This window comes from Nycticebus coucang, chromosome 20 (genome assembly GCF_027406575.1).
Source record: "Nycticebus coucang isolate mNycCou1 chromosome 20, mNycCou1.pri, whole genome shotgun sequence".
Classification (NCBI taxonomy): domain Eukaryota; kingdom Metazoa; phylum Chordata; class Mammalia; order Primates; family Lorisidae; genus Nycticebus; species Nycticebus coucang.
In genome coordinates this window covers 43,372,250-43,479,149 of record NC_069799.1, presented here as the reverse complement: position 1 = coordinate 43,479,149, position 106,900 = coordinate 43,372,250, and the positions used below count along the sequence as shown (strand labels likewise).

The 106,900-nt window shown below is 36.9% G+C and overlaps 1 protein-coding gene across 1 annotated transcript; it reads left to right on the top strand.

The window, feature by feature from the left end:
• The first annotated feature begins 1,472 nt into the window (after positions 1–1,472).
• Positions 1,473–99,320, top strand: LOC128572786 (coiled-coil domain-containing protein 7-like). Its single transcript, XM_053572865.1, has 17 exons — positions 1,473–1,563; positions 5,246–5,575; positions 8,204–8,296; positions 16,661–16,744; positions 21,213–21,233; positions 22,390–22,422; positions 28,515–28,681; positions 36,110–36,183; positions 38,558–38,620; positions 53,018–53,093; positions 57,661–57,691; positions 58,879–58,968; positions 63,400–63,497; positions 64,374–64,425; positions 87,918–87,983; positions 96,827–96,861; positions 99,196–99,320. Exons 2-17 carry the CDS (start codon positions 5,297–5,299, stop codon positions 99,200–99,202), a joined length of 1,269 nt encoding a protein of 422 aa, XP_053428840.1. The 5' UTR covers positions 1,473–1,563; positions 5,246–5,296; the 3' UTR covers positions 99,203–99,320.
• The last annotated feature ends 7,580 nt before the right edge of the window (positions 99,321–106,900 follow it).

The window sequence follows — 106,900 nt, the reverse complement described above, 5'->3', positions numbered from 1 at the left end:
GACCATTAAGGCTACACTAGATATGAATGCTGGATTTTTCATTAGACTCATGATGAGTGGTTTCCTCATGTATGCTAACTTGACAACTTGACCGTTCAGATTTTACCAGCAAAATTAGAATTGACTAGATATAATCAATTTTCAGGATTCTGGAAAATACGGGAAATCTGTTATGTCAAATCTAGACAGTTCAACAGTCTCTGTCCTTTAAATTAAATCTGTTCCCTGATTTTTAATCTTTCCCACCCCTTTCATTTACAATGGTTTTTGGGAGATTTTGAATTTAGCAATTCAATTCTGCATAAACAACTTCCTTAGATTAAACTTATTGCCAGATGCCTTTTTTTATAATGTTGGTGGAATAGTTTGAACACTACATGTATATTTTATTATTGGCATAAAACATAAAGTGCACAAATGATAAGCCTTCATGAATTTTAGAGCACCATCCAGAAAGAGCAGAAAACAGCTCACTTGCAGCACTCTAGAATACCTCTTTTAAGTCCCTTTCCAGTCAACCCCAAAGGTAGCTACCAGTGGTGTGCTGGAGCTAGCTTGCACCAGCCCTTGAGAGCTGATGGTTAAATTTTCAGGAATCTGGTAAGGCAGGTGTTAAACACAAATATTATTAAACATTAAGTTATATCAATTTAACATTTTTTAATATTAAAACATTTTACTGTGACATAACTTTGTTTTGGAGAGTGTTTACACGAACAACCTTCAATTTTTTCTTAAAGACAAAATTTCTTGATTGAGTTACCAAAACCCCTCTCTAACTTGTAAAACTGGATATAAAAGCAGTGCGTGGGAAGCTGAAGGCAAGAGACTGATTATGTGACACAAATTTCCTTAGAGTCCATCTCTGGCCCATTTTATTTCAAAAACCAGGGACCTATCGTTCAATTCCGTGGGAGTGTAGAGTCTGGTTACCGACTTCACAAAATTGACCCTGAAAAGAGCTTGAGGCACCGGCTAAGAAGGGCTTGGGGCTCAGGTATCGCGAGTGATACAGCTCAGGTTCTCAAAAGCCCTACCAGGCCCGACTTTTATTTCTCCTTCTCCAGCCTCTAGGCCAAATGCCTCAACGAATCTGAGCCTGTGAGGCATCTTGGAATTATATAATACAAGGGAGAGAGTGAAAAAGGAAGATCGCGAGGTCGCCAGGGACATTACGTTCCCGCAGATCCCACAGCGGCCCACGTCGCTCCTCTGCTGTACAGTCTCGGAAACCAGCGTCCCGGCCTTCCCTCTACGCGGTGCGTTCGCCCGCAGCGTCGGCGTCGTCACGGCGTCGGTGACGTGTCGTGAACGGCCTTTTCCGGCGGCGGGCGCCCTGCGGTAGTTGCTGCCGCCGGGGGGCGCAAAGGCCGGGCCTCATTTTCAGCACAAATGTCAGTAACAAGGCGGGGCTGGCCTCTGTGGAGTTTGCAGGCTTTCCTCTCTAAGGAAGTCTGGCAGGCTCTGAATTTCCCACTTCCTCAGCAAAAAGTGTTCCACCTTAAAGCCAGCCTCGCCGAGGCAAAGTCCACCCAGTAACCGGCCTTCCAACAGTCTCAGCAGGTACACCAACGGAAGGGACCGTGGAGAAGTGCTTCCGCGGGAAAAAGTGAGGGTTTTCAGTGGAGTCTCTGACAAAAGCATCCTTGCTTTTCAATTAGTTTCCACCGGGGCAATTGTGCTACGTTTGGTGCAGAATCGAAGGCAAATCATCCTTTCCCAACACCCCACCCCTACTGCTGTCCCTAATTTTGTATACCGTGTGATTAAAGGGTTCGAAATGGCTATCAAGCCAATGCTTGAAGAATAAAACTACAAAACATATATCGTGGTGGTGGAAAGTGACGGATAAACTTGTGCAAATTAAGGGTGACAGAAGATGTACTTCCTAGGATTGCTAGGGAGATTAAATGAAGTATATATGCAAAATCTTTAAATATTTTCAATATAGGTATACATTGCATGTGTTATTTTGGTATTTATGTGAACATCATGGGAACATTTGTTAGATCATTTTTATTTTTAGCATCAAGGAAATATCCTTTTCTTAGTTTTTTTTTTTTATAAAGTAGACCACCTCTGCTTTCCTGCTCGTTAGCATAAACTTCCCATACTCATAGGAAGTGAGTTGCCTCATTTTTATTAAAACCCCTTTCTTGTTTTCTCAATGATATCCCAACAATTTTCTCTTTTTGCTTTTCAAATTGGATCATTTCCATAAGCTTGTATATGTTTCTTAGGGTTGTCTTCTGGCAGACATGATAGCTTAAAATAGAAATTTATTCTCTCATATTTCTGGAGGCTGGAAGTCCAAAATCTAGGTGTTGACAGGGTTGGTTCCTATTGGTGTCTTTTAGGGTGATGATGTTCCATGCTTCTCTCTCTGCTGCTAGCAATTCTTGGCATACTCAGTTTGTAGACTCATCATTCCAATCTCTGCTCTGTCTTCACATTATATTCTCTACTGTGTTTGCTGTCTGTATTTCTTTCCTTCCTCCCTCCCTTCTCTTTCTTTTTCTTTCTTTTCGACAGGATCTCACTCTGTTGCCCAGGCTGGAGGGCAGGAGTGTGATCGTAGCTAACTGCAGACTTGAACTGGGCTCAACTGGTCCTCCTGTGTCAGGCCCCTGAGTATCAGGGACTACAGGCACACACCACCAAACAAATTTTTTTTTTTTTTTTTTTTTTTTTAGAGACAGAGTTTCACCTTATGGCCCTCGGTAGAGTACCATGGCATCACATAGCTCACAGCAACCTCCAACTCCCAGGCTTAAGCGATTCTCTTGCCTCAGCCTCCCGAGTAGTGGGACTACAGGCACCTGCCACAATGCCTGGCTATTTTTTTGTTGCAGTTCGGCCGGGGGCCGGGTTTGAACACGCCACCCTGGATATATGGGGCTGGCACCCAGTGACTGAGCCACAGGTGCCGCCCTTTTAAAAGTGGTGGCGGGTTCAAACCCAGCCCCAGCCAAACTGCAACCAAAAAATAGCCGGGCGTTGTGGTGGGCGCCTGTAGTCCCAGCTGCTCAGGAGGCTGTGGCAGGAGAATCGCGGAAGCCCAAGAGCTGGAGGTTGCTGTGAGTCCTGTGACATCATGGCACTCTACTGAGGGCGGTAAAGTGACACTCTGTCTCTACGAAAAAAAAAAAAAAATTAAAAAAAAAATTTTTTTTTTTTGTAGAGAAGGTGGTCTTGCTATGTTGCTTAGGCTGGACTTAAATTCCTGTCCTCAGCTATCCTCCAGTCTCAGCTTTCCAAAGTGCTGGGTTTACAGGCATGAGCCATCCCACCTGGCATAGTTCTTCTTTATGGAAGGATGTAGTCATTGAATTAGAGCCCACTCTAGTACTTTAAAAAGCTTTCTTTATGTCTCTCCTCTCCCCTTCCCTCCCTCTAGTGCCCTCTGTTCTGTTTTACTTCCTTAAGATCAACTTTTTAAAAAGCTTTCATATATGGTTTTTAACTTTCTGTTACTGACTTATTTCATTTAACATAATGTTCTCCAGTTCCATCCATGTTGCTGCAAATGACAGGATTTCATTCTTTTTTTATGACTGAATAGTCTTCCATTCTCTCTGTGTGCCACATTTTCTTTATCCATTCATATGTTGTTGGGACACCTAATTTGAGTCCACATTTTTGGCTATTGCAAATAATGTCGCAGTAAATACAGGAGTACACATGTCTTTCTGATATACTGATGTTATTTCCTTTGGATGAATGCCCAGTAGCGGGATTATGGTGGCTCTAATTGTATCAATAGTTTTTTTGATGATTATGATGGTTCTAATTGTAGCAATAGTTTTTTTGATACTAGTACAGTGCGTGTACTAGTTAAGTTTCCCACCAACAGTGTAGAAGGGTTCCCTTTTCTCTGCATCCTTACCAGCATTTGTCATTTTTCGTCTTTTTCATAACAGCTGTCCTAACTGGGGGGAGATGATACCTTATTGTGGTTTTAATTTGCATTTACGTGATGATTAGTGATGTTGAAAACTTTTTCATCTACAGTATTTTTGATCATTTGTATGACTTCTTTTGAGAAATGTCTGTTCAGATCATTTAATCATTTTAAAAATCATATTTTTTTTTTTTGCTGTTGAAATGTTTGAGTTCCTGTATATTCTGGATATTAACTCTCTATCAGATGAATAGTTTGCAAATATTTTCTTCAGTCCTGTAGGTTAACTTTTTACTCTGTTGATTGTTCCATTGCTGTGCAGAAGCTTTTTAGGTTTGTGTGTATATGTATGCTTGTATGTTTATTTATTTATTTATTTATTTTTGTATGTTTATTTATTTATTTATAGGTTTATTTTTGCTTTTGGGGTTGTATCCATAAAATCTTTAGCCAGACTGATGTCCTGAAACATTTTTTTCTATATTTTCTTCTAATAGGTTTATGTTTTCAGGTCTTATATTTAGGTCTTTGATGCACTTTGAGTTGATTTTTTTTAATAGGATGAGAGGTAGGAATCTACTTTCATTCTTCATAAAGATACTGAGTTTTCCCACCTCCATTTATTGAAAAGCCTGTCCTTACCCCAGTGTATTTTCTTGGAGCCTTTGTTAAAAATCAGTTGGCCATAGATATGACACATGGATTAATTTCTGGATTATCTACTATATTCCATTGATGTGTGTTTCTGTTTTTATGTCAGTACCATGCTGTTTTGGTTACTACAGCTTTGTAGTATATATTGAAGTCTGGTCCTGTGAAACTTCTAGCTATGTTCTTTTTGCTCAGGATTGCTTTGGGTATTTGGAATCTTTTGTAGTTATATGCAAATTTTAGGATTTAATAAAAGCCAACATTTTCCCTATGGGGAGAAAGTGGTATTGAAAAGAAGCAATGTAAGTGACTCTTGGCTAGTCATTTCTTTGAACTCAATTTACTCACATTTATTCATTAAAATGAATAATTATTTATAGACAAGGCATGTATTAGCTTAAAAATGATGGGTGTTTTATTGTTCTTGTTAGGTTTAAAACTACTTGACATAAATTAGATAATGTGAGAACTGCATTCTATTTTTCTTTGTTTTGCTTAAGTTATTGTAACTCAAAGGAGCCTAAAATGTAATTGTAGCTTCCAGATGTTGCTTGATGTAGTCTGAGAAAATTGTTAAAGCATGAGAACAACAAAAACAGAAATATAGTATGTGAATTTAATTAGAATAAATAAATTTTTGTTGTTTAATTAGTGTGATATTTTCTCTGAATCTCTTTATGTTTTTATTCATAGGGAGGAATTAAAATTTTTCATCTATAATTTGGAAGCTAAGTTCATAACAAAATGAATTCAGCAAAGTATCTGTTGACTCCTAGTAAGAAATTGGAAAGTGTTCCAGAATTAAGTAGTAAAAATCTATTAGTTAAATTGCCTTCGCCACCTTATCCAAAGAGAAAAAACAGTGCAAAATTAGTACGTGAGAGAATTGAACCCATGGTTCTAAGATCCCCACCAACAGCAGGATCTGTTGTGCAGTACGCTTTGCCTATTCCATCAAGTAAGATAAAGGACATTTTAGCAGAAGATGAGATGCTTGTGAAAATTACCAGACATCTGAAGACGGTAAGACACCTGTTGGTCTTTGTGTTGGGAGATCCCTATGACTATCCCCAGGTTTGGTGGTTGTTTTTTTCTTCCTTTTATTAAGTCATATACACATAGATCATGAATACATTTGTGCATTTGTGTTGATTCAACAATGTGTTGATTTTTGTATATAATTTGGAGTGCTTACATTAAACTAATCAACATAGCTTTCACCTCATTTACTTAATTATTGTGTTAAGACATTTATGTTCTATTCTTGATAAATTTAACTTGTACCCTTGCAATATACTCCATAGATGTGGTCCCACTAGTTACCCTCCATCAAACCTCCGTTCCTCCCATTCCCCGCCACCTCTCTCCTTTATCCTGTGCTATAGTTGTGATCTATCTTTCTCAAGAAAGTGTGAGTAATTATAAATTGGTTTCATAAAAGTACTGAGATTGGATACTTTTTCTTCCATTCTTGAGATACTTTACTAAGAAGAATATGTTCCAGCTCCATCCATGTAAACATAAAAATGGTAAAGTCTCCATCTTTTTTAAGGCTGTATAGTATTCCATAGTATACATATACCACAATTTATTAATCCATTCATGGGTCGATGGGCACTTGGGCTTCTTCCATGACTTGGCAATTATGAATTGAGTTGTATTGGCAATTATGAATTGAGCTGCAATTAACAATCTGATGCAAATATCTTTGTTACAAAGTGATTTTTGATGTTTTGGATATACACTTAGTAGAGGAATTGCAGGATCAAACGGCAGGTCTACTTTTAGATATCTGAGTGTTCTCCAGACTTCTTTCCAAAAGGGACGTGTTAGTTTGCATTCCCACCAGCAGTGTAAAAGTATTCCCTTTTCTCCACATCTACGCCAATATCTGTAGTTTTGGGATTTTGTTATGTGGGCTACTCTTACTGGAGTTAGATGGTATCTCAAAGTGGTTTTGATTTGCATTTCTCTGATGATTAAGGATGATGAACATTTTTTCATGTGTCTGTAGACCATGTGCCTGTCTTCTTCAGAGAAGTTTCTGTTCAAGTCTCTTGCCCACAATGAAATGGGATCACTTGTTCTTTTCTTATTGATAAGCTGTGTTCTTTGTGGATTCTGGTTATCAGAACTGTGTCAGAAACATAACCTGCAAATATCCTCTTCCATTCTGAGGGCTGTCTACTTGCTTTACGTACTATGTTCTTGGCAGTGCAGAAATTTTTAGTTTCATCAGATCTCAGTAATGTATTTTCAGTGTTGCTTCAATTGCCTGGGGGGGGGGGGTCCTCCTCATAAAGTATTCTCCCAGGCTAATTTCTTCAAGAGTTTTCCCTGCACTCTCTCCAAGAATTTTTATAGTTTCATGTCTTAAGTTTAAGTCTTTTATCCAGTGAGAGTCAATTTTTGTTAGAGGCAAAAGGTGTGGTTCCAGTTTCAGTCTTCTATTAAGTCGGCAGCCAGTTCACCTAGCACCATTTGTTAAATAGGAAATCTTTCCCCCAATTTATATTTTTGATAGGCTTATCAAAAATCAGATGATGATAGTGACTGGGTTCAATTCTTGGTTCTCAATTCGGTTTGGTGGTTTGTTAGGAGAACTTGCAGGACTGAGCATATAGTCACACTTATGTGTAAGATGTATTATATTAGGCCCATGAAGTGGAATCTGGAGGAAATCACGTCTAAGCTTGTAAGAGTCTTCTCCCTTTAGGGTCACACAGAACATGTTTAATTCCTCTAGCAATGAATTGTGACAACACATGGAAAATGTCTGTCAAGGAAAATCACTCAGTGCTCAGGGCTTTATAGGGGGTTGGTCACCTAGGCACCTGCTACCTTGCCTGTTCCATAATACCCAACCCCCACAAGGAAAGCAGGTGTTCAGCATGAACCACATTGTTTATAGAAACAGTTTAGGGGCAATGAGCCACTCTTATTAGTGGGAACCCTCCTGAAATCCAAGTTCTCAGATGTGAAGTTAAGGCAAATCTTGCAAGCAGGCCTTTCTATGGATAGTCCTTTCTAAATCTTATGCCTGCTCTTCTGTGCATCAGAAACTTTAGCTCTGAGTGTGGGGAAAAAAAAATCCCTGTTTCTGTTTCTTTTCCCACAGTGATCCAGGATTTAATTGTGAATGTACCATATATCAAGTGAGAACAATGAGGAAGAATGCAAATAACAAAAGGAATATGTAGTTTTTCTAACTTCCAAAATACAATTTTGTTCAAAGTTAAAGGAGTTAGTGTTGAGAATGTCCTTTAAAAACTGATTGGTTTCTGCTCTCCATCTTTTTATTTTCCCTCCTCTCTTCAGAGGAAAAAGTCAAGGCAGTCAGACTTTGAAGAAAACTCTACTTAGTGCTTTAATCATTCCTGGACAGATCCTTTGTCTTTTAGATATTATCAACACAGAAATGATAAAGTCAGAGAGAGTCTCTCCATTGCTAAGGAGTAGGGTAAAGGACTATTTTTTTCCTCATAATGATATGAGATGAGATATGGGATGGAAAATTTAAGTTTGTGGCCCAGGCAGAAATACATCTTACTGCTAAAAAGCTTTTGGCATGATTGCTTAAATATATTTTACATTTCATAAAATTAATTTTAAACTACGGAAATATTTAATTTGCTTTGATCTTTTCAATAGATTGTTTCTACTTTGGAAGAGGCCTATGGAACTGACATTCAAAGCGTACCAAAAACATTTGTGAAGTCTGATCAGGAAGACTTGTGTTTATCTGTAAGTATAGGTAACCCGAAGGTAGATACATTAACACTGAAAAGAGCAAAATTTTCTTTTGGAATCTACGTATATTCTCAGAATCAATTTTTCCTTCATTAAAATGACCCTCTTGGAAAACTTAAAAGGACTGTACTGATTTTTCCATCTTCTGCTAATACTTCTCTTAAGTTTTAACGAAGGTATATTTGTACCTTGGGTCTGCTTTTAATAATAATGCTTCTTCTCCTGTTAATTTTATTTATTTATTTATTTATTTATTTTTTTGTGTGTGTGGTTTTTGGCCGGGGCTGGGTTTGAACCCGCCACCTCCAGCATATGGGACCGGTGCCCTTCCCCTTTGAGCCACAGGCGCCGCCCTTCTCCTGTTAATTTTTTAGCATAAGATTATCTGTTGGTTTGAGATTTATATGTATACATGTCATGAAAGAATTCTATTTCTAGCTTACTAAAAAAAAAAAAAAGAGGTTAAAAAATTTGTCTGTTCTGTATATTAAAGTAATGCCATTCTTAAAATACTTCCATTGTTCTTCTTCAATCTATTGATGAGTTATTTTTATGTATTAATATTCAATCATACTTTAAAGTACTTTATGCACAGATTATTATTATTTTTATTATATAATTAATTTTCTTAGTTAAGGATTGAGTTTAGCTCCATGTAATGAAACACCTATGTTAAGTCTTTCAATTAATGAACATGTCTCTCCATTTATTTAACTAGCATTTAAAATTTTTCATTATATAGATCTGATACATGATTTGTTAGATGTGTACGTTGATATTTCATGTTTTTGGAGTGATTGGAGTTTTGGAATTAATAGAATTATGCTTTAAATTTCAATTTCCACCTTTGTTACTAGTAGAGAAATATGATTTTTGTGTGTTGATCTTTTATGACCTTGTTCAATATTTTTTTTCATTTTAGGAGTTTTTCTGTAGATTCCTTGGGATTTTTAACATAGAAAATCATGTCATCTATAAATGGGGATAGTTTTATTTCTTCTTATCCAATCTGACTGCTTTTTATTTTCTTCTTTTGACTTATTGTGCTGCCAGTGGTTTTCACTATTATATTGAGCGAGAGTGGTGAGAACAGATACCCTTGCCTCATTCTGACGGCTACTTTTAGATAAGGGTACAAGTGCAGTTCTCTGCTTGGCACCACTAATATCCCCTTGGTGGGGGAATCAGAATGCTACTTAGTATGGCCAGGTAGGTGGTGGAAGTTTGCTCTTCATTGAGCTCTGCTGACACGTACCACTTGGTGAGAGAGGTGGAAGGGCAAATTTCACTGCCATGTTATTCTTTGGTCCTGCTGACATATATGAAGAGGTGGCAGAGAATTTTTCTTGTTCTTCTAAGTTTCTTGTTCATCACAAGAATGGAGAAACAAGCAAATTTACTCAATGCCAAATTGGACCTAAATGATCAACACTTAAGTGGACATAGGGAAGTAAATCTCAATGAAAATCAAGCTGGGGGGAGAAGGGAGGAAGGGATGGGTAAATTCACATGTTGGGTACAGTGTACACTGTTTGAATGAAAGGCACACTTACAACTTGGACTCAATCTTTACAAAAACAAAGTATGTAAACAAAACATACACTCCCCCTAAATGTTCTGAAATAAATAAAATGAAAAGAAATATTCAGAAAAAAATTTTTTTTGTCGGTATTTGGCTCAAGTAGGATAGGTATTGCCAAAAAGCTTATGTGCATGTTAGAGATACCTTTGCACAGTCCTTGGGCTGTTCTTTGGGCTTTTTAAATTTGTGCTTATTGGCAGTTTGAGGTTGCATACTTTTCCAGTGCCCTATCCAATATATGCTAGTAAAAAGAAAACCCAACTAACTCAGTGACATGTGTTCATCAGGTACTGAGATTCCTGCTGCCTTCTTTCTCTCTTGCAGAATTTTCCTGTGTTTGTTTGTGTATTTAGGGTATTTTAGTTGTAGGAGGGAGGATTGGAGGAACAGGGTCAGTTCATCATGGCCAGAACTGGAAGCCCCAAATTATCTGATGCAATTTTATGTTCTAAAGTATATTTTTCTGATATCATCTTTCTTTTGACTAATCATTGCATGTAATATCTTTCACAGTTGTAATTTCAAACTATAACTGTGTATTTATTGTGTATTTCTCTGAAACAATGTGCAGTTGAGTCTTTTTTTATCCAGCCTTGACAATCTCTGTCTTTCAATTGCTGTATTTAGCTCACTTACAATTCATTAATACAGTTAAAAGTCATGCCATATGATTATTGTAATAAAATGTTAATAAACTAATGTAAATTAAGTCTGCTCTCCATTTGCTCTTTTTGGTGCGATATAGTCTTTGTTCCTTTACTCTTTCCTTTATGTCTTATTTTGGGTTAATTGTGTGTCTTTTTTAGTATTTCATTTCTGTTTTGGTTTTGTAATGATGCTTTTTTTGTGCTTGTTCTGGGGATTCAATATGTAGGTGAAATTGTGCCCTGATCTTTAGCGTAAGACTCACTTCCTGCTTGGGAGACCCGGAGAATCATGAGAATGGCATATGAGTATGTGCATGCAGGAGATTAGAAAAGTGGCCTCCAAGAGAAAATGTATGTGTGAGGTGTGGCAATAATAATTATGGCAAAGATGCTCTAGATTCCAAAGATCTCCTGATGCTGGAGACAGAGGTTATGCTCAAGGTCTGCGGTTTTGCAAAACAAAGGCGGAGACATTCTATCTGACCTTCTCCATCTCCTCCCTAATCAGTGCTAATGTTGGACAAGCAGCTTTTGTCTACTTCTTCCTGTTTTATGATAATAAATTCAGCCTAGAGCTTTACTCGGGAGCACTCCTCCCAGAGTTCCTCAGTCCTCGGGCACAGAATTTGTGTCAAGCCTCTTCATTCCTCACCCCTCTTCTGGTGACCCCAAGCCCCTTCAAATATGTATCTTAAACTTGTCAATTTTTTTTGATAAGAACTTTATAGCAGTTTAGTTTTATTAACCCCTACTTATATTTGTATGCTATTGTTGTTACATCCTTGTTTTCCTTTTTTACTCTGGCTGCTTTTAAGATGTTCTCTTTCATTTTGAGCAGCTTGAGAAGACACCTGTAGATGAGGTTTTCTATGTATTTGTTCTGTTTGGAGTCCACCGAGCTGAGTCTAGAGTTGGATATTTTTCACCAAATTTGGAAAATTTATTATTTCTTTGGATATTTTACTGCTTCCCTTTTGCCATTTATGGGGCTCTATACACATACATTACACTGCTTGATACTATGCAAGATGTTATACTTGCTCTGTTCATTTATTTTGGTGTTTTCTCTTTCTGTGCTTCAATTTGGACAATATGTACCTTCATATTTTTATGTTCACTGACATATTCTGTAATGTCTTATATGCTGTTAAACTGTCTCTGAGGGCAGCGCCTGTAGCTCAGTGAGTAGGGTGCCGGCCCCATATACTGAGGGTGGCGGGTTCAAACCTGGCCCTGGCCAAACTGCAGCAAAAAAATAGCCGGGCGTTGTGGCAGGCGCCTGTAGTCCCAGCTTCTCAGGAGGCTGAGGCAAGAGAATTGACTAAGCCCAGGAGTTGGAGGTTGCTGTGAGCTGTGTGGCACTCTACTGAGGTCGATAAAGTGAGACTCTGTCTCTCCAAAAAAAAAAAAAGAAAGAAAAACTGTCTCTGATGAATTTTTTTATATCAAATATAATTTTTATATTTAGGATTATCTTTTTTTTTTGAGACAACGTCTCACTTTGTTGCCCCCGGGAGAGTGTTGTGACATCAGAGCTCATAGCAACCTCCAACTCTTGGGCTTAAGTGATCCCCTTGCCTCAGCCTGCCAAGTAGCTGGGACTACAGGCGCCCACCACAACGCCCGGCTATTTTATGGAGATGGGTGTCACACTCTTCCTCCGGCTGGTTTCCAACTTGTGAGCTCAAGCCATTTACCCTCCTCGGCCTCCCAGAGTGTTGGGATTACAGGCCTGAGCCACCTTGCCTGGCCCTAGGATCAACTTTTGGTTCCCTTTTTTTTTTTATATTACTCTTGCTGTTATCTATCTCTTCACCTATTCTCTTTTCCTGACATTTTTTCATCTTAATTATTGATTTAAAACAATTTCTTGTCTGCTCATTCCAATATCTGGGTCATCATTGTTTGCTTTACTGACTGTTTTTTCTTTTGACTGTGGATTATGTTTTCCTGGTTCTTTATATGTTTTGTAATTTTTCTTATTGGATTCCAAGTATTGTGTATAAAAGGACATTGGGCTCAATTGTGGAAATGACCAAGGTTAACTTTTAATTTGCTTGAGTTCTCATCTGATTTGTCTAATCCACAATCTCAATTATTGTTATTTTCCCCAAAGGGCTGATTTCTTTGAGCTTGTCAGTATTCGAGCTGGGAGGAGTTTGGACTTTAATTTTAAATAGTTTTGTCTCACATTTTGCTTCAATCCTGGTAGGGATTCAAAATACAGTCACCACAAGGACATACAGGGTAAGTTTTCTCTGCTGTCTAATCCCTTATTTTCTGTAGTTGCGTGATCACTATCACAATCAAAATACAAAACATTTCTATTATCCCCAAAAGCTCCACTATATTCCATTCCAGTCAGATTTCTCCTCCTACTTGGCTCTAGGCAGCTACTTGTCCTTTACTGTACTTTCCTCTCTTCTAGAATTTAGTATGAATTAAATCATGCAGTGACTAGCCTTATTTATTAAGCTCCCCTCTTATATTAGGTTATAAACCATAAAGTGTCTGTTTCCTTAAGTACTAAGTTGGACAATTGATATCTCTGACCTTTTCACTTTGACACGTCTTATTTTGTTTTTATTGTGAAGGTACATCCTTACTCTCAAACTCACAGTTTTGGATTGTGATTATCTTTCCAATTTTTTAAGAGAAATTTTGTGAAACCACGGATAAGTAAAAAATTCATGTTACTTTTGAATATGAGTTTCGTTGTGGAACCAACACAGTGCCAACAGCTTGAAATACTGACAAAGTGAGAAAGATGTAGCTAATGAATGCACAGTATGGTGATGGTGTGAGAGTTCCATTCCGGTAATTTTAATCTTGAAAATGAGCACGTGGGCAATCTGAGGCCAAGATGGATAATGATGAGCTAAAAGATGTAGTGGAAGTGAATCCATCTCAACCTATGCGTGAATTAGCAGCAAGGTTGGATGTTACCATTCCAACAATTTTGGACTATTTGAAACAAATTGGTGGGTAAGGAAGCTGGATAGATGGGTTCTGCATGAATTAAATGAGTGGCAGAAGAGAAATCGTCTCAAAGCTTGCCTTTCTTTTTGTTACATGTGATGAGAAATGGATTCTTTTGACAACCACATGTGCTCAGCACAATGGTTGGATAAAGATGAGGTGCCGAAACACAGTCCAAAACTTGACCTCCATCAAAAAAAGCTAGGCGTGTGTGTTGATGGTCCAGTGCTGGTATTACCCTCTACAGCTTCATGAAACCTGGTCATTCAGTTACAGTGGATGTTTATAGCAACCAATTGGATGACATGATAAGGATGCCTGTGATTAAGCTGCTGAGATTGGTCAAAAAAGACAGGCCAACCCTCTTGCAGTACAATACTTGATCTCATGTTGCACAAACAATGTTGCTCATATTACAGAAGCTGGATTGGGAAGCTCTTTCCTTCACTACATAACACCAGATCTTGCACCAACTGACTACTCCCTCTTCCAGTCATCGGACTACTTCTTGCAAGGAAAAATGTGCAATTCTCAACAAGCTGTGGAAAACATCTCTTGCAATTTATTGCCACTTGCTTTCCAGGCTTCCTCAGTGCTGGCACAGACAAACTCGGGTTCAGATGGCAAAACTGTGTTGATAGTTTAGGTACATACTTTGATTAATAGTACTGCTTCTTGTTTGAAATATAATAAACTAAACGTTTGATTCAAAACCACTGGGACTACAGGAGCCCACCCCTATGCTCAGCTAGTTTTTCTATTTTTAGTAGAGACGGGGTCTCATTCTTGTTCAGGCTGGTCTCAAACTCCTGAGCTCAAGCTGCCTCAAACTCTCAGAGTGCTAGGATTATAGGCGTGAGCCACTGTGCCTGGCCAACAGGTCTGCTTTTAGACTACACCAACTGGGCCAAGTACCCTCTGCCCTCCACCATGTCCCACTCTTGGTATGGATATGGCCTTAGTTCTTTGTTCATCCTTTAAAATGATTGTTCTTCCATGGAATCCAACTCCGGCAGTCTTCCTTGTGTCCTTTCCTTTTCAGTATCCTCATGGAAATTATGAACGTTATTTTATCTTGTGATGTAAACACTTGAGCGGAGGCCTCCCATGTCTTTTTGCATCCTAATCTTAAATGACATTTTTGTCCTTTTAAGGATTTTTTTTTTAAAAGCATTACCCAACCATTTCTTTTCGTCTCATTGGCCTGATTTGGGACACATGATTACTCTTATTGGTAAACAGGGCTGGGAAGTTTATTATTATTGTTGTTGTTAGCTGTGTATATTCCCATCCCTAACAAAGTTGAGGTCCTGTCAGTAAAGAAGAAAGGAAGACTCAATGTATGGAAGGCTAGTAGTCTGTATTATATTTCACTTACTTCACAGCACTACTGTTGTTGCAATCCTCGATACTTACAATATCTATGTAGAAGAGCTTTCCATATAATCTAGTATTTTAGTTCACTGACTTTTTTTCCCTCTCACAATTTTATTTTTGATTCTTCCTCAACCACTAATTGACAAGGTTAATATCCTCTAGTCCCTGTTATTACTGGTAGCTGTTTCATAATATGAATTTCAACAATTCTGTTCTCTGGGCACTACCTCTTATCTTTCCCACTCAGTCTGTCTCATATCCTTACTCCAAAAATTCTTTAGTTTCACTGGGACCTATAGTCTGTTGGTCCTACTGCCTTTTTAGTGTCCCAGATTCTCCTTGTGTGTGTACTCACCCAGCCTACACAGCATGGTTCCCTATTAATATCATTCCCTGGTACATGTACTTAACTCCCTTTAAACCCATTTACTGCTTTATTGCTCTTACTTGGTTAAGTTGCATACCTGGTCAAATTGATCTCTATTTTCTCTAATTTCTGACGTCTGAAGGTAGGAAGAAGAAAATCCCAGAGAATGCTAATGATCTCACTTTATATTTGTGATTAACAACCCTAGTCTATTCATTTCTCACTCTTGGACAATCATTTCAGTTTTTTCCCCCTCTTTTCCATATAATTATAGGTCTTTACCCTGACAAAGAGTATGTGAGCCAATGAATATGTTTAAAATTTAGCTTAAAGAACATACTCTTCATAGAGTACCATTCTATGAGAGTCATTAACTACATATAAACTATCTAATATTTATTTCTCATGGATCAATTCTCTGATTTACAAATAAGCGCTCTTCTAGAAGAGATTAAGTTATTGTGACATTGTAATCTGTAACTATCTATTTCTTCAAAGTTTTCTCTTGCCTGTTAGGTGAAAAGACAATAACTTTTGGCAAGTATAATCAGTAGTTGTAGTTAGGATGCTTTTTTTGTTTTTAAACATAAATATTTGTAGGGCATACACACAGTGTTACTTTTTTGGGGAGGGGACACTCAGAAATTTCAAGAGTGTAAGACTTGATTTTCTGGAACTATGTAGAGGACAACGGGAGGAGAGACACAGCTGGGTCTATATCATTAATGGACCACTCCTTGGAATGTGCTTTCTTCCATATTTTTCTCTGGGAGAATTTGTGTGGCATTTGAAGCATGGTGTCCATAGTCTGTTTTTTCATTGCTATAAACGAATACCCAAGACTGGGCCATTTATAAAGGAAAGAGGCTTTTTTGGCTCATAGCTATGCTGGTTTTATGAGAAGTCTGGCACCAGCATCTGCTTCTAGAGAGGACTTCAGAGAGCTTCCAATTAAGGTAGAAAGCAAAGGGGAAGCAGGTGTGTCACTTGGCGAGTGAGGAAGCAGAAGAGAGGGGAGGAGATACCAGTTTCTGTTTTACCATCAGATCTCACAGGAATGCATAGAGCTCATTACCTCAGGGGTAGCATCAGGCCATTTGCGAGGGATCCACCTCCAGGAGAAAACACCTCTCATTCAGCCCCGTCTTGAACTTTGGAGATGAAATTTCAACATGAGATTTGGAGGGACAAACCTCTGTATTACTTAGAATGTGCTTGCTTCTCTATTTTATCTTTGGGAGAATTTGTTAGTATAGCATTTAAAGCCTGGTTTATTGCCTTCTGTGTTTGAAGGGACATCAATTGTACAAAATTAAAATATTTAAGATTAAAGTAATTAAATGTACTAAAAATAGAAATGCATATGAGCACTAAAAAGTAACTTTTTGTTTTGTTATTTTTGAAAGGTTGGGGATGATTTGAGTTCGTTCTTGACGAGTTGTTCACAATATGCAGAGCAGCTTGAAGCAGCAGTTAAGGAAGAAGATACTGTAGGTATTCTATATAAATTGCCAAGTATAAAATATTAAAATTTGTATTGTTGAAACTTGAATGTGGTATCCAGTCAGCAATATTAGCCTAGGTTCAGTGCATGAATTTGGAAAGCATTATTTATTTTTCTTTATTCTGTTTTCATCAGCAAGGGTATTTATTATGCTCCAAATCATAGATTATGCCATTGACCCACTACTAGTAAGACACAAACTTTGAGTTGATTCTTCAGTAGTTGTATGGGTTTTAATGAGCTTGCGAAATTCTCTCATTCAGAGTAGGTAAATAGTTACAAGGTAGTTAATAAATATTGACCGGGAGGCAATGAGCAACAAAGGGAGAGAGATTGGCCATTAATATTAAGTGAATGATGATACAATTAGGTTTAGCATCATAGCCCTTACCAATTATCCATGAGTAAAAGATAAGAATATATAGAGTTGCCTGGGGGTGGTGACTCATGCCATACTCCTAGCACTTTGGGAGGCTGAGGCTGGTGGACTTCTGAGCCAAAGGATGGGAGACCAGCCTGAGCAAGAGCAAAACCCTGTCTCTAAAAACAGCTAGGGATTTTGGTGGGCCCCTTTAGTCCCAGCTACTTGGGAAGCTGAGACAAGAGGATTACTTGAGCCTAAGAGTTTGAGGTTGCTGTGGGCTATAAGCCATGACACTCTACTGAGGGCAACAAAGTGAGATTCTCTGTCTCAAAAAAAAAAAAAAATATATATATATATGTATATATGTGTATATATAGTTGTCTACATTGTCTGTTTCTTTCGTATAGTGAAATAAACTTACTTTCTTGTTTTTGGCAATTTTTTTTAAATTGACACATAATGTATTTATGGAGTACCTGATGATGTTTCGATACAGTGTGCAGTGGTCAAATCAAATCAGAGTAATTAGCATATCCATCATCCGAAACATGTATCATTTCTTTTTCTAAAATTATTTCTGAAAATGCTTTCATCTAGCTATTTAAAAATATGTAATCATTGTTAACTATAGCTATAGTCACCATACAGTGCTATAGAACACTATCGTTTATTCCTCTTGTCTAGTTGCAATTTTGTATTCTTTAAACAACTTCTTTCTATCCCCCCTTACCCCTACCCTTATTATTCTCTAACAATCGCTATTCCACTTTGTACTTCTATGAGATCAACTTTTCTTTAGCTCCCACATATGAGTGAGTGAGAACATGTAATATTTATCTTTGTCTTCCTGGCTTATTTTTCTCAATATTATATCCTCTGGGCCTGTCCGTGTTGCCACAAATGACACGATCTCACACCTTTTTGTGGCATTTTCTATATATGCCATCTTTATATATTCATCTTTTCTTTTTAAATTTATTTTTATTGTTTTAGAGACAGGGTCTTGTTCTGCCACCCAAGCTGTAGTACAGTGACACAGTTATAGCTCACACGTAATCTCAAATGCTTGAGTTGGAGTGATCCTTCCACCCAGCCTCCCGAGGAGCTTGGAGTACAGGTGTACACCACCATGGTTGGATAATTTTTGAAAATATTTTTTTTTTTTTTGTATAGAGACAAATAGAATCTGCTGTGTTGCCTGTTGCCTAGGCTGGTCTTAAACTCATGGCCTCAAGTGACTCTCCCACCTTGGCCTCCTAAAGTGCTGGGATCACAAGCATGAGCCAAAGTACCTTGCCTCATCCATCTGCTGATGGACACTTAGGTTGATTCCATATCTTGGCTGTTGTGAATAGTGTTGCAGTGAACATATGAGGGTGGATGAATCTTTTATACACTGATTTTATTTCCTTTGGATATATACATATACTCAGTATGGGATTGCTGGATTATATGGTAGTTCTGTTTGTAGTTTCTTGAGGAACCATACTGTTTTACATATTGGCTGTACTAGTTTTCATTCCCACCAACAATGTATGAGAGATCCCTTCTCCCTACTTCTTTGCTAGTATTTATTATTTTTTAAATCTTTTTGATAGTAGGCATTCTAACTGGGGCAAGATGATATCTCATGGTGGTTTTGATTTACATTTCCCTGATGGTGAGTGACATTGAGGATTTTTTCACCATTTTTATGTCTTTCTTTGGAGAAGTGCCTGTTTGCCCGTTTAAAAATCAATTATTTTTTTCTTTACTGCTGAGTTGTTTGAGTTCCTTGTGTTTTCCAGATATTAATCCCTTATCAGATCAGTTTCTTTTTGTAAATATTTTCCCCTATTCTGAAGGTTGTCTATTTACTCTGTTGGTTTCCTTTTCTGTACAGAAGCTTTTTAGTTTAATTAAGCCCCGTGTATTTATTTTTGGTTTTGTTGTATTTTCCTTTGGGGGTCTCAGTCATAAATTTGTTACCTAGACCAATGTCCAGGAGAGTTTTTCCTAAGTTTTCTTCTAGAATTTTTATGGTTTTTGGTCTTACATTTAAAAACGACTTTAGTTTACCTTGAATTAATTTTTGTGTGTAGTAAGAGATAGAGATTCACTTTAATTCTTCTGCATGTGGCTCTTCACTTTTTCTAGCATAATTTATTGAACAGACTATCCCTTCCCCAAGATTTTTTTTTGTCTGTTTTATTAAAGATCAGTTGTTATAGGTGTATGGTTTTATTTCTGGGTTCTCTTTTCTATTCTATTGGTCTATGTGTTTACTTTTCTACCAGTACCATGCTATTTGGTTATGATAACCTTTTAGTAAAATTTGAAGTCAGGTAATGTGATGCCTCCAGATTTGTCGTTTTGTTGAGGATTGCTTTGGCCATTGGGGCTCTTTTTAAAATTCTATATTAAATGTAGGATTTTTTTTCTAATTCTGTAAATAATGATAGGAATTGCATTGAATCTGTAAATGGTATGGACAGTTGAATACTATTGATTCTTCCGGTCCACGAACATGGGATATTTTCCCATTTGTATGTGTTAGGTAGGATTTCTTTCATTTATGTTTTGTAGTTTTCCTTGTAGAGATATTTTACCTTCTTGTTTAAGTGTATTCCTAAGTATTTTATTGTTTTAGCAGTTATTGTTAATGGGATTGAGTTCTTGCTTTGATTCTCAGCTTGGCTGTTATTAATGTATAGAAATGTTACTGATTTGTGTACACTAATATTGTAACCTGAGAATTTACTGAATTTGTTTGTTTATTGTAGAAGTCTTTTGGAGCAGTCTATAGGATTTTCTACATATAAGATCATAATCATTTGAACACCAGGATAGTTTGACATTCTTTTTCCTGAGTTGGAAAATGGATGTCATAGGACGTCCAGTACTATTTTGAATATAAGTGGTGATGGTGGGCATCCTTTTCTTGCTCCAGGTTTTAGAATGCTTTCAACTTTTTCCCATTTAATATGATGTTGGCTATAGATTTGTCACGTATGGCTCTTATTATTTTGAAATACGTTCCTTCTATGCTTAATTTGTTAAGGATTTTTATTCAGCAGTAGTGCTGAATTTTATTGAATGCTTTTCTGTATCTGTTGAGATGATCTATGATTTTTGTTTTTAATTCTGTTTATGTAGTGAATCACATCTATTGATTTGTGTATGTTGAACCATTCTTGCATCTGTGGGATGAAACCCATTGATCATGGTTAATTTTTTTGAATTTAAATTTTATCTATTTTTAAATTTATCTATTTTATTCATTTTTTTTTTTTTGAGACAGAATCTCATTTTTTTTTTTTTTTTTTGGTAGAGGCAGAGTCTCACTGTACCGCCCTCGGGTACAGTGCGGTGGCGTCACACTGCTCACAGCAACCTCTAACTCTTGGGCTTACGCAATTCTCTTGCCTCAGCCTCCAGAGCAGCTGGGACTACAGGCGCCTGCCACAACGCCCAGCTATATTTTATTCATTTTTAAATTTATCTATTTTGAGAAGATATTTGAAATGTTTTATGTGAATTACCTGGGCGTCTCTTAATATATTTAGATTTATAAAGGTAGAAAATTATTTTTACTTATTTATTTTTATCGAGACAGAGTCTCACTCTGTCATCCCAGGCTGGAGGGCTGTGGTGTCAGCCTAGCTCACAGCAACCTCAAACTCTTGGCTCAAGTGATCCTTTTGCCTCAGCTTCTCATGTAGCTGGGACTACAGGTGCCAGCCATGACACCTGGCTAATTTTTTCTATTTTTAGTGAAGATGAGGTCTCCGTCTTGCTCAGGCTGGTCTGAATCTCCTGAGGTCAAGTGATCCTCTCCCCTCAGCCTCTCAGAGGGCTAGGTTTATATGCGTGAGATAACATATCTGGCCCAGAAAACTATTTTTTATTCTAGAATTAAGTTGTCTATGCAAAATGACTAAAAACACTATCTCTAAATATAAAAGTATGAATGACTTTGGACTATAGATTTATAGTTATATTTTAATAATTAATACACTTTTTGATAGAAAATTACAAAAGAATTGATCTAAGTATTATATCATATACATTGTTGTATTTTAAATGTAGTAATTAAAACTTTATTTTTCAGATTTTGGAATCTCTTTTTAAGGTATGTTCAATATATTATAGCTTGAACATATTAAAACTTAATATAGGCCTTGCGATACCATCTAACTCCAGTAAGATTAGTCCATATCACAAAATCCCAAGACCAGAGATGTTGGCATGGATGTGGAGAAAAGGGAACACTTCTACACTACTGGTGGGAATGCAAATTAATACATTCCTTTCGGAAAGATGTTTGGAGAACACTTAGAGATCTAAAAATAGGTCTGCCATTCAATCCTATAATTCCTCTACTAGGTATATACGCAGAAGACCAAAAATCACATTATAACAAAGATGTTTGTACCAGAATGTTTATTGCAGCCCAATTCACAATTGCTAAGTCATGGAAAAAGCCCAGTGCCCATCGATCCATGAATGGATTAATAAACTGTGGTATATGTACACCATGGAATATTATGCAGCCTTAAAGAAAGATGGAGACTTTACCTCTTTCATGTTTACATGGATGGAGCTGGAACATGTTCTTCTTAGTAAAGTATGTCAAGAATGGAATAAAAAGTATCCAATGTACTCAGCTCTACTATGAAACTAATTTATGGCTTTCATATGAAAGCTATAACCCAGTTATAACCTGAGATTATGGGGAAGGGGGAGAGGGACGGGAGGGAAGGGGAGGGATGGGCAGAGGGAGGGTGATTGGTGGGATTACACCTGCGGTGCATCTTACAAGGATACATGTGAAACTTAGTAAATGTAGAATATAATTGTCTTAATATAATAACTAAGAAAATGCCAGGAAGGCTATGTTAACCAGTGTGATGAAAATGTGTCAAACTGTTTATAAAACCAGTGTATGGTGCCCCATGATTGCATTAATGTACACCGCTATGATTTAATATTAATTAAAAAAAAACTTAATATAGGAATACATGTAAATGAAGAAGAGGTTTCTAAGTTTTGAGGAGATAAAAGAACTTCCAAACTATTGCACCTATGTATATATTTAAAAAGTTTCTATTCAGTTATATGTTACCTTAGTCCCATTCTGAATCCTAAGTGATATTTTGGTCAAGAACTGATATCTAATAGATGAAGATTCACAGCCACAGATAGACATATATGTACACAGTTATTTCACTGCTGAAATTTAACTTGCCATTAACTATTTTTTGTTCCTTTTTTGTTTTTTTTTAAAGTGGTTTCAGTGGCAGGTCAATCAGATAGAGGAGGTAAGTATAACGTTTCTTAATTGTTAATATTTTAACTCATTTGAAAACCAATTTCAAGTATGTTAAGTTAAAATTTTTTGAATAACTGTTAGTTATAAGTAATCTTTTGATTTAGAGGAGGAATAAGTAGATTGAATAAAATGTTTTTCAGCAATTTACACACTATATGTATATTCTTGCATATACTTGTATCTGGTATACTTTAAGTTTGAATGACACATTCTTTCTCCTAAAATTCAATAATGGAAACCAATTTATTATTTTTCTTAATTTATATAAAAGCATAAATGACAAGAGTATTAATTAAAAAATTTAATATGTAAAATATATGTGCAGACATAAAATTATATATTGGTTTTCTCTAATATGTTCTATTAATGATTTCTTTTATACATTTTTTTTTAGGTACTTTACCACCAGTTTGAGAACGTCTGGTCTCTATCCTTATAGACTTTTTATTTTATTCTGGAAGAGACTTTATATGTGCTCTTAGTATAGCAGAATGATTTCCAGGGTAGCTTTATTGATATACAGAATTGTTTCAGTTCTCCCTTCGTCCTGCTCATGGTTCAGTCCAATCAAAAACTCTCAAAGTCAAGGAGTTTTCAAAGAAATGAAGCTGATTTATTTGAGATATAAAATTAAAGGTGGAAACCAAAGCTATATCCTAGCACTTCCTCATTATTTTACCTCTGGCTTTAGAATAGAAGACTTACATGGCAGATAACATTCTCTGCTTTAGGTCAGGCATGACTGACATTGGAAAAGTGTCAGTGGATCCTCTCCAGCAAGGGCATCATGGTCTTCATCTTTCCAGAGAAGTAGGATTAGGACAAATTCCACTATTCTTCTACCCTTTTGTAAACTGTGTATTTATTTGAAACTTGGGACATTCAACTTGTCTTCTGCCTTCTTACTTTAACCTGTCAATCTGCTTTTATTCTGTTTTATTCATGAATTGCCTTGCTGTCTTCTTTTTACACCCTGTCTTGTTGATGCACATGACCTATCCAAAATCCTGGCCTCTCAGTTCCTTGACATCCTCATTTCTATACGTCTAGTGTCCTTTTTTACTCTGGGGTCTTCACTTCCAGTCACACTCTGGACCTTCTCATTAGCCAAATTGCTTTATGTATTTTTTAAAAGAAATCCCCAATTCAGACCACTTATTCTTGAACTATAAATGCTATCTTTCCAATTATTACTTTAAACATCTCTCTTTGATATCAGCAAGACCTCCAGTCCAGTCATTCCCTCTACCTTCTTGCCGTCTTTTTGTTAATCCTTCTATTTAGCGTGGAGACTATGCACTTCACCGTGAATTTTCCAACTTCCTAATGTCCCTTATCCGTTTCTTTTTTCCTCACACCAGTCTTGTATATAAAATGTAACCTCAAATAAATACAATGATTTACCTTCTCTGGTTCTATGGCTTAGCTGTGAAACACCGCTGAAGAAAATAACACAATGGGTTAGATGCAATTAGTTCAAATACTGCCTGGCAATTCTGTTGTACTTCTGAAAGGAATTTCAATTTTTGCCAGCCACCATCTAAAATTTACTCCCTCTGTCCTATTGTTGTTTTCACTCTCAAGTAATCAGTTGGAATACTCCAAATATGAGTCATTGGTTGTGACTCCTTCAATTCCTGCTACCAAACAACATTTGTGTCTATACTCATTTGTTCTTCCTTTTCTCATATTAAAACAGAGATATTGTTCCTCCTCATAGAGAAGGCTAATTCCTTCATCTCTGTTTTGGATCCCATCTCAAGAACTTTGATTAGTTTTCTGTTTTGTAGATTCAATCTCTCTCATTCAGTTGTATCCTTTCTTTTAGTTTCTAAATGTGCTCATCCATCTCTCCTTTGATGCCATGTTCTCCTCCAGTTATAGGCCTATTTCTCTGCCCTTCATTAACCAGTTTTTAAAAATTCTTTTGGGCCTCAGCCTCCCAAATCCTAGCACTTTGGGAGGCCAAGGCAGGAGGGTCCCTTGAGCTCAGGAGTTTGAGACCAGCCTGAGCTAGAGCAAGATTCCCTCTCTATTAAAAATAGAAAAATTAGCTGAGTATTCTGGCAGATGCCTGTAAAGGATTACAGAGGCTGAGGTGGGAGGATTGCTTGAACCCAGGAGTTTGAGGTTATATGAGCTAGGCTCACAGGGCTCTCTAGCCTGGGGCAACAGACTGAGACTCTTGTCTCAAAAAAATTATTTTGTATGCAAATTCACTCATGGTAGGAAAATAGTCCCTAAATTATTATCAGAGAATATAGCCAAAAATATTTATCTGTGAGCGGAGAGAAAAATGCTGCAGATGATCTTGAACAACTAAACCAGTTTGCTTTTTTTTTTTTTTTTAAAAGTGTTATTCAATTGATAAATTTTGAAGTGGTTAAACCTAGTGAAGAGGTTAATCTAGGCATTCCTTCCTTTTAAGAGCCAACTAGGGGTATCAGGTAAACAATTTGAGTTGTTTATGGATTTTCCATAAAACATTAAGAACTTAGCTGTGGAGTATATGTTACAGGTTCAGAGCCAAGTTTATATTAATTTAGTATACATTATGTCTGTCTTCCCAAGCAGTTCTCAACCTACCCAGACTAAATTCTGTCTCCATAATGAAGAAAACATTCTTGATGCCCAATAATTTGTATGTAGTTAATTTAAACAGACATTTTCCTTTATCTCAGCCATAGTCAACATTATTGATCACTCCCTGGTTTTTGAAGGCAGTGACTATTTCTTTGGACTCTGTGAGTTTACACTGTCCTGGCTATACTGTTCCACCTCTTTGTCTCCTTTTCAGAGTTACCCTTTCACCCCACCAATAAATGTCAGAGTGCCTCAAGATTTTATCTTATACATTCCTTTTTTTCTATTTGTCAAATTGGGCGAATCAGAAATGTGGTATCAATCCTTGACAACTCACTTTGATCTAGTTCGAATACTTAATCCATTCTTTTGATTTTACCTCCGAAGAAGTTGTCACATGTGTCCACTTTTCACTTTATCTATTGTTTATACGTTTAGTGCTAGCTACCGTCATCTCTAATATATGCCTGAAAACCCAACTTATGCCTTCATAATCCACAGGATGAATCCTCACTACACAACTATATTTCTGATCTGAAATGACAAATTTTTCAGTGTTTAAATCCTTAATTGCTTCTTTTGAATAGTTTCTTAATTTGGTATAGCAGAGATATTGCCCAAGTGTTTGTAATTATTATCTTCTGCCTTTCAAAGAGTGTTTCTTAAAGTGTAGTTGTAGTTGTAGTTTACATGGATGGAGCTGGAACATATTCTTCTCAGTAAAGTGTCTCGAGAATGGAAGACAAAGTATTCAATGTACTCACCCCTACTATGAAACTAATTTAGGGCCTTCACATGAAAGCTATAACCCAGTTACAACCTAAGAATAGGGGGAAGGGGGAAAGGGAGGGGAGGGAGGGGGGAGGTGGGTAGAGGGAGGAGGCATTTCAAGGATCACACCTGTGGTGCATCTTACAAGGGTATATGTGAGGCTTGGTAAATGTGGAATGTAAATGTCTTAGCAAAGTAACTAAGAAAATGCCAGGAGGGCTATGTCAACTAATGTGATGAAAATGTGTCAAATGGTCTATGAACCAAGTGTATGGTGCCCCATAATCATATTGATATACACAGCTATGATTTAATAAAAAAAAAAAAGTGTAGTTGTAGTTGATGGAACATGTGCAGATTTCACCTAAGCTATGTGTTATACATGCACATTAGTGAATTAGAATTTTTTGGGGGTGTGTATGTGTGGGTTAGGAATCTACTGCTTTAATAGACTCCCTTGAGAGATCCTCACACCCACTAACATTTGAGAGTCTTGGAACAATGTTGTTGTTACTGCTGATAGATTTTACTGTTGGTACAAGCTGATGAAGTTAACGCTTGTGGTCATGTTGTAGTAACAGAGACACAAGTTGAAGCCATCAGAATGTAGGGTGAGCTGTACCAGAGAAATGTAGGATGAGTCTGTGACCTGTACTCTTCAGAGTAGTCCTTTTGGAATTTGTGCTCCTTAAGTCTCTTTGATGAAATCATTTACCTGATAATCGCACTGTCTATTCCATGCTGCTTTAGTTCTGTACCTTTATTTTTCTCCCAGAAAGTACTTCCATGCAAGTTTAATCCCTGTTGAGAAATAGAATGTATCAGCTAGAGTCTAATCAAAAGAAAAAAAACCACACAGCAATTTGACTAGGGAAATTTAATGTAAATAATTGTTATAACAGAGGACAGTATTTACCAAAGGGGTAATGGTAAGGGCAATTCTAAAGAATATAGGATTAGAAAACGTAGGGAACGGCCTCTACTTGTAGGATGGATGGAGGTGGCATGCTCAAGGAAGGAACAAATATAAATATGTTTAATCCTCCTTTCCCCCCAACCCAGTGCTAAGATCCAGACCTTTGGAAGATGGAGCAGCCTTCATCACTGGATGGCAAAGTTTGCTGGGGTGTCTTTCTGGGGGAACTTGAACTCATTAGGATGCTGCCCATGAGGGTGGTACACTAGGAGGCCACCTTTTACGGTGCTGGCAAAAAACCATCTTCCAGAGAGGTATTGTATTGCTTGCTGGAAAGCTGTCCTCAAGGGGGATATGCTGTAAAGCTTCCCAAAGGGAAGTTCTGCATTGGTGGATTTGGCTAAGTAGTTTTAGGGGAAGCTGTGTGTGGGAATGTTCTACGCCAGGGACCTCGCCATGAAGCTGTCCATAGCCGTGGTGCTGTTGAAACTTTCTGGGGGTGAGCACAGCTAGGTATAGTGTGCTCTGCCTTACTGGTAAACAGAGGGAGATGACGGAACTAGAGAGAAAAGCTGCTTTCTCCTCCAGCGCCTCTCTAGGATGCTCTACTGACAAAAGTTAACATCATGTCATTTGTCAAGGAAGAAATATTCCACTCTCATAAGCAAGAAGATGAAGAACAGATTTTTGAGATGAAAGGCAATAAATTGATAAATGCACCTGATTGGTACATCACCTTTTCAACTCAGTTTATGATTAGTGGGCTCTTCTCTGAGCTCTTTCCTTTGGCCCTGGTTTCCATAGGTCTCCTCTTCCCTTCCACCTGTTCTTCATCCCTTTCTGTGTTTTCCTTTTACCCAATCACAGACTTCTAGTTCATTTTCCCGCATTTACTTCTTGCTATTATATCCTAGCCCCATTCCAGATACTCATTACTGAGATGAAGTTGAAGTCTCTGTTCTCAGTCCTCATTGCTCAAATTTCTCTTTGCCAGGCCCTTGACTTCTTTTTTTCCCTGTGAGCTTTCCCTCCCTTCATAAGGATTAGCGGTGTCTATATTGAATATATGAACTTACAGGAAGCAACGATTTTGGAATTACTCTTGTAAATATTCTCTGCTATTTTCCTGTCAAAACTTTTTGACCCTAATTGCTAGTGTGCTTATTAATGTCCATACATATTTGCTATTTCTAGGTTTCATTCACTGTGTTTTTAGACACTCATTCTCATTGAACTTTCTTCAAGTTGACCTATTTACGTAGAATATTAGTTATGGTCATCATATCTTATGTCTTACTGATGCTTCCCATCACCTGTTACCTTGTAGCTTGGTCTATTCCAAAGGCCTTAAGCCACGCAAGTGAGTCTCTGTCTTTCTCATGCAGACAGAGGATGCATATACCTTTATATATTAACTTCTGGAAATTAGAGCAAATTACAGTATTTCCATAATTTGTCACATTAAAGGGTAGTTTTAGAATTTAGGTGAAGCAGTTGTTTTTGAATTGCTCTTATAAAAATTTTGGGTTGTGTTTATTAGACTTGTTTCCAATTCCTATTTATTAAAATAATAAAGAGAAGATTTCAGTTTGGACATACAAAAGTCATCACTGAGCCGTAAGTCTATTTATAGGTAATTCCTCAAGTATATTTGTAAATGTATTTTTCAATATATCATTATTTGACTATAACCATAGAAAGGGTAATGGTATAAAAATTACTTAGACTTGATAAGAAAATAATGAAATTTCTTTGAGGAATGGGAGCAAAACGGGTATTTCCTATCTAACTGGTTAATTTTATTATTTTAGATAAGTAAAGATAAAACTTTTTCAGAAGCAGAGTTTCAAGAGGCTGACAAAGATGTCACTTTAAGTATTGGACAAATAGTAGGACGTGTACAAAAACTTGAAGAACTGAGAATGCGTCTTAAAAAGAGGACTGCACAGGCCTTCAAAGCCATGTTGCCTAAACCCCCGTAAGTGAAATAAGAACTAATTGAATTAAGAACAATAAGAGGTGGTATATAGTTAGCACTGAATGTAAGATAATGAGTTGGATATCATGGCTATCCTCAGAGCTTCTAAATCGAATCAGGTCTAGTCAGCTTGTTTCTATTTGAGTTTTTAATAGTCTGAGATGGCACTGTCCAATACACTAGTCACTAGCTATATGTGGCTGTTAAAATTTAATTCAATTCAATTCATTAAAAAAAATCAGTTTCCTGGGTGGCGGCTGTGGCTCAAGGAGTAGGGCTCCAGCCCCATATATTGGAGGTAGTGGGTTCAAACCCGGTCTCGGGACTTGGGTGGAACAGAAACCAGCTGAAAACAAGGCAGAACCATTTAGCTCCACCACACCAGACAGGGCCCCAGTTTCTCAGGCCACAACACTGTACAGGCCCTCGACAAAGCCCCAGGGGAAAAAAATCAGAGGGAGTAAAACAACCATGGGGCAGAATCAGCGGAAAAACTCTGGTAACATGAATAACCAGAATAGATCAACCCCTCCAAGGAAAGATATGGCAGATGCAATCGAAGATCCCATTCATAAACAACTGGCTGAGATGTCAGAAATCGAATTCAGAATTTGGATTGTAGACAAGATTAACAAAGTGGAATTAGGAATTCGAGGAGAAATTCAAAAGTTGTCTCAAGAATTTAACGAATTTACGGGCAGTGCCTGTGGCTCAGCGGGTAGGGCGCCGGTCCCATATGCTGGAGGTGGCGGGTTCAAACCCAGCCCCGGCCAAAATTAAAAAAAAAAACAAAACAAAACAAAAAAGAATTTGACGAATTTAAAGACAAAACCACCAAAGACTTAGACACACTGAAGCAAGAATTTGCAGCCCTCAAAAATATGAAAAATACAGTAGAATCCCTCAGTAACAGAATGGAGCAAGCAGAAGAAAGGATTTCTGACATTGAAGATAAAGCCTTTGAACGCTCCCAAACTCTCAAAGAGGAAGAGAAATGGAGAGCAAAAATGGATCACTCTCTCAGAGAGCTCTGGGATAATATCCGAATCATAGGAGTTCCAGAAACAGATGAAGTGGCCTCGCTGGGCATAGAGGCCCTTCTGCGTGAAATTATGAAAGAGAATTTTCCAGACATGCCTAGAGATTCTGAAATTCAGATAGCAGACAGGTTCAGAACCCCAGCATGACTCAACCCCAATAAGACATCCCCAAGGCATATCATAATTAACTTCACTAAAGTTAATATGAAGGAGAAAATCCTCAAAGCTGCCAGGAGAAAGAAAACCATTACCTTCAAAGGCAAGAATATTAGAATGGCTGCAGATCTCTCTGCTGAAACTTTTCAAGCCAGAATTGGGTGGTCACCAACTTTTAATCTCCTAAAGCAAAATAACTTTCAACGCTGGATCTTGTATCCAGCTAAACTGAGTTTCATTTATGATGGAGAAATTAAATACTTTAATGACATTCATATGTTGAAGAAATTTGCCATAACCAAACCAGCTCTTCAGGATATTCTCAGACCTATCCTCCATAATGACCAACCCAATCCTATACCACAAAAGTAAACTCACTCAGAAACTTCGGATCAAACTCCAATTTCCACACTGGTGAAAGGATTAAAAATGGCCACTGGACTTTTGAAAAACTCGATACCCAAAACTTCACCAGACTTATCAACATTCTCCATTAATGTGAACGGCTTAAACTGTCCTCTAAAGAGGCATAGGTTAGCTGACTGGACACAAAAACTCAGGCCAGATATCTGTTGCATACAAGAGTCACATCTTAACCTAACAGACAAATACAGACTCAGGGTGAAAGGATGGTCGTCCATATTTCAGGCAAATGATAATCAGAAAAAAGCAGGTGTTGCAATTTTATTTGCAGATACAATAGGCTTTAAACCAACAAAAGTAAGGAAGGACAAGAATGGTCACTTCATATTTGTTAAGGGTAATACTCACTATGATGAGATCTCAATTATTAATATCTATGCACCCAACCAGAATGCACCTCAATTTATAAGAGAAACTCTAACAGACATGAGCAACTTGATTTCCTCCAGCTCCATTAATCGTCGGAGATTTCAACACTCCTTTGGCAGTGTTGGATCGATCCTCCAACAAGAAGCTGAGCAAAGAAATCTTAGATTTAAACCTAACATCCAACATTTGGATTTAGCAGACATCTACAGAACATTTCATCCCAACAAAACTGAATACACATACTTCTCATCAGCCCATGGAACTTACTCCAAAATTGATCACATCTTAGGTCACAAGTCTAACCTCAGTAAATTTAAAGGAATAGAAATTATTCCTTGCATCTTCTCGGACCACCATGGAATAAAACTTGAGCTGAGTAACAACAGGAATCTGCATACTCATACAAAAACATGGAAGTTAAATAACCATATGCTGAATGATAGCTGGGTCAGAGACGAGATTAAGAAAGAAATCGCCAATTTTTTGGAACAAAACAACAATGAAGACACGAACTATCAGAACCTCTGGGACACCGCAAAGGCAGTTCTAAGAGGGAAATTTATAGCACTGCAAGCCTTCCTCAAGAGAACGGAAAGAGAGGAAGTTAACAACTTAATGGGACATCTCAAGCAACTGGAAAAGGAAGAATATTCCAACCCCAAGCCCAGTAGAAGAAAAGAAATAACCAAAATTAGAGCAGAATTAAATGAAATTGAAAACAAAAGAATAATATAACAGATCAATAAATCAAAAAGCTGGTTTTTCTAAAAGGTCAATAAAATAGATAAACCTTTGGCCAACCTAATCAGGAAAAAAAGAGTAAAATCTCTAATCTCATCAATCAGAAAAACGAAGACGAAATAACAACAGACTCCTCAGAAATAAAAAAAATCCTTAATGAATATTACAAGAAACTTTATTCTCAGAAATATGAAAATCTGAAGGAAATTGACCAATACCTGGAAGCACGTCAACTTCCAAGACTTAGCCAGAATCAAGTGGAAATGTTGAACAGGCCCATATCAAGTTTGGAAATAGCATCAACCATACAAAACCTCCCTAAAAAGAAAAGCCCGGGACCGGATGGTTTCACGTCTGAATTCTACCAAACCTTTAAAGAGGAATTAGTACCTATATTACTCAACCTGTTCCAAAAGGTAGAAAAAGAAGGAAGACTACCCAACACGTTCTATGAAGCAAACATCACCCTGATCCCCAAACCAGGGAAAGACCCAACAAGAAAAGAAAATTATAGACCGGTATCACTAATGAATATAGATGCAAAAATATTCAACAAGATCCTAACAAACAGAATCCAGCAACACATCAAACAAATTATACATCATGACCAAGTCGATTTTATCCCAGGATCTCAAGGCTGGTTCAATATACGTAAATCTATAAATGTAATCCAGCACATAAACAAATTAAAAAACAAAGACCATATGATTCTCTCAATCAATGCAGAAAAAGCTTTTGATAATATCCAGCATCCCTTCATGATCAGAACACTTAAGAAAATCGGTATAGAAGGGACATTTCTTAAACTAATAGAGACCATCTACAGCAAACCCACAGCCAATATCATATTGAATGGAGTTAAACTGGAATCATTTCCACTAAGATCAGGAACCAGACAAGGCTGCCCATTGTCTCCATTGCTTTTTAACATTGTAATGGAAGTTTTAGCCACTGCAATTAGGGAAGAAAAGGCGATCAAGGGTATCCACATAGGGTCAGAAGAGATCAAACTTTCACTCTTCGCGGATGATATGATAGTATATCTGGAAAACACTAGGGACTCTACTACAAAACTCTTAGAAGTGATCAAGGAATATAGCAGTGTCTCAGGTTACAAAATCAACATTCATAAATCGGTAGCCTTTATATATACCAACAACAGTCAAGTTGAAAAAACAGTTAAGGACTCTATCCCATTCACAGTAGTGCCAAAGAAGATGAAATATTTGGGAATTTATCTAACAAAGAGCGTGAAAGATCTCTATAAAGAGAACTATGAAACTCTAAGAAAAGAAATAGCTGAAAATATTAACAAATGGAAAAACATACCATGCTCATGGCTGGGAAGAATCAACATAGTTAAAATGTCTATACTACCCAAAGCAATATATAATTTCAATGCAATCCCTATTAAAGCTCCACTGTCATATTTTAAAGATCTTGAAAAAACATTACTTCGTTTTATATGGAATCAGAAAAAACTTCGAATAGCCAAGACATTACTTAGAAATAAAAACAAAGCAGGAGGAATTACGCTACCAGACCTCAGACTATACTACAAATCAATAGTGATCAAAACAGCTTGGTATTGGCACAAAAACAGAGAGGTAGATGTCTGGAATAGAATAGAGAATCAAGAGATGAATCCAGCTACTTACCGTTATTTAATCTTTGACAAGCCAATTAAAAACATTCAGTGGGGAAAAGATTCCCTATTTAACAAATGGTGCTGGGTGAACTGGCTGGCAACCTGTAAAAGACTGAAAGTGGACCCGCACCTTTCACCATTAACTAAGATAGACTCTCACTGGATCAAAGATTTAAACTTAAGACATGAAACTATAAAAATACTAGAGGAGAGTGCAGGGAAAACCCTTGAAGAAATCGGGCTGGGCAAGTATTTTATGGGGAGGACCCCCTGGGCAATTGAAGCAGCTTCAAAAATACACTACTGGGACTTGATCAAACTAAAAAGCTTCTGCACAGCCAAGAACACAGTAAGTAAAGCAAGCAAACAGCCCTCAGAAGGGGAGAAGATATTTGCAGGTTATGTCTCCTACAAAGGTTTGTTAACCAGAATCCACAGAGAACTCAAACGCATTAGCAAGAATAGAACAAGGGATCCCATCGCAGGCTGGGCAAGGGATTTGAAGAGAAACTTCTTTGAAGAAGACAGGCGTGCGGCCTTCAGACATATGAAAAAATGCTCATCATCTTTAATCATCAGAGAAATGCAAATCAAAACTACTTTGAGATACCATCTAACTCCAGTGAGACTAGCCTATATCACAAAATCCCAAGACCAGAGATGTTGGCGTGGATGTGGAGAAAAGGAACACTTTTGCACTGCTGGTGGGAATGCAAATTAATACATTCCTTTTGGAAAGAGATATGGAGAACACTTAGAGATCTAAAAATAGATCTGCCATTCAATCCTATAATTCCTCTACTGGGCATATACCCAGAAGACCAAAAATCACATCACAACAAAGATATTTGTACCAGAATGTTTATTGCAGCCCAATTCATTTTTTTTTTTTTGTAGAGACAGAGTCTCACTTTATCACCCTCGGCAGAGTGCCATGGCATCACACAGCTCACAGCAACCTCCAACTCCTGGGCTTAGGCGATTCTCTTGCCTCAGCCTCCCGAGTAGCTGGGACTACAGGTGCCCACCACAACGCCCAGCTATTTTTTGGTTTGCAGTTCAGCCGGGGCCGGGTTTGAACCCGCCACCCTCGGTATATGGGGCCGGTGCCCTACCGACTGAGCCACGGGTGTCGCCCTGCAGCCCAATTCATAATTGCTAAGTCATGGAAGAAGCCCAGGTGCCCATCGATCCACGAATGGATTAATAAACTGTGGTATATGTACACCATGGAATATTATGCAGCCTTAAAGAAAGATGGAGACTTTACCTCTGTCATGTTTACATGGATGGAGCTGGAACATATTCTTCTTAGTAAAGTATCTCAAGAATGGAAGAGAAAGTACCCAATGTATTCAGCCCTACTATGAGACTAATTTAGGGTTTTTCACATGAAAGCTATAACCCAGTTACAACCTAAGAATAGGGGGAAAGGGAGGGGAGGGAGGGGGGAGGTGGGTAGAGGGAAGGGGATTGGTGGGATTACACCAGTGGTGCATCTTACAAGGGTATATGTGAAACTTGGTAAATGGTCTGTGAAGCTAGTGAATGATGCCCCATGATCATATTAATGTACACAGCTATGATTTAATAAAAAAAAAAAAAGAAAACATGGAGAAAATATATGCAACTCATATAAGAAAAAAACAAAACAAAACCCGGTCTCGGGGGGAAAAACAACAAAATCAGTTTCCTAGTCATGCTAGCCACATTTCAAGTGCTTATAGTTATATGTGGCTATTATTAGAAAGTCATACTAGACATTGCTGGCTTTGAAATATCTGGCTAAAAAACCCTTTCATGACTTGGTGCAGTGACTCATGCCTATAATTCTAGCACACTGGGAGGCTGAGGTGTGTAGATTGCTTGAGCTCAAGACTCCAAGAGCAGCCTGAGCAAGAGTGAGACCCTATATCTACTAAAAATAGAAAAACTAGCTGGGCATGGTGGTGGGCGCCTGTAGTCCCAGCTACAGGCTGAGGCAAGAGGATCACTTGAGCCTGAGTTTGAGGTTGTTTTGAGCTATGACACCACATCCTCTACCCAGAGTGACAGTGAGACTCTGTCTCAAATAATAAAAAACAAAATCAAAAAAACCCTCTTCTTTCACTTTGATCAGGTAATTCTCAGTGATAAATAGGCAACTATTAAGACCTGATTAAATATTTCATTATTTATGAGTACCTTCATTAAAAATTATCTTAACAATTCATCCAAGTTAAATTTTTGCATTTATGAACAACCATTTTTTTTGCATTAAATATACACTATTACAAAATTTTATAGTGTTAAAATACAAAGTATTTTATCTCAATCCGTAATTGAGAGGGCCTACTATTTATCATATAATTACTTTACAGATATCTGTGTCAGTGACGAATGAAGGGTGTGGCACTTGAGTTGATTCCAGTGGGGTTGCTTAACTAGCTCCTTGGCTCAGAGGTTCAGATATATTTACTTGAGCTACTTATTATAAGGCATGGAATTTGTTTCAGACCATATATTAATACTTAACATTTAATTGTCTGTCATGTGCTAGGTATTTTTCTAGTAACTTTACATGTATAATGTGCTTTGATCCCCATAACGTCTTTATGGGGAAAGTATCCCAGTTTTAATATGAAGAAACTGAAGCTCAGAGAGGTTAAGTAGCTTATCTGAGGTCATAAAAATTAGTGAGCAGACGAAACAGGTTTTGGGCTAGGTAGTCTCACTCCAGAACTTGTGCTCTTAATAATCACACCATTGATAATAATAGTGGTAAAAAGAAACTTCACGTTTCTTCCCAATTTAATGTTGTTAGTATATTTAATTATATTCATGGAAAACACAGAATTTATAGAATTATATAGTTTGACTTTTATACTTACTTGCTCATAACTAGTTTACCCTAGTGTCTGTGAATAAAGGTGAAAGAGTATGTTGATTTTTATTTGACAAACTTTATATATCTAGAGTTTAGACCACATGTTCTAGTTCTCATTTAAGGATAATTTAAACTCTTATTCTTATACATATTAAAATATATTTTATTTATTGGAACTTTAACAGGGAGAAAGAAGTTATCCCTGAAGATTTGTCAAAAATGGAGGCAACTTATGAAGTCATAGAGCACAAGATAGAAGGTAATTATGTTTTATACTTGTTCAGCCCTTATAGGGTTTCCTACGTGTATGAACACATTAAGACTTATAATTTAAAAATTTACAGTTACAAAATTTTAAATGGTGAATTTGAATAATATTTAATAGTGAGTTTGATATTTCAATAGAAGTTTCTGTTATGTTCCAAATTCTAGGAATATACAAAATGAATACAACTTGGTTGTTAGCCCCATGAAATTCCCAGCTTAGAAAGGACAATAAGTGCATTCTGTAGCATTTCAGTTTAGTGTAATGCATTATAAAGGTATGCGTAATTTTTAAAAAAATTTTTAAAATTTCAGGTTAATGTGAGGGTACAAACTAGGTTATAATGTTTGCATTTGTTAGGTAGAGTCCCTCTTGTAGTTGTGTCCTGCACCTAAGAGGTGTGCTGTGTACCCTTACATTGTGCCCATCAAGTGGGAGCCCACCAATTCCCATCCCTCCTCTCCTTCCCTCCCCTCCTTCCTCCTCCCCCCAACTTGTATTGAATTGAGTTTTTGTCTTATGTGGGCATGTAATAGATTATCTACTGCCTTTATATTAGTATTAAGTACTTTGGATACTTGCTTTTCCATTCTTGTGATACTTTAGTAAGAAGAATGTGTCTCAACTCCATGCAGGTTAATAGAAAAGATGTAAAGTCTCCATGTTTTTTATGGTTGAATAGTATTCCATGGTATACATACACCACAGTTTATTTATCCATTCCTGGGTTGATGGGCATTTAGGTTGTTCCCACATCTTGCCAATTGTAAATTGAGCTGTGATAAACAATCTAGTGCAAATGTCCTTATGATAAAATGATTTCCCTAATCATTAGAGAAATGCAAATCAAACCGACCCTGATATATTACCTAACTCTGGCAAGAATGGCCCACATCATAAAGTCCCAAATTTGCAGATGCTGGTGCAGGTGCTGAGAGCAGGGAACACTTTTGCACTGTTGGTGAGACTGCAAACTAATGTAGCCTCTTTGGAAAGAAGCGTGGATCCTCAAAGGACTCAAATTATACCTCCCATTTCATCCTGCAATCCTATTACTAGGCATCTACCCAGAAGAAAAAAACATACTTTATCATAACTTATTGTAACTTATAGTGAGGCCATAGAAAGGAGCGACCTTTTCAACTGGAGGTAGTTAGGAAGATTTTATGCAACCTAAAAGGGTGAATAGGATTTAGTCAAGTAAAGAGGGAGATATCTGACATTTTAAGAAGATAACTGCGTGAACAGACCAGGAAGCATAACTGGACTGGTACTAGAGTCTTCAGGGAGAGACAGGGATGAGGTGGGAGTGAGTCTAGTTATTGAGAGACTGGACGCCGTGCTAAGGAGCTTGGACTGTTTCTGAATATAAAAGGGGATCGTTGAATATTTTCAATGGGAGCAACACTCTTAGAATTAATTTTAGAGATTATTCTTGCCACACTGTAGAAGCTATATTTGGGGAAGTAGGAAGGGGAAGTTATTATACGTCTTAGATGCGCAATAAGTACCCATACGAGAGCACTGGTAAAAGAGAAGAAAAGGGACAGATTTGAGAAATATTTACCAGATAGGACTGCAAAGCCTGGAGACTAGATACAAAAGAGGGGAAGTGTGCTAGACTGAATACCATGCTTGTAAGAACACTCTCCCGTTATTGAGGGAAACTCTAGGAGCAGGACAATCTCCTGGCCGGTATGGAGCTGTTCTGCAGTGCAGAGACAAACCCTCAAGCAGTCGAGTGGTCTAACAGATAAGATTGGGCGCTTTTTAGTGAGCAGGCGTAGAGCCTTGAACATTCGTGGTGCATAAGGGTGGGAGTAGAGCCTGGGGAAAAGAGCACGCAGCAATCCTTAAGCACGTAGTCCTTGTATGTGGGTTCCCCACACCTGTTGTACAGTGTTTCAATAAATATCTGCTGCAGAGGTAGCTCGGGGCGTTCCTGCAGCCACGACAGAGGTTACTGGATGGCTTTGCTCTCCTGCACCTCTGGGGAGCCTCACCTCTTGCAAGCTTGTACTTTCAAGCTGCCTACCGGCTGTTTCCTGCACATGGTGTCGGCATGACATAGCGGACCCGATAGGGAAGTTAGATGATGATGGTACCACCAACTTAGATAAGAGAGTATGAGTGAAAACAAGTTTTAATTAAGAAATGATGAGTTCGTAATCTGCGATTACACACATTCCTTTAGATGTCATTATTTGTGGCCTATAGGGAAGATCTGCAGTGTTGGCAGCTGTTTTTTTTTTTAGGTTTTTCTTTCTCTTGAATCAGTTATTAAAATAAAAACTATAAAATTTAAACTCATTATATATAATTTGCTATTTGAACTTCATAATGACCAATATACTTTTAATTATTTCAGAATTCATAAAAACCCATTCGCCTGAAAAATTTACAGAAGTTTCTGCAAGGGAACCACATCCACGTAAGTTTCCACTCATGTAATCTTATTATGTTAATTTCCGCAATTAACATAATAATTTTACAATTAATTTCTATAATTTTAAGTGGTAATTATTGGGGCAAAAACACAGATTCCCTACAGTTTGGAGCCATACAATTAAGTTTCTTGTCAAGCAAGTTTTGAAATTCTTAGTGAAGGAGGCACGTTAGCAAAACTAGACTCATTTTTGAGAAGTGCTGTGCTAGTTCTTGGAGTGCAGGAGGATTGAGTTGTGATTAGAACATCTACTGAAATGTTGGTAGCCTTCGAGGACAGAGCGTGTGAATTTAAGGCAGTGTTTATGGATTTCGTTTCCAGGAATAACTAATGCTTTAGTTACAGCTATGTACTTATTCATGAATGTAAAGTGCTATTAGAACTTGCATGTCAGATTTATGCCTATTTGTCCACAGAAAGGAAAAATTGCCTCGTTCATGTTCTAGTACTGGAGAGAATTTTGAAATAACGTGGTGTGAGATCCAATTTAAAAGCAGAAAATAAGATTTGATTGGAACAAGTTGCTGGGAATTCTGCCGTCTTTTAGCTTTAGTTTTATACCCTAGTGTTACCACATTTAAGCAAAGGACAGCTGCGTATTCTATAGTACTCCCAAGTTCTATAGCTATTTCTGCTCCAAGACTGACTAGGTGGGGTGGAAAGGCATCTAGATCTTTGGAGTGGATAGTACATCTATGGTTCTATCTTTGCTTCTCTCTCTTTGCTTTCTACCTAATGTTGCACTCTGTGAATCCTAGTTGCCTTGGTTTCCCAAACACTAAACTTTGTCTTCTAACTGAAAGAGACCAATAGGCTCTGGGTTGCCCATCCTTATACTATGGGCTGGAAATTCCAGGCAGCAAGCTGGGGTCATCACAAGGCCTTTCTCCTTTATTTTTGTTATGTCTTGGACTTTCTGTTTTTTAAGTTCTGATTAGCACTGTATTTTTGTCCAGTATTTAAGTGGTTTAAAGTAGAAAGGTAATTCTGGTCCCTGATGCACCATCAGGGTTCATGCAGTTGTATCTGGACGAAAGCAGAAATCAGAAAGCAGAGATCTCTGTGCCTGTTGATAGGCCAATGGGGCACACCTTTCAACCACAAAACTGAATTTCAAAAGGATCAAATGTAATTGAAATTTCACTCATGGTTAAAAGGGAATCAGAGGACAGGGGTATATTGGACATACGGAAAAAATGCTTTTGCAAATTTCTAAGTTATTTTCCCCCCCATGGAGTTGCTTCAGTCCTTCAGCTCCATTAGTATAGATCTATTCTCTTTCAATATTGCTAAGTTTCCCTTATTTACTTGCCTTTTCTCTTAAAGTTCTTCCTTTCATCTTTTCAGGTCAGACTTCTTTTCATTCCTTCCCATTCTCTAAATTCTGAGATCGTATAGTCCAAGACAAAATTTACCTTTGTATTGTACTCCATTTTTATTCTTTTTTAGACATACTTTCATCTTAATGTTCCTCAAATTTTAGTAATTAATAGACTGTTTTAGGGAAATTTTAAGTTCACAGAAAATTGAGCAGGAAGTACAGAGTTCCCCTTGAACCACTTTGCCTTTATACAAAGTTTCCCCTCTGATTAACATTTTACATTAGTGTGATGTATTTGTTATGATTGAGGAACCAAGCTTGATGCATTATTATTGACTGAAGTCTGTAGTTTCCATAGAGCTTACTCTTTGTGTTGTACAGTTCTATGAGTTTTGACAAATGTATCATGTTAGGGATTCACTTTTACAGGGTTTGAGAGAATAGTTTCACTGTCCTAAAAATCCCGTGTTACACTATTCGTCTCTTCCTCTGTCCCTCTGAATCTGTGGTAACCACAGATTTTTTACTGTTTGTAGAGTATTGCCTTTTCAAGAATGTCATATGTTTGGACTCTTTCTTTTGCCTAAAATTATATGCATTTAAAGTTCCTCCATGTCTTTCAATAGCTTGATAGCTTAATTTTTTCATTGTTGAATGAATCCATTGTATTAATGTATCACAATTTGTTTATCCACTTATTGAAGGGCATCTTGTTGTTTCCAAGTTTTGGCTATTATAATAAATAAAGCTGTAGAAAAAGTTATGTGCATGTTTTTGTATAGATGTAGGTTTTCAACTCATGGGTAAATAAATACCAACGAGCACGATTGCAGGATCATGTGGTAAGAATGTGTTTAGCCTTACATGTATAAGAAACTGTCAAGCTGTCTTTTTTTTAATTTTTTATTTTTTTGAGGCAGAGCCTCACTTGTCATCGTCAGTAGAGTGCCCTGGCATCACAGCTCACAACCTGAAACTTGGGCTCAGGAGATTCTCTTGTCTCAGCCTCCCAAGTAGCTGAGACTACAGATGTCACCGCAATGTCTGGTTATTTTTAGAGACAGGGTCTCACTATTGCTCAGACTGGTCTTGAACCTGTGAGCTCAGGCAATCCACCTGCTCAGGCTCCCACATTGTTAGGAGTACAGGTGTGAGCCACCATGCCAGGGCGTCAAACTATTTTGTAAAGGGATTATACCATTTTGCATTCCCACCTGCACTGGAGGAGAAATCCTGTCCCCAACACCTTTGCCAGCACTTTATATTATCAGTGTTTTGGACTCTAGCCGTCCTAATACCTGTGCCATGGTATTTCATTATTTTAATTTGCAATTCTCTAATAATGCATGATGTTGAGCATCTTTTCATATGCTTATTTGCCATCTATATATCTTCTTTGATAAGGTGTCCAGATCTTTTTAAATTAGGCTGTTTGTCTTCTAGTTGTTGAAATTTGAGAGTTTTTTTTTTTTTTTTAATATTGTGGATATAAATCCTGTAGCAGATTATGGGTTTGGTAAAGGTTTTTCCCAGTCTGTGGATTATCTTTTTCTTCTTCTTCTTCTTCTTCTTTTTTTTTTGTTGTTGCAGTTTGGCCGGGGCTGGGTTTGAACCCGCCACCCTCAGCATATGGGGCCGGCGCCCTACTCCTTTGAGCCACAGGCGCCTCCCTCTTTTTATTCTTTTAATAGTGTCTTTTGCAGAGCAGAATGAGGTCAAACTTATCGATTTTTTCCTTTCATGAATTGTACCTCTGGTGTTATGTGTAAAAATTCACTTCAAATCCAAGGTCATCCAGATTTTTCTTCTCTATTATCTTGTAGAAGTTTTTTTTTTTTTTTTTTTTAATGTTCAAAGCCTCTATTTATTTATAATGAAAATACTCTGCATACTCAGACCTGATTGTAAGATTCCTTACAAAACAGATTAATAATTCAAACACAAATACATTCACCTGGGTATCTTCTGATGGTTATGGATTTTTGTTCTCTAGAAATCTATACTGGCAGCGTCCTGTGACTCACCAAAAGGGCCTGTGGCAAGACTCAGTGTGTGATTCTCTCTCTCTTTTTTTTTTTTGACATTTGTGAATCTTTTATTTTATTTATTTACTTTTTATTGTTGGGCATTCATTGAGGGTACAATAAGCCAGGTTACACTGATTGCAATTGTTAGGTAAAGTCCCTCTTGCAATCATGTCTTGCCCCCATAAAGTGTGACACACACCAAGGCCCCACCCCCCTCCCTCCTTCCCCCTTTCTGCTTTTCCTCCCCCCCCATAACCTTAATTGTCATTAATTGTCCTCATATCAAAATTGAGTACATAGGATTCATGCTTCTCCATTCTTGTGATGCTTTACTAAGAATAATGTCTTCCACTTCCATCCAGGTTAATATGAAGGATGTAAAGTCTCCATTTTTTTAATGGCTGAATAGTATTCCATGGTATACATATACCACAGCTTGTTACTCCATTCCTGGGTTGGTGGGCATTTAGGCTGTTCCACATTCTGGCGACTGTAAATTGAGCTGCAATAAACAGTCTAGTACAAGCGTCCTTATGATAAAAGGATTTTTTCCTTCTGGGTAGATGCCCAGTAATGGGATTGCAGGATCAAATGGGAGGTCTAGCTTGAGTGCTTTGAGGTTTCTCCATACTTCCTTCCAGAAAGGTTGTACTAGTTTGCAGTCCCACCAGCAGTGTAAAAGTGTTCCCTTCTCTCCACATCCATGCCAGCATCTGCAGTTTTGAGATTTTGTGATGTGGGCCATTCTCACTGGAGTTAGATGATTTGCATTTGGGTTGTTTTGATTTGCATTTCTCTAATATATAGAGATGATGAACATTTTTTCATGTGTTTGTTAGCCGTTCGTCTGTCATCTTTAGAGAAGGTTCTATTCATGTCTCTTGCCCATTGATATATGGGATTGTTGGCTTTTTTCATGTGGATTAATTTGAGTTCTCTATAGATCCTAGTTATCAAGCCTTTGTCTGATTGAAAATATGCAAATATCCTTTCCCATTGTGTAGGCTGTCTCTTTGCTTTGGTTGTTGTCTCCTTAGCTGTACAGAAGCTTTTCAGTTTAATGAAGTCCCATTTGTTTATTTTTGTTGTTGTTGCAATTGCCATGGCAGTCTTCTTCATGAAGGCTTTCCCCAGGCCAATATCTTCCACTGTTTTTCCTATGCTTTCTTTGAGAATTTTTATTGTTTCATGCCTTAAATTGAAGTCCTTTATCCATCTTGAATCAACTTTTGTGAGTGGGGAAAGGTGTGGGTCCAGTTTCAGTCTTTTACATGTAGACATCCAGTTCTCCCAACACCATTTATTGAATAGGGAGTCTTTCCCCCAAGGTATGTTCTTGTTTGGTTTATCGAAGATTAGGTGGTTGTAAGATGTTAGTTTCATTTCTTGGTTTTCAATTCGATTCCAAGTGTCTATGTCTCTGTTTATGTGCCAGTACCATGCTGTCTTGACCACTATGGCTTTGTAGTACAGACTAAAATCTGGTATGCTGATGCCCCCAGCTTTATTTTTATTACTAAGAACTACCTTTGCTATACGGGGTTTTTTTTGGTTCCATACAAAACGCAGAATCATTTTTTCCAAATCTTGAAAGTACGATGTTGGTATTTTGATAGGAATGGCATTGAATAGGTAGATTGCTTTGGGAAGTATAGACATTTGGACAATGTTGATTCTTCCCGTCCATGAGCATGGTATGTTCTTCCATTTGTTAATATCCTCTGCTATTTCCTTTCTGAGGAGTTCATAATTTTCTTTATAGAGGTCCTTCACCTTCGTTAGGTATATTCCTAGGTATTTCATTATCTTATAGAAGTTTTATAGTTTTGTAGTTTGCATTTAAATCTGTGAACACTTTTGAGTTAATTTTTGTGAAAGGTTTAAAGTCTTTGTCTAGATTCCTTTTTGTTTTGCAGGTGGATTTCCAGTTGTTACAGCATCATTTGTTGAAAAGATTAACCTTTCTCCACTGAACTGCCTTTGCCCCTTCACCAAATATCAGTTGCACATATTTATATAGGTCTATTTTGGGGCTATCTACTCTGTTCATTTATCTATTTTGCTATTGTTACGGTGTCTTGATTACTATAATCAGGGGTTCTCAAACTACAGCCCGCAGGCCACATGAGGCGGTGTGATTGTATTTGTTCCCATTTTGTTTTTTTACTTCAAAATAAGATATGTGCAGTGTGTATAGGAATTTGTTCATAGTTTTTTTTTTTTTTAACTATAGTCTGGCCCTCCAATGGTCTGAGGGACAGTGAACTGGCCCCCTGTTTAAAAAGTTTGAGGACCCCTGCTAGCTCATAGTAAGTACTGAGTTTGGATTACGTCAGCTCTCCAACATTGTTCTTCTTCAACATTGTGTTGACTTGTCTGGATCTGTTGCCTGTCCATGTAAATGTTAGAAACAATTTGTTGGTATCTGTAAAATAGCTTTCTGGGATTTTGATCAGAACTGCTTTGAATCCATAAATGAAATTGGCCGAGAACTGGCATCTTGTCATTATTGAGTCTTCCATTCTATGAGCATGGAATATTCCTCCATTTGTTTAGCTATTACTTGATTTCTTTCATTAGAATATTTTACTTTCTCTCATGTAGATCTTGTACATTTTTTTAAAATTTACAACTAAATGTTGACATTTTTGTGCTCGTGTAAATGGTGTGTTACAAAGGATACAGATGGAGAGATGCATAGGTCGAGTAACGGGGAAAGGGGCATGGATCTTTCATAATGTAAACATTTTTAATCCCTCTCTTTTGCCTATAATAAATTCTAAATTTAATTCTTCTGAAGCTGGCTTCTTCTAATATTCCATTTGAATCTTTGAGGAATGTTGACTTTCCCAAAGCAAAACCTCTTGTTGGCTTATTCTTTGATATACTTGATTTATTTGGTACACTTAATATATTTTGTACTTTTCTACTTTTCTTGTGGTTGTTTATGGTGTTTGGCTTTAATTTTCTCTTTCTAATGAAATTCTGTCCATTCTTTAAGGCTTAGCTTAGTTGTATCTTCTCCCTTTCTCTTCTCAGGTCCTAAACGTTAATTATATTTTTCTATACCGATCTTTTGACATGTAGAATAGAAAAAATATAGTGAATGTTTATTGTATACTTCCATGTTATTTAATATTTTCTTCATAAATATTTTCTTCACATCTTGTTAATCTAGCAGAAAACTTAGTGCAGGAGTCTTCTATCACATACTTTTTATGTTATAAGATTGAAGAGTCTTGCGTTACTAACCTAAGAGTTCATTGTTTATTGTGGATGCTCATTATGTTAGTTCCCTTTTTTTTGTTTTTACTTGTAATTTTTTTATGTTTTTAATTATTTTATTTAATCATAACTTTGTACATTGATACTTTTATGGGGTTCAGTGTACTGCTTTGATATACAATGTGAAATGCTTACATTGAACTTACTAACACATCTATCACAATTATACTCATTTCTTAATAGTTTTGAAATGTACCATTGCATCATGCACATTAGGTGAAGTCCCCCCTAAAACTCTCACTTCTCCCATATTCCCTCTCCTCTCCCCTCTCTCTCCTCTTCCCTTCTACTTTCTGGACTATAGTTATGTTTTGCCGTTCATATGAATGTATAGGTGATTATATATTGATTTCATATATTGAGTACATTAGATACTTTTTTTCCCATTCTTGAAATACTTTACTAAGAAGAATATGTTCCAGCTCCATCCAGGTAAACATAAAAAATGTTCCATCTCCATCCAGGTAAACATAAAAGCTGCATAGTATTCCACAGTGTACATATACCACAATTTATTAATCTATTCGTGGGTCGATGGGCACTTGGGCTGTTTTCATGTCTTGGCTGTTATGAATTGGGCTACAATAAACATTCTGGTGCAAATGTATTTTTTGTAAAATAATTTTTGATCATCTGAATATATACCTAGTAGAGGAATTGCAGGATCAAACAGTACGTCTACTTTTAGTTCCTTGAGTGTTCTCCAAACTTCTTTCCAAAAAATGTCATATTAGCTTGCATTCCCACCAGCAGTGTAGAAGTGTTCCCTTCTCACCAAATCCATGCCAACATCTGTAGTTTTGTGATTTTGTGATGTGGGCTAAACTTACTGGGGTTAGATGATATCTCAAAGTGGTTTTGATTTGCATTTCTCTGATCATTAAGGATGATAAGCATTTTTTCATGTGTTTGTAGGCCATGCACCTGTCTTCATCAGAGAAGTTTCTGTTCAAGTCTTTTGCCCACAAAGAAATTAGGTTATTTGTTCTTTTCTTACTGATTAGTTTGAGTTCTCTGTGAATTCTAGTTATCAGACTTTTGTCAGAAGCATAACCTGTAAAAAACTTCTCCCATTCTGAAGGTTGTCTGTTTGCCTTATTTACTGTGTTCTTGGCTGTGCAAAAGCTTTTTAGTTTGATCAGATTCCAGTAATGTATTTTTGGTGTTGCAATTGCCTGGGATGGGGGTTCCTCCTCATAAAATATTCTCCCAGGCCAATTTCTTCAAGTGTTTTCCCTGAACTCTCTTCTAGTATTTTTAGCTTCATGTCTTAAGTTTAAATCTTTTATACAGTGAGAATCAATTTTTGTTAACGGTGACAGGTGGGGGTCCAATTTCAGTCTTTTACAGGTTGTTCATCCAGCACCATTTGTTAAATAGGGAATCTTTCCCCCACTGAATATTTTTGATAGGCTTGTCGAAGATCATATGACGGTAAGTGGCTGGGTTCATGTCTTGGTTCTCTATTCTGTTTCATAAATCTACCTCCCTGTTTTTGTACCAGTACTGTGCTGTTTTGATCATTATTGATTTATAGTATAGTCTGAGGTCTGGTAGCATGATTCCTCCTGATTTGTTTTATTTCTGAGTAATGTTTTGGCTATTTGAGTTTTTTTCTGATTCCATATAAAATGAAGTATTAGTTTTTTAAGATCTTTAAAGTATGATAGTGGTGCTTGAATAGGAATTGCATTGAAATTGTATATTGCTTTGGGTAGTATGGACATTTTAACAATGTTAATTCTTCCCAGCCATTAGCATGGTATGTTTTTCCATTTGTTAACATTGTCCAGCTATTTGTTTTCTCAGAGTTTCATAGTTCTCTTTATAGAGATCTTTCACATCCTTTGTTAAGTACATTCCCAAATATTTCATCTTTTTTGGCACTACTGTAAAAGGAAGAGTCCTTGACTATATTTTCAGCTTGACTATTGTTGGTATATATAAAAGCTACCAATTTGTAACTATTGATTTTGTATCCTGAGATGCTGCTGTAGTCCTTGATCACTTGTAAGAGTTTTGAAGTTGAGCCCCTGGGATTTTCCAGGTGTAGGATCATATCATCAGCAAAGAGTGAGAAGTGATCTCCTCTGATCCTATTTGGATACCCTTGATAGCCTTCTCTTGCCTGATTGCTATAGCTAAGACTTCCATTACTATGTTGAATAGCAGTGGAGACAGTGGGCATCCTTGTCTCTTTCCTGATCTGAGTAGAAATGTTTTCAATTTTACACCATTCAATATGATATTGGCTGTGGGTTTGCTGTAGATGGCCTGTATCAGTTTAAGAAATGTCCCTTCTATGCCTATTTTCTTAAGTATTCTGATCATGAAAGGATGCTGGATATTATCAAAGGCTTTTTCTATGTCAATTGAGAGAATCATATGGTCTTTGTTTTTTATTTTATTGATGTGATGTATTATGTTTATAGATTTGCATATGTTGAACCAGCCCTGTAACCCTGGAATAAAACCAGCTTGATCATGGTATATAATTTTTTTGATGTGTTGTTGAATTCTGTTTGCTAAGATCTTACTGAATATTTTTGCATAGATAGTCATTAATGATATTGGTCTATAATTTTCTTTCTTTGTTGGATCCTTTCCTGGTTTGGGGATCAGGGTGATATTTGCTTCATATAATATAGGTACTAGTTCCTCTTGAAAGGTTTGATAGAATTCAGATGTGAAGCCATCTGGTCCTGGACTTTTCTTTTTTGGGAGATTTCATATTGTTGATGCTATTTCAGTGATTGATACTGGTCTATTCAAGATTTCTAATTCTTGTTGAGTCTAGGAGGTGGTGTGCTTCCAGGTATTGGTCCATTTCCTTCAGATTTTTATATTTCTTGGAATAAAGAATTTCGTAATAATCATTGAAGATTTTTTGAATTTCTGAGGTGTCTGTTTGTCAGTGTCGCAGGGCCGCTGACCAGCAGGGACGAGGATACCAATGGAAGGATCAAGGGCACTTTATTGTAGAGACGATACAGCTCGGGAAAACAGCAAGCTCTCCTCTTCCTTCCTCTTCTTTCTCCTATCAATCGATCCTCCCCCGTTACAAACTCTCTGGTACTTATATCCCCCGGGCTTCCGCCTCCCCCGCATCCGGTGCTAGCTCTCGGGACTTTCCAGCCACTCCACCTAATGGGAACCCTAGGGGAGGCAACCTCAACAGTTGCTAGGGAAGGGGCTCTGTTATAGGTTGCCTAATGTAGTACAAGCAGTTAGAGCGTCATCTGTTTCTGGGGAGCAGCTATCTCTACAGGTTAGGTTTTTCCCATCCCTCCGCCATTCTAGGCCAGCAGCCGTCGTCACCGTCCTACAGGTCTCTCCACATCTGTTGTTATTTCTCTTTTATTGTTTCTGATAGATGATATTAGAGATTTTGCTTTTCTGTTTCTGGTTAGGTTGGTCAAAGGTTTATCAATTTTGTTAATTTTTTTCGAAAAAACAACTTTTTGTTTTGTTAATCTTGTGAATGATTCTTTTGTTTTCAATTTCATTTAATTATGCCCTAATTTTGGTTATTTCTTTTCTTCTGCTGGGTTTGGGGTTGGAATGTTCTTACTTTTCCAGTTGCTTGAGATGATCCATTAAGTTGTTGGCTTCCTCTCTGTTTCCTTGATGAAGGCTTTCAATGCTATAAATTTCCCTCCTAGGACTGCCTTTGCAGTATCCCACAGGTTTGGATAATTTGAGTCTTCATTATCATTTTGTTCCAAAAATTTGGTGATTTTTTTTTGTAATCTCATCTTTGACCTGGCTATCATTCAGCATAAGATTATTTTGTTTCCATGACTTTGTTTGAGTATGAAGATTCCTATTGCTGTTGAGTTCAACTTTTATTCCATGGTGGTCTGAGAAGATACAAAGAATAATTTCTATTCTTTTAAATTTGCTGAGGTTAGACTTGAACATGTCCTAGAACATGATCTATTTTGGAGGATGATTCACGGGCTGATGAGAAGAACATATATTCAGTTTTATTAGGATGAAATGTTCTGTAATGGTCTGTAAAGTCCATTTGTTCTAGGGTCAGGTTTAAGTCTAATATTTCTTTGTTTAGTTTCTTTTTGGAGGATCTATCTAAAACCGTCAAAGGGGTATTAAAATCTCTAACAATTATAGTGCAGGAAGATATCAAGTTGTTCATATCCATTAGGGTTTGCTTTATAAATTGAGGAGCTTTCTGGTAGGGTTAATAAATGTTAATTATAAAAATCTCATCATATTGGGTGTTTCCCTTGACAAATATGTAGTGACCATCCTCATCTTTCTTTATCTTTGTCGGTTTAAAGCCAATTGTATCTGCAACTAAAATTGCAACCCCTGCTTTCTTCTGGTTTCCATTTGCCTGTATTATAGAAGTCCATCCCTTCACCCTGAGTCTATTTTTATCCTTTAAGGTAAGATGAGATTCTTATATACAGCAGGTATCTTGTCTGAGTTTATGTATCCAGTCAGCCAGCTTGTGCCTCTTTAGAGGACAGTTTAAACCATTCACATTAATTAAGAGAATTGATAAGCCTGGTTGTGTTTTGGGTGTCATGATTTTCGGACATCCAGTAGACACTTTTAATCCTTTCACCACTGTGGAAGTTGGGTTTTGTACAAATATTTCTGGGTGAGTTTATTTTGGAGGTAGAGAATTGAGCTGGTCATTGTGGAGGATGGGTCTGAGAATATCCTGGAGAGCTGGTTTAATTATGGCAAATTTCTTCAACATGTCTGTGTTATTAAAGTATTTCATTTCTCCATCACAAATGAAACTCAGTTTAGCTGGATACAGGACTCTGGGCTGGAAGTTGTTTTGTTTTAGGATATTGAAGGTAGATGACCATCCTATTCTGGCTTGAAACGTTTTGGCTGAGAGATCTGCAGTCATTCTGATATTTCTCCCTTTGTAGGTGATGCTTTTCTTATGTCTGGCTGCTTGCAGAATTTTCTCCTTTGTCTTAATTTTGGCAAAGTTAATCATAATGTGTCTAGGAGATGCTTATTTGGATTGAGTCTTGCTGGGGGTCTGAAACTGTATACTATCTGAAGTTCTGTATCTCTTGCCATACTTGGGAAATTCTCCTACAAGATCTCTTGGAGTAGAGCATCTGTACTTTTAGGACCATCCTCTTTTTTTGGAATTCCTATAAGATGAATGTTTTGATCTTTTGGATTGATCCCACAACACTCTGAGGGAATGATCAGTTTTTGTTCTCCATTTGTCTGCCTCTTTGAGCATTTGGGAACATTCAAAAACTTTGTCTTCAGTTTCAGAGATCCTTTCTTCTGCCTGGTCAACTCCATTACTGAGGGATTCTACTGTACTTTGGAGCTTCTCAACTACCCTTTTCGTTTCCTTGAGCTCTGCCATCTCTTTTCTCATTATGTCCATATCTTTGGTGACTTTGTCTTTGAATTCATTAATTTCTTGAGACAATCTTTCGAATTCAATTTCTATCTTTTCTTCCATTCTATTTATCCTATTTGCCATCCATATTCTGAATTCAATTTCTTTCATTGCTGCCATTTGTCTATGCATGGCATGTTCAGTTGTATCTCCTTTGTCATTTCTTGGGGGGTGTTGATCTACTCTGGTTATTCATGTTGCCAGAGTTCTTCTGTTGGGTCCACACCATGTTTATTTTCCACCATTTGGTTATTAGAACTGGTAGGGTGAGATTGAGTAGGGATTCCCAGGTAGTAGAGATAGCCCCTTACCAAAGTGCTAGGCTTTATAATTGTGGCTTATCTCCTACAACCTTACAAAGGCCCCTTTCAGAGTTTTGGCCAGGGGCTCTGAGGACCTACTTGGTGAGATAGCGCAAGCTAGCTCTTTTTGATATCAACCAACCTCTCCCCTATCCTAAGAAGCCATGGTATTAGGTTTAAATCTTGGCTGTGAAGAGATACAAACAGCTGTGGCACCCAGCCCCCACCCTTCAGTTCTTTTCTGCTATGGAACTTCAAAGGTCAACCTCAGAATGTCCCTGAGTGGACAGCCACAGACCTGAGTTCCAATTAAATTATCTCAGGCAGTGCAAACCCTGCTCAACAGAGAGGGATTTAAGGGTCTCCAACAGAACAATTGGAGCCCGGGGTTGATAGACTCAGTCTACACTGTTGTCTGCTTCTCTGCTCATAGGCCTGGTTGGAGCCAGGGGCCATGCTCCTGCCCACTGGTCTCCATTCACACCCAGCTAGCCTTTGCTTGCCAGACCAGTTGGAGTCAGGGGACCATGCCCCCGCCTGCCAGTCTCAGTTCACTGCCTGGTAAGTCTTTGTTCACAGGCTCTGTTAGAGTCAGGGCACCACATCCTGCCCACAGGTCTTAGTCGTCACCTAGTAAGCCTCTGCTCATGGGCCTGCTAGAGACAGAGGACCATGCTCTTGCCCTCAGGTCTTGGTTCACACCCAGGAATCCTCTACTCAAGAGTTCTGTTGGACTCAGGGGACCATGCCCTTGCCCTCAGGTCTCAATCCACTCCTGGTAAGCTTCTGCTCACAGGCCCAGCAGGGGTTGGGGACCAGTCCTGCCTGCTGAAGTCAGTCCACACGGGGCAACTACTCTCCCGCTGTGGGTGCCATCAGAGCCAGGGATTCTGTACCCTGTCCCACCAGACACAGCCTGAACTGAGGGTCAACACCACCCTGACTAGGCAAAGTCATAACCAGGGGACTGCTCCTCCTCCTGCTGAGTGTCCCTTTTTTTCATGCACCCTCTTTCTTCCCCGTTAATCACAGATTCCATCCTGATGGTTGGCGGTCCACACTATGCCTAGATCTCTCAGACCAAACACTCTGCGTTCTGCAGGGGGCAGAACTTCAGACATCCATGTGCTGGGGGAAGGGTGGAATGGGAGTTTGGACTTGTGGGGGAAAATTTCTGTTCAATTTCATGCCTGGTGGGGTTGTGTCTAGGTTCAGAAGTAGGACTTCCCAGGAGAAAGAGACCTGGTGTTTAGTGGCTCTCTCCAACAAGGTAAAATGGGAGGTCTTTTGTTCCCTGTTCACTCGCAGACAGCCTGCAGCGGGCCTCCTGCTTGGGGGAGGGTTCTCCTGTCCTCTAGTCCATAGGCTTTGTACCTGTAATTGGTTTTCTTGAATGCTCTTCCTTGGAGTTACAGCCTGCTGAACTTCTTTCTTGGCTCAGCTCAGCTCCCCACCTTTGGCTTCATAGAGTCCAATTCCATCCAGTTTTTCTCCCTCTGGTCAGGAGCCTCTGAGGCTCCAGTCGGCCATCTTCCTTGGTTCCCTTTTAAGTAAGTTATTTGATACTATTGGAAAACTTAATAGGTTAGCTTGATTCTTCTCATAGACCTTATTGACTTGGCAACAATGACCAAAGAAGTGCCCTCTTTGCATCTTAGAGTCCTCTGTTCTCCCATGTCATGTGGAGGTCAGATAAACAGGACCTCAATCCAGTTTTGTCACTTACAAGGTGCACAGTTTAGATCAAGTTAGATAGTCTGAATTTATTTATTTGAAAATAGTGACAGCATCTTATTTTGGGGTTCATTTTAAGATGAAGAGAATGCAAAATAACACGGTGACTTGCACAGGATAGGTATTTAATAATATGGTATCCCTTCTCATCATAACCATTTTATTCTTTAATAGTCATGGGGCCTACTGTTTCACTTTATGCTTATTTTTCACATCTATAGCAGTTGGTGATATTAGCATGGAGCTATAACTTTAGCTGTTTGTAAAATACCTTTGAAATTTTGCTTTTTAAACTTTTGACTATAGAAACTCCTGATTCAATAAGTAATCGATTGAATATCATGTTGGAAATATTTGAAGACCAGGCAAATATGTTGGAGAGGTAAGCTTTTAAAATAATTTCTTCTTCCTTTTTTTGCATATTTTTTATTTTTTAAAAATTAGCATCTATATTTTTATCATGTACATGTTTAGTTACAAAAACTAGTGCTGAAATTAATTTATTGTCAAAATATTGGAAACATAAAGAAAATAAGACCTCTATCAAAATATTTAGAGTTCTTATAGCAGTTTTTTTGGTTAGACATGAATAATTTTTAAATTAAAAATGATGAAAACATAGAATGTAAAATAGAATGTAGACTGTCTGCTATGGAAAAATATTATGTTGCTTCCTTAAGAAATTAAAAATGGAATTGCCATATGATCCAGTAATTCCATTTCTGGGTATATACCCCAAAAAAACAAAAACAGAGTTTTGCTGAGAGATTTTTATACCCATGTTCATTAAAACATTATAATAGTGAAAAGATGGAAGCAACCTAAATGTCCAACAATGGATGAATAGATAAACAAAATGTGGTATATACCCACAATGGAATATTATGCAGTGTTAAAAAGAAAGGAAATTCTTACATATGCTACAACATGGGTGAACCTTGAGGATTATACTAAAGTAAAATAAAGAAAGACAAATACTATAGTGTAGATTCTGTTTAACATGAGATACGTAGAGTAAGCAAATTGATAGAGACAAAGTAGAATGAAGGTTGTCGGGGGATAGGGAAGGCGGAACTGGGAATCATTGATGCATATAAAACTTCACTTTTACTTGATGAAAAGAGTTCAGGAGATTGGTTGTAAAAATAATGTGAAAGTACTTAGCACTATTGAACTGTATGCTTAAAATGGTTAATATGAAATGAGTATAATTGTGATGGATGTGTTACTTAGTTCAATGTAAACATGTCACATTGTATATCGAAGCAGTACCCTGAACCACATAAATGCATCAATATACAAAGTTATGATTTAATTAAAAATAATTAATTAAAAAAAGGTTAATATGGTATATTTTATCTTATGCGTGTTTAACCATAGTTTAAAAAGTTACAATGATACAAGATGTACTTTGTACTAATCCTTTTTACTTGTCAACTCATATACTTACTTTTAAAAATATTTTTAAATTGACTAGAATTATGTATATTTATAGTATACAATGTGATGTTTTGATATATGTATTCATTGTGGAATGGCTAAATCTAGGTATGTAACATATCATCTTCAAATATACTTATCAATTTGTTTGTGGTGATAATACTTAAAATCTCTGAAAAATTTTCAAGTGTATAATATATTGAGTATTGTCACTATGTTGTACCATATATTTCTAGAACTTAATCTTCCTGTCTAACTGAAACTTTGTACTCATTGATGAATATCTTCCCATCCTTCCCCAACCCCAGCCCATAGCAGCCACCACTCTGTTTTCTGTTTCTCTGAGTTTGAATTTTTAGGTTTTACATACAAGTGAGATCATGCAGTAATTGCTGTGCTTATTTCCTTTAGCATATGGTTCTCTGGTTTCATTCATGTTGTTGCAAATGACAGGATTTTCTTCTTTTTTAAAGGTTGAATGATATTTTATTTTTACACACACACACACAAAATTTACCACATTTTCTTTATCTGGTCATTCATTTATGGACCCTGAGTTTCATTAAATACCTTGGTTACCATGAATAATGTTGCATTGAATGTGGGAGTACAGATATCTCTTCAGCATATTTTCTTATTTTCTTTGAATGTGTACTTGGAAGAGGACCTTTATTATATGGTAGGAGTACTTGTTAATTTTTTGAGGAGCCTCCACTCTATTTTCCACAAAGCTGTCCTAATTTACATTCTTACCAAGTGTACAAGAGTCCCCATTTTCTCCACATTGTTTCTAATATATATTATTGCTTTTCTTTTTGATGATAACCATTTATTTGTTTTTTGATAAGTAACTATCCTAACAGGTATGAAGTGCTGTTATATTGTGGTATTAATTTGCTTTTCCATGATGATTAGTGACATTGAACATTTGTTCACATGCTTGTTGAACATTTGTACATTTTCTTTTGAGGAATGTCAGGCTCTTTGCCCATTTATAAATAGGATTATTTGTTTACTTGCTATTGGGTTGAGTTATTTACTTACCTTGGAGGTTAAACCTTTATGAGATACATGGTTTGCAAATATTTTCACAGATTCAATAGGTTGTGTGTTTACTCTGTTGATTGTTTCCTTTGCTTTTTAGTTTGTTATAATCTTTTTGTTTATTTTTGGTTTGTTGCCTATGCTTTTGAGGCCATGCCCAAAATATCTTGTCCAGGAAAAATGTTAAGAAGATTTCCCCCTATGTTTTCTTCTAGTACAGCGGTTCTCAACCTGTGGGTCGCGACCCCTTTGGCGGTCGAACGACCCTTTCTCAGAGGTCGCCTAAATACATTCTGCTTATCAGATATTTACATTACGATTCATAACAGTAGCAAAATTACAGTTATGAAGTAGCAATGAAAATAATTTTATGGTTGGGGGTCACCACAACATGAGGAACTGTATTAAAGGGTTGCAGCATTAGGAAGATTGAGAACCACTGTTTTACAGTTTTAGGTCTATGTTTAAGTCTTTTACCCATTTTGAGTTGATTTTTGTACATGGGGTGAGATAAGGGCCCTGTTTCATTCTTCCATACTTTCTCCAACAGTATTCACGAGTCTTTTCTTCCCAATTTTGCATTTTGGGTATTTGTCAAAGATCAATTGAGCTTAAGTGTGTGGATTTTTGTCCAGGTGCTCTATTATGTTTCATTGGCTATGTGTCTGTTTTTATACTAGGATTATGCTATTTGGATTACTATAGATAATGTGATACCTCCAACTCTGTACTTTTTCTCATGATTGCTTTGGCTACTGAGGGTCTTTGTGGTTCCATATGAATTTTAGATTCGTTTTTTTCTCTTTCTGTGAAAAATGTCATCGGAGTTTTGATAGGGATTGCATTGAATCTATAGGTTGCTTTGGATAGTGTGGACATCTTAACAACATTAATTCTTCTAATTCATGAATACAGTATTTTCATTTGTGTTTCTTCAATTTCTTTCACCAATGTTTTATAGTTTTCAGTGTATTAATCTTTCACTTTCTTGGTTAAATTTATTTTTAAGTATTTGATTTGTTTTTATGGTATTATATATGCGATTAAAAATTTTTTTTCAGATAGTTTGTTGTTAATATATAGAAATGCAACTGATTCTTGTACGTTGATTTTGTATCTTGCAACTTTACTGAATTCATTTATTCTTAAAGTTTTGGGGGTATGTCCTTAGGGTTTTCTGTATGTGAGATCATGACATCTGGAAACTGACATAGTTTTATTTCTTACTTTCCTATTTTCAGGCTTTTTATTTCTTTTTCTTGACGTTGTTCTGGCTGGGACATTATTAGTTTTATGTTAGATACAAGTGGTGAGAATGGGTATCCTTGTTCCTGATCTTATAGGAAAAGCTTTCAACATTTCACTATTGAGTATTATGCTAGCTGTAGGGTTGTGATATATATATAACACGTACACACACACACATATACCATACATACCTTCGTATATTGAAAACATTGAATTGTACTACAAACTGACAAGCTTTATAAAATTATTTAATAATTATATCTTAATAAAGCTGTTATAAATTCTGATTTAATGAACTAACAACTCTTGTCAAAAAAAAAAAATCCATGGGTTTTCTATTCTGTGGAGCAGAGGTCAGCAAACTGAAGCCCATGAATGAAATCTGCTCTGCTGCTTGTTCTCATAAATAAAGTTTTATTGGAACATAGCTATACCCTTCTGTTTACCTATCATCTGTAGCTACTTTTGCAGAGTTTAGTAGTGACAGAGAATACTGGGCCTGCAGACTTCTAAAAGATTCACTATCTCGTGCTTTACAAAAAAAAGTTTGTCAATTCCTGTTATTTAGGAGGACTGATAAACATCTATGTGTAGTGACATAAATGTCAAGTGAAAACAAGTTGAGAACAATACATACAATAGCAACATCATTTATAAGAAATGAAAATAAAACAGATCTCTAATCCACTGGGCGCTGTGGCTCATGCCTGTAAACCTAGTACTCTGGAAGGCTGCGGTGGGTGGATTGCTTCAGTTCAGTAGTTTGAGAACAGCCTGAACAAGAGTGAGACATTGTCTCTACTAAAAAATAGAAGAACTAGCTGGGCATTGTGCTGGGTGCCTGTAGTCCCAGCTATTCAAGAGGCTGAAGCAAGAGGATTGCTCAAGCCCGAGAGTTTGAGGTTGCTGTGAGCAATGATGTGACAGCACTCTACCCAGGGCACAGAGTGAGAGTCTGTCTCAAAAAAAGAATTATAGAATTGAAAAAAAGAATTATAGAATCGAATACATGCAGTATTGTGTAAATGCATGGAGTAAGTTCTGAAAAGGCAGCAATAATCTAACAATGTTCCTGGGGAGAGCATTAAATTTTTGGATTGGTAGTCAAAGTGTACTCTAACCCTTATTTGTGCTATTTTAAACTTTTTACAAAGAAAATGTATATGTTACATACATAAAAAGTATAAAATTATAGATATTTTTGGTTTGTTTTTCAGAGCTATAAATGATCTAAGTGCATTAGATGCTGTAAGTATAGAATTCTCAATTTGAAATTACACTTTACTCTTTAGTCTGTAAGGCCACATGCAGATTATTTGAGACCTGTTTTGCTTATCTGTGGTTATCACAAAAAGTATGCATGGACCTTTTTTTCCCTCTGCTCATCAGCTTTTCTTAGTGTTTATGAATATATCGTGCGGTCCAAGATGACTCTTATTCTTCCAATGTGCCGCAGAAAAGAAAAAAAGATTGGACAACCCTGAGAGACTCTAGAAATTTTCCAGATTACATAAAAACATTCAGTGCTTATGTAGTTTATCCAAGAGATTTCTATGCATGTGAGCTGGAAATCTTTGTCTATTCCTTAAAAAAAAAAAATTGTTTCAGTAGATTTAAGGGTTAAAAGAGGTTTTTTTGTTAGGTGTATGAATTATGTAATGGTAAAGTCAGGGCTTTTAGTATACCCATCTCTTGAATAGTGTACATCGTACCCAATGGGCTATTTTTCGTCCTTCATCCCATTCTCATCCTCCCAACTTCTGAGTCTCCAGTGTCCATTATACCACTCTGTATGACTGTATCTATTGCTTAGCTCTCACTTTTAAGTGAGAACATGTGGTATTTTCTGTTCTTAGGATAATGATCTATCCTTTTAATTTCACGTGAACTTACTATCACTCAGAAACATTTAACTTCTGAAATATTAAACTATAATATCTTACAGCCTTCTGAGTAGTTCCAGTCATTGCCCCTTCTAGTTTCTTTACCTCCGTTAGCCCCAGTTACAGCCTTACTATACAGATTAATACTAATGGCTCATTATCTTCACGAGTTAATACTTTTTTTACCTTAAAAATTAAGTATCCAACCTGGATGGACGTGGAAGACATTATTCTTAGTAAAGCATCACAAGAATGGAGAAGCATGAATCCTATGTACTCAATTTTGATATGAGGACAGTTAATGGCAATTAAGGTTATGAGGGGGGGAGGTGGGGCCTTGGTGTGTGTCACACTTTATGGGGGCAAGACATGATTGCAAGAGGGACTTTACCTAACAATTGCAATCAGTGTAACCTGGCTTATTGTACTCTCAGTGAATCCCCAACAATAAAAAAAAAATTAATTAAAAGAAAAAAAAATTAAGTATCCAAACTTTTTTATATTAGGATGTTTTCTCTTCATTACTACTAAAATTATAATATATGTTTTTAGAAATACAAACAGATGCAAAGTGATTTTAAAGGGTTATCAGATGAGAAACTGATGCTGGAAAATGAACTACAAAAGTTGACAGATACAGAGGTGGGTAAAACTTTAGTGTCTAAAAATGCCATATAGTACGTAACAAGGTTATTATTTTTAGGATAGGAATGAGAGCTATTTAAATATTTTATAATAGATTTCCAATATTAATGATCTATAGCAGCTGTGCTTTAAAGCAATAACATAATGTTATATTCTAAATTATAATATTATTTATTAATAGCCATCAAAACCAAAATGGATGCTATGAAAAACAGACATAAAATGTAAACATCCCAAAAGATATTCTAGGTCAAATATTTAACTGTGTTACCAGTTATCAGTACATTATCAGGAAATTAAGGTTTTCAAATATATTTTCAGTGCATTTTGTGGTATTATCTGCAATTATGTATTGAGCGTGGCCCAGTTTGTTGTATCACGTAGAATGAATAGACATGCTGAAGATGAAGGCAATTTTGTTTGGTTTTGTATTTTCTTTCTCCTTGCTGTTTTTCTTGACAGCTTATAAATTCACGCTCTAGACAATGAAGAAAAGTAGATTAGAACTGAATTTTTTAATTAACCTCTAAAAACATAAAATGTGTGGCTGAAGGGAAACTAGTCTCGAATCCACTAACATTAATGTTGATATTTCTTCTTTATTAGAGGAGGAAGCAGAAATAATACCAGGGGAGTTGCAGCTTAATCAGTCAGAGAAACAGTGATCTCATACAGGTGGCAAATAGAAGACTAGGGCTGTCACGTACGTTCAGATTAGGATAGTTCTCTTTAGGTAGCATTTCAACTAGGAATAGCATATCAGTACAAAAAAGGCTAAAAATAGTAATTTGTGAATAGTAAAATAATGAATTGAATAGTCTAAATGTGAGAATTTTGCAACATTTTAAATCATGCACTGTTTAAGCCACGTTGAATAAATGTTGCATCTTCTTACATGACTTGGAGATGTTGCAGCTGTTTCTGGTTTGCTTTATTTTTTATTTTATGAGACAGAGTCTCACTATGTCACCCTCGGTAGAGTGCTGTAGCATCATAGCTCACAGAAACCTCAAACTCTTGGGCATAAGCGATTCTCTTGCCTTAGCCTGCCAAGTAGCTGGGACTACAGGGGCCGCCACTACACCCGGCTATTTTTGGGTTGTAGTTGTCATTCTTGTTTGGCAGGCCTGGGCTGGGCTCGAATCTGGCAGCTCTGGTATATGTGGCTGGTGCCCTAGCTGCTTGAGCTACAGGCACTGAGCCTGTTTTATGGCTTTGTTTATTTAAGTGTTCTGCCTCTTTCCGCTCTAGAGAGAAATGATTTTTCACGGGTTTGTTTAATATACCACATGATTTTTGTATTCAATCCTTAGAAACTTTGCTGCTCATTTACACCTCTTTTCCATTCTTGTCTCAGCCCCTGCACATCATTCTTACTTCATTATTCAAGATTTTAATTTTCTAACAGATGTTAAAGTTGAATGGCCATATTTCTAATACTTTACATATGTGAAATGTAGTCAGTGAGTGACTGACCTTGCCTTTTCTCATTGGAAATTACTCGTAGAAGGGGAAGGGAGGGGGGAGGTTAGGGTAATGGGTGGGGCCACACCTACGGTGCATGTTAGAATGGGTACAGGTGAAACTTATAAAGGCAGAATACAAATGTCTACGCACAATAACTAAGAAAATGCCATGAAGGCTACGTCGAACAGTTTGATGAGAATATTTCAGATTGTATATGAAACCAGCACATTGTACCCCTTGATTGCACTAATGTACACAGCTAAGATTTAACAATAAAAAGAAAAGGAAATTACTTGTAGCATTTATGACCACTATGTACAAGTGTGAAGGACAAATTTGGAAGGGGAATTACTATATATAGAGAGGAAATGTTATATCCACAAGAGATTGAGAAGTAGTTTGTTTTCAGAAAAGGAAATTTAATATGGGAGTTGGTGGAATAGGATGATGGAGAGAGAATGATGGCTATAGCATATGTCAAACTCAGGATTTCCAAAAAACAAAGTTATTTTTCTTCCAAGTTAGGCTTCCTTTCTTAACTTACTTTTTTTTTATCTCAATTTAATTTTTTTAGACAACCAAGCTTAATAATTAAAAGCCACATTTGATTCTTATTCATAGCCATGAGATATTAATCACTATTTTCTTGTGAATTAGTTAAGGCTCTTATATTCCTTTGTGTAAGCAGGAGAAACTAACTCTGGCTATCTAGAGCAACAAGTTTATTGGATATATTAGGGCAATTAAAAATTGAACGAAAAGTTGAATATGTTTGGTGAAGGGTAAAACCACAGCAACTCTGGGAGTCAAAATAGCAGGAGTTCATGAATAGTTAGTACTTTCAGAGAATTTTTAGAGAGGGTAAGGTGATATGTCATTGTGAGCATTTAAAAAATATGTTTATTGGTCATTTGTCTTCTGTTAATGTAGTGTACCCACTATTCGATGGAGTAGATTTTTTTTCTTGCTGATTTGTGGGAGTTCTTTGTAGATTCTCGTTTTTAGCCCTTTATCAGATGTATAGTTCCAATATTTTCACCCATTCCATAAGTTGCCTATTTGCTCCTTGGCAAAGCAGTAGCTTTTTAATTTAATTAAGTCCCACTTATTTATTTATTTATTTATTTTTGTTTCTGTAATTGCCATTAGAGGCATAAATTCTTTGCCCAGATCAGTATCTAGAAGAGTTTTTCCTATATTTTCTTCTAAAAATCCTATGGTTTCATGCCTTATGTTTAAATTTTTAATCCATCTTGAATTAACTTTTGTAAGTGGTGAAACATATGAGTCCTGTTTCATTCTTCTGCAGGTGGCTATCCGGTTTTCCTAGCACCACTTAATGAATTAGGGCTTCTTTTATTCAGTGTATATTGTTGTCTGTTTTGTCAACAGTTGGCTGTTATGTTGATGATTTTATATCTGGGTTCTCAGTTCTGTTACACTGGTCTATTTTTGTGCTAATACTGTGCTGTTTTGGTTACTATACTTTAGAGTATAGTTTGAAGTCTGATAATGTGATGTCCCCAGACTTCTTGTTTTTTGCATTTTATAAGACTTTTATTTTGTATTATTTTGAAGTTTTTTTTTAATTGTTTGGGATTCATTGAGCGTACAAAGAATTAGGTTACACTGATTGCATTTGTTAGGTAAAGTCCCTCTTGTAATTGTGTCCCGCCCCCAAGAAGTGTGCCACCCCCACCTTTCCTCTCCTTTACACATGCCCATTACCAAGCATATTGGTCTACTTGAAGTTGTCTCACAACTTACTGATGATCTGGTCATTATTTTTTAGCCTTATTCCTCTCATTGTTTTAGTGTTTATTGATTACCAATATATATTAGTTTTTCCTGAATGGGAAACATCTCTAAAAGCTCATATTTGAGCTAGAAAAGTATTTTGAGATGTTAAACATTCTCATTAAAATTCATTATTATACTATTTCCATATTTTATGAGGGATTATTATATTTTATGTCTAATTTATGACAAGTCTGCTACTATGGTGGAATTGATATCTGTTGGAAATTGTGGTCTAAAACTGGAAATAACCACCGAATGCCTTAATAGCTCCCTATTATTAAACCCATCTAAAAATTTCAATATCTATTATTAAATTTTCCCCCTACTTTCATATATAAAACAATCTGATACTACATAGCAGTTAAAGAATACTTTAAAACACTTAGTCAATTCTGCTATAATACTTGTTTTGAAATGAAAATTTATTCCAACGTGATTATTTTGAATGTAATTTGAATTTCATGTGCACTTATGCATAGTTTCATCTGCAAAAATACCAGGAGAAGGCAGAAAGTGGCTTTCTCCAACTAACGTGGTTCACAGCGTAGATAGTGTGCCACACCAGCCCATATCTAATATTATGATTTTTTTTATTAAATTTCAGATAACCCCCTTTTACTGCCCAATAACTCACAAATTGAAACGTATTCAATGCACACTTCTGAAAACAAGCTTCTGATCTTTTTCAAGATAAAAGGCTATATGTCTCATGGTATTTATGTATTCTCAATCATTTAACTGTGTACAACTGTAGTACTGTTTCTAATAGGTTTCTGTTATTTTAAATGTATCATTGGCAATGTTTTTGCATGATGTGCACCTAATCCATTTTCCCCATACATTTGTAGGTTTTATTACATGTTTTCGCATAACTGAATTGATTTTCGGGAATACATATATCACATTAAAATAGAATAGACTATAATTTATTAGAATTTTAATGTTTTAATATATATTAGCTTATATACAACTTACATTCAATAAAGAATTGTTACAAATAGTCTGGATGTATCATTAATTTTGTTTTGCTTCTATTCAGATAATTTTTCTTGAAACATTGTATAGGCCCTCTCAAAGTAAAATGGAAACTTTAGTAATGTATAATATCATGTATTTCCTTATAATTTATTGTGTCCTTAACTATTTATTTCTGGCTTATAGATGATTACACAGAAAGCAAAGCCTGCGCATGAGCGCACGAAGAAAACTGCAAAAGCAGAGAAGAAAAGAGACAAAGGAAAATCTGAGGATTTGGAAGGGTAAGACATAAAGATGCATGTTAATCTTTTTCTTTCCTGTTAATTTATATTTTTATTTAGACAAACAATTTAAGATCAAATAAGCATAACTCATTAACAGATTTTAGAAGCATAAATTAGTAAATGTATGTTTTTATAAGCAGGGCAGGATATGATTATGGGAAAAGTCTAAAAAGGGAAGAAAAAAGAACCAAAAGTGAATTGGAGGAAGAGAACGAACCAAAAGATATTCAGGAATAGGAAGGCAGAGTTAAATCTTGACATAGTTATAGGAAAAAAGAATTCACATTGTATTCTTGATGGTCCAGCTAATGCTTTGTAATTGGTTAGTTCCTCAATCTGGACTATTCTTTTCCATTATACTTCTTAATTGTACTTTAATAAAAAAAAGTTATCTATTTTTGATGTATGTGAATTATTATAAAGTAGCCTTATTAAGTAAATGAATATCTTCTTTAGCATTATAAAATAATTATCTCATTTTGAATTTTCTTGGTCAAACCTTAATATTGAAATAGTTTTTAAAAGAAGCTATGAATCCAGTCACTATACAGCTCCATAAATTCTAAAAAGAAATTTGTTGGACAAATGATGCCTTTGATCTAGTGAAGAAAAATTTACTAGAGAAGAAAACATGACCAGTGCACTTTGAAAATCTCAGTCTTTTAACATTTTCATCATACTGATGAGAAATTAGCTTGAGAAATGTTATTCAGCTGTTTATCATTTGACCTGTATGGATTTTGTGTCTTTTAAAAGTACAAATTTCTTTAAAAATTTTCATCCTTTTAAAATGATTAAAGTTTCCTCAAGAAGGCAAAGTAGTGATGCATTTTAAAAGACCATGATGCATTTTGAAACATTTTTTGGTTACAGGAAGAAGTCTCCAGACCAAGAACTTAAAAAAGAGGATTTGCTTCAAGTCCAGGTAGTCTCTGCACATCTATGTTTAATTAATGATATGTGCTCTGATACTTATATGTATGTGTGTAAATGTAGATATGTTTCTGTGTATATGTACTGAAATTCTTCCTAAGATATGTCCTTTTTGTTGATTGAATTTTCTAAGCAAGTTTCAGAAAATAAAATGGTAAATCTAGGCATATTTCTGCCAAGATTATGAAAAATTTCATGTATTACTTAACTACAGGCAACATCATGGAGGAAAGAAAATCATATTGGGAGTCAAAACAGGGACTTACTGGTTATATTACTTTGGTTAAATCCCTTTCACTGATTTGAATTTTGCATTTTCCATCACTAAATGAGTAAAATAGTACAAATCTATTTTTAAAAGGCATAAGACTTACAAGAATCAAATAAAAAATTCTTCAGAAATTGTGAACCATGTAGCCCAGTCTGTTTTATGTGATCCAGTAAGAGGAATACAAATATGTCACGACCCCTATGGCCCTGGTCTCCGTTGCTGCACGAGGGAACCAGGCGTGACATGGATTAGAAGTACAAGCTTGCAGGAGGTGGGCTAACCTTAAGTGCAGGGTGGCCCTGAGCCCCTTCTGCAACGCCTATGAAGGTTATGCACAACAGGTGTGGAGAGTTAAGGTAATGACATCAATGTTTAACACATGCTAGCTAGTGAGTGACTGATCTTATCTCATTCTGGAACACTGAGTGAGTTGGGGGATTGCCCTCAAGTCGCAAAACGTCTCTAGGCTTACCAGGAGACTGTCCTGTGGTCAGTGTTTCGTTTTAATGTGATAAGAATCCGTAATTGTCCTTGTAAGCATGGTATCCATTCCTTTACACAAATAACCTGTTATTTCATTTTGGCTTTGTAATACTTTCTTTTCTCTTGATACAAGTTAATTTCTTAACACTTGTTATAGCATCACAGCACACATTGTTGCATAACAAGTTACCACAAATTTAGCTTAAATTATTTATATTATTGTTCTGCAATAAACATTTGAGTGCAGATATCTTTTTGATAAAATGATATCTTATTTTCCTTTGGGTAGATACACAGTAGTAGGATTGCCTGGATTGAATGGTAACTCTACATTTATTTCGTTAGGAATCTCTGTACTTTTCCCCAAAGGAGTTGTGTTAAATTGCATTTCCACTAACAGTGCACAAGCACTCCTCTCTCTGCATCTATGCCAGCATCTATTGCTTTTCAACTTTAATAATGGCCATTCTGACAGGAGGAAGGTGGTATCTCATTGCAGTTTTAATTTGTATTTCCCTGATGGTTAATGGTGTTAAGTGTTTTATGTAGTGTGCATATATATATATATTTTTTCATTTGTCTATCTTCTTTTGAAAAACTTCTGTTCGTATCTTTTGCCCACTTTTTAAGGAGGATGGGTTTATTTTTTTTTTCTTGCTGATTTATTTGAGTTCTTTATAAATTTTGGATATTAACTCTTTACAGATGTGTAGTTTGGGAACATTCCCCCCATTCCGTAGGTTGTCTGCTAATTCTGTTGAGTATTTCCTTTGATATGTAGGAGTTTTTTAAGATCCATATATTTGTTTTTGCCTATGGTATCTTTTTCATAAATTGTTTGCCTAAGCCAGTGGCTCTCAACCTGTGGGTCGCGACCGACAGGAACTGTATTAAAGGGCCGCGGCATGAGGAGTTGAGTTCTAAGCCAATGCCTAGAAGAGTTTTTCCTATGTTTTCCTCTAGAATTCTTGTGGTTTCATGTCTTACATTAAAGTCTTTTATCTATCTGGAATTGATTTTTTGAATATGGCAAGAGATAGGGTCCTGTTTCATTCTTCTGCATGTAGCTATCTACTTTTCCTGGTACCATTTATTGAATGAGGCTTCATTTCCCCAGTGTGTATTATTGTCTGCTTTGTTTGAAGATCAGTTGGTTGTAAGTAGAGGGTGTTCTATCTGTGTTCTCTATTCTGCTCCATTGTTCTATGTCTGTTTTGGTTGCTTTAGCTTTGTAGTATAATTAGAAGTCAGGGAAAGTGATGCCTCCAGATTGTGACTTTTACCCAAGGTGGCTTTGGCTATTCGGGCTCTGTTTTGGTTTCAAATAAAGAGTAGAATTATTTTTTCGAGATCTGTGAAATGTGATGTTTGTATTTTGATGGGGATTGTGTTGACTCTGTAAATCACTTTGGGCGGTATAGGCATTTTAATGATGTTGAGTCTACCAGTCTGTGAGCATGGGATGTTTTTTTGTTTGTTTGTATCATCTATGATTTCTTTCATCAGTGTTTCAGAGTTCTACTTGTAGAGATCTTTCACTTCCTTTGTTAAGTATATTCCCAAGTATTTTTTTCTTTTTTTGCAGCTGTTGCAAATGGTATTGAATCTTTGATTTGACTCTCAGCTTGACTGTTATCAGTACATAGAAATGCTACTGGTTTGTGTATATTGATTTTGTATCCTGAGACTTTGCTGAATTTATTCTTTCTAGGGATCTTTTGGTGGAGTTTTCTAGATATGAAATCAAAGCATTGGCAAACCGTGATAGTTTCACCTCCTCTTTCCTGATTTGGATGCCCTTTATTTCTTATTTCTTTGTCTTGGCTGATTACTCTGGCTAGAAAGTGCTGACAGTGGGTATCTTATCTTGTTCCAGTCTTTTGGGGGAATGCTTTCACCTCTTCTCGGTGCAGTTGATGTTGGCTATGTGTTTGTCATATGTGGGTTTTGTTATTTTAGGTACGTTCTTTCTATGTATGCTTTGTAGGTGTTTTTATAATGAAGTGGTGCTGGATTTTATCAAATACTTTTTCTGCATTCATTGAGATGATCATATAGTCTTTGTTTTTGTTTATGTGGTCATTCATGTTTATTGATTTGCATGTTAAACACCCTTGATTCCCTGCAAAGAAACCTACCTGATCATTGTGAATTATATTTTTTATGTCCTATTGAATTACTTTGCTATTATTGAAGGTGTTTGCATCTGTGTTCCTAAGGGAAGTTGATCTGTAGTTTTCTTTTTTTGTTGTGTCCTTTGCTGCTTTTGTAAAATGAGTTAGGGAGGATTTCCTCCTTCTTGATGTTATAGAATAATTTCTATAGGATAGGTCCCAGTGTTTTGTAGGTCTGGCATAGTTGGGCTATGCATCTGTATGGTCCAGAGCTTTTTTTGGTGGGGGTGTTTATTTTATTACTGCTTCAATATTGCTGCTTGTTATCAGTCTATTCATGGTTTCTATTTCTTCCAAATTTAGGCTTGGGAGACGTGTGTTTTCAGGAATTTCTCTATGTTCTCCACATTTTCTAGTTCGCATATGTAGAGGTTTTTGTAGTATTCAGGGATAATATTTTGTGTTTCTGTGGTATCACTCAGAATTTATCATTTTCCATTTCTGATTGATCTTACTTGAGTCCATCCTTTTCTATTTCTGGTTAATCTGACTCCTACTCTATCAATTTTGTTTATATTTTCAAAGAACCACTTTTTGCTTCATTCGTCCTTTGTATTGTTATTTTGGTTTCAATTTTATTTAGTTCTGCTTTGACCTTTTCTTCTGCTGGCTTTGGGTTTGATTTCCTCTTCTATTTTCCTGAGATACAACATTAGGTGACATCTTTTTGTCTTTTTTTCATTTGGGCACGTAAGGCCATGAACTGCCTCCTTAGGATTACTTTTGCTTTATTCCATAGATTTTGAAATCTCATGTCCCATTGGTCATTCAGTTTAAGGAATCTTTTGATTTTTATTTTCATTTCATTCTTGACCCAAGGATGGTTCTTCATCAGGTTGTTTAATTTTCATGACTTTGTGTATTTCTCTTGGAAATCAATTTCTAGGTTTATTTCATTGTAGTTTGATAAGGTACATGGTATGATTTCTATTTTTATTTAAATTAATGAGACTTATTTTGCAGCCTAAGATATGATCACTTTTGGAAACTGTTCAATATACTGATGAGAAGACTGTATAGTCAGTAGTTTTTGGGTAGAATGTTCTGTAAATGTCTGTTAGGTCCACTTGTTCTAAAGTCCTGTTTAAGTCTAGTGCTTCTTTATTGATTTTCTGCTTTGATGATCTGTCCTGTTCTGTCTGTGTGGTGTTGGAGTCCCTGGCAGTTACCATGTTACTGTTTATTTCTATATTTAGTGCTAGGGGAATTTGCTTTATAAATCTGGGAACTCCTGTATTGGATACATATATATTTAGGCTTGTTGAATATTTTTGTTTAATTGCTCCCTTTATCATTGTAAAATGACCATCTTTATCTTTTTCCTTTTTTACCATTTTTTTTTTGAGATAGAGTCTCACTATGTTGCCCTGGGTAGAATGCCATGGCATCACAGCTCACAGCAACCTCAAACTCTTGGGCTTACGCGGTTCTTGTGTCTCAGCCTCCCAAGTAGCTGGGACTACAGGTGCCCGCCACAATGCCTAGCTACTTTTTTTTTTTTTAATCCATTTTTGATTTAAAGTTTATTTTATCCAATCTGGAAATAGCTATACCTGCTTGTTTTTGGTTTCTATTTGTATGGAATTTTTTTTTTCATTTTTTTAAAACCAGGAATCTGTGTGAGTTCTTGCAAGTTAAATAGGAGACAGTATATACTTTTGAGTATGCTTTTTCATCCATTTAGGCAGTTTATGTCTTTTAAGTGGGACATTAAGATCATTTATTTTCAATGTTAGTATTAATATGTGGGATCTGTTCTGATCATCCTGTTGGATGATACATTGTTGGTTTGTTTGCTATAGCTGTACTGTTTGGATTTTTTTTTATCCTGGTGGGTATCTATTGTGCTGTTCCATGTATAATGCAGTCGTAGGTCTCTCCTATATAGCAAATATAGTAGTGACAAATCCCCTTAGTGTTTGCTCATCTGGGAAAGTCTTTATGATATATGACATTTAGTTTTGAAGAATACAAATGTTTTGGCTGACAGTTGTTCTGTTTAAGAAAACTAAAAATAGGTCCCTAATCCCTTCTGGTTTATTAATTCCTCACTGAGAAATCTGCTGTCAGCTTGATGGATTTTCCTTGGTAGGTTAGTTGTTGCTTTCTTCGTGTAGCTTGTAGAATTTTATCCTTTGTTTTTGACTTTTGCCAGATTGATTATTATGTGTCTTGGAAAAGTCCTATTTGCTATGAATCTTCTCTTTGCTTGGTGATCATCTTGTATTTGGGTATCGAATCTTTGTTAATACCAGGGAAGTTTTCCTCAATAATGCCCTTAAATAGATTGTCCATTCTTTTTGTCCCTCAGTGATACCTATAATTCTTATATTGGCCATCTTTGTACAAATGCATATTTCTCTTTATTTTTTCTGCATCTTCTACTGACTGGGTTAGGTTGAAAACCTTGTCTTCAAGTTCTGATATTCTTTCTTCTGTTTGGTTTAGCTTGTTGTTGAAGCTTTCTGATACATTTGAAATTCCCTAAATGTTTCTTTCATTTCTTTAAGTTCTGGTATATATTTATTTATGGTGTCTATCTCTTTAGCAAGTTTTTCATTTTTTTTTTTTAATCCATGTCCTGAAACATTTGTTTGGTTTCTTTGTGTTACCTTTCAACTTTGTTTTCACTATCATTGATCATATTTGACATCCATAGTCTGAGTTCCATCTCTGACATTTTGACAATTTCTATTAAATTGGGGTTTATTGCTGAAGACCTACTGTACCTTGTTATTGTTGTTACTGCCAATCCCACGTTGCAGAGTAAGTTAATGCCCCATGTTGTCCTATCAGCAGTGGTGATTGTCAGCCCAAGTCATCTTAAGAGCTGCTCCACTCAGATCTATGGATAGCAGTATTTGTCATCCTGAGCTGGCTTGAGTCCAGCTCTGCTTACACTCTTAGATGGTGGCAGTTGTCCTCCTGTGTTGGTTTAGGAGCTGCCCTGCTCAGATATATGGGCAACAGTGCTGACTTAAGCACAAGTCCTGCCCATGTTGACAAATGTTGGCCCACCCAGGTCCTCCAGTAGCAGTAGGAGTGTGCAGCTCCCGAGTGCCTGGACTCCCCACTCACTCTCATCCCACACTCTTGGGCACTCTAGTAGGGGCAATGAGGAGGCAGCAGCAGTGGGTCTGACTCTGGACAGAGGCAGTGTTCTATGTCTAGGATTTTAAAATGTGCCCAGAGTTTGCAAGCCAGTGGGTCACTGCTTTGCCCTGTCTCTGGAGCTGTGCTGCTACACAGTCTCAAAATAGCTTCCTATGTCTGTCCTGCAGCCATCTGTAGCAGATCTGTCCTGTAGCTCAGATGGCAGTGATCATCAAGGGAGCATGGAGTCTCGGTATTCTCTTTCTGTGCCTTCCCCAGTGTGTGCTCATCTTCCCTGTGTACCACCGAATCTTAGAGCAGGTCACCTCTCTTCCTACTCCTTCACTTTTGGGTGTCTTCTGTCATCTCTCTTTTGATTCACAGTGGTCTCTCTTAGATGACCAACCTGAAGGAGGATATCCACTGTCCACCTTCAGTGCTGTCCACGAGAGTGGTGTATGTTGGCTGCCTTTAGCCTTCCATCTTGGCCATTCTGACTTTTGTTTCTTTTCTTTTTAAGGTTGGTCAGGGGATTATTTTTAATAGATATTTTCGATTAACTTTTTTTTTTTTTTTTACAGACTTGTTTAATTTTATTTTTTCCTAATCTGTGCCTTATTGTGGTTTGAAATGTAGTTCATGCTATTTAGCATAGTGCTATGTTTAATGGTGTCATTTCTATCTACTCTTTTGTGAAGTGTCTATTCAAGTCAGTTGCCCATGTTTTTTCTATTGGTTTATCTTTTTCTCACTGATTTGCTGGAATTCTTTACAGGCCCTAGGCATTGTTGTAAGGATAGTCAGTCTTTATGTCACCCTCAGTAGGGTGACATACAGGGCATCATAGCTCACAACAACCTCAAATTCCTGGGTTCAAATGATCCCCTTGCCTCAGCCTCCCTCCTAGTAGCTGGGACTACAGGGGCCCACAACACCTGGCTATTGTTAGAGACAGGGTCTCACTCTTGCTCAGCCTAGTCTTGAACTCCTGAGTTTAGGCAATCCACCTGCCTCGGCCTCCCAGAGTGCGAGGATTGACAGTGGTGAGCCAAAGTGTCCAGCCAACTCATAGTTTTTCTTTTCTTTTCTTTCTTTCTTTTATTTTTTATTTTTTTTAGAGACAGAGTCTCACTTTATTGCCCTCAGTAGAGTGCTATGGCGTCACACAGCTCACAGCAACCTCCAGCTTCTGGGCTTAGGCGATTTTCTTGCTTCAGCCTTCCAAGTAGCTGGGACTACAGGCGCCCGCCACAACGACCAGCTATTCTTATTTTTTTTTTTTAGACAGAGCCTCAAGCTATATCCCTGGGTAGAGTGCTATGGCATCACAGCTCACAGCAACCTCAAACTCCTGGGCATAAGCGATTCTCTTGCTTCAGCCTCCCAAGTAGCTGGGACTACAGGTGCCCGCCACAACTCCCGACTATTTTTCGGTAGTTGTCATTGTCTGGCAGATGCGGGCCAGATTCAAACCCTCCAGCTCTGGTGTATGTGGCTGGTGCCTTAGCCACTTGAGCCACAGGCGCCACCATAGTTTTTCAATAAAGACTAAAATCTACCTGCCTGCTTTCTTTCTCCTGCTGGCAGCCCCTCCCCCATCCCTCCTGTGGACTTGTATTTCACAAACTATTGAGGAGTCCAGCAGACCCAAAGGAAATGTAAATTCTTCTCTTTTTGGGGGGGGGTAGGGGAGGGACAGAGTCTCAAGCTGTCACCCTGGGTAGAGTGCCATGGCCTCACAGCTCACAGCAACCTCCAACTCTTGGGCCTAAGCAATTCTCCTGCCCCAGCCTCCCAAGTAGCTGGGAGCATAGGCGCCCACCACAATGCCCGGCAAATTTTTTTTTTTTTTTTGTAGTTGTCAGGCAGGCCCAGGCCAGGTTCAAACTGCCAGCCTCCGTGTATGCGGCTAGCACCTTACCCACTGAGCTACGGGCATCACCTGGAAATTCTTCTCTTTACATTCTCTTCTTTTTTTTTTAATTTTTATTTATTTATTATATTGTTTTTTTGCAGTTTTTGGCCAGGGCTGGGTTTGACCCGCCACCTCTGGCATATGGGGCCGGTGGCCTACTCCTTTGAGCCACAGGCACCACCCTTTACAGTCTCTTCTTCTTCTTTTTTTTTTTTTGAGACAGACTCTAAAGCTTTTGCCCTGGGTATAGTGCTGTGCCGTCGCAGCTCACTGCAACCCCAGACTCAGGTTGTGAGCATTCTGCTGCCTCAGCCCCTCCTGCCTCAACCTGCTGGGATTATAGGTGCTCAGGGAGGTGCCCAGCTGGGTTTTTCATTTTTTTTAATAAGTCAGGGTCTCGTCCAGACAAGTCTCAAACTTCTGAGCTCAAGCAATCAATTCTCCCACCTCAGCCTCCCACAGTGCTAGGATTACAGGCGTGAGCCACCACTCTCGGCCTCATCTGCTTCTTTTTTAGAATTTGTTCCTTTAAGCCTTCAGTAGTTCCTGAGTGATCAGGATGAACAATGGGATATGTCTTCAACCTTGCCAGAGGAAAAGCAGTTGGCCAACTTTCACAATACTTTGTGAATTTGACTACAGTTGCTTTTTTGTCACCCTTAAATTCACCTCTCCGCTCAACCTGCCTGAGCAACCTGCCTTTCTTTCTTTGGGATGGCACGGCATCTCCCTGCTCTCCGCTCTCTTCCTCCCTCTCTCCTTCTAAGCCATAAACGTTGGAGATCGGGAGTCCCAGTTTCCCAGCTGTAGTTGACCTGGTTGGATTACTCAGCAGAATACAAAGTTCAACCAAAATAGGGCAGGAATTGAAAGCAAAAGTGGGTAGAAACCGAAAGTAAAACTGCAGCAGCAAGGCAGCATGAAGTAGAAAGAAAGCAAAAGTCACCTGCACAATCTTTAGTATGACAAAGAGAAATTCTAGTTAAAAGCAAGGAGAAAGGCTCGGAGCCTGTGGCTCAGGTGGCCAAGGCGCCAACCACATACACCTGAGCTGGCAGGCTCGAATCCAGCCCAGGCCCACCAAACAATGATGGCTGCAACCAAAAACATAGCCGGGCACTGTGGCGGGCGCCTCCAGTCCCAGCCACCTGGGAGGTGGAGGCAGGAGAACCGCCAGAGCCCAGGAGTTTGAGGTTGCTGTGAGCCACGTCGCCGCAGTACTCTACCCAGGGCAACAGCCCGAGGCTCCGTCTCAAAAAAATAAACTCAGAGAAAGCTTCAAGAACTTCCAAAGAAAGTTGGAAGTGAGTCCCTCTTAGGAGTCAGAAGAGAGAAAAGACTGAGACACAAAGACACCAGTGTAGTTATGAAAGTCCTCTTTTCAATTAACTTTTTAATGGTTGATTTAGCTGTTTTACTGTTATTTATTTATTTATTTACTTTCAGCTTTATTGTCTTTTTGTTTTTATTTCAGATTGATATGAAGGTACAAATGTTTAGGCCACATTGTTTTCATCTCTAAGGCAAAGTTCAAGTTGTAGCCAATCCTTCTACCCAGGAGGTGCATTTTTCATTTCTTTCCAGCCTTATTTTCATTAATTATTGTGCTCTTTTCATTTTTAGTTCCTTTTCAAATTTGCAAATTTGTACATTAGTTATATACTTTATTTATTTTTAGGCTTTGTTTAATCACAGTAAACACTATCTGGGCCATACATTTTTCACTGAATATAACTTCATTTGTATTTCATAGGTGTTTGAGTTTTATTTGTTTTGAAAAAAAGTTTCAGGGGCGGCGCCTGTGGCTCAGTGAGTAGGGCGCCGGCCCCATATGCCGAGGGTGGCGGGTTCAAACCCAGCCCCGGCCAAACTGCAACAACAACAACAAAAAATAGCTGGGCGTTGTGGCGGGCGCCTGTAGTCCCAGCTGCTGGAGAGGCTGAGGCAAGAGAATCGCGTAAGCCCAAGAGTTGGAGGTTGCTGTGAGCCGTGTGACGCCATGGCACTCTACAGAGGGCGGACTCTGTCTCTACAAAAAAAAAAAAAAGAAAGAAAAAAGTTTCAGTTCACCTTTTCACTGTTGGTTGACCTTTTTACTGAAGTAACATTCTGTTCTTTTAAAAGCTTTAGTGGTTTTCTTTGCATGTTTTTGTTTCAGTTATTTATTGCTCTATAATAAATTATACAAAGATTTAAAGGTTTAATAAATACATCAATGATTAATTATTTCTTACTGATTTGGGGGTTGGCTGTGCTGTGCTGGGTGGTTCTGCTCTTTATTGTAACAGCTGGTATCACTCAAGTGACTCTGTTCTGCTGTAGAAATTTTAAGGTGCTTCCTCATATGTCTAGTGGTGGCTGGAATGGGTAAGGGCTGGTTCTCTTTCTCTCATATGGTCATTCATCATTCAGTAGTAAAGCCCAAGTATCCTTACATGGTGGTTGGAACATACTTGGTCATAAGCGGGACCCGTAAGGGCTTTTAAGCCTTGAACTCATAATGCTTTGGACATAATTTTTAGCATATTTCATTGATAGAAGCAAGTCACATGGCCAGCCCAGATTCAAAGGAAGAGGAAATAGAGTCTACCTCTTGATGGGAGGAGTGGTATGTGCATATTGGGATAGGACAAATTATACTATAGATGGCTGTTTTAGGAAATAGTCTTCCCTCTAGCCACATGTTAATATTTCTCTGACATGCAAATATATTCAACCTTCTTCTTAAAGTTTCATACATTCCATAATTGACTTCAAGTCCAGGATCTTATTATCTATACCAAGCCCACATGTGGATAAAGCTTCCTGGCACGATAAGTCTGGACTTAGAGATCTGTTATTTATAAAAGGCAAATTATCTCTATCTCACTCCTCCAACATATGCATTAAATACACTGCTGAGACAAAGAGGATAGCTCCAATACAACATTTTTCAAAAGGGAGAAAATGGAAGGCACGTGGTATTTATTGATCCATAGCAATTCTGAAATCCAACTAGCACATGTCACCAGTTCTTCTATTCTCAGGGGGTAGTAAATGTACCCAGATTAGGGTCCAGTTTTGCTCTCTGGCACTGTTCCATAATTCATTCTTCTAAATGGCTTTTTATTTTCCAGTGTGGCATATTGGTTTCACACTCAACTTTCCATTTTCCATGAGAAATGATCCATGTTTGCAGCTGACTAGCTCTCTTAGCTTGCTTCCTGCTCCTAGAAAATTTGTGGTCTAGGGTGGTGCCTGTGGCTCAAAGGAGTAGGGCGCCAGCCCCATATACCAGAGGTGGTGGGTTCAAACCCAGCCCTGGTCAAAACCTGCAAAAAATAAAAAAAAATAAATAAAAAAAATAAAATTGGTGGCCTAGAGACCTTTTTTGATTTTTATATATCTCTATCCTCTTTAGTCTATTATGATGTTTTCTCTTAAAAACTTTATGCATTTTCCACGTATGTTATTGTGGTTCATTCTTTTCCCTAAAAACTACATTCATAATTCTTTCTGAGACAGATTGTTCCTTAAGGTATATCAGTCTTCTGCAGAACAATATTATTAAGATTATTAGAGGTCCTGGTGAGACATCATTTGAGTCTGAAACTGTTTTGAAGATACAGTGGACAGGATTTGACAGTGGATTGGAGAAGGAGATAGCTAGGACCTGTGGTCATGATGCAGTTCCAGATACCTGAGCAGCGATTATAAATGAATTTGTTGTACTCTAAATGATTTTGGTATTGATTCTTCCAACCATTAAAACATAGTTGATGCCTACAAAGAGCTGGACCTGCACTCAAGGTAATAACCTTCCCCAAATTGCTGAATCCTAGGCCAAAGTTTTTGCATAGGTGTTATTAATCATAGAGTTGGAGAACAATCCAAGATGGCTGACGAGTAATAGCTTTCCTGCAACAGGGCACGGTGAGTCTGGGGAGATAAGACTGCTGGCATCTCTGGCTGGTGGTATCTGCCTGTGATCATTCCTTTGAGGATACAGGGAGTCAGCAAGGAACTTCTGGACCCCAAGAGGAGAACAAAAACAGTGGAAAACTGGCAAGTGGTTGCGTGTGTTCGATCGACCTAATCCCACTGCCAGCTGTAAGTACAAGCAGCAGTGAGACTGAAAACTGGAAAGGCATTACCTGTGAACTGTTTCGGTGTTTTTGTACTTGGCACTCCGTTGAACTGCCTTGGGGAGAGCTTGAGCAGGAGTGTGGAGAACTTTGGGCATTGTCTAGGGCCCCAGACTGAGCCGCTGAGCTGGATGGAGCTAATAGTGTTCGGCTGTGGGCTGCTGGGAGCCATTGTGAGAGAACTGCCCCAGAAAGCTCCGCCCTCAGGGTCGCAGAGCAAGGATTGGGCAGGAGCTAGTAACCTAGCAACTGAGCAGCCTAATGGTGGGGACTGAGCTGCCTTACAGCCTTAACCCTCAGGGGCAGAGTGAGACTGGTTTTGGCACACTGGAGCCTTGGGCTATTGCCCTGGGTAGAGTGCCGTGGCATCACAGCTCATAGCAACGTCAAACTCCGGGTCTTGGGGCTACCCGGACTGCTATAAGAGCTGTGCCGCGACCCCCAACCCATGATCCGCGCCCACCGGGCCTCCTCATGCCCTGAGAAGGAACTGCGGGAGCCGTGCAACCGTGCATCCTCCCTCCTGTACTGTCCCTGCCTCCACACCAGCCCACTCATCTGGCTAGGGACTCTGGTAGCCACGTGCCCTCCGGAGCCCTCCCTCCCTCTGCACAGAGCCCTTCTCCTGGCCAGAGACTGCTGGAGCCTTGGGCTCTCTGTGCCAAAGTCACTGGGTGCCAGGCACTCCCAGAACTGTGCGCACCACCTCCTGCCCTGTTGCTGGATCCGGGTGTGTCACACTCTGGAGCTGCTTCCACAACGAGAACTCCCTGCCTGGGGCAGCCCCAGAGGAACTACACAGGGCTACTCCCTACAAAGATCCAGCAACAATAGAGTGTGATTCCACCGGGGTCTAATCTTGGAGAGAGACCTCCCCAACTCTGAGGACAGCCAGAGGCAACAGTGAAAAACAATCATTAGGCAAAATCAACAGAAAAACTCTGGCAATATGAATAATCAGAGTAGATCAACTCCCCCAAGGATCAATGGGGCAGAAACAGCACAAGATCCCAAACACAAATAGCTGAGATGTTAGAAATCAAATTCAGAATCTGGATAGCAAATAAGATCGAATTAGAATTCTAAGCAGTAACCCAAAAGATATCTCAAGAATTCAACGAATTCAAAGACCAAATGACCAAAGATGTTGACACATTGAGACAAAAAGTTGCATCCCTCAAAGATCTGAGAAACACAGTAAAATCTCTCAGTAACAGAATGGAGCAAGCAGAAGAAAGGATTTCTGACATTGAAGACAAAGCTTTCGAACACTCCCAAACTCTCAAGAGGAAGAGAAATGGAGGGCAAAACAGATCACTCTCTCAGAGAGCTCTGGGATAATTCGAAGAAAACCAATATTCGTCTTATAGGGATCCCCAAAAGTGACAAAGTGGCTTCACAAGGCACAGAGTCTCTTCTCCATGAGATTATGAAGCAGAACTTTCCAGACATGCCAAGATATTCTGAAATTCAGATAGCAGACAGTTTCAGAACTCCAGCATGACTCAACCCAAATAAGACATCCCCCAGGCACATCATAATCAATTTCACTAAAGTTAATATGAAGGAGAAAATTCTGAAAGCAGCCAGATGGAAGGAAACCATCACTTACAAGGGCAAGAATATTAGAATAACTGCAGATCTCTCTGCTGAAACTTTCAAGCTAGAAGAGGATGGTCATCGACTTTTAATCTCCTAAAACAAAACAACTTTCAACCCAGGATCCTGTACCCAGCGAAACTGAGTTTTATGTATGACAGAGAAATTAAATACTTCAATGACATTCACATGTTGAAGAAATTTGCCATAACTAAACCAGCTCTCCAGGATATTCTCAGACCTATCCTCCATAAAGACCAGCGTAATCCTCCACCACAAAAGTAAACCCACCCAAAAAATTTTGATCAAATTCCAACTTCCACAGTCACAAAAGGATTAAAAATGTCCACTGGACTCTTGAAAGGGTTATCAATATTCTCAATTAATGTGAATGGCTTAAATTGTCCTCTAAAGAAGCACAGGTTGGCTGACTGGATACAAAAACTCAAGCCAGATATCTGCTGCATACAAGAATCTCATCTTACATAAAAGACAAATTTAGATTCCAGGTGAAGGGATGGTCATCTATACTCCAGGCAAATGGACAGCAGAAAAAAGCAGGCATTGCAATCCTATTCACAGAAGCAATAGGCTTTAAACCAACCGAAATAAGGAAGGATAAGGATAGACACTTCATATTTGTTAAAGGTAATACTCAATATGATGAGATTTCAATTATTAATATTTATGCACCCAATCAGAACACACCTCATTTTATAAGAGAAACTCTAACAGACATGAGCAACTTGATTTCCTCCAGTTCCATAGTAGTTGGAGATTTTAACACCCCTTTAGCAGTGCTGGATAGATCCTCCAAAAAGAAGCTAAGCAAGGAAATTTTAGATTTAAACTTAACCATTCAACATCTGGACTTAACAGACATCTACAGAACATTTCATCCCAACAAAACTGAATACACATTCTTCTCATCAGCCCACAGAACATACTCTAAAATCAACCACATCCTAGGCCACAAATCTAACCTCAGCAAATTAAAAAAAATAGAAATTATTCCTTGCATCTTCTCAGACCATCAGGGAATAAAAGTCGAACTCAATAACAACAGGAACCTGCATACCCATACAAAAACATGGAAACTAAACAACCTTATGCTGAAGGATAGATGGGTTATAGACGAGATTCAGAAGGAAATCACCAAATTTTTGGAACAAAACAACAATCAAGACACGAATTACCAGAACCTCTGGGATACTGCAAAGGCAGTTCTAAGAGGGAAATTTACAACACTGCAAGCCTTCCTCAAGAAAACAGAAAGAGAGAAAGTTAATAACTTAATGGGACATATCAAGCAACTGGAGAAGGAAGAACACTCCAACCCCAAACCCAGCAGAAGAAAAGAAATAACCAAAATCAGAGCAGAATTAAATGAAATTGAAAACAAAAGAATTATACAACAGATCAATAAATCCAAAAATTGGTTTTTTGAAAAGATCAGTAAAATAGAAAACCTTTGGCCACCCTAACCAGAAAAAAAAAAGAGTAAAATCACTAATTTCATCAATCAGAAATGGTAATGATAAAATAACAACGAACCCCTCAGAAATTCAAAAAACCCTTAACAAATACTACTAGAAACTCTACTCCCAGAAATATGAAAATCTGAAAGAAGTAGACCAATACCTGGAAGTATGCCACCTACCAACACTTAGCCAGAATGAGGTAGAAATGTTGAATAGGCCTATATATCAAGTTCTGAAATAGCATCAACTATACAAAATCTCCCTAAAAACAAAAGCCCAGGACCAGATGGCTTCACGTCAGAATTCTACCAAACCTTTAAAGAAGAACTAATACCTATATTACTAAACCTCTTCCAAAATATAGAAAAAGAAGGACTATTACCCAACACATTCTATGAAGCAAACATCAACTGATCCCCAAACCAGGGAAAGACCCAACAAGAAAAGAAAATTATAGACCAATATCACTAATGAATATTGATGGTAAAATACTCAATAAGATCCTAACAAACAGAATCCAACAACACATCAAAAAAAATTATACACCACAACCAAGTGGGATTTATCCCAGGTCTAAAGGCTGGTTCAATATACGTAAATCTATAAATGTAATTCAGCATATAAACAAACTAAAAAATAAAGACCATATGATTCTCTCAATTGATGCAGAAAAAGCTTTTGATAACATCCAGCATCCCTTCATGATCAGAACACTTAAGAAAATTGGTATAGAAGGGACATTTCTTAAACTAATAGAGGCCATCTACAGCAAACCCACAGCCAATATCATACTGAATGGAATTAAATTGAAATCATTTCCACTTAGATCAGGAACCAGGTAGGGTTGCCCATTGTCTCCATTGCTCTTTAACATTGTTATGGAAGTTTTATCCATTGCAATTAGGGAAGAAAAGGCGATCAAGGGTATCCACATAGGGTCAAAAGAGATCAAACTTTCACTCTTCGCAGATGATATGATCGCATATCTGGAAAACACTAGGGATTCTACTACAAAACTTTTAGAAGTGATCAAGGAATACAGCAATGTCTCAGGCTACAAAATCAACACTTTATATATACCAACAATAACCAGGCTGAAAAAACAGTCAAGGACTCTATTCCTTTCACAGTAGTGCCAAAGAAGATGAAATATTTGGGAGTATACCTAACAAAGGACATGAAAGATCTCTACAAAGAGAACTATGAAACTTTAAGAAAAGAAATAGCTGAAGATGTTAACAAATGGAAAAACATACCATGCTCATGGCTGGGAAGAATCAACATTGTTAAAATGTGTATACTACCCAAAGCAATATATAATTTTAATGCAATTCCTATTAAAGCTTCATTGTCGTATTTTAAAGATCTTGAAAAAATAATACTTCATTTTATATGGAATCAGAAAAAACCTTGAATAGCCAAAACATTACTCAGCAATGAAAACACAGCAGGAGGAATCACGCTACCAGACCTGAGACTGTACTATAAATCGATAGTGATCAAAACAGCATGGTATTGGCACAAAAACAGAGAAGTAGATGTCTGGAACAGAATAGAGAACCAAGAGATGAACCCAGCTACTTACTGTTACTTGATCTTTGACAAGCCAATTAAAAACATTCAGTGGGGAAAAGATTCCCTATTTAACAAATGGTGCTGGGTGAACTGGCTGGCAATCTGTAGAAGATTGAAACTGGACCCAAATCTTTCACCATTAACTAAGATAGACTCTCACTGGATAAAAGATTTAAACTTAAGACATGAAACAATAAAAATACTTGAAGAAAGTGCAGGGAAAACACTTGAAGGAATCAGCCTGGGTGAATATTTTATGAGGAGGACTCCCCAGGCAATTGAAGCAGTATCAAAAATACACTACTGGGACCTGATCAAACTAAAAAGCTTCTGCACAGTCAAGAACATAGTAAGTAAAGCAAGCAGACAGCCCTCAGAATGGGAGAAAAATATTTCCAGGTTATTCCTCTGATAAAGGTCTAATAACCAGAATCCACAGAGAACTCAAACGTAGTAGCAAGAAAGGAACACGTGATCCCATCTCAGGGTGGGCAAGGGACTTGAAGAGAAACTTCTCTAAAGAAGACAGATGCACAATCTACAAACACATGAAAAAAAGCTCATCATCCTTAATCATCAGAGAAATGCAAATCAAAACTACTTTGAGATATCACCTAACCCCAGTAAGAGTAGCCCACATAACAAAATCCCAAAACCAGAGATGCTGGTGTGGATGTGGAGAAAAGGGCACACTTCTACACTGCTGGTGGAAATGCACACTAATACCTTCCTTCTGGAAGAATGTTTGGAGAATACTTAGAGACCTAGAAATAGACCTGCCATTCAATCCTATAATTCCTTTACCAGGTTTATACCCAGAAGACCAAAAATCACAATATAATAAAGACATCTGTACCAGAATGTTTATTGCAGCCCAATTCATAATTGCTAAGTCATGGAAGAAGCCCAAGTGCCCATCGACCCACAAATGGACTAGCAAATTGTGATACATGTATACCATGGAATATTATGCAGCCTTAAAGAAAGATGGAGACTTTACCTCTTTCATGTTTACATGGATGGAGCTGGAATATATTCTTCTTAGCAAAGTATCTCAGGAATGGAAGAAAAAATATCCCATGTACTCAGCCCTACTATGAAGCTAAATTATAGCTTTCACATGAAGTCTGTAACCCAACTATAGCACAAGACTGAGGAAAGGGCCAAGTAAGGGGAAGGGAAGGGGGATGTTAGGGTGGAGGGAGAGTAATGGGTGGGGCCACACCTACGGTGCCTCTTAGAATGGGTACAGGCGAAACTTAACTAAAGGCAGAATACGAATGTCTACAATAACTAAGAAAATGCCGTGAAGGCTACGTTGAACAGTTTGATGAGAATATTTCAGATTGTATATGAAACCAGCACATTGTACCCCTTGATTGCACTAATGTGCACAGCTATGATTTAACAATAAAAAAAAAAGATTATTGGAGGCCCTTTAATCTAATCAAGAGGATGAATGCAGAATCTTTCAAAATCTTTCTGAAGTATTAGCTAGTGTCTTATGGCCACAACCTTGGTTTAACTTTAACTCCAAAGGTATATTTTATTTTCCATATTGTGGCATTGATCTTTGCTCTAAAATGATTTTCACTTTGAGAATTTTTCTTTTCCTGGGTGGAGATACTATCCTGGGTCCTCTGTACGTTTTCTAAATTCTGCCTTATTACTGGAAAATTTCTTCTTTACCTCATTTCTCTTGCTGTACCTTACTGCATATCACTAATATAAGCCATATAATACTTTTAGCATTCTGGTGGAAATTTCCTTAGCCAGCTCCATAGTTTATTTAGGTTATTCCAAGACTTGAGTCTTATTAATTGTTCTGTCACTAAATAACAGAGTCTATCTCCAATATTTTAGCCTCCAGTGTCAATTTTCCACTCTCACTTTCTTTATAGCCTCTACAATGGGTTGTAATTCTTTAGTATTTTTTTAAGTTCAAAATCTTAAAGGGGTACAAATGTTTTAGGTTGTATGGATCATTTTTGTAATGCTTGTATCTATAGGTGTGCTTTTCACCAAAACTGTGTTCATAGTGCCCATTAGATTGGTTTGTTCGCCTTCTGGTGTCCCCTGGTTGCCATCTGCAGCCTTCTTATTCCTTTTCTGGTTTCTACTAATAGTCTTTTTATTACCCTTCCAAACTTTTGCTCATCTGTTAAACCCAAAGCCACTGCCCCATGTTTTGTTGTTGTACCACCCTACTTACAGATATTTCTGTTGCTTCAAGTCAGGCTACCCCCATATTTGGTGGTCTGAAATAATAATAATTTATCATTATACACAATTCATGGATTTCTTGGTGTCAGCTGGACAATGTTTGATGTTGTATTGACTAAGATCATTCACGTGGCTACATTCGGTTGGGAGCTTGGCTAGAACTGGAAACATCCAAGATACTTTCTCTGACATGTCTGGTGTCCCATTTTTCTATAGTTTAACCCAAGTTTCTTTATATGGTGGCTGGAACCCAAGTGGGCAAAAGCAAAACAGGCAAGTTTCTTACAAATTTGTATTGGAAGTCCTTGATGTTTTTTCATCACAACCTGTAAGGAAGTCATAAGGTCAGTTCATATTCAAGGGAGGGGAAATAGCATATACATTTAGGGTAGAAGGAATTGTTGGCAGACACTTTTGGAAAAATCCTATATTCAATTTTTTTTTTTTGAGAAAGCGTCTTATTTTGTCTCCTTGGTAGAGTGCCATCGCATCATAGCTCACAACAAACTTACACTCTTGGGCTCGATTGATCCTCTTGCCTTAGCCTCCCAAGTAGGACTTTGGGTGCCTGCCATAACACCCAGCTATTTTTAGAGATGGGGTGTTTCTCTTGCTCAGGCTGGTCTCGAACTCCTGAGCTCAGGCATATGTTCAATTTTTGTAAATGTTTAAAGACGTGAAATAACATACATTTCTTTTTGTTGGGTATAACAGTTTTTTTCCTAAATAATACATTATTCCAAAACTCAGTGACTTAAAATGATACAGTCATTGTTTTTCTTAATGGCCACATAGGTCTTCTCTCTGGCCAGGTTCAGCTTTATTTGGATGGTCTATAATGGTTTTACTCATATACCTGACTTTTCAGCTGAGGCATCTAGGACAGTTTCTTGTCCTCCTGGAGGCTAGCTATGGGTAATTTACAGAAGGGTTCTCAGTACAAGACAGCAAAAGGAAGCTGAAAGATCTCTTGAACCTTAAGCTCACAGGGTAGACCAAACAGGTCACAGGCGAGCTAAGTTTTAATGAGTGAGGAAATAGACTCTACCTTTTGGTGGAGGCTTAAAGCCATCTGTAGTATACCACAGTGGGGTATATAGTCTTTCTCCCTCTGTATAAAATTGATTCTATATTTGTCTTATTATTTTTATTCTTAATATCTCTGTTAGAATATAGGTTAGGCTGGTATATACAAAAAACTCATATAATTTAATGGGTTAAGATAGAATATTGTTTTTGTCTCATGGAAAGTTGAGTAGTTGGCTATAGTAGGAATAGGACTAGGATGTTGACTGAAACCTAGTCTTTTTACTCCTTGCTCTCATTTCTCATTGAAATTTAGACATTTTACCAGATTTCATTTTTTTTAAGTTTATCTCAAGGAAGTTTTGTATTCTTACTTATTTCTTTGTCATTTAACTTTCTTTTTCCTTTTATCCCTCTGGAACTCATACTTGAATATTATGATTTCTAGACTGATTCATTAAGTCTTCTATCTTTTCAGTCATGGCTTCTATTTGTATGTTATGTGCTATGAGATATTTCTTTTATTTACTTTACAAGATTTTAAAATCTATTCTTGGAAGTAGACTTTTTCCTTTTCATTTCTTCTTGAATTTTTAAATAAAAAAAATCATGTTTACCTTTTTAAAAAAATCTCAGGAAAACCTACTTTAGTGCTCGTAATTGCATCCATCAGAGAACTCCATCAGAATTTTTAATATTGGGTGGCACCTGTGGCTCAAAGGAGTAGGGTGCCGGCCCCATATACCTGAGGTGGTGGGTTCGAACCTAGTCCCGGCCAAAAACTGCAAAAAAAAAAAAAAGAATTTTATCAGTTTCTTTCTAATTATTTTCTGTCTGTCTCTGTAGTTCTGCTTTAGTAGGGGATACCTCTTACCTCTTTGGCTTATACATCTTTCTCTCTAAATTCACTAAGTCTTCCTCTCTGAAGTTACTTAATTCTATCAGATGACTTATTCAGGTATCTATTTATGGATGCAAATTTCTTTAGCTATCTTATTGGTAACATATTGAGATCTCTTAAGCAGTGGTTAGAAGGTTGATTTTTGTTCCCATTAGTATTGCCTTATGTTTTTCATAGATGCTGTATCTTATTAAATTTTATTGAGAATAAAATGTGGATTTAATGCTTTCTTTTGCTTCTTAAAATGGCTTTCAGAAAAGGGTCATTTGCTCTGCACTTTAAAAATATTTTTACATATATATATATTTTTTGTTCTTCATTTTCTGATGAGAAGTAGTCATTCAGGTCATCTTTTCTCTTTGTGTAAAATGTCATTTTTCTTTATCTGTTCTCAAAGTTTTATTTTTTTTACTTGGGTTTTAACAGTTTATATTTTTGTGTATATGGCATGATTTTGTTTTTCAACATCAACTTTTGGAATCTTTCATCAAGCTTGGGACTTTTTTTACTATTTTTCAAATACTTTTTCTGTCATTTCTTCTCTGTCTTTTCCTTACGGAACTACAATTACTTGTTACACGTTTCATGTTATCCCGTATGTTCCTCAACATATATTAACTTTAGGAAAACTTTGTTCTTTGTATTTAGATTGGATGTTTTCTATTGACATCTTTTCAAGTGGTTTGATTTTTCTAGTGTCATATTTAATCTATTCCTATACCCAAACATTAAAATTCAAAATTCAGATATTGTATTCAGTACAAGAATTTTCCATTTGACTATTATATTAATAGTTTATATTTATCTACTGATATTTTTATCATTTCATTATATGCATATTTTCCTTTATATTCGATATTTTTATAGTAAATGCTTTAAAAGTCTCTTATGCTAGGGGCGGTGCCTGTGGCTCAGTCGGTAAGGCGCCGGCCCCATATACCGAGGGTGGCGGGTTCAAACCCGGCCCCGGCTGAACTGCAACCAAAAAATAGCCGGGCGTTGTGGCGGGCGCCTGTAGTCCCAGCTACTCAAGAGGCTGAGGCAAGAGAATCGCTTAAGCCCAGGAGTTGGAGGTTGCTGTGAGCTGTGTGAGGCCACGGCACTCTACCGAGGGCCATAAAGTGAGACTGTCTCTACAAAAAACAAAACAAAACACTAATAAAAAAAAAAAAGTATCCTATGCTAATTTTAAAATCTGGATTGTTTTGGCACTACTTTGTTGATTGCCTTTTATTTTCAAAGTAAGCCTCATTTTTCTTTTTTTATGCTAATTTGGGTAAATTAATAATTGCATTAATATAATTATCCCTTTCTTAGCCTCATTTTTCTGTTTCTTCAAATTTCAAGTATTTCTAAGTTGTATCCTGGATATTTTGATATCATGTCGTTGAAACTCTGGATTCTATTCTTCTGAAACAACTATATTACTTCTAATATTTACTATATAATTAACATTATTGGATACAAAATGCAAATTATATATTTAGGTAGGAACTCAAATTACATTTTAGTTTTTTTGAGCTTTTGTTAGGCTGTAAAATAGTCTCCTCTATTTATATGCGGTTCAGGAGTTAGGAGAGATTTAGGTAGAGTTCTATAAACGGTTCCTTATCTATGGCTCTTTTCTTTGTATGACTTGCCCTCACCTTGCTAGTGGCTGTGTTTTTCATGTACTCTGTCCTCCAGTAGTTTTCTCTCAGCTACTGGGCTCCCTGCATATCTCAGACAGGGACTGCCTTCAAATTAAGAGTCATATAAATGAGAATCATACCTAGACCTCTTTCCCTCTTCCAAGTGTCACCTTCCCTCAAGAATCTACCTACTCTTGATTCTTTCCCTGCTCTCCAGTGTTAATGTTTGTATTCTGTCCAGAGTTTATGTGTGGTAGAATTTGTCCAATAGAAATTTGCTATATCATATTCGAAGCAAAACTGGGGACTTTAAATATGGTCTTCAAACTGTTTTCTATTTAACAGGGAATTTTTTTTTTTTTTTTGAGACAGAGTGTCACTATGTTACCCTTGGTAGAGTGCTGTGGCATCGCAACTCACAGCAACCTCAAACTCTTGGGCTTAAGCAATTCTATTGCCTCAACCTCCCAACAAGTTGGGACTACAGGCGCTCGCCACAAGGCCTAGCTATTTTTTCGTTATTGTTGTCATTGTTGTTTAGCAGGTCTGGGCCAGGTTTGAACCCACCAGTCCTGGTGCATGTGGTTGGCGCCCTAACCACTGAGCATATGGGCACCTAGCCATTAATGGAGAATTCTTGAGAGTAACTCTTACAAGTTAGAACTATGTTAAGAGTAGAGATTGTTCTTTCGTTTTTGATGTGTTTCTATTTAAATATTTTAAGACTAGAAAAAAGGATAAATGAAATGTTTAATTAAAATTAAAACTACACTTTTAATTTGCCATATTCATGGTCAATTTGCCTGTGGAAAATCAATAGGAAGCTATAACTTAAGGTATTATCCATTATTATATATGACAAATGTGTAATGTACATTGAAATCATCATCTTGGGTAACTATAGATTTTAGAAAATTAATAATGGTAAAAATATATTAACTTAAAAAATACCAAAGTGAATACCCTTTTCTTCTTTATAACTTTCTAGAAAGTTGCACACACTCTGGAGATTGAGAACACATTCCTAAAGGAACAGCTGAAACAGGCTTTAGAGGTAAAGGGCATCATATTCCTTTAAAATTGTTACTAAATGAAGAAAATATCTGTAAAGAACTTAACTGAGTAATTTTGACTTTGTACTATTTTGCCAGGATTAAAATATATTCCTTTTATGCAACAGGAATACATTAATAAAATTTAACATTCATTTTTAACAAAATACTAAGCTATAAAGAACAGTAAACTTTCCTAATCAAAGACAATTTCAAACTGATAGACAATATATTTAAAAGTAGAATACTACAGGCATTCCATTCAGTTAAACTATAATATCGGATCTTATTGTTCTTTTCCAAATTCTAGGTGAACAATAAAACAAGAAATGAAAGAAGCTAAAAACATTTTCATAAACAAATAGATAAAAGTATAATTAGTGTATGTTATATAATTGTTTTTCCAAAAAAGTAAGATAATCAACGTTATTAGTAATATAGTTAAGAAAGATAGTTGGAGAGAAAATAGATTGATTTTAAAATAGAATATAAAATAACCAAGCAATAGATTTTCTTTTATCAAGTGATTGTTCAAATATATCACTCACAAAACCTAGCAGCAAAAATTTTATTCATAGTATTAGTCTAGAATGACATTAGGATGGCATATTTTTCAAAAAATACACACAATAATGAACCTGTCCAAAGACAAGATGAAAGAAAAAATTCTTCAAGCAGCCAGGAGTAAGTGTCAACGACTTACAGAGCCAGAGACATTAGGATTACAGCAGACTTTTCAACTGAAACCTTCAAAGCCAGAAAAGAATGGTCATCCACCTTAAACATTCTTAAACAAAACAATTTTCAGCTCAGAATTCTGTATCCTACTAAACTAACTTTCAAAATTGATGGAGAAATCAAATCTTTTATGGATATACAAACACTGAGGAATTTGCCACAAGACCAGCCCTACAGGAAATACTTAGACCTATTCTCAACACACCTATTCTCAACACTGACCACCAGCAAAGTAAACACCCAGAAGGTAAAGGTTAAAACTTAGCTTCCACAATGGCGCAAAGGATAAAACTATACAATGGACTTACACAAAATAAGATGAATAGAACTCCACCACACTGAAGAAGCACAGGCTGGCTGATTGGATTAAAGAAGTACAAGCCATCCATATGCTGTCTCCAGGAGACACACCTATCCTTGAAGGACAAATCAAGACTCAGGGTTAAGGGATGGAAAATAGTATTTCTAACAAATGAAAATCAGAAGAAAGGAGGGGTTGCAGTCTTATTTCCAGATACTGGCAGATTTAAAGCAACTAAAGTTAAGAAAGACAAAGATGGATACTTTATACTGGTCAAAGGAAAAATACAACAATATTTAAATTTAAATATTTTATGCACCCCACTTAAATGCTCCCAGATTTATAAAACAGAGACACTGATGGATCTGGGCAATATGGTATCCCATAACACCATAATAGCCAGGGACTTTAACACCTTTGACAGAACTGGATAAATCCTCTAAACAGAAATTAAACAAAGATACAAAGGACTTAAATGTGACCCTAGAACAAATGAGATTAATAGACATATCAACACACCATTCCAAAGCTAAAGGATATACATTTTTCATGTCAGCCCATAGTACATACTCCAAAATAGACCACATCCTAGGATACAAATCAAACTTCAGCAAAATTAAAGGAATAGAAATTATACTTTGTATCTTCTCAGACCACAAGGCAGTAAAGGTGGAACTCAACTCCAACAAAAACCTTCATCCCCACACAAAGACATGGAAATTAAACAACCTTATGCTGAATGATAGTTGTGTTCAGGAAGAGATAGAAGAGGAAATCATTAAATTATTCAAACATAACAATAATAAAGACACAAGTTACCAAAACCTGTGGGATGCGGCAAAAGCAGTCTTAAGAGGGAAATTTATCCATTAGATGCCTACATTCCAAAAACAGAAAGAAAGTACATGAACAAACTCATGAACCATCTTATGGAACTGGAAAAAGAAGAACAATCTAATCTGAAACACAGCAGAAGAAAAGAAATAACCAAAATTACATCAGAGATTAATGGAAAACAGAAGAATCATTCAGAAAATTAACAAAATAAAAAGTTGTTTTTTTAAAAAAAATAAAATTGATAAACTTTTGGACAGATTAACTAGAAACAGAAAAGTAAAATCTCTAATAACCTCAATCAGAAATGACAAGGGGGAAATAACAACAGATGCCACAGAGATACAAGGGATCATATCTGAATACTACAAGAAACTCTATACCCCAAAATTTAACAATGTGGAGGACATGATCAATACCTTGAATCCTTCCCTCTCCATAAACTTAACAAAGAAGAAAAATCACTTGGATCAGTGGTTAGGGCGCTGGCCAAATATACCAGGGCTGGTGGGTTTGAACCCAGCTCAGGCCTGCTAAAACAACAATGACAACAACAACAACAAAATAGCTGAGAGTTGTGGTGGGCACCTGTAGTCCCAGCTACTTGGGAGGCTGAGGCAAAAGAATCACTTAAGCCCAAGAGTTTGCAGTTGCCGTGAGCTATGACAAGAGAACCGGTTTGTGGTTGCTGTGAGCTATGGCACTCTCCCCAGGGTGACATAGTGAGACTCTGTCTAAAAAGTAAAAAGAAAAAAATCTCTTGAGCAGACCAATTTCAAGAACTGAGATCAAACAAACTATAAAAAAATCTCCCAACAATAAATTTCCTGGTCCAGATGGCTTCACACCAGCATTTTATCAAACCTGCAAAGAAGAGCTTATACACATGCTACAGAAATTATTCCAAAAAATTGAGAGGGTATGAATTTTCCCCAACCTGTTCAATTATACTGAATGGAGTAAAACTGAAAGCTTTTCCATTTAGAACTGGAACCAGACAAGCTTGTCCACTACTATTCAACATAGTGCTGGAAGTTCTCGCCAGTACAATCAGGCAAGAGAAGGAAATAAAGAGCATCCAAATGGGGGCAGCGGAGGTCAAACTCTTGCTCTTTGTTGAGGATGTGATCTTATACTTAGAGAACCCCAAAGACTCAAGAAGACTCCTAGAAGTGATCAAAAAATACAGTAATGTTTCAGGATATAAAATAAATGTCCACAAATCAGTAGCCTTTGTATATGCCAATTAACAGCCAAGATGAGAAGCTAATCAAGGACACAATTCCCTCTATAGTAGTTTCAAAAAAATGAAATACCTAAGAATATACATAACAAAAGAGGTGAAGGATCTCTACAAAGAAAATTATAAAACCCTAAGAAAAAAATAGCAGAAGATATTAACAAATGGAAGAACATACCATGCTTGTGGCTGGGATGAATTAACATTGTCAAAATGTCTATACTTCCCAAAGCAATGTACAGATTCAGTGCAATCCCCATTAAAATACCATAATTATACTTTCAAGATTTGGAAAAAATAATTCTTCATTTTGTATGGAACCAGAAAAAAAACCCATATAGCGAAGGCAATTCTTAGTAATAAAAACAAAGCTTGGGGTATCACCCTACCAGACTTTAGGGTATACTACAAGGCCATAGTGATCAAAACAATGGCACAAAAATAGAGACATTGACATTTCGAACTGAATAGAAAACCAGGAGATGAAACTAACATCTTAGAGCCCCCTGATATTTGATAAACCAAACAAAAACATACACTGGGGAAAAGAATCCCTATTCTATAAATGGTGTTGGGAGAACTGGAATGGCCTATTCTATAAATGGTGTTGGGAGAACTAGAATGGCCCACATCACAGTCTTAAAGCTGCAAATGCTGGTGTGGATGTGGAGAGAAGGGAACACTTTTGCACTGCTGGTGGGACTGCAAACTGATACCACCTTTTTGGAAGGAAGTATGGAGAATCCTCAAAGAACTCAAATTAAATCTTCTATTTGATCCTGAAATTCCATTACTAGGCATCTACCCAGAAAAAAAAAGTCTCACTTATTAACCCTCGGACAGAGTTTCACTTATTAACCCTTGGTAGAGTGCCGTTGCATCACAGCTCACAGCAACCTCCAAATCCTTGGGCTTAGGCGATTCTCTTGCCTCAGCCTCCCCAGTAGCTGGGACTACAGGCGCCCGCCACAACGCCTGGCTATTTTTTGGTTGCAGTTTGGCCGGGGCTGGGTTTGAACCCACCACCCTTGGTATATGGGGCCAGCGCCTTACCCACTGAGCCACAGGTGCCACCCCCACCCAAACCTTTTTATCCTAAGGACATTTGCATTAGACTGTTATCACAGCTCAATTTACAATTGCCTAAATGTGCAGACAACCTAAATGCCCACCAACCTAGGAATGGATTAACAAGCTGTGGTATATATGTCACATGGAATACTATTCAGCCGTTAAAAAGATGGAGACTTCACATCTTTTGTATTAACCTGTATGAAGGTAGAACACATTCTTCTTAGTAAAGCATTACAAGAATGGAGAAGCAAGAATCTAATGCACTTACTTCTAACATGAAGGTAGAAGATGATCTAATACAAGTGGTAGGGTAGGGGAATGAGGGAGTGGGAATAGGGGAGGAGAGAGGGGTAAGGGAAGTCATGGTATAGGGCACACCTGTTGGGGATGTGACACAATTATAAGAGGGACTTTATCTAACAAATGCTATCAGTGTAACCTAATTCTTTGTACCCTCAATGAATCCCAAATAATAAAATAAAAAAACTTATACTTTCCAAGGGGAATAGGAATAGATTGACATTCAAGAAATGGAAATTTATAGTTTTTAATATAAAGACTGGATATTATCAATATTTGAATTTTCCATATTTCCCAAACTGATATACAGCTTAAAGCAATTTATTTTTAGAGGTAAACTTGAATTATTTTTGAGTTTAACAAAATTATTATAATATGTGAGATAAGAAACTGGTGATTATAAAAATAAAGAACAATTAATAAGGACCTACTCATCCAAAAATCAATATGCAGTGTAAAACTACAACTCTGCAGTTCAGCTTCTGGTACTAAATAGAAAGTCTAGAAACAGATTCAAATGAATATAAAAATTTAGTATTTGTTGATGTATATGTAATATTTTTTTGTGTTAAATCATAAGATAGAAGATAAATGGAAAATATTTGCAAAATGTTTATATGTAGATATTTTATAAATCTACAAAACATAGATAGTTCCCCCCAACATAGAGAACACAAACAGGCAAGTCCTGATTCAGAAAGACCTATGACCAATGAACGCATATGAATATATGTAACCTAACTGGTTTTAAATGCAATTTAAAATAACAGTGGGATAGATATTTTTACCTACCATTTTGCTAAAAATTTAAGGAATAGAAATATCTAATACTAGTGGATGTATGCTTAATGTACAAACCTTCATAAGCTTCTATTATCAAAAAAAGCATAAAGTGATACTTTTCTAGAAAAAAAGACATAGCAAAACCTAGAAAGATACAGACTTTTCATTCAATAAATCTACTTCTAGAAGTTTATTCTCAAGAAGCAAAAGATATACAGACATTTTACACAAGTGTGTATAATGTAATATGTTTTCATTGTAAAAATTTTGAAATAACCTAAATGTTCATTGATAAGGAATTTGCTAAACAAATTGTAATATATTATTAAGTGTTCTTCTGTTACCTGGTCTGATTTAAATGTATATTTATTGTCATGGAAACATATATGACATTATTTAATGAAAATAGCGTATTATGTTAGCATGTATAGTATGATTCAATCTAGATAAAAAATTTAAAAATATATACATATATGTACTGGGTATATTTAGAAATAATTGGAAAGGATATATTAAATGTTAACAGTGAGATTATTTGTGAATTTTCTTTTTGATGTATATATTCTTTTCTACAAATAAGTTATTTGTATAACTAAAGTTATAAAAGTGACATTTTAAAGAAAAATTTCATTCTAGAAGAAATGTTATTTATTTTCCACATTTTCTTTCATTCTTTGATGAGTATTAATTATCTTGGTTACACTCTATTGCTTTTTATAACATCTATTTCCTATTAATTTTTATGTTGCTTGTATATTAATTAAAGCCTTAAAAAATGACAGCCAGGAAAAATTTCTGGGTATAAAAATAGCATTCAAAAATGGAAGAGGTTTCTTTATAGCTTTTAATTTTGATTGTGGAATTGCGAATTATTGATTATACTAATGACTTGACTTAGCTTCCTCCAACTCAGTAAAAATAAGAGTTGAGAACTAACATGGGCATAAATATATACAGATTCCTAAAGCTTACAATATTGGTAAAAAAAGTCAGAAAACAATTCTTGATAAGCTGGTACTTTTTTAAAAAACAGGAATCTGAACAAGTTAAGCATCAACTTAACAATCTCTTAAAAACAGAAGAGGAGTTACCTAAAAGTGAGGGAAAAACCAACGCAACAGTGGAAAGGAGTAGTAGTCGAATAAAAGTTAAAGGTGTAGATTCAAAAAATATACCACTTGAGAAAGAAAGAAGAAAATCAGTAGTTTCAGATTCAGTTGGACCAAAGACAGAAGTTTTAGTCAAAGAACATTCACAGGTAAGGAAATAACCAAAATAGAGACAGTAGTATGTGTTATAAGGAATTTATCATTTATATTATTGTTTCTCTGTATATATCATTTAAAAATTATGCTTTATATTTTGCTTTAAATTAATAAAATATAAATGCAAAGCCATAGAGAAAAAAAATCTCTTAAAAATATTTTATTTTTGTTTCTGTTGTATAGTAGATTCAGAAGCTCTTTCTTAAACTTTGTTTAGATTTGTTAATTGTATTTGTACCTTAAAAAACAGTCCACAAACAAGCAATTATACTGATGAAAAATAAAAAGACTTCAAGAAATAATCAAAGTTGTCAAGAACACATGTCTTTGTTTAAAACAAAGAACAAAGGAAGCAGTGTACCCCGTTTCCCCGAAAATAAGACATCCTCCGAAAATAAGACCTACTTATAGGAAAGATAAGACGTCCCCTGAAAATAAGACCTAGCGCAACCTTAAAATAAGACACTGTCTTATTTTCGGGGAAACAGGGTAATTTAAAATGGGTTTATCCTTTACACAACACTGTAAGATAGGTATTGGCACCCTCATTTTGAGGTTGAAACTAAAGCTTAAAACAATTGTGAACTGTGCAGCAGCACACATCACATTTAGTAATGTTGAGTTAGATTTCAAATCTGGGTCTTTCTGGCTCTGAAATCATGGCTGAAGTACATTCTTTGCTTTGTTACTGAAAATTGGGGACTTGTTCCTGAGGCTGCATGAAAAGAACGAGGACAAGTGGTTCAAGGAGAAGAAAAGAGAAGTTTATTAATTTGCTGTCTTTAGGTACCACTGTCCTATCTATAAGCAGAAACACAACAGAGCCTTTAAAGGGAGTTTCAGCCTTTGCTGTCTAACTGTAGTTGATGGACATGATTGATCCCATCTTCTGTAGTTCTGTAAAGACAGTCTCATGACCTCTGCCTGGACAATCTGTTCAGTGGTACAGAAATAAACAAAAAGAACACTTCTTGGGCCAGTAATCAGGGATTCAGGTTTTAATTCACCCAAAGAGGTTTTTTTTTTTTTTTTTAAAGAGCCAGCTCATAAAACATTCTATCTTTTTTTCATGTCATTCCTTCATCCAAAATAAAGGTATCTGTACAAGACAGGTTAAATATAAAAAAGTTAAATAGTAAGATGAACCCAAACAGAAAGAGCAATTTCCTTATCTAAAACATGTTGCTTTCATGTGAACAAGTGATTCTAATTTTTAGTGGTTTTATATATGGTCAATGAATACCTATCTTCCTATATATCTAGCTTAATACTCATTAATTAAACATCTACTATATGATAGGTTCTTTGGCTGATGATTTATATAATGTCATTTATTCAGATTGACTTGTTCTGGTAATAGTGAAACAGGAGCCATCATTGTTGGAGATTATGAAGGACTAGAAGTTGTTTAAACTCACTGTTTCCATGTTCTTGTCATAATTCTTTAGATAGCTATAATCTTACTTCTTAACCACTATATTAAAATCATTTTTGTCTAGGTCATCTTATATGTGGCTTCCTGAGCCACACTGGTTGTAGACATCTAGCTACAGGAAAGAATACTGGGCCCCCAACTGAGATATTTTCATTGACCAGGTTGGAAGGAAGTGTATGCCATTTTCTCTCATATTCTGTTTGCCACCTTTAACTGTCAGAGAAACTTTTAAAAATGTAGACTAGCAATGTGCCCAAGAAGAAAACAAAATTAGTTTGATGAACATGTAGAAGTCTTTGCCACAGGCAGATAAGGATAAAATGAGCTAATATCTGTATGAAAGATACTGAAGTAGGTGAAATTCAAGTCTGGAATAAAACGTGTTATAGGAAAATATGTGTTATATTCACTAGAGGTAATTTATTAATAAAATCACACTTTCACACCACTGGCCTCTTAACATTTTTGATCACACACCTCAACAAACATATTTTAAACATGTATTCTTAATATATTCTCTTGAAATTTATAAATTATAAAAACTATTGTTATTAATTTATATATATAATTAGCATTATAAGCCATTTAATAAGAATATTTAAAAGAATTAGATAATTATGTAACAGATACATTTACTTTTTTTTGGTTTACTAATAGTATAAAATCCTGTTTGCTCTTAATTTAGAAACATAATTTGGGAACCTGCTCCTCTTCTATAATGTTTCTTTTAATGCCAAAATGTGGTAATTTCTTAGCTTTTTGATACCTTAGTCTTACAAAATTGTCATGTTAAAAATTGCTCTGAGGAACATCTTTCTAAATGATTTAATGTAAGCATTTTATATGCATATTGAATATATATAAATTTATTACAGATCTCAGTTCAAAGTAGAAGATCAATTGAAGAAAGGTAAAACTTTTTAAAAAAATTTGTTCTATCTTTTCCTAATCTTTATCAGTTCACATACCTAAGTACAAAAATAGCTGTTTTAAATTCTGTATCATAAGAGTTCTTTATATCTTTGCTTATAATACTGAACTCTTTGAAAGCAATTTTAAATAGAAAATATTTGAAATTATAGATATTAACAGTGAAAGAGTATGGATGCAGTCAAAATTAAAATTTTTTAATGAAAAACTTAAATTGCCAAGTCTAATGTACAAACATACTTTTTTTTTCTGACAGAAGCAATTAAAATTTCCAGAGAGTAAAGAACTAATTCTTATTTTAAATTTAGTTACCTTCAAGATCCATTAGCTAGATTTATGTTGCTCATGCATGTTAACATTTTTTGCCTTTCATTTTTAGTTATCCATCAATATATATATATTTTTTCATGTACATAAACAATTGAGTTGATTGAGTCACCTACTTAAATCTTACAGATTTCACTAGTGGAGGAAGTCTTCTGATAAGTATACTATTATTGATTTACAAGCCTATTCAGTCAATTAAGATTAAGCTTGAGGCAGATATATTAGTAGCATAGCAAATTCTGTCAGTTAAAATTTAGGTTGCTATCCAGTGATAATAAACCATGTCAAGGTTTTAGTCACTGACTTGAATTATTGAGAATTCAAATTAAATGTATGTAAGTCATTTACTTATTCCTTAATATATGGAGCTTACTGTGTACGATTTTGGTTTCGATTGCCATGTGGAAAAGAAGAATTACCTAGAAGTATGCGTTTTCTGTGCCTCATTATCATTTTTAATATTTCTATATTACAGACTCAGATGAATTAGCAAGAATTAGCTAATAAGTACATTGATTAGTGGCCAGAAGTTTTTAAAACATCCACTTCAAATATCTGTAGTAATTATTTATATTTTAAAAGTATGTTTTTAATATCTCAAGAGAAAATTACACATTGGTTTACTTGTTGCTTTGCAAACTTCTTATGATTGGTTTCTTGTCATTTATTTCTTTACATTTTAAATATGTATGGTCAATATTATGAATATTTGAGAAGGTATAAGAAAAATATCAGTAATTGTCTTTAACATTAATGAGAACTTAACTGTGTAGAAATAGAAAGCATGGCGATTTTATGTTCATGCTCAGATTCTGGTAGAACATGGTGTACTGCGATAGTTTTTTACTAGAAACATGGTGAAGTTTAGCGTTTGAAAATGCAGGAAAGCCAATAACTCGTCACTTTGAATGACATGAAGTGGTAACTTTTGATGTGAGTTATTTTAATTTTGAACATTCAGTTGCGGCTGATAAATTTGATAGGCTCTTTGTATACCTGGTAAATCTCAGAAAGTAGAAATGTTGGCTTAAAGAAGTATTTTAAAGGGAATCTTTAGTCTTTCTGAAGACATGGTAAGGCAGCCCAGTTACATTCTATGGGTCTTTGGAAAAGTTTTGAAGGGAAATTACGACAGTGTTACTGTGAGTTACCACCCCAGCCATCCTCCATTCTACTTTGCTGATGAGTCACATTTTAGAGTCATAATGGGAAGTGATGGAATGGAGGAAGGATTTGAAGGGGAAAAACAGACTGAGGATGATAGAAAACATCAAGATGAGAAAAAGGAATCAAGAGTGGCATAGATAACTCCTCTTAAATTTCCTTTTTCAAAGGAAATTGAAAACCATATGATTGATGTCATAAGGTTCTGTAACTTCAGGAGGAAGATTATTTCAATTAAATTTAGCTCTTTCCGGAAACATTGACGGAATGTCCTTGCTGTGCAAGGTGCTGTGCTAGATATTACAGGTGTAAAGGTTAACAAATAACACGGTCATTAACCTCAATGCACTAATAGACTAATAAGATAGACAAGACATGTGAAAATAAACAGAATATAATGTAGCAGTTGCATCAATAAAAAGTTACCAAGAGGCTATAACAAAAAGGAGAAAAAGTTATTTTTGGTTGGATTGAGAGTTACATAGCATTTAATTCAAGTAGAGTGGTTGGGTTGGATTTTAACAGGGGAATCTGAGGAAGGGGTATTCCAAGTGGACAGATCTTTACTTTGAGGCAAAAATGAGAGTGTTTAAAATACATACAGTGTGCCCAGAGAAAAACCAGTAATTCATTTTAGTTTGGATCCTAAACTAAGGATGAGAAAGGGAAATATGACATGAAATAGGTTGGTTTAGCTTTATAGGTTTTATAGAATTGCCTATAACACCTTTAGGTTAAGTATTTCTAAATATAATAAAAATTCAAACTATTAAGCACATGGCACAATATTATTCATCAACCTTCGTTTTGGGTTACTTCTTAGATCCTAATAGAATTTCTGAAATACTTTGGAAAAGTCTCCCAAACCTTCACAGAGTGGATGGGAGCGAAGTAAGGAGACCCCACCTGAGCAGATACATGGTATTGCTTACAATAAAGTAAATTTTCTTCTGCACTTTACAACATTGAGCAATTTATTTTGGCTTAGGGAATGAGTTAGTGGCAAATAGTTAATCCAACAATAGATTTTACTAATTTATTGTTCCACGTCATATGTGTCGTTAGCTTTTCTTAAATGTTCTACAGCATTGAAATTCACATCTTTTAGAAATGAAACTGTAAACTGATTCTTATTGCTTTATTTTTAAGAGTTACACATCTAACCTGCTTCTTTGTATATCCTTTTGTTATGACTTTTTTCTCCCAAATACTTTATAGATTTTTTATAAAGCACAAAAACATGCAAAAGAGGAAGAGTATTGATAATATATCTATTCCTTAAATTTACTCATTCATTTATTTACAAAACTCATTCATTCAATGAATATTTTTTTCATCTTCATGTACCAGATATTCTTTTGAGGACTGGGTTTTATTGAAGAATAAGACAGATAAAATCCCTTCTCATGTGGTACTTACATTATAACAGGAGAGAGAGGAAATAAATGAATAAGATAATTGTAGAGAGTAATAAATGAAGATAATCAAACTTCCTATCTGAGTAATAGGGAAGGATAATTTTGATAATTTTGATTGATTGGTCAAGGAAGTTATTATGTGTTAAGAAAAGGGATTATCTAATTAAGCTTTTAGTGGGGCAGGGTGGCTCACACCTGTAATCCTAGCACTCTGGGAGGCCAAGAGTGGGTTGCTTGAGCTTAGGAGTTGGAGGCCATCCTGAGCAAGAGTGAGCCCCATCTCTCGTAAAAATAGAAAATTAGCTGGGCATGGTGGTATATGCCAATAGTCCCAGCTACTTGGGAGACTGAGGCAGGAGGAACACTTATGCCCTCGAGTTGCTGTGAGCTATGACACTAGGGTGCTGTAGCCTAGGGGGAAAAAAAAAAAAGGCAGCTCTCAAAAATTTTTTTTTTCAATTTTTATCTGTATAAATTTCTACAAATAAAAATTTATATTATCATTAAAAACTTTAGCAGGGCTGGGGAACCTGCAGTCTTAAGGAAACATGTGGCTTTCTTGGTCTTTATATGTCCTTTTGACTGCATCCAAATTTTACAGAACTTATCCCTTTATTAAAAGATGTATAGGAGAGAACCCACTGAGATGAAGCTTTTCTTGCCTCTGTTAGTACTTAAAAACAATCTTGAAATCAGAAGGCTGTAGGTTTCCTACCCCGTGAGAGGAACTTTTAATTTCTTCACTTAATTGTTGTACAAGGGGCATATTGCTATTGGCCCAAATTGTAGGTATAAATTAGATTTATAGAAGAAATATTACAATCTAAAAAATAGTTGGAGATACATTATTCCATAGCAAGGTATACTTAAACTGAGCACAGATGAATTCACCATGGCAAGGGCTCCTGAGAGTAACCTCCTCCTCATATGCCACTTTATAAAATTACAGGGGAATTGGGAAGGGACAGAGAGCACCTAAGCAACCCTGTAACAGTGAGAGCTTCCTGGTTGGGGCAATAGCCTTGTTTAAGTATGTTGTATACCAACATAGCTGGTATCACTCTTGTCTCTTCTGTTCACTCTTTGTCTTGGAGATTTAATTATTCAGTGAAGTCTCTCCGTTAGCTCTGGCTGACACATGATCCTAAACTTGTGGATTTTTATAGTATCGCCTGGTCAAAGGGTGTCAGTAAGGTCACCAGCTGGGTACAGAATCAACGTCCTAATAAGTCCCATTATGAAGTCTTCTTCCTGGCCAGTGATAGAAGACTTTTTTTTTTTTTGAAGATGTCTATTTAATATCTGCAATAGGAAAGTCATTCATCACCTCCCTCTATCCCTGCCTCCTAATATTTCCCAGAGTCAGACATACTCATACCTAATAAATACATCTGTTATTCCTACATGGAGATGAGCCAGATTATCCTTTTTCTGGAGCAATAAATTCAGCAGGGATCCCAAAGGCCATTTTTCCAGTATGGATCATCTGCAGGGTTGGAAGAGGACGTCTGCAGGACTACCTGATGCAGAAACAATGTCCTGCAGTAAATTGTGTAAACAGTATATTGTGTCTTTCTATACACTGCAATCAAAGCAGGGGGTGAAAAAAGAAGAGGAATATGTTATTCCTCTTGAAATGATCTTTTTCTCCCTGACTCCTAGGTGCTTTGGAGTTCAACCATGGAGAGGTGCCCTTGCCAGGTATGGCAGCCTATAATTTATAAACAGTTAGGGAAAGCTGGGCCAACAAGCACTGTGGAGTTTGTTTTCAAAGAGGCTGGCTTCAGTGACAAGGAGAATAAGCTTGATGGACAACAGTGACTTCTGTCTTTTAACTAAATTCCTTATTGGGTATTTTACCCCTTCATGGTAGGATGGGTTTGAATAGGAAGCAAGGCTATAGGAGAGATGATGGTCACACATTCTGGAGTGGCTTTTTTTATGTCACATGTTTTCCTTTAGATATGGTTCCTTTTCATGGGTGCATACACATGTAAAATAAGGATTGAGTTTGTGGCTAAAACATTACCTATTTCCCAGGGCAGGAGTGTCTTAGAAAAGTGCGTGTACAGCCAGTCCCTGAGTCACAAATATCCGATGTACATACAATGTGCACTTATGAATGGAGACTATTACAGTAGGTTTCCTAGTTACAAACATCTGACTGATGTATGACTTGCTCTTATGAAGGTTTTATAGGTAATAGGTAAATGTACCTGTTCCAACTTACCTAAAAATTTAACTTAGGAACAAACCTACAGAACTTATCTTGTTCATAACCTGGGGACTGCCTATATTTAATAGATCTATCCTAGAGGGCCCAGAGGCCTGACCACATAACTTGGCTATTAGCAATGTCCTACGAGTCTCTGTAAAAAATATAATTCAGTCAGTCTGAGGAGACTGTGTTCTATAGTCATGAAGAATGCTGGAAATTCACCCATTTTTGAAGAATGTTCAATACCGTCATTGTCATATTATATCAACATCTACTATCATTATGATGGACAAACGCAGCATTCCATAAGATTTTAAGATCGTTGAGAAAGGCTCTTTCATCTTGAATCATACTTTCTTGTCAGGTGGCAGATTTTGTAGGCAAAGGGCCTTACTGAGTCAATGGTTTGTTTAAAATGGGAGAATAGCTCTCTGTCTGTGAGGCCATGTTTTATTAATTTGGCTAAGGTCTCATGGTCCAGGATTAGCCCTTGACTGAATGTGTGGCATCCTCCTTTTAATAGAATTTTCCTGGGTGTGTACAATCTTATGAGATTTTGGATTGCGAAAGACCCATTATGGGATAGGAATGTTGGGTTGAAGAGTGACAAAATCTGCCCCAGTAAGGCTCAGTAATAAGCTAGCAGTCACTGACGAAAGGGCCTGTGCCACTAAAAAGTAGGAAGAAATCATTGAGACCAAAGAGCCAGGATCTGGCAAATAACTTGAGGCATTGGTGCAAAAAGCTTTAGTCAGCAAAAGGTTGGTTGTAGGTACCTATAATTCCATGAATCTGAAGGACATGGCAGATCTAAAGTTAAATCTTGATTTTATGATACCTAGACCTCCCCCTTTTATGTCTTCTTAATATAAGGACTTCCATTTAAAATTAGTTGCATTTGTTTAGATGTTTTGAAGAATGACCAGGTATAGAATGTTGATGTCACTAGTACCTTAAGAGGAAAATCTTTTGTGGTTGGGTACTGGAGGGTCAGTAAATTTTTATTTTAAGGGATATAGAATGTTTATTTTTGATGCTTTCCAAATGATGCCTCTCTCCCCAAATTCATTTGAATTATAGGGTCCTGGATTATATTTTCATTTAAGGGTATCTTTAATTGGATATGCCTAGAAAACATGTAATGAATGATTCTTCAGTGCTGAGCACTGCATCAGTATGATGGGATGTCTGGACATTGCTAGCAGCACATTGTGCTGGGTTTGGCCCACCCTTTGAACATATATGAAAGGAATTAAAATATTCTCCAAAAAGATTAGTAAAGATATGTTGCATGCCTCAGCTGCATACATATATCAATAGTGGCAATAATTTATTCTATAGCTATGTAGTGATAGAGACTAGGGAGGGAGGTAGAGAGACATTTATTTCCTTGGTTAAGCTTCAGTAGTCCACTAAGGAGTGTCCAATGGTTGTTTTCTAATTAGACAAACTAGTGTTTCATAGCATCCCCGCATGGATTACATTTTGCTTGCAGAGTGATTTATTTTTTACCCTCCCAGTATGCGGTATTATTGAACGATCTTATCAGTTCAGACAGCTGTTCACCATGGACTTTGCTACCAACAGGACAATTGTCCAACCAGCCATGACTGTGTACCTGTTCAGGGTTTAATAGTTCATAGAGTCTCTATCAATTATGTAATCTGAAAAAGAAACATCAAGCAATATAATGTGGAGTACAAAAATTTTAGCCATGTGTGTTAGGAGCCCCCAAGACCATTCCCATCATCACCAGGAGAACCCATGGCACTCATTGTAGAGTCATTGTAATGGCTATGATTTATTAAAGAAAAGGACATGAAGCAAAGTCAGTTAAGGGAAAATGTGCATGGGAAAAACTCCAGAAGAAATAAGTTTTAAGCTTCCGAGAATCCTGTCCCAGTAAAGTCACACTGGATGCTCTTAATTCCTCCAGCAATGAATTGAGAGAACATGTGTGACATGTCTACTGGAGATGGGGAGTTCAAGATTTTTACTGGGCGCTGGTCATACAGTACCTTCTGCCTACTGTGTACCAAAATTCCAGATTACCAGAGGAAAGCAGACATTCTGCATAAACCACAATATCTGTACAAATAGTTTCCGCACAACAAGCCACTCTTATTAGCATTGAAAACAATGGGAACATTCACAGTTGCCAGATGCCAGCCAAGACCCAACTTTACAATCAGGCCTTTCTAAGGATAGCAATTTCAGGACTACTGTATTTACCATTTTTTATATAATATATCCACTTGACCCTTGGTCAGGGCATTGTTATAGTAAAATTATTATCAGTAGGATCCTATACTCCAAGATGAGATCAAGTGATGTCATTTATCCCCCATGAGAGTTGTGGATATAGCTCAGCTAAGAGAAATCCCATTAATCCTATCTTAGAAAGCCAAGTGGCTTCCTTCTTACCTTTCTATGTTGAACCCTTTTTGTACCTGGACTGAGGTGCCACTTCAGATGCAGCATAACTCTGACCAATAAATTGAAGCTGACCAGGCCTGAGGTAGTGTCATGACAGGGCGCACAGTAAGAAGTATACTTGTGGATACATGTGGTACCCCTGGAGACAAGGGCTTGATGATTACTGGGACATGTGTTAGAAGGCAGTACAGATTAACAAGGCCTCTGTGGGGTCTTCAACCATAGGCTCTCCCACCTGAGCTCCCAATTCAGTCCCATTGATCTTAGTTGAGTCCTTTGTTTTATTCATAGAAGCACTTCCTGAAGGCAGTCAGTTCCAGTCAGTTTTTCTGGAAATGACACCAAGTAATCTGCCTGCAAGTACAGATGGTATCTGTAGGTGTTATGGAAGGCGTAGGAGCTGGGCCACCCCCTATAGTCTCATCACCAGCGCTGTTTAAGTATGACCATAGGCTGGGCAGGGAGTTTGAATTCAGAGTGCTCTCAGCAGCTTGGGAAGGCAGCACAGCCCCCTAATGCCTCCCAAGGTGCTGAGGAGTTTTGTTTTTATCTTTCTTAGGTGTTAAAAACTCAAGGTTTCCACTAAGTAATCAAAGCTTTACATTTTTTCCAAATCGTATTCTATTTTATCCATACATTTTGACTGGAATGGTTGTATGCAAGGAGAAAAGAAGTTTTCACAGAAGAACATTTTTATACAACTTAACCAGAAACAATCAGTCAGGACAAAATCCTGAATTTTCAAAAATTTCAAAATAGGTTTACATAACCTCCCACTCCTTTGGTTCTGACCACTTATCTAATGAGTAGCCTAGAAAATATCAGTTCCTTTCAGGAAACGGCTGTGTTTGATAACCAAACTGCCTTACTCAGGTGTGTTTACCAGGAGACAGGTGAGGGAAGTAGGGCCATGCTGTCTGTTCATTGTTGCCAACCGTCACTCCTTCAGAAAGTCAAACACAAGCATTGGTAGCAGTGAGACGTTCCAGAGAGGGAGCGGACGGTCTGCTCTGTCAGGAGTAGGCAGAATAAACACAATTTATGTGATGTACTCTGTTCCAACTCACAACTTTCAGGAGGGTCACAAGTTAGGAATGCAGTCAGATTCTGTGTCAGGAATATGATCTGTCAGCAGCTAGATTTCAGATGGCCCCATCAGAGAACAAGCCTTTCCTGTGTATGTGTGAATGTGAGAGTTAAGCCTGCATCCATGATATTTTTAAAGTTTAGGAGCCCATGAAGGGGTGTCCTAAATTTGGCCCAGGCCCAGAATCTGAGTCAGTTGGGTTCTTTGAATGGACACGTGGCAACAATGTCAATATCAGGTTTCAGCTTAGAGCAGTGATTTTCAGCTGCTGCGCTCCGGCACAGTGGTGCATTGTGGGAGGATCTTAGGTGTACCATAAACATTTTTAAAGGTCATTAATTAAGTTATTTTGAAAAAAGTTCGAAACACACAAAGTATATTCTTTTTTTTTTTACTCTTTTTTTGATCAACATAATTTAAGTGTGCTGTGGAAACTTAACTATAGGTTCAAGTGTACTGTGGGATAAAAAATGGTTGAAAAATGCTGGCTTGGAGTCTAGTCCAGACAATTGGGATCTGGGAATTAGGTTTCCAAAAAGGCCAGTGGCTTGTTTATTTGGTTTTTTAAAGATCAATAGCAAAGCTGAGATGCTATAGGGACAAATAACCATGTTTAAGTGCAAGTGACCATCAAGGCTTTCCTAAGTCTTCTTTGTCTTGTCAGTCTTAGAGTCCAAAATGACTCACTCAAAAATAGGCACAGCAGGCCAGAAAATTGTCATCCTCTAACGGTCAAATATCTGATTGCATAGGAACTGATTAACAACTAAAAACTATTTTTTAAAACTCTAAAAGTGTACCTCCTTCCTCTCTTCTCCCTGTTTCCAGAGGCTCCAACAGACAACACCATCATAAAGCTGATCAGTTATAGAGACTTTTCTATGGTCTGTATGCAAAGAATTTAAATTACCAGCTATTGTTGGTGGTAAAAAACAAGGGATTTGTGTCCCATCAACACTTTTTCTTGGTGGCTTTTCCTAATTAGGATAATTCCTCTAGCATTTTCTAAATGAAAACATGTAAGACTTTACATCACTTTTTATCATATATCCAGATGTAATAGCCACAAAAAACAGAGCCACTGAAATTTTTTTTTTCTCTTTGCAAATATATTCTCGCAGTAAATTTAGCATTTACAGGCTTAGCATTCTTGCTGCAGGGAGATCATAGCTGGAGTGTAAGGGGAAGGTGATGTTTCAGCAGTGGCAGGATCTAGGCTGAAGAAAAGGCTGGTGTCTCCTCAACCTCTCCTTCCTCCGCCTGCTTCCCTCCACCCCTGCTTCTGCCCCCATACCCCACCATTTTTCCCCCTCTGGTTTATTTAAAGCTTTGCTCCAGCCCTGGGGACTGACTTAACCTTTTTGATGCT

What these genes read in the sequence shown, in the direction of transcription:
- LOC128572786 (XM_053572865.1), top strand. Translation starts at nt 5,297, where the DNA reads ATGAATTCAGCAAAGTATCTGTTGACTCCTAGTAAGAAATTGGAAAGT. An exon ending in CATAGAGCACAAGATAGAAG is followed by an intron (nt 36,184 to 38,557) that starts GTAATTATGTTT and finishes TAATTATTTCAG; the next exon opens with AATTCATAAAAACCCATTCG. An exon ending in TGCAAGGGAACCACATCCAC is followed by an intron (nt 38,621 to 53,017) that starts GTAAGTTTCCAC and finishes TTTTGACTATAG; the next exon opens with AAACTCCTGATTCAATAAGT.